Source organism: Pipistrellus hanaki, assembly GCF_964339955.1.
Source record: "Pipistrellus hanaki genome assembly, chromosome: 4".
In the NCBI taxonomy this organism is placed as follows: domain Eukaryota; kingdom Metazoa; phylum Chordata; class Mammalia; order Chiroptera; family Vespertilionidae; genus Pipistrellus; species Pipistrellus hanaki.
The window spans coordinates 96,043,082-96,182,165 of record NC_140506.1 but is presented as its reverse complement, the minus strand read 5'-3'; the positions used below and the strand labels follow the sequence as shown (position 1 = coordinate 96,182,165).

At 49.5% G+C, this 139,084-nt stretch overlaps 6 protein-coding genes and 2 pseudogenes across 24 annotated transcripts in view; 4 read left to right on the top strand and 4 right to left on the bottom strand.

Moving 5' to 3' along the window:
* Positions 1–31,699: 31,699 nt before the first annotated feature.
* LOC311621770 (RNA-binding protein 4-like) lies at positions 31,700–32,734 on the bottom strand (annotated as a pseudogene). Its single transcript has 2 exons — positions 31,876–32,734; positions 31,700–31,778 (listed from the first exon to the last, which is right to left on the bottom strand). The product of its transcript is annotated as an RNA-binding protein 4-like (transcript).
* A 4,183-nt stretch (positions 32,735–36,917) lies between these two features.
* LOC311622172 (periodic tryptophan protein 1 homolog) lies at positions 36,918–38,721 on the top strand. Its single transcript, XM_084883039.1, has one exon. The coding sequence runs from the start codon at positions 37,003–37,005 to the stop codon at positions 38,503–38,505; it is 1,503 nt and encodes a 500-aa protein (XP_084739165.1). The 5' UTR covers positions 36,918–37,002; the 3' UTR covers positions 38,506–38,721.
* An 11,660-nt stretch (positions 38,722–50,381) lies between these two features.
* On the top strand, positions 50,382–58,906 carry ZNF629 (zinc finger protein 629). Of its 2 annotated transcripts, none has more exons than XM_084883018.1 (3): positions 50,382–50,681; positions 53,020–53,127; positions 53,277–58,906. In XM_084883018.1, the coding sequence occupies exons 2-3, from the start codon at positions 53,055–53,057 to the stop codon at positions 55,805–55,807; spliced, it is 2,604 nt and encodes an 867-aa protein (XP_084739144.1). In that variant the 5' UTR covers positions 50,382–50,681; positions 53,020–53,054; the 3' UTR covers positions 55,808–58,906. The 2 variants fall into 2 exon arrangements, with proteins under 2 accessions (XP_084739144.1, XP_084739145.1); XM_084883019.1 differs by lacking the exon at positions 50,382–50,681 and adding an exon at positions 50,995–51,770.
* A 3,026-nt stretch (positions 58,907–61,932) lies between these two features.
* On the bottom strand, positions 61,933–73,839 carry RNF40 (ring finger protein 40). 2 transcript variants are annotated; one of them, XM_084883014.1, is made up of 20 exons: positions 73,716–73,839; positions 73,412–73,610; positions 72,868–73,035; positions 72,596–72,737; positions 71,617–71,841; positions 70,988–71,109; positions 70,735–70,881; positions 70,557–70,631; positions 69,716–69,835; positions 69,452–69,631; positions 69,125–69,260; positions 68,134–68,255; positions 67,622–68,049; positions 67,425–67,542; positions 67,155–67,304; positions 66,777–66,989; positions 66,572–66,697; positions 65,139–65,279; positions 64,935–65,036; positions 61,933–62,943 (listed from the first exon to the last, which is right to left on the bottom strand). In XM_084883014.1, exons 2-20 carry the CDS (start codon positions 73,538–73,540, stop codon positions 62,767–62,769), a joined length of 3,021 nt encoding a protein of 1,006 aa, XP_084739140.1. In that variant the 5' UTR covers positions 73,541–73,610; positions 73,716–73,839; the 3' UTR covers positions 61,933–62,766. The 2 variants fall into 2 exon arrangements, with proteins under 2 accessions (XP_084739140.1, XP_084739141.1); XM_084883015.1 differs by having other exon boundaries at positions 71,617–71,823.
* A 147-nt stretch (positions 73,840–73,986) lies between these two features.
* CFAP119 (cilia and flagella associated protein 119) lies at positions 73,987–78,387 on the top strand. 2 transcript variants are annotated; one of them, XM_084883082.1, is made up of 9 exons: positions 73,987–74,454; positions 74,726–74,757; positions 75,576–75,641; positions 75,789–75,958; positions 76,617–76,687; positions 76,875–76,991; positions 77,072–77,141; positions 77,239–77,328; positions 78,144–78,387. In XM_084883082.1, exons 1-9 carry the CDS (start codon positions 74,254–74,256, stop codon positions 78,320–78,322), a joined length of 996 nt encoding a protein of 331 aa, XP_084739208.1. In that variant the 5' UTR covers positions 73,987–74,253; the 3' UTR covers positions 78,323–78,387. The 2 variants fall into 2 exon arrangements, with proteins under 2 accessions (XP_084739208.1, XP_084739209.1); XM_084883083.1 differs by lacking the exon at positions 75,576–75,641.
* Positions 78,388–78,428: 41 nt separating this feature from the next.
* On the bottom strand, positions 78,429–94,413 carry LOC311622178 (phosphorylase b kinase gamma catalytic chain, liver/testis isoform). Of its 13 annotated transcripts, XM_084883061.1 has the most exons (11): positions 93,933–94,413; positions 92,786–92,956; positions 87,837–87,949; positions 83,246–83,421; positions 82,924–82,978; positions 81,567–81,632; positions 81,320–81,483; positions 79,498–79,588; positions 79,263–79,416; positions 79,066–79,191; positions 78,429–78,989 (listed from the first exon to the last, which is right to left on the bottom strand). In XM_084883061.1, the coding sequence occupies exons 2-11, from the start codon at positions 92,951–92,953 to the stop codon at positions 78,696–78,698; spliced, it is 1,407 nt and encodes a 468-aa protein (XP_084739187.1). In that variant the 5' UTR covers positions 92,954–92,956; positions 93,933–94,413; the 3' UTR covers positions 78,429–78,695. The 13 variants fall into 13 exon arrangements, with proteins under 13 accessions (XP_084739187.1, XP_084739188.1, XP_084739183.1 ...); XM_084883062.1 differs by lacking the exons at positions 92,786–92,956; positions 93,933–94,413 and adding an exon at positions 88,318–88,493; XM_084883057.1 differs by lacking the exons at positions 92,786–92,956; positions 93,933–94,413 and adding an exon at positions 88,236–88,379.
* A 101-nt stretch (positions 94,414–94,514) lies between these two features.
* On the bottom strand, positions 94,515–132,415 carry SRCAP (Snf2 related CREBBP activator protein). Of its 2 annotated transcripts, none has more exons than XM_084882994.1 (33): positions 132,340–132,415; positions 130,832–130,905; positions 129,984–130,246; positions 128,534–128,785; positions 125,841–126,026; positions 125,446–125,586; positions 123,042–123,264; positions 122,649–122,926; positions 121,957–122,050; positions 121,737–121,826; positions 120,817–121,005; positions 120,404–120,738; positions 120,123–120,300; positions 119,272–119,408; positions 118,874–119,043; positions 118,566–118,758; positions 117,312–117,448; positions 117,028–117,214; positions 113,821–113,990; positions 113,194–113,459; positions 112,701–112,988; positions 111,984–112,148; positions 110,802–111,068; positions 108,751–110,222; positions 104,413–104,675; positions 104,072–104,274; positions 102,187–102,356; positions 101,841–102,037; positions 101,632–101,746; positions 101,303–101,422; positions 97,890–98,084; positions 97,668–97,751; positions 94,515–97,572 (listed from the first exon to the last, which is right to left on the bottom strand). In XM_084882994.1, the coding sequence occupies exons 3-33, from the start codon at positions 130,035–130,037 to the stop codon at positions 94,915–94,917; spliced, it is 9,477 nt and encodes a 3,158-aa protein (XP_084739120.1). In that variant the 5' UTR covers positions 130,038–130,246; positions 130,832–130,905; positions 132,340–132,415; the 3' UTR covers positions 94,515–94,914. The 2 variants fall into 2 exon arrangements, with proteins under 2 accessions (XP_084739120.1, XP_084739119.1); XM_084882993.1 differs by lacking the exon at positions 132,340–132,415 and adding an exon at positions 132,045–132,237.
* A 6,562-nt stretch (positions 132,416–138,977) lies between these two features.
* The window catches only part of LOC311621769 (histone H3.3A-like), a 398-nt pseudogene continuing 291 nt past the window's right edge, over positions 138,978–139,084 (top strand). The window contains exon 1 of the transcript in view: positions 138,978–139,084. This exon is cut by the window's right edge and continues 291 nt beyond it. The product of the transcript in view is annotated as a histone H3.3A-like (transcript).

Genomic DNA, 139,084 nt, shown 5'->3' with positions numbered 1-139,084 from the left:
TGGCAGATGCCTTCTTGTTTTCAAACCTCTGCTTCGGGGTCTTCTTTCCTCTCATGCCCCTGCCCCTCTCCTGCCATTGCATGGAGCACTAGTTATTGTCCTGGATGGGCTGTGTGAGCCCCACTAGGGAGGGGAATTCCTTTATTCATAGCACCATGTATTGTGGCTGTTTGCTGGGTACTTTTCTAGGCCCTGGGGATACAACATAAACTAAATAGAAAAAAATGCCTGCCTCGTGGAGCTTACTTTCAGTAAATTATATCATATGTAGGAAGTTATAACTACTTTTTAAAAAACAGAGTAAGGAAGACGGGGAAAGAATGGATTGCAATTTAAACAGGAAGCTCGGGACAGGCCTCACTGAGAGACCTCTAAAGAAAAGCTTGAAGGAAGTGAGGAGAGAGCCATGCAGATATGTGGGGGAAGAGAATCCTGGGCAGATGGAACAGCCGATGCAAAGGTCCTGAGGGGGAGCATGCCTGGAAATGAGGTCAGTGTGGCTGGAGCCGAGGGAGGGAGGGAGGAGACAAAGGTATGGTGGAGGGAAATGAGGTCAGGTCATGGAGGGCCTCATAGGAAGGCAGGCACATATTCTGTCACTCAAACTTTGAGAATAAAAGAGGATGATGCATTTATAATTATGCCCAGATAACAGGTAAAGCCTGGGATAACCAGAATGTACTGTCATTCTGTTGGTGGCCATTGTCAGGGCTCTGGGTTTTACCCTGGAAGAGATGAAGAATTATTGAAGGGGTCTGAGCAGAGGATGACATGACCAGACTTATATTCCTCCCCCTAATATTTTATTATAAAAAGTTTTAAACATACAGCAAAGTTGGAAGGATTGTACAGGTAGCACCCATACACTCACCACCTAGACTCTAACATTTTACTGTATTTGCTTTATCATAGAGCCATTTCAAAATTAGTTGCAACAGTACACTTCCCTTTAAACACATCAGCACATTAACTAGAATTCAGTATCCTTCTATATAATAAAAGGCTAATATGCAAACTGACCAAACGGCAGAAAGATCGCTCGCTATGATGCGCACTGACCACCAGGGGACAGACACTCAATGCAGGAGCTGCCCCCTGGTGGTCAGTGTGCTCCCACAGCCAATCTCCTGCAGTGCCCTTCACCTCCCTTCCCCTGCTGGCCAGCTGATTGCCAGCCGGGCCAAGGGGCCCCACCTGTGCACAAACTAGAGGCACTGGGCCTCTAGTTTACTTAAAAGTTTGTTTTTCTTTTCTGTTGAGGCAAAATATCCATATAATGAAATGCCCAGTTACCTGAATGTTTCAGTTTCATCACATGATACATCTGCATAACACAAGCCCTTATCAAATACATCACTATCTTCCCCCAATTCCTTTTGTCCCTTCCTGTTGCCCCTGTCCCCCCTTTCTGTCCCAACTTCCCAGAGGCAACCATTGTTCTGGTTTTGGTTTTGACTAGGTTAACCTGTTCTAGTTCATATGCATGCACTCATTTGCATCTGTTCTCCTTCACTCAGCATGATGTATTTGAGAGGCATCCATACTGTTGCTTGGATCCTTCTGTCCCTTTCTATTGCGTGGTAGCATTCCACAGAGTTGGGTTTGACTAGGCTCGCTCTGCCAGGTGGAGAACAGATGGCTCCAATTCCTCTCCGTTTCTAGCTCCCTGGACAAGCCTGTCAGGCCTGGGCTCGGAGCCCCAGGTGAGTGTGCCCCAAGGAGATAGAGGACCCTTTCCCAGGGATCTTCTAGAATGTAGAGTTTGTGGCATCAGTCCCCAGAAATCTGGGGAGACAGAACGATATCAGGGGCAGGATCTACAGTAACGAAGCACTTCAAGCTCCATGTCCCAAGAAACCACTGGGTCCTGGGCAAACGGATCCCACCACTGCCCCTTTCTCACCTACTGCCCTGCTTTCCTCCTCAGGACTGATTCCCTGAAACTACACTGGTCTGTCCTCCCTGCTCTAAACTCCCCAAGACTCCCCTGCCTCTGCCTGGCACCCCTAATGGTACCCAGGTGCACTCAGGCGTTGGGCCACTCCAGACCACAATAAAGCAAGCATCACAAGAAAGCAAGTCATGGTCTTTTTGCTGGTGGAGGGTCTTGCCTTCTATTTGTAAAAACCGCAACCCCTCTGAAGCACAAAAAATGAGGTTTGCCTGTACTTAGCCTACAGCACTGCTTCTCATTTGCTGCACATTGAAACTACCTGGGATTTCATACCTGATCCTGCCGCAGACACTTTTCACTGGTATGGGAGCGACGCAGGCATTGGGAGTTTTAAAAGCTCCACAGGTGATACAGAGTTTGGCAACCTCTGGCCTATAGATAGGATTTGCTTGGCTTACCTGGTGTTGAATATATTGCAAACATTTAAAATCAAGTGATTTCATATTAAAAATCTGAGCTGCTATCTTTGACAAAGCAGATGGTCTGAGGCACTGAAGCTGCCTCCAGCCGTGGCAATCACCTGGGGCCGAGGGCACTGGCTGCCCACAGAGACAGAGCATGCTCCCGTCACCACAATCCCCACTGCTCCTTAGGGTCTGCGTCCTCATTTATGTCCATCTGCCTGGCCTGCAGGCTGATGTCCGACTCTGCAGCCAGGCACTGAAGCAGGTCTCTAATGCCCTCCTCAGTCACTATTCCAGCATGCTCCTGCCACTTCCTGCCCCCCGGCCACGTGGGCCTCACGGTTCCCTTCACACCTGCCTTTGCCCATGCAGTTCTCCCACCAAACCCGCTCCGTTTGGCCCCTGCCCATCTCCTCACTCCCCTCCCCCTACCATGCCACACACACTTCTAACACACTGAGGTGTTCCCCCTGGGCACCTGCTGTTCCCTGGCCTGGGTAACTGCCCTTCCTCTTTCTTCCCGGCCAATGCCTCCTCACCTTTCAGGCCCTGCCTTAGCTCTTACCTTCTTCAGGAAGGTTCCCTGGCCCTCAGACTAGGTCAGGACCCCTGTTAGTCACTGTATTTTCTCTTTTGCTGGACATCTCACTTCCCCTGCTAGAAAGAGGCCGAGTGCTCTATCCGTCCTAAATCTGGACTTTTTTAAAATGCCGCGGGACAAATTGTTAAAAATAGGGACCAAAATCTGGACTTTTTTAAAACAACGCGGGACAAATTGTTCAAAAGCCGGACGTCTGGTCCCCTTATCCTAGGGTCCAGTCTAGTCTGTTCATGAATGGTAAATGGATGAAAGGACAAAACAAGCACCTGTCCCCTTCTCCACCCCTCTTCGGCTGAGCTCAGATCTCACAGGGCCCCGCCTTGCGGCTTCCCCGCCTTCAGAAGGCGCCCGTGGAACAGGCATAGCAGCCCTGGCCGAGCCCCACATAGTGACCGGTGCCTGCGCTGCTGCAGGGCAGGGCTGTGACGGTGTCTCTCCATTCCCGTGCACAGTCTGGGACTGTCCGGTGGCTTTGCTGCTGGTTCCTCCGTTTCCGTCAGCTCTGGGAGGGGGCTGCGGTGGAGACGGCCAAGACCCCGGGTAGCATCGGGCTTTTCCAGGTCCAGCCGCTCTGTCCTGAACGGCCCTGGACACTTACCCACTGGGCCTTTTGGCCTCTGACACATGGAGCCAACATCTTTTCCTCATGGGCCGTCCTCTGTCAACCTTGTCAGGAGCGGCCGGCACCGGAGACGCTGTGTGTAAACCCAATGGTTGGAAAGTGACTATTTCCAACCTTTCATTTTCAGACTCACCGCTAGGAAATGTAGGAAACGCGGTGCCGAAGAAAAGAGAGGAAAACTGCCTGCAGTGTGTGACAACCCCGGCTGAGGATTTAATGTACATATTTTAAGATGTTGTGCGGCGGTTGGGATCCATGGAAACTGCCCCCAACGGGGCGCCCGTGCACGTTCGGGGCGGTTGGCGCGGCGGGGCGGTCGGACGGGCGCCGATGCCCTCGCAGCCTCGGAGGAGCTCCGCGCGGACAAAGGAGGGCGCGCCGGCGGCGGCGGGGGAGCACCGAGCGCGCGCCGGGCGTCCTAGAGAGGCCGCGCGCGGACTTCCGGCCTCCAGCCGCCGGCGGAAGTGCCGCCCGCCGCAGAGGGCGCGCAACCGACAACCCTGGCCGTCGGCGCTGCGGTGGAGGCGGCAAGCGGCTCTCCTGGGCTGGCTCCTGCCGACGTGTCCGGGCCCCATGTGAGCCCCTCGGGTCCTTGTTCCCCGGCCGTCCTTCGGGCGCTGCCGGTTTCTGGTACTTGCACCGGGGAGTCCGCAGTGTCCCCGTTATCCAGCCCAGGAGGCTAAGACCGAATAGCAAAGGCTGCTTTCCCGCTCGTGTATCCAGTCGGGCAGAGCCATGGCCCACAGCGCGGCCCTTGAGCTCTAGCGCGGCCGCCGCCGGACCGGGATGTGTCCGGGGAAGCGCCGCTGTCCCGGGGAAGGACCCCGAGAGCCGGTCTGCCTCCGGGGCGCTGGTAGCGTTGGTTCTTGAGTTCCTGCAGGAAATGTGTCCCAACATGAGTCCAGGTGACTCTATGAGAGTACGTACGTTCGTTAAAGCTGGGAACACTGACACAGGGAAGGGCTTAGGGTACAAGGAGTAGCCAGAGGGGACTAGGTGCGGCCGCTTTGGCTCCAGAAACGCCATTGAAAGAAGCGAGCCCAGGGGGCTGCTGCCCGCTCAGCGGAGAGTCAGAGAAAAGGGGGCCTCGGGGGCAGGGGCAGGGGTAGCCCAGAACGAGCAGCCGCTGGTTGCAAGTCTTGAGAGTGAGGAGGCTAAAAGGGGTAATTCCAATGTAACCCTCATATTTGGATGCCAGTGACCTGAATCCAAGTCAGCAAGCTCAGTGTACATTCCTGATAACCTATAATTAAGTCCCTCTCTCTCTCCCAGATACCGGTCTTGCAGAACCGGTTACAGAGGCCATGGGGCTGTGGACAGTGCACTGCCCAGAAGGAGGGCTATTAACTCTGACGCCAGGCCAGACCATCAGATACGGCCTGGAGACCCCAGCACCTGGGGCCTTCTTGCAAGGCCCTCGAAAAGGACCGGAAGCATAATCCATGTTGTGGGACAAAGATCCCAAGGAGGGGGGTGTAAGGGAGGGCCCCATGCTGTTCCTTCACTCAGACTTGGAAGGCTGTTCCCTGACTCCGCTGGTGTATTAAACAGTGTCCCTCCTACTTCCTCAGAAGCGTCCTTGGTCTTCATGGTCTTCACAGCAGGACACAGGCTTTTAGGAGGGCCCTGACTCAGTGGTGAGAGCCTCGGCCTGCACACGAGGGTCCCTGGGTTCAGTTGGTTCTCGGTCTAGGGCACCTTCCTGGGTTGCAGGTTCATCCCTGGCCCCAGTGGCCGGTGTGACAGGCGACCAATCAAGTGTCTCTCTCACATCGATGTTTCTCTTCGCTTCCCCCTCCCAACCTCCCTTCCTTCCACTCTCTAAAAAGCAATGAAAAAAAATATCCTCAGGTTAGAATTAACAAATAAAACAATTTTTTTTTTTTTTTTTTTTTTAATTTTAGGAGAAGGAAAGTAAAAAGCTCACGCCTGAGGAAAGTAACGGACATGCTCCACAGAGAGCCCTGGCTGGCGCCCTTGGCCCCGAGGGTTTCCAACTCTTTTGTGAGGACCTTGGGTGCGTCTGAGGTTCCAGCAGGATGGTCCTTAGTTTCCAGGTGTGGCCTTCAATGTGTTGATTCACTTTGGAGCTCCACTGCCTTTATCTTGGGTCTGTCGGGTTTTGGTTATTTGTTCCCCTGCCTTCATCTGTGCTTGGGTTTGGCTGGCACAAATGGCACTAATTGGGTCCTGTTACCTATCTCCCTGACCAGGCTGATTTAAGCTATTTATTCTCTCTGGTGATGGGAGGGCGGGGGCATGGAGAGGTATAAACCATTTGCTCTCACCATTTGGTTAGGGAAGATTAAATCTTGCAGTTTATACCACTGGCTGTGAATTGGTCAAATTGTTTGGCCTTGTTTAGTGATCTTGTCTCAGTTTTCCCATCCCACTTGTCAAGGAATGTTCCCAGGTTCTTTTTTTATATATATATATATATATATATATATATATATATATATATATATATATATAAAATATATTTTATTGATTTTTTTACAGAGAGGAAGGGAGAGAGAGAGTTAGAAACACTGATGAGGGAGATTCATCGACCAGCTGCCTCCTGCACACCCCCCACTGGGGATGTACCCGCAACCAAGGTACGTGCCCTTGACCGAAATCAAACCTGGGACCTTTCAGTCCACAGGCCGACGCTCTATCCACTGAGCCACACCGGTTCCAGCTGTTCCTAGGTTCTTGTTGTCCTTCAGGACCTACACATCCCCCCACCTTTATCACACCCCCCTGGGCAGGTGCTCTTCACACGTTACAGGTGACAGAAATGGGCCCTTGATGCTGGTCAGTTGCTGGGGAGGGAGGAATATAAGCCCAAGTGTGACTTGACTGACAGCTGTTTGGGGGAATATTAAGCTAACACCGAGTGATTACAACCAGGCCCTTTCACAAAGGGCAGAGTTTACCCCTCGGAGCTGAGGGGAGGGGTGTCGCAGACCCGGTGGCCCTGGTTCTGGTATGTTTGCACCCCTTCATTCACTCAAGGAGCAAGAAACAGATTTAACAGCTTTCTTTTTAGTAACAGCTTTATTGAGATATAACTCACTATACAGTCCACCCATTTAAAGTGTGCAATTCAGTGGTTCTTATAGAGAGCTAGAAACATCGATGAGAGAGAAATATCGACCAGCTGCCTCCTGCACACCCCCTACCCGGGATGTGCCTGCCACCAAGGTACATGGCCTTGGCCGGAATCGAACCTGGGACCCTTCAGTCCGCAGACGGACACTCTATCCACTGAGCCAAAGCGGTTTCGGCATCCTCCCGTTTTTACTCTTTTTTTTTTGCAGAATAGCTCCAACTGTAATGTTGCGCTATAATTTAAAGACCCATTTTCAGGCCAATGATTCTGACCTAAAACACATTGGGGGCATGCAGCCTGCATGAGAAACTCACTGTTTCTTTGTTAAAGGGCCATGTTCCAGTGTTTCCAGGTGAATCCAAAGGGATTGAAATCTGAGCTGAAGGGTGATTCCTGTTTGTTGAAGGCATTTCCAACCTCTCAGACAACTTGGCCCTGAGGGGCCCGCTAAGACCTGCCTGTGAGGGAGCTTGCCTCCTGGGTCTGGGCTCCATAGCCAGTGAGCGCCTCCCTTTCCCGAAAGGTCTTCAAGCCAGAAGCCTCCCCTCTCGCCAGGAAGCCAGGCACAGAAGCCCAGGAAGACCCCCAGGAAGTACTGAACCAGACAGCGGCCCGAGGTGTCTCGGGTCTCTTGACCTTCAGTCCCCCTGAAAATCCACGCCTCCCCCCAGAAATTCCTCAGTCAGTATCCCCACAAGTGCTTTTTCCCCTGTCCCAGAACCTACATGCTCTCTAGAAGTGAAACAATCATTCCAACAACCCTATACCCCAAACAGGAGCAGAAATACCAATTAGAGCGAGCGCAGGGGCTGGCCTCCTGGCCTCCCTTCTGAAGGGTTGAATGAAACAGGTTCAGGTGGGCGACTCCACTGCCGAGTGGGCCAGGCAGCGGTCAGCACGGAGCAGGAGTCTCCCCACGAGCAGAGCCTCCAGCCGGTGGAGATGCAGCCCCAGGAGCTGCCGGCTGCTCCACCAGGCGCCCCTCCCAGGCCCAGAGCGAGTCCTTTTAGGAGAGTCCCATCTGAGTCCCCAGATTTGTCATCAAACTCCAGGGGTTCGCCGCTTGGGGTGCTCTATTCAAGGACAAGACCAGGTTGTCATTAGGCAGTTTTATGTACTTACAACTGAAGGAAACAGGATTCGCATCCAAAGCTCCGTCTCCCCAAAGGCTCGGCCAGTGCTGGCATACACCGTTTGGTGCATTGATGCTCTTTGTGCTGTCTTTTAACGTGCAGTGAGAATAGCAGTTAGTAAGAAGTGCCCACACCTGGAGCTTGTTGTCCTATGTAACCAACCGTTCTGGGGATTAGGGCCTGGACGTTGGAGGACACTGGCGGAAGGGCCATTATTCTGCTTACCACTGTTATGAAATGTCAGCCACATGCATAAACATTCATAGAAAAATAGACCACTTACATAATTATATATGACAAAATATAATGTGTAATAACCACCTTCATTACCAGAGCCTCAGAAAATCCCTTCCCCTAGATCACGTTTTCTGTGTGCATTTGCCTGAAATAGGTTTTATCCAGGTTTTGAAATATTTTTGTCACTTTATCTTATGTGTGCTTCCTATAAATTTCTTATAGCTAGATTTTAAAAGTAATTTACTCTGATAGCTGTGTCTAATAATAGGTTAATTCAGGCTGCTCATATTTATTGCAATAACCAATATACTTTTTCCACCTTATTTTACATTTACCATTTATTTTTTAAAATATCTTTTATTGAGTTTTTACAGAGAGGAAGGGAGAAAGATAGTTAGAAACATCGATGGGAGAAAGTCATCAATCAGCTGCCTCTTGCACGCCCCCTACTGGGGATGTGCCTGCCACCAAGGTACATGCCGTTGACCAGAATGGAACCTGGAAGCCTTCAGTCCGCAGTCTGGCGCTCTATCCACTGAGCCAAACCGGTTTCAGCGACATTTACCATTTATTTTTATTAATGTTTTCCTGCTTGCTTCTTAAAAAAAACTTTTGTGGGCTTGGTCAAATTTCTACTTACTGTCCCACCTCCACCGCCCTTGTTAACTTACTAGTGTTTAGCTTATCTTTCCTAACAATCATAATTATTCTAAAATTGTTGTATCAGTACATGGTAATAATCCTACTTTTTCACAAAAATGTTTTATTTGCCTACTCCTCCACAACCTCCTGACAGATGATATCTTTAGAATGCTTTTAACTTTCCCACTCTCTTCCACTCATGGAGTTTTACTAAGATAGCTTAAAATTTTTGGTGCTAGTCTATTATTGTTAAAGTTAATCACTCTGATCATAGCTGGTTTGGCTCAGTGGATAGAGCATCAGCCTACGAACTGAAGAGTCCCAGGTTCGATCCCAGTCAAGAGCACATGCCTGGATTGGGGGCTCGATCCCCAGTGGGGGGCCTGCATCAGGCAGCCGATCAGTGATTCTCATCATTGATGTTTCTATCTCTCCTTCTCCGTTCCTCTCTGAAATCAATAAAAATATTTTTTTAATTTTAAATAAAGTTAATTATAAGAGTCCTTATTTAACATTTAAAACACAAATTTCCCGTCTATCTTCTATCATTTAAACCAAGCTCTCAGTCACTACTGAGAATTTCTTGAGCACTTCCCTCAGTAAGGACATGCACGTGGTATAGGAACCAAATCTTGTGGGCCACATCTTTCTCTGCCCTGGTTGCGAGGTGACATGATGGCTGGTCTTGTTTCTCTGTATTGTACTGTCTTCCAGCTTATGGTATTGCAGACGGGTGATCTTACACTTATCTGACTCTTGTTCCTACTCGTTCTCTCTGGAAGCTTATAAGTTTTTTCTATTTCTGAAATTCAGGAATTTCATCAGGATATGTCTAGATGCTTATCTTTATTCACGGAAGTCCTTTTAATCTTCAGACTCAAATTTCCCTCTCCAACTGATGCTTTTCCCTTCTTTTGGGACTTCTATTATTTGCACGTTACGTCTTCCGGATCTGTCCTTCAAATATACATTTCATGGCATGATTTCCTTCCTCTTATTTTGGGGAATATTTTTGATGTGCTGTAAGATTTCTCCCAGTATCTTTGAGTCTCTCATTAGTGCCAAGTCTGTCTATTCTAAAAATAAATCCGAGCATCGAGGAAGAAACCACAGGGTTTGCAAGCCACCTGGCCCACTGACTTGGCCTGCAGTTAAGACTTATCTATCCTCTGACTTACGTAAGCCTCTCCTTTGGCAAACCAAGAGGCATTTTGGGGTCCCGGGAATAGGTGTCCATATAGTCAATGTTAAATAATCGTGGAGAGTCTGGATATTTCCCTTGCCCAATGCACAGATATCCTAGAAAATGGCCTTGGGTATTTTGGGGAAGGCTGGGAGGAAGATTTAAGATGAGCACTGGCGGCAATGGTCTTTCCTCAGAGACCCAGCATCACCTTCAATGAAGAGCTCCAGGTCTCTGACTGACGTTGGTCTGGGAACTGGTGAGAGGCTGAGTCTCCACTGTTGCAACCCAGATCAGGCTTTTGGCGGCCAGACCTAGGTCTTCTACTTGTACAGACCAAGCAGGAGAGAAACACTTCCAGAGTGGACCTCCAAAAATTCACTCCTCCATAAAAACAAGAACTCTATTTTTTAAAAAAAGGTCAAAATCAAATTAACCAAAAACTAGCTACAATCTTCAGGAAAAATAGCTGAATCTTAGTGAAAATGTGAACTTGGGTGAGTTCTAACTTGCCCTAGTCCAGTGGTTGGCAAACTGCGGCTGGTGAGCTGCGGTTTGCCACTCTGTTGACTAATGAGTTTGCCGACCACTGGGATAGGGGCTTCATCACAAGGAACAACAACAGCCTGTAATTATTGGAATTGAGAGTCTAGGTCAGTGGTCGGCAAACTCACTAGTCGACAGAGTGGCAAACCGCAGTTCGCTAGCCGCAGTTTGCCAACCACTGTCCTAGTCCCATTCTCCTCTCCCCATGTCCACAGACACCTTGAAAATTAACAGCCTTACAACCAAAGGAGCTGTGAGGAGCAAGGGCCTGGCAGCCACTGGAGGGAGAACAAGTCTGAAGCTCACAAGAGCCCCGATCCAAAGTGGGGCTGGTCTGATAGCTCTCAGAAAAACTCCATTCTCAGGGTTTATCTTTATTTGATCCAACTCAGAGCTCTCCCTATGCTAACCGCCATAGTCCTAGGGATTTGTTGAAAAATCCCTAGTTGCAAAGCATCAAAGTATTATAGGAGCCTAGGTGGGGGTAACAAAAGGATGACAAAAGAAAATCTTAAAAGGAAAAACTAGGGAATGATGCCCATAGACGGCCTTGACAAGCACTGACACATTCCTGGCAATTCCTAGGTACCAGCATGTGGGGAGCTATTTGCATGCCCGGGAAAGACCTGAGAAGACCTTAAGCTCTCACCTCTAGCTGACCTTGAGGCTCTGTAAACAGGAAGTGAGGTGAAAGTAGTGTGCACACACATACACACAGCCCCTGGGGAAAGGCTAGAAAATTTATTGGTTGAAGGCATTTAAGGAAGGTTTTGCCCAGTCATTAGTTGACTACTAAGCAAGCTAATTGAGTAGAGACTTCAATGGCTCCACAACTAAGAATAAAGTCCTTCCAGAATTAGTCCAGGGAAGTCACCAGACAAACAGACAGCAACAGCAACAATAACAACTGGAGAGGGGTCAAATCTGATTTTCAGAGCTGCCACAAATAATGTTTAAGATATAAGTTTCAACAACAATAAAAAATTATGAGCCAAACAAAAAACAGGAAAGTGTGGCTCATATAAAGGACAAAAAGAGTCAAAAGAAACTGTCCCTAGGGAATCTTTTAAATCAGCTATTATAAATATTTTTAAAGAACTAAGGAAAACCATGCCTAAAGAATTAATAGAAAGTATGTCCCCAGTAGGGAACATGCAAGAGGCAGTGACAGATGATGTTTCTATCTCTCTCTCTGTCTCCCTTCATCTCTCTTTAAAAAAAAAAAATCAGGGAGAATCCAAGATGGAGGCATAGGTAAACACTTAACTGCAGCCTCACACAACAATTTCAATAAAATACAACTAAAATACAAAATGGACATTACCCAGAACTACAGGAAAGTCGACTGACTGGAAATTCTACAACAAGAAGGAAAGAGAAAACCAGAAGGAAAATCAGAGGAGCTGTAAAAGCCTAAGGTATGGAGACACATTGCACGCGCAGAGAGGACTGAGCCGGAGAGGAGGGGGAAGCTGAGTGCCTGGCTGGCTTTCTCTAGTGGGAAGGAGATAAAAGCTCTGGACTGTGCTGAATCCCAGATCCAACAGCACTGAACCCAGTTCTAGGCCAGACCCTGAGGACCCAGGCTCATACAGAGGGAGCCTGGACTGTAAGGCGGAAGCTCAGGGGAGTGGCAAAAAGCAGTCTGGAGGCCCGCACATTTCACGCAGAGGACGGACTGTTGACTCTGCTGCTAGATTGCCCTAGCAGGAAGGAAACAAAAGCTCCAGACTGTACTGAGCCTCAGTTCCGACTGCTCTGAACCCCAGTTCTAGGCCAGACCCCAGGCTCATACAGAGGGAGCTTGGGCTGTAAGACGCAAACCCGGGGGAGCAGAGAAAGAAAGGAAGGTCCTGAGGCACGCACATTGCGCGCAGAGAATGGACAGTTGACTGTGCCGCCGGATTGCCCTGGTGGGAAGGAGACAAAAGCTCCAGACTGCTCTGAACCCCACTTCCAACTGAACTGAACCCCAGTTCTGGGCTCATTGGGGGAGAGCCTAGACTGTTTTGTAGCGGGTGAAACTCGGGGGCACCTTTCTCTCAGAGGTGCTTGCAGCAAGTACCGAAGGACAGTGAGGAACACTGAGACTCAGGAACCTCATAGGGCGGGGCTGACGGAAGCCAAGGTTGTAGGCTCCACCCTGAAACTTCACCCCATCCAAACTGAACACAGAGACTTTTAAGGCTACCAACTCAGGGAAACTGGGGAAATGCCGAGACAAGGAAACAGATCACAAGTGAAAGAAATGGAGGACAAAAAGTGACTGGATATAGAGTTCAAAACCACGCTGATAAGGTTTTTCAAGAACTTCCTAGAAAAGGCCGATAAAATAAACAAGAACTTCCTAGAAAAGGCCGATAAAAATAAAGGAGACCTATGAGGATATGAAAAGGGATCAACTAGAAATAATAAGGGATCAACAAGAAATAATAAGGGATCAACAAGAAGTAAAGAATACATTGTCTGAAACAAAAAATATTATACGGAGTCCTAAAAATAGAATGGAAGATTGCAAGAATCAAGTCAAAGATTTGGAACATAAAGAGCCAGAAGACACTTCTCCGTAGAAGCAAGAAGGCAAGAGAATCCAGAAAATTGAAGATAATGTAAGAAACCTCTGGGACAACTTCAAACAAACCAACATCAGAATTATGGGGGTCCAAGAAGAAGAGAGAAAGATAGCAAAAACATGCTGAAAGAAACAGTGACAGAAAACTTCCCCCACCTGGTGAAAGAATTAGACCTACAAGTCCAGGAAGCGCCCAGAACCCCAAACAAAAGGAATCCAAAGAGGACCACACCAAGACACATTATAATTAAAATTCCAAGAGCAAAAGACAAAGAGAGAATATTAAAAGCAGCAAGAGAGAAACAGGTAGTTACCTATAAAGGAGCACCTATACAATTGTCAGCTGATTTCTCAATAGAAACCATGCAGGCCAGACAGGAATGGCAAGAAATATTCAAGGTGATGAATAGCAAGAACCTACAGCCAAAAATAATCTACCCAGCAAAGCTATCATTCAGAATCGAAGGCCAGATAAAGAGCTTCACTAATAAAAAAAAGCTAAAGGAGTTCATCACTGCCAAATCAGAATTATATGAATTGCTGAAGGGGGTTCTTTCAGAAGAGAAAGAAAATAAAGATAAAAATTATGAACAACAAATACGTAACTATCAACAAGTGAATCTAAAAACCAAGGGAATTAAAAAAAAATCTGATGAACAATATTAACTGGTGAATATAATAGAATCAGAGGTATGGAAGGGGAGTGAACTGACGATTCTCGGGGAAAAGGGGAGTGGGGGGTGTGGGAAGAGACTGAACATAAACTGTGCACCTATGGATGAGGACAATGGGGAGAGGGGAAAGGGCAGAGGGTGGGGTGGGAACCTGGTGGAGGGGAGCAATGGAGGGAGAAAAAAAGGAAAATTGTAATAATATGAACAATAAAGATTTATTTTTAAAAATCAATAAAAATATATTCCTTTTTAAAAATTGAAAGTATGGGAATGATGTCTCATCAAATAAAGAATATTAATAGGCAAATAGAAGTGTTATATTTACATAAAGTAAAAACATGTTTATGTATTTAATATTATAATATGTATTAAAATATGCAGATGTCTATATTTTAAAATAATGTATTTTAATATAAGTATATTTTAATGTTTTTTAAAATGATATAATACCATATATGGATAACATTATTCCCCCCAAATATATGCACACTTTTAACAGGTGATAGTTCAGTCTTGAAAATAATATGTATTTTAATAAACACTGTATTTATAATTATTTGGGACACCTTATACACCAAATAGAAATTCTGGAGTTAAACAGAACAATAACTAAAATGTTGGATTCAATAAAGGGTCTCAATAACAGATTTTACCTGGCAGAAGAAAAAAGTCACTGAATTTGAAGACAGGTACATTGAGATAATTTAGTCAGAGGAACAGAAAAGAAAAATGATGAAGAAAAATGAATTGTGCCCCAGAGACCTGTGGGACACCATCAAGTATACTAATATACACATAACAAGAGTCCCAGAAGGAGAGAAGAGAAAGCATAAGAAAGAATATTTGAATAAATCATGCACAAAAGACTTCTAAATTTAATTTTCAAAAATTATATATCCAAGAAGTTCAAAGTAGGCTGAACTTAGATTCACATCTAGACACATCAGAGTCAGACTATCAAAAGACAATACTAAAGCTGCAAGAGAAAAAGCAAACCATCATATATAAGAGAGCCTTAATAAGAGTAACACCTAACTGCTTATCAGAAACTTGGAGGCCAGAATGCAATGGGATAACATATTCAAAGTATTGGAAGAATGAAACTGTTATATATAATTATAATTATTTAAATTCTGTTTTGTCTGATTCATCAGGAGGACATAACTATAAACATTTATGTACCTAACAGTAGATCCCCAAAATGCATGAAATAATAACTGACAGAATTAAAGAAATAGACAATTCAGCAATAATATTTGAAGACTTCAATACTCTACTTTCAGTTATGGATGGAATAACCAGACAGGAGATCAAGAAGGAAGTAGATCAAGCAATACTGGAATAGGTTGCCCATCTATTTCATATGTAGGAAGACTGTGATCAATTACCCATTGGCAAGTACCTCTGCAAGCCAAGAAATCAGATTGCCTGGTGGTCCTTGTTACCCACGTGTACACTGTCCGGATCCCATCTCACCCTGAGATCAGGGAGCCATATCTGTGTGGCATCCTCTACAGACATACTTGGCCTACAAAGTGGCGTAACCAGAGAGCTTGTAGAGACAGGTGCTCCATTCGGTGCCTTCGCAAAGGAAGTGTCTGTGGGTCCTCTCACTGAACACAGTTGACAGGCTGCAGAGATAAATCCAGTCTCTCACAGCCTGTGGATTTCCTTTTCCAAGTGACGCCAGGAAAACTGGCACCTCTACTTCACTAACTATAGATGACCATCAAGCCTAAATTTCAGTCAACTAACCAAGTAACTTCTTAGAGTCAACTTCAGGCGCATGAGCTAGCCCATTAAATCAGAAATGTCTAGTACATGCACTCATATCAATGAATTTGGCCCTATCTAGTGTTGTAGTCCACCCTCATTAGTCTAATGCCCTTAGAACCCATTCTCACACTCTCCCCAGGTTTTGTCCAATATCTTAGGTAACATATTGCAATTCTTTTGGTGTGTAAGCTATTTCTCCAGGATCGTAGTGTAGACCTGTCCCCCTGGAATATGCTGAGATTTGACCCTAAAGATCTAGTGGCAACAGGATAGTTGTGAATTTTTAATGGGATGGGCATCTCCTTTCAAGGCATTTGCCCACGGTGAGGGCATCACAGGGTTTTGAGGGAGAGGAAAGCTAGTCTCTTCAGACATAGGGGGGCAAGCTACTTCACCTGGCAAGGAAGGCTCAGGATGTCTTGGGAGTTCAATATCGTTCACTTCATCTGGGTGTAACTAGGTGCACATTCCGAATTTCTGGATCCCTTCTTTCCAGAATATTCCTGACAAAATCTGGTAGGACTGTGAATTCACTTGTCATCATAAATCAGCAACCTACAGAAAACAATTATGTGTTTACTTTTAGCAACGTCAACCCTCAGTCTAAGTGAGAGACTGTGTTAGAACGGTGACGGAAGCATCCTGGTTCTCAGATTGTGACTTGTGTAGGAGATGGTAGACCCCAGCTTGTCATATTCTCTCTGCAATCACTCAAGTGATTCCATCCTATGACACAGTCCTCAGTCATTGCTAGGTCAGGCAGTCAAGGGCAGCAGCCATTTGGGTTCCAAGAAAGGCGTTTCAATTGGCACTGCCTCACAGTCAGCCACTAGTGACAGCCTGACTCGCCGTGACGCCACTGCCTGCTGTGGAGTATGAGCAGCTCATTTGCCATCGGTGAGGAGCTCAGTGCTGTGCTCAAGCGCAAGGGTGAGACCAAATCAACTGCATCAATCCCACCATGGTGCGTCTGTCTCCTGGGACTACCGGTACCAAATTACATCAGTCAAGGTGCAATCTGAGGAGAGAGAAGCTGAAGTGGGAAAGTTTAACAAATAATTATTAAAAATAACAGGGAGTTGGCTAATGAGAGCTAAAGGCAATTCTAAAGAAATACAGAGGTATAGACCACTAGCCCTAGGGCTGAGAGGGATTGCCCCAGGATGAGTCCTCTCCCTGGGACGGAGCTCCAGACTTCGTTTGGAAGGGCAGCTGAAGTCACTGACTGCCTCAGCAATGGGACTTCCTGGGAACCGGCCCTCTGGGGTATCCGGTGAAGCTGCTAATCCCTGAGCACTGCTGGAACCCAGACTGCATGAGGTGTCCTCTCAGAAGCTTAGTGCCGGAGAGAGCTCTGCCAGCCACCAAGCACTGTAGGAAGTCACGCCAATACAGAGGCAAGTGTGAGAGCATGCGGGCTCAGCGCAAGCCCAGGGCAGAGAGCGCCGCACCAATGCAGGAACCAGGCGTTGTCAGCATTAGAGAGAGTCCTCTGTGATGGAGAAAGCCAGACGCTGCCCAAGTCCGGTGCTGGCGGAGGCTTTCTGCAGGTCAGTGCTGGAGGCAGCTGCGTGAGAGTCAAGGCAGGGGGGCCAGCAGTCTACTCATTGCAACGGCAGCCTGTGCTGGAGTCTGTGGTGCTCACCTGGGGTAGGAGGATGCGGCTAGGTGATCGCAAGCTGGGGCTGTGAGCTCCCCAGGACTCCTTACTCTGGACGCACATCTCAGGCAGAGGACATCGGATGTGCCTACATGCATGTGCCCTTGCAAAACCGCAGTAAGAAAAAGAATCCTAAGACCCAAACCTGAAAGAGCATCCCTTTCCTTGTCAGTGTCCCTTCAGCGCCCTCTACCGACAGAGCTCAAGCTCACGCTCAGTGCAAGGAGAAATACATACACACTAGTAGTTCAGCCCATTATCTCAGAGCAGATCCTGGAGGGTGAATTTGGAGCTGAGAGGCAGTAAGTGGAAAACCGACATAGTGACAGAATCCACTCTGCTCTCTGACGCATAGATTGGGGGCCAATATGGTGGCAGGCCTAAGTGACACCCCCTAGAACTTCCTCCTCCTACAAAAGCAGCGAACCAGTAAAAAACACCCACTCCTGGGAGAAGCGCAGACTTACGCTGCCTTCAAGGAACTGACAAAAGCAGGGGTCGTGAGACCTAGTCACATATCCTTTTTGTTTTAAGCCTCACCTGACGATGTTTTTATTGATTTTTTTTCCTCTTTCTTAGAGAGAGAAATGGAGAAACATCGATGTGAGAGAGAAATTTCATCGTCAGTTGCTTTCCCTATGCACCTTTACTGGGGATAGAACTGCACCCTTGGTGTGTGCCCTGATGGGAAATCGAACCCACAACCTTTTGGCGTAGGGGATGATGCTCCAACCAGCTGAGCCACTCGGCCAGGGCTCACCGATCTCTTTAGCCGGCTAGTCCGGCCTGTGCGGAAACAGATGCAGAATGACTGTGGACCTTCCTGCACTCAGTCAGGTGCTGACTCCAGCAGCTGTCGTCCCAGGTTTGGTACCTTCCCCGGCTGCTCGTTCGCAGCAGGCGAGCTGGCTTTTCCGTCACACCAATGGGCTGGGCCCACAGTGGTTTCCTTTCAGCTGGCATTAACATCCCACCAGTGTCACACTGGCCCACTGTACTGACAACGTGTGGGGCCTGATGGGCAGGGAGTAAAAAGCACTTTGCCCTGGCTGGTGCTCAGGGTCGGGTTCTGGGTCAAGGGCTCATACCTCCGTGTGGGTTCACTCCCCACCCTAGGTCAGGGTGCATGTGGGAGGCAACCAGTCGACGTGTCTCTCTCACATCGATTTCTCTCTCTCTCTCACCTCCCTCCCTTCCTTCCAATGGAAAAAAGTATCCTCAGGTGAGGATTAAGAACAAGTACTTTAACTGCCTTCATAAGACATTACAAACTAGAGAGCGGGAGCTAATCCCCAGAAGTTTCAGGAATCACCCTTCAGAGAAGTTTCTGGGGACTCAGGGACCTAGAGTTTGTACAGATTTCTCCTCCAAGGTGAAAGACAAGTTGTAGCTCATACAAGCTACTCCCCACAAAAGAGGCACAATGCTTGCTCGGCCTATTTGGAGGCAGCATATCTCATGAACAGAGTCACCTGTGAGGTGCCAGTCTGGAGAAGGGTCCAGAGCAAGAGCAGGCTCTGCGGCAAGCTCAGGCTGCAGTACGCACTGCCCTCCATTCAGTACTTGTGAGCCAGGAGAGCCGGTGATACTCAGAATGCTCGTGGCAACGGGATGCCATAAGGAGCCTCTAGCAAGCACCACCGGCAGAATCAGGGCACAGACTCACGGAGTTTTGATAAATGTAGGCCCTTTTCTACAACCATTCTACTTTTGAGAAACAGCTCTGTGGTATTGGTATTAGGACTTGGTAGGGACTGAACACCTAACCCATAAGGTTGGGTGTGCAGAGCAGCAATCTATCATCATATATATATATATATATATATATATATATATATATATATATATGCCCTAAGTGACTGTCTGACCTTCCAGCCAGTAGCTATGATGCACACAGACCACCAGGGGGACAGATGCTCAATGCAAGAGCTGCTAAGCTGTGGTGACTTGGCAGCTGCGGTTCTTGGGTGATGCACCCGGAATGAGAGAGGAGAGAGCATGTTTCCAGAGTGTGTCACCCGAGAACCACCCTCTTGCCATCCAGGACCCCTCGGGGGATGTCAGAGAACCGGTTTTGGCCTAATCCCCGCAGGCCAGTCTGAGGAACCCACCTAGTGCATGAATCCATGCACCAGGCTTCTGGTCTATAATAATAAAGTGTAATATGCTAATTAAACTGGATGTCCTTCTGAATGGCCTTCCAGACGAAGCCAGGGCTGTGAGGGAAGCCTGGGTCCCAGGTGCCAGAGAGAAGCCGGTGCCGGCAGCTGGGGGAAGGAAAGCCTATTCTTGCACGAATTTTGTGCACTGGGCATCTAGTATATAATAATAAAAGGCTAATATGCTAATTAGACCAGGAATCTTCAGGACCTCATTCTAGACTTTCTTCCTGATGAAACCAGGGTCGGAGGGAAGCCAGCTCATGTCCTGGGTGCCTGCTGGTGGCCGGAGGACTGAAGCCTGGGTCCCCGGTGCCAGAGGGAAGCTGGTGCCAGAAGCTGGAGGAAGGAAGGCCTGATCTTGCATGAATTTTTGTGCATCAGGCCTCTAGCTTAATATAAAAGACCAAGCTTGGAAAGGTCCAGAAGTTAGGAGCCGTTTACATAAATAAGCAGGTGACTCCTGTTCCATTGTCCTCTCTCCCTCAGTCAATGCCTGTGGCCTCCTTGGGTCGCCCTCATGCCCAGCTGACTGAGGAGAAAAACTCAAGCCTGTTAATGGGTGAGTCAGTGATGGCTGTTTGACCTGCCGGTGGATGGCTGCAGCACCACACCCACCAAGTACCTGAAGAACCGTGGTGGAGAAAATCCTCGCATAGACAAAACTTTGCACAGTGCATTTGGTGATTATTACATGGCATGGCCCGAAGTACAGACCTATCCTAGTTCTACACTTGATCCCTATAGTTCGGGCTTGACCCTAGTGGTGGGGGGGCCGGAGTGCAGGAGGCAGCGACCAATGTTTCTCTCTCATCATTGATGTTTCTATCTCTCCCTTGCCCTTCCTCTCTGAAATCAATAGAACTATTTTTAAATAATAAAATATTATTTATTTACATAAATAAATAGATGCCCAGTTAAGATACTAGTTCATGGGCAGTTGCTAATGGTTTGGCTGGATAGTTAAGGAATTGGAAGAAACAGAACAGGAAGATTGGTGACGAGGAAGTTTGAGCTGTTATAACCTTTTTAAAAACAGTCCTCATCGATTTTACCTCAGTTGGAGGCATTCCATCCAGGCCCCAGTGTTCCCTCCTCTGGCTTCTGAGTCCCCTGAGGTGGGCATTAACCCCTCGTGAAGTGTCCACACACTTCTCAGTAAGTGTTTCTTTGTCCTTGGCAGTCAGAGCAGGGTATTAGGTTCTCTCCGTGGGGGGCAAGTGGTGTAAGACGCAGAGTATTCATTTGCTGGGGCTGCCATCATAAAGTGCTACACACTGGGTGGCTGAAAGAACAGGAGTCTATTTTCTCAAGTTCTAGAGGTTAGGAATGACAGAGAGAAACATCAATGTGAGAGAAACACATCGATTGGTTGCCTCTGACCAGGGCCAGGGCCCAAGAAGCCTGCAACCAAGGTATGTACCCTTGACCTGAATCGAACCCAGGACCTTTTGGTCCACAAGCTGACATTCTATCCACTGAGCCAAACCAGCTAATGAAGGATTCACTTTAGCAGGGCTTTGGTGCCTTCCAAGACCACCTTTTGGGTGTGTCATTTGTGAAGGTGGTTGGGTGGTGCTCAGGTGTGGTCTGAAGCTGCTACTGGTGTGCTGATTTGGGGGCCTCTTGGGAAGGGCTTTGTTTCAGGCCAAGGTCAGCTGCTGTCTGTGCCTGACCCGAGGCCTCGTGGTATAAGCTACAAAGTGATCTGCAGTTGCTGCTGTTTGCATTGGGCGTGGTGGTGACTGGGAGAGGTGAAGCTGTAAACTGAGGTCAGCTGCCATTAGTGCCGAGCTTTGGGCAGCTTAGCAAGGTGTACGGGGCATTCTGAGGCCAGATGCTGATTGTTTGGGGTTTGTGAACCTTTAAGGAATTTTAGGAAAGTCTGCAGCAGGAGTCAAGACAGGTTGCTTGCATGTAAAAGCTCCTGGGAGCATCTTGGGTAGACAAGAGAGTTGGGTGGGGCAGGGTCTCAGGGAGTCATTAGGGTGGAGCAAATGGAGAGATGGAGATTCAGACGTGGCACCCACCTGTGCCTGCAGACTGTGTGTCTGTGTCTCCACAAAGGAACAAAAGTGGGAAGACGCTGCTCCTGTGCCCTCACTGCAAAGCCAGACCATTCCGTTCTTCCCTGTATGTCCCTGCCCCAGGGCTCTTCAGGCTGCCTCCCCAGTACTGGAGCACAAAGCGAGTGAGTCCACCAGTGAGTAAATCCATGTGCAGGCCCTTTAAGAGGACAACTGGGATGTCAGCAGGCCTCCATCTCACTAAGCTACAATCTCTACTAATTTTCACAGCCAGAAGTTATGGGGACTGCTCTTCCTGGCTCTGCAGCCCTGGCTGAGGTGTGACTGAGTCCCCTCACTCCTCAGGGGGCACCTCTGCAGCTGAGATATCCCTTCTGATTAAAAAAATAAATTTACAGAGAGAAAGGGAGAGACAGAGTTAGAAACATGGATCAGCTACCTCCTACACGCCCCTACCGGGGATGTGCCTACAACCAAGGTACATACCCTTGACCAGAATTGAACTGGGACCTTTCAGTCCACAGGCAGACGCTCTATCCTCTGAGCCAAACCGGTTTCGGCTCCCTTCTGATTCTTAACCAACCTACATGGGTGTGGGGCTTGCCCGTTCCATGTCTCTGCCCTTCCTACCAGTCTTCACTGGTGTATCTTTTTCGGTGTATCTTTCGTTTTAGGACTTTTGTTCATCTAGTCTTCAGGTGGTTCTCAAGGGTGGTGGTTCTGTAGTTTATCTGTGATTTTGAGGTGGTTGTGAGAGGAAGCAGGCACAGTCCACACCTTGGCTGGGAAGTCCGACCATGTGCTCCATCCAGAGCCTGAACTTGCTACAATGCTCAGACCCTTAGTATGATTCCCTCACAGGGGTGAACTGACAACCTAGACTGGTCCTTGCCAGTCACACCTCTGGTCCGCTCAAGGTGGGGAGAGCTGACCTCGGTCAGTATCAAGCAAGGATCAGTGAAAATGAAATGACAGCGGCCCGGTCAGGCCTGCCTCACTGCTGCAGCAACTCCTCAGGGTTCGCTGAAGAGGAGCAAATCACGAACATTTCACTGAGAACACAGCTCCCACAACACAAGGCCAGCGGAGGTGCTGGAGAGAACACCGAGTACTCTCCTGGACAGAGAAAGCCATGACCCTGGGACCTGAACCCCGTGTTTCAGACGCAGCCCTGACCTTGAGGAGCTGGGCCGCTGTGACTTTCCTCAGATGGTCTCCGTAGGCGGGATGCCAGCCCCAGTCCTGGTCCTGGGAACTCTAACCCAAGGCCCTGGGGGTGAGACTCGCCCACAATCCTCAAGAGATTTCCTTAGACAATGTAGGCTGTGAGTGATGTGAAAGATGTCTGCTCCCGAGGCCGTTCCTTTTGTTCCTTTTCTCAAAAGCGAACGTGATACCTGGAGCGCTGCTGGAGAAGCCGGAGCCCAGCGCTGAGCCTCTGGCCAAGGGTCTAAGCAGCGCAGGGTCAGCTTCAAGGGCCCTTGCCCCTCCAGCGGCTGCAGGGCCTCGGGCACAGTCACAGAACAGACCAAACCCCTTTGCAGTCACCAGCTCTTTAAGCAAGGCCCCACTGCCTGGTGCACAGAGGAGCCAACGCCATGGCACAGTTTTTGAGAAAAGAAGAAGCTTTTATTGTAAGTCAGCCTGCAAGGAGCTAGGCGGCACGGCTCAAGTCTGTCCCCCTGGTCCAGGGTCAGGGTGAGTTAGGGGTGAGGGACAGGCTGGCTGGGGGGAAGCTCCTGCAGGGCCTTTGTATTTGATGGTTTGTGGTAAGATATGGGGCGGGGCTTCTGCAAAACCAATCTTCCTGGCAGCAGACCCTTCCCTTCTGGTGATGTCCTGGTTATGTTCTGGTTAAGTTTTGGTTATGTCCTGGTTATGTCTTGGTTATGTCCTGACCCTCTGGTTCCAGGGGGACTTTTGGGTATAATTGGAGGTCAAAGTCTCTCCTCTGGGCAGACATGAGCTGCAGGACTTGCAAGTTTAGTCTGTCCTCTCTGGAAAGCAGCTCAATATCTTGTTAGAAACGGGATAGGACCAGTTTGAGCTGGTTCTGTGATCACACCTTCAAATTTCAGAAACTGAGCTCTGGCAAGGCCTGCCTGGCCTCTGCTGCTGTCAGAACCGCAGAGCTCTGTCCCTGCAGGCTTCCCACGAGGACTCCCTGCAGGCCCTCCTCGCCTCGGGTGGGAGACGAGAAAGCTGCCAGCTTCTCCTCTCCCTGCAGGGCCCGGGAGCCGAGTGACCCGGAGGGCCCTTAGGAGAAAGGCCTGAAGGCAGAGCCGCTCCGAGGATCCTTCCCAGAGGGGCCTCCGGACTAACACCAGGCCCCTGTCCACGTCGCCACGGGACCCCAGAGCCCCTGGGGGAGGAAGCAAGGCCCCAGGGCACCCCGACTCTCCCCCAGGGGAAGGGGAGGTGAGCAGGCTCCCCAGGCGAGGCTAGGCCCTCAGGCTTCCCCTGGCCACCCAGATGGAGCCACCACCCGTGCCCTGAGGGTGGCACGTTTCCTAGAGAGACACCTGGGAGCACGGGGGCCATCGGCCTGGCCGCCTGGACCTCAGGCCACAGCACCTGTGTAGTTACAAAGAACTATCTGGCTCACCGCCTGCTCTTGCACGGGGAGCGCCCACCAGCGCCCCAAATGTGGAAACGGCTTTGAGCACAACTCGGACCACAGCCAGGCCTGAGGACCCATCACAGCCAGAGGCCCTGGCCATGCCGGGGGGAGTGCGGGTGGATGCCGGGCCTCAGTCACTGCCTCAGGCCCCAGGGCTCTCAGGGTGAGCAGAGGGCGCAGCACCTTTCCCGTCCGAGGGCGGAAGCAGCGCCTGCACAAGGCTCCACAGCCTTCTGCCTCCCCCTCCCACTGTGCCTCAGTGCATCACACACAGGCTCCCCACCCTGCAAGCCACCCAGCCCCTAGCAGACAGCTCCCCGAAGCTCCATGGCGCTAGGCTTGTGAGCGGTGTTACCTTGTTCGCCAGCGGAAGACAGCAAGAGCTCGCACTCGGTGCCAACCTGGCCAGCCCCCTGGAAACCCACGTGGGCAAGAGGCCCTTCGCGGGGGCACCTGCGGGGCCTCCTGGCGACGGGACCCCAGCTTTAGCCGGAGGCCGGGGGCTTCAGGAGCAGAAAGTCCTTGTGGAGAAGGCCCAGGGACCCAGGCAAATGGTCCCTTTGCGTGTTCCAAGGCGCTCACCAGGTTCTTGCTGCCCGCCCACCGCTGGGCCTGTCATACCAGGAAATACCGTTTGCGGCTTTGCGATCCGTGGGAATGACCCTTTTCATCCTCACAGCCTCTCTGTGACTGGTGTTCTCACCAGCAGCATTTACAGATGGAGAAACCAGTCTCAGCGGGTAAGGGACCGGCCTAAGGTCACTCAGCCGTGTAGGAGGGACCAGCTGCGCTCAGACCAGATCTGCTTGCCTGACTCCACAGCCTGCTGCCACACTGGTCAGGGTGCTGGTGGGACAGGGCCTCCTTTTATGGAACATCACTTTTCTTGTGGCAATTATATAAAAGTTTTTTTTTAAGAATGAAATTTTAAAAAATATATATTTTATTGATTTTTTTACAGAGAGGAAAAGAGAGAGGGATAGAGTCAGAAACATCAATGAGAGAGAAACATCAACCAGCTGCCTCTTGCACACCCCTTACCGGGGATGTGCCCGCAACCAATGTACATGCCCTTGACCGGAATCGAACCCGGGACCTTTCAGTCCGCAGACTGACGCTCTACCTCTGAGCCAAACCGGCTTCGGCTATATAAAACTTTTGGAAAATGTTTTTAGTGATTTTTTAGAGAGGAGAGGAGAGGGGGCGAGAGAAACAATGATCAACTGCCCCCCTGCATACTCCCTTCTGGGGATGGAACTCACAACCGGGGCATATGCCCTGACCAGGAATCCAACCCAGGACATCTCAGCAGGTGGGTGGATGCTCAGCCAACTGAGCAACACCAGCCCAGGCCAGATGCCACGTCAGCCCACTACATGCCACGCCAGCCCAGGGTGTAGAAGAGTGAGCAGGTGCTTCCTGGAATGAGAGTTAGCATTTGCACCAATGATCGAGATGCAGTTTGAGATGTCAGAGAAGTTCAGGCTCAGTCCACGAAACCTTGACGCGACCTCTTCTCAGCCCTCTGTCTGAGGGATGTTGGCCAAGGGGTCCTGCTGGGACCAGCGCCTGGGGAGCCTTCCTGCCACAGCTGGCCTTCCTGCTGGCTTGCCTGGGAAGTTCATCTGAGCTAAGGCTTCCAAAGTCTCAAAGACACTTCCCTTCAAGATTTGGTAATGAAAAATTGGGATGCTTGAGAATTCCTGAAATTATCTTACTCTGCATTTTTCATAAGTTTATACACTTTTTATAAATAAGAAATACACATGTAGTAGTAGTTACAAAGAACTATAGGGTTTAGCAAATATTCTAAAACCAGAAAATACCAGAGAACATTATTTAGTAGTATTAAAATAACAAAATGTTTGAATCTTCAACAAGATTATCTGTACTACACAGAATCATGAGTTGAAATTGCCAATTTAAGGACTTGTTTCCAAAACTTGCTATTTCTTGGAAGATCATTCATAGGATTTGCATATGATATACTATGCATGTAAACTGATTAATATTTGTGAGAATGAATCACTGTTGCCCAGCTGGCATGGCTCAGTGGTTGAGCATCTACCTGTGAACCCGCAGGTCACGCTTCAATTCCCGGTCAGGGCAGGGGCCTGAGTTTCGGGCTGGATCCCCAGTGGGGGTGTGCAGGAGGCAGCCGATCAATGATTTTCTCCCGTCGATGTTTCTCTCTTTCCCTCTCCCTTCCTCTCTGAAATCAACAAAAATATATTTTTTAAAAATGACTCGCTGTTAACAGCAGACAGGGCCACAGATACACAACAGTGCAAAAAAGACTGATTAGACTGTTACCGTTTTTCTCCAATGTGCTCCTGCCCCAAGCTTCAGAAGGATCTACCTTAACCTTGGACTCCGTGTGCTAGTGTTTCTTCTCTTGCTTTCTACTTCATGTTAACAGATTCCTTCAAACCAGGAATGCCTCTCTGTTTGTTTTTAGGCATCAATTCTCACAGGAAAATTATAATACTTTTTCCTATTTTCCCAATTTCCTGACCGATTGTTGTTGGGATTCAGAAAAACATGAAATTTCCAGGAAATGTCAGGAAGGATTTCCTGCACATAAATACTACTCTGGCCTGAGCAGAACTGGCACGGCGAGTCTGCTACAGAAGTAAGTGCCAAGCCTCATGGTTTCAGGGGGCTCAGCGCCAGAAGAGCCGGTTATGGGTCCCAGTCCTCCCACCTCCTGGTTGAGACATAGGCAAGTCCCTTCAATGAGACCTCTTTGAGCTTCAACTTAATGGACAGAAAGGTGCTTGGGAAATAACAGACTGGCTTTGTGAGTCAGTGGCATAGAAGGTTAAAAGTACAGCTTTGGAGTCAGACAGTCTGTGGTTTAAATCCATTATTTACCACCTCTTTGATTTGGGGCAGGGTCTAACCCCTCAGGGCCTCACTTTTCTCTTCTGTAAAATGGAAAAGCTGGTTGATCCCATTTCATAGGATTTAGGTGAGCTTCAATGAGATCACACAGGAAAATTCTAAACGCAGAGCACAGTACGTTGTAAATGCTTGATAAAGGGGGGCAGTACAGCTATAATCTGCTGTGTCTACCTCACAGGGCAGCTGTGAAGGAAAGGGAGGTGATGTTGTGAAGATGCTCTCTCAGCTGTGAAACGGTACCCACACACCGTCTTCCCCCCAGAAATGGGACGGTCAGAAGCTCCTGGCAGACACTGCTGGTATCTCCCAAGGAAGGGGCCTGCACATGCTCACTCATGTTCATAGAGGGTGACTGTTGAGGAGGAGGTGTCACATGGTTACATAGAAAGCAGGGTTTAGTTGCAATCAAGTCAGCAAACTCCGGCATCGTCTGACTTGGGGCACACTTGGAGGATGGGGGAAACCAATTTTCAGGCGCAGGCTTTGGAGAAAGAACAACATTCAACAGAGCCTGCCGGCTACAGTTTGTTTAAGAGAGATTGCAGCAGCCAAAACCGGTTTGGCTCAGTGGACAGAGCGTCGACCTGAGAACTGAGGGGTTCCGGGTTCGATTCCGGTCAGGGGCATGTACATTGGTTGCGGCTGGTTGATGTTTCTCTCTCATCAACGTTTCTAGCTCTCTATCTCTCTCCCTTCCTCTCTGTAAAAAATCAATAAAATATATTTTTTAAAAAAGAATCAGTGCTTGAGCCCATCCAACTCATCCTTTCATTGAGCGAGTGTTCATTAAGGAAGGACCCGCCGCAGCCCAGGCTCTGAGGACGTGAGATGATCAGCACATACTTCCTGCCGTGAAGCCCTCCATCTAGCAAAGAGGGAGTCCCAATGGAAAGACCTTATCATAGAGCTTGTGCCCTGCCACCATAGACGCCCAGTGTGCAGAGTTGTGGTGCTTAGAGAAAGGGGCTGGAGGCCCCGAAGGAGACAATGAGCAGTGAGAATGGGAGGAGGAGGACGCATGCCAGAGGTCAGGTTCACGTGGAGGCGGCTGCGTGCTGCTCTGTCTATGGGCTGAGGCGTCTGGGTGTTTGTTTTTTCTGTTTCTATTTCAAATATTTCCTTCCTCCCTCCAGGAGGGCATTCTTACACTGTTCTTCAAAATCTCAACGTGCATGCTTATTTTTATTTTCTACACTAAAAACAGTTAATGCTGCTAATTTTGCCTCTGCAGATAGCTTTGACTATATCCTATTTTTTAATTGTTTTTATATAGTTTTTATTGTTCTCAGGGTAATCTGAGATACTATTTGTGTGTTTCAGTTTCTTAGTGGTGTGCTTTATATTAGTGTACGTTAAATTGCATTTTGATCAGAGACTGACTTCTAGAACTTCCACTTTTCAAAATTTACCAAAATACTTTCTGTGACTTACTATTTATTGAAGATTTTCCCTGTTCATGAAGCTTGAAAGGAGGTATATTATTTGTTTTCAGGGTAAAAGAAAATTATGTTCAGATCTTCTATGTCCCTATAAATTTATTTTTTATTCTTGTTCAGAAAATGTGTTAGAATATTTCCAATAAAACTGTTTCTCATGTTTCTCCTTGTGTTGCTAATTTTTTTCCATAATTCGTTGGTGTTATTTACCACATAAGAAATTAAACCCCTTGACATTTCCTGACGTGGCAGCAGCTTCGACAGCGGAGAAATGAGGCATAAGTGGCAAGGAGCCCTCTGCCCAGCTGAGCTAATGGGCGTTATTAATTGCCTAACTGAAGCCCAGGACCAGGGGAGAGACGTGACCTCAATAAGGTAAAGCCACGCTGGCTGCCAAACGTGGCCTTCCGGCCCAGCCTTCCCTGGGGTACCACTGCTGCAGGCCCACCTCGTAGCGAAAGGTCTCATCCTCAAGTTAAAGGCGAAACCCACCAGAACTGCCAGTGAATTGCTGTGATGGCTGTGACGTGCAAACCCCTCGGATGTCCAAAACTCAGTCTTACAGGAACTATATGCCTCCTGCACGCCCCAAACTGGGGATTGAGCCTGAATCCCGACATGTGCCCTTGACTAGAATCAAACCCGGGACCCTTCAGTCCACAGGCTGATGCTCTACCCACTGAGCAAAACCAGCCAGGACTGCCTATAATCTTGCTTAACTTGTTTAAGAATGGGTGCTGGTGGCTCCATCCAAAAAGACACTCCATTAGGACAGATCTTGGGGGACTTGGCTATTTACGTTTACCCACCGATGACAAGGAGGAAAACGGTGTGATACTCTTGGCCTATACTAGTATGTGCTCTGGATTCTGGGGAAAGGTGGCTATTAAATGGGTCTTTAACTTCTATACTGTATTACCGTTAGAATGGTTTTGTCAGAGGTTAGGGAGATGGGGGGAGTGCCGTGAGTTCGAGCCTTTATGTCTTTGCATAATTCTAACTGAAAAGGAAATAAGAAAGGGGCTGAGGTGATGGTTCAGAGAAAAGATGTGGTACCTGTAAGACAAAAAAGGTAGAGAGCCGGAGAAGGAGGGGAGGGACAGGGAGAGGAGGACTGCCTCCTGCATGAGCTCCAGAATCTGGTCGCTCCCTCCTCATCCTGGGCAGCAGGGCACTGACAATGAGCCTGGGAGGGCCACCCCTCTCCCTAGAACAAGGCTGGGCACTGAGTTTGGAGGGGATAGAGCTACTTCCCTGGCAGGGCTACTCCCTCTCCACCACACACTGGTGGGAGCCACTGAGAATGGCCCCCGGCGGGTGTTATTGGGCCCATACTCCGTTCTGCACTTGGATTTGCTAAATTGGAAACATTCCAATCCCTTCTACCAGATGATCCCGCTAAGATCCCGGATATGGTTGTGTCCATATTCACCTCTCATAACCCCAGCGGGGCTGACGTACAGGCACTCTCAAACATCCTCCACACTGGGGCAGAGGTGAGTGTGGGAAAGCTTGAGAGGAAGCACAGTGGCTCCGTGAGGAGGACCCACATACAGCTGGCCCGGCCCAAGCTGTTCCTCGATGCGGGGGGACGGCCTTGGCTTGAACATTGTAAGAGATGCACTGTGAGGGGCCAGGGGGGTTCCCAAGCAAAGGAGTCCAAACCTTTAGGCAGTTCAACAGAGGGCATAAGAGGACCCCTCTGCCTTTCAGGCGCACAGGGAATACCCTGGCACAGACCCTCACTGCTGAAAATAGTCACATGGTCAATTGGACTTTTATTAGCCAGAGTTTTCCAGACATTAGAAAAAAAATTGTAGGCATTGGATGGGCACTTGGAATGAATCCCTGGCAATTGGATGATACTGTTTATAACAAGAGGGAAATTAAGAAACAACAGCAACAGCCCTAACTCGTTTGGCTCAGTGGGTAGAGCGTCTGCCTGCAGACTTAAGGGTCCCAGGTTCGATTCCCGTCAAGGGCATATACCTTGGTTGCAGACACATCCCCAGTAGGGGTTGTATATGAGGCAGCTGATGGATGTTTTTCTCTCATCGATGTTTTTGACTCTCTATCCCTCTCCCTTCCTCTCTGTAAAAAATCAATAAAACATATTTAAAACAACAACAACAAAAACAAAACGAACAGCCATGGTCTTTGCCAATGGCCAAGGCAGAGAGGGCCAAAAGGAAGGAAAAGACAAGAAGGCCCCTGTCCCCGCTCAGTGTGCCTCTGCGAAGGCCGGTGCTGGGAGAATGGTTCCCCAGGAGAGAAGATAATGGGGCAGAGCAAAGTCAGAGGATAAAGAGCTCCACCATCATGCTGAACAAGGAGGCCGGCCCGGCTGCCTGCGGACTGAGGACTGTCAGGGGCCACCAGCTGGGTCCGCACCGCTTTCACTGTGGGCAGTTAGACAGACAGCAGCTGAGCAAGGACTGGTGGGCGGGATACAGGTCACTGGATGGAAGCCCCAGGTGCCTAACACTGACAATCAATTGTAGGGCGGGACCTGCCCCAGGTGAGTTTTCCTCCCCTCGCTTATTGCTGATCACGTGGTTTGGACCCATGACTTTCCTTTCCTAAAAAAGCACACACAAAAACTGTGCTTCGAGTTGTATCTCAGCTCCAGGCCCAGAAAAGCAATGAAACCAGCCACACTGACGTCAGGACCAGCTGCACTGAATGATGACCCCTGCCCCGTGCCAGCCCACCGATCGGTGGAGACCACACCCGGAAAGGACACACCTGAAAGCTGCTGGCAGTCTATTGAGACTTTAGGGACCGCCCTACATCGCACCCTTAAAACACGTAGGACATGACCCCATGGTTCTCTCTCCGGGAGCACACCCTGCCTTTCCCTCCCTCTCCCCTCCCTGCCCCAGGCCCCTTCCCATCGGCTTCCTCACTCCCACGCTCTTAGAGCCCTTCCTTTTCGTCCACAACTTGTTTCCTCAGCCCATTTCCTCTAGGAATTACTTCTACTTCTGTCATTTGCCAAATAGATGTTCTTTTTCTTTTTAAGTTGAAAAACCTTTTATTTCACTGGAAAGAAAAACACACTGATCCAACTCTGTGTGTCCACCTGCCACAGGCCTTTGGGCCAAAGACTCAGAGGCAGTGACCCTCTCACCAGGGTCATTCCCCAATCCAGCATAACTGGAAGCAGGAGGTGAGGAGATGGCACAGCACAACAGTGTCTGCGCTCAGCGAGGTGGAACAGCACGTGAGTGGGAAGCCACAGAAGTATTGAAGGACAGGACGAACAGGAAGATGGGCAGGAAGAAGGAGAAGAAGAGGTGGTCTGAACTTAGCAAGGCAAATTAAGGTCTACGATTCCTGAGGGACTGAACGCTCAGAGCCGAGAACTTTCCGGAGACGGATACCATGAAGGGCGTATTCTCACGCACAACTGCAGCGTGGGATTTCAGCTTACATACACCCCATCTCCAGCCTTAAAAGGTTGGATACCCCGCCTGCTCTGTGTACTGCGCCCGCTGGTACCGGGCCATGTCGTACAGGGAATTCGAGAGGCTGCTTAAGCCGGGGACAGCTGATTGTCATGCCCGTAACGTGGCCTCTCCAACAGCGGGGCCTGGGGCTGTAGTGATGCAGGGGGCTCCGATCCCACCCATGATATGAAGAGGAAGCTGCAGTAACAGCAGCAGCTCCTGAGGTCAGCAACAGGTGTCTGTGGTAGGGATGGAGAGAGGTGGAGGTGAGGCGATGGGCCATGGCTGTGTTCTGGACCTGGGGCAGCTGGGACAAGGTCTGCTCTGTGTCATTATACACAGAGGCAGCTGCAGCCGCCAAGCCTCACAGGACTGGGCAGCCCAGTAGCGCTTGTTGTAGGCAGCGAGCGCTCCGTGTGCGTTGTTGTGACACAATGAATACCCGTCTCTCACGGCGGAAGGCATGCGCACTGCCCCAGATCACTCACTACATTGCTCAGTAAAGTCCGCCCCTTGACCTGGACGATCTATGGGTCGCTCTTTGGACCAGTGCCCCACTTTCCCGCACCGATAACAACCGCTCTGGTCTCCCATCCCGGCGCAGTCCTGAGTGGCTGGTGGACAACTTCACGTGCATCCGTTTGCCTTGAAACTCTGTGTTGTCAAGGGCCCTGGCGACCTCAGCCACGTCCTCTGCCCGCTCCGTGTGGACGAAGGCACAATCTTTCACATTCGATGGCCGGACCATACTTCTCAAACTCGGCCCCAAGCTCTTGGTTGGTACAAACGGGGCTGATGCTGCCCACATGTAACTTTGTGAGGTTTTGCCTTGTTCCTGCTGGCTTCCACATTGATGTTCACCCCAGGCAGCCTGTGGTGGTGCAGGCTGCTCATGGCATCGTCAGCCGTTTTGTCCTCTGTGTGCACAAAGCCCGAGTTCTTCATGATGTCACACTTCAGCACCTTCCCGGCAGCTCAGAGAGCCAGCGCATCTGCCCTGTGGCCTCCCCGGCAGGTTCCGACAAACAGCTTCACCATCTCACACTGCTCGCCGGGAGTCAGCGGAATTCTTCCTCGAGGCAGATGCTCTGACAGAAAGCTAAAAATCCAAATAGACGTTCTTTCACAGTCTGGGTCTTGGCTCGGAATTCCTTCCTAACCAGAACCCAAGCACAGAGGCTGCTGAACCCAGGTTTGTTCTGATACCTGGTGCCAGTCCATCACCCACACACTAACCAAACCTCCGTCCCAAACAGTGATGGTGATGGTGATGGTGATGGGGTTCTCTGAGCCTCTGGAGCAGCGGCCTCTTCGGAGCCATCAGAGCGTGTGATTGGCGAGGCCGGCTAACTCAGACATTTCTAAGGCCCACCCCGCTCCGGGGATGAGACTCGCTCTCTGAGCTGGAACGCTTTCCTCCCGGAGGAACAACAGCTACACCTACTGGTTCCGTGGGAACATGCCTGGCAGTTTCCTGTACAAGGTCAAGGTGACCAGGAACCAGCTAAAATAGAGGCCCAGGTACAGCCATCATTTTGGGCTCCAGGGGAACCGGAAAAGCCAACGGGCTTTGCCAGTCAGGGTTAAACTAAAGCCGCAGGCAGAGATTCCCCCAAGTGGCAGTATTCCTTGAAAAAGGAGGCCAGGATTCAAAAATTCCTCAAATTTGGTCTAATTCGACCAAGCCCTATAACACTCCTATATTGCCAGTGAAGAAACCCCAACGGGAATACCTGTTTGTCTGGGACCTAAGGGTTATAATGAAGTCTCTCAGGATATATTGTACATCCTAATGAGCCCAAGCCTTCCACGCTAAGTCCTGGGCTATCAGAAGACAGGGACCGGTCCTGGGTCCTGGGCCTCAGAGACGTTCTGTCTGTGTGCTGGTCCACCCGGCTTCGTGGCCGCTTTTTGCCTTTGAATGGCGGGACCCAGAGCTCTGGCTAAGACTCAGTGCCGGTGGGGCTTGCCCGGGGTGGGAATGGCTGGGGAGTGTGGGGGAGGAGACTTATGTAAAACTTTTAGACAATAAATTTTTTTTAAAAAAGACTCAGTACAGTTGGACAGTCCTTCCCTAGAGGTTCAAGAACTCCCCCACGATTTTCGGGGAGACACTAAGCAAGGGCCTGGAAAAGCTGCAGTTTCAGAAGGGAGTCTCGCTACAATATGCGGACGATCTGCTGGCCACAGGGTGCACCTGTGAGCATGTCTGACAACATCACTGACTCCTCAAGCCCCCAGCAAGCTGTGGCTGTAAGGTCTCGGCCCTCAAAGCTCAGATTTTGCAAGCAGCCCATCAAATTCCTGGGGTCTCTCCTGGGGCTTCTCCTGCGGCCTGGCAATCTGGGTTTAATGGGGACCATGAGGGCACTATCATTCGGTGCAGCCCCGAAGGCCAGGAGGCAGTTGAGAGGATTGGGGGGGATGCTGGGCGCTGCCACATTTGGACTCACACTGGACCCTGTATGAGGCTCCGAAGGGGCAGAGGAGACCCCTGGACTGGGACAAGGAATGTGAAGGAGATTTTGAGACCGCAAAGGCCCTGCTTTGGGCCTCCCAACTCTGTTGAAACCTTTTCGTCTGTATGTGCATGAGAGGCAAGGAATTGGACACGGGTTCTCAGATTCCAAGGGCCACGCACTGCAACATACATACGGCCTGGAAGCCACAGGCCTCAGGGAAGGTTGAGAAAATGAGCCAGACCTTAAAGAAGAATATAGCCAATCTATGGCAGAAGACATGTCTGCATTTGGATCGGTTCGCCCATTGCCCTGCTCAGGATTAGAGTAGCGGGATTGATTTGAGTCCCTAAAGTATAGTATAATATATGGGTGACCCTTCCAGGCTGCTATGGGAACAGGAGATGTATATATAGATCATGATGCTAAAATTAAGAATGATATGCAGCATCATTTTTTTTTAGATATATTTTATTGATTTTTCACAGAGAGGAAGGGAGAGGGGTAGATAGCTAGAAACATCGTTGAGAGAGAATCATCGACCAGCTGCTTCCTGCACACCCCCTACCAGGGATGTGCCCGCAACCAATGCACATGCCCTTGACCAGAATCGAACCTGGGACCTTTCAGTCCACAGATCGACGCTCTATCCACTGAGCCAACCAGTTTCAGCGATATGCAGCATCTTAAACACTGAGTGTGATGAGTGATTTGGCATGTGCAAGGGTTTCTCTGTCACAAGCCCGTTACACCCCTTCCAAGCAGGAGACAGAGTTCTACTCAAGACATGGAAAACCGGGCCTAACTGGTTTGGCTCAGTGGATGGAGCATCGGCCTGCGGACTGAAAGGTTCCAGGTTCAATGGCAATGTACCTTGGTTGCGGGCACATCCCCAGAATGGGGTGTGCAGGAGGCAGCTGATGGTTGTTTCTCTCTCATCGATGTTTCTGACTATCCCTCTCCCTTCCTCTGTAAAAATAATAATAATAATAAAATATATTTTTAAAAAGACATGGGAAACTGGATGGCCAGACGATCAGCTGGAGGAAAATGGATGGGACCCTGGTGCGTGCTTCTCACCACTCCAGCTCTGAAGCTGGCAGGAATCCATCCCTCCAGAGTAAGAAGGTGCCGAAAGGGAAGAATGGTGACCGAACCCAAGGAATACCTCAAGGCAGCATGCATTATCATTTATTCTTGGCCACAGCGTGTCTGGCTAAAGGAAAACTAATTCTGTTCAGAAGAGATGAAAATATTTGGGTGAATCTAGCAAAAAAAACAATGTTATTAACATCCCTGACTTTTGCCTTTCAGAAGGAACCTATGCAGAACAGACATTTCCATCTTGCCTGGTAGGAGTTGGGACACTGATTGTATTATACAGAATTGCACTCATTCTGTTCTTTTCGGGAAGAGCACAGATGGGCCCTTTATACATGGGACCCATTGTCTGAGAAGAGGAAGCAGGGATGTTGTCTCTGAAGGTTGCTGCAGCAGCTTCCTGTGGTGAGTGTCTGGCTTTGACCGGGTGTTCTGGTTATCTCTTACACATTGTGCCATGCATTACTGCAATAACCTAGCAGGCCTCCCACTTCTATTCTTGCCCTTCACCGCTCCCCCCCCCACCCCCGCCCCATTGATTCTCAACACAGCAGCCAGCATGGTTATTTTAAAATATAAGTCATGCCCTAGCTGGTTTGGCTCAGCGGATAGAGCATCAGCATTTGGACTGAAGGGTCCCGGTCCAGTCAAACGCACATGCCCAGGTTTTGGGGTCCACCCCTAGTTGGGGTCGTGCAGGAGGCAGCCAATCAATGATCCTCATCATTGATGTTTCTGTCTCTCTCCCTCCACCGTAACTTGCTCTACTTTCCCTCACCCCCACGGCCTACGTAATGTATTTTCTCCTCCTGTTAGAATACAAACTTCCAAGAAAGCAGGAATCTTTGTTTTGTTCACGGAGCCCAAACACTTAGAACCGTGTCTGGCACACAAAGGCCACTCAGTAAGTGCTAATTTAAACATTAAATGCCCACATTCCCCACAATATTACTATGGATAAAGTATAACAATATCTGATGGGGGGACCCAGGGGTTCTTGGAGTCCCACTACCTTCACCCACACCTGGGAGAACCGTTATTTTGAACTGGAAACACCGAATTGTTAGTCACCTTAGTCCTTTCTCTGCTCAGCTTCTCAAAAGTGTGCATCCCGCCCTCACCGTGTCTAACCTGGGCGAGGTCCCTTCTCTCAGCCCCAGACACTCCAATGATTGCACTTGACGCATCCAACCAGCCAATCAAAATCGCCGTCCTCTTTGCCCTTAAAGGACTTCACTTTAATTTGCCAAGAGGGGCGGGACGCAGCAATCTAGCCAGTGGAAGTGACGCTGGGCGCGTTGCCTAGGTCACCGCACCGCTTTTCGGTTGCCCAGAGGAAGGTGGGCGGGGCGAGGGCGCGGAGGTCCCGCCCCCATCACGGCGCGGCCTGGGATTGGCTCTCCGCTGGCTGCGAGGACCTGGCGGTTTCGGTCTGGGAGGGGATCTCAAAGGCAGGGACCCCTGAGCCCGCCGAGTCACCCCACGGCCCGGCGCAGGGAGAGCTGTCTCTGACCTGTGGTCCCTGTGATCACCGGCCCGGGTTACGCTCGCAGGCTGCCGTGCGAGTCTGGAGGTCTGAATCCAGGTCCAGTAAATTCTGGAAAACCTCAATCCGGGGCTGGCAATTTAGACAAGTCCCTGTTAAAAGAGGGATTGGGCTGGTCCCGGAGCGCGCGGGCCTGAGGGTGACGAGGGCTCCTGTCCCGCCGGCACCGCGTCTCCCCGGAGGAGTCCTGCGCTGGGACCATGCACCGCAGCCGCCAGGTGACGTGCGTGGCCTGGGTCCGCTGCGGCGTGGCCAAGGAGCGGCCGGACAAGGTAGAGCTGAGTAAAGAAGAAGTAAAACGTCTTATTGCTGAAGCCAAGGAAAAGTTACAAGAAGAAGGTGGCAGTGAGGAAGAGGAGACGGGGGAGCCCTCGGAAGATGGCATGCAGAGTGCGCGTACCCAGGCACGGCCCCGGGAGCCCCTGGAGGACGGCAACCCAGAGGATGACAGGGCCATGGAGGATGACGAGCTGGCCGAGTACGAGCTAGATCGATATGACGAGGAAGGCAACCCAGATACTGAAACTCTCGGTGAATCTCTCTTGGGTCTTACAGTCTATGGGAGTAATGATCAAGATCCTTATGTTACTCTGAAAGATACGGAGCAATATGAACGTGACGATTTCTTGATTAAGCCCAGTGACAATCTCATAATTTGTGGCAGAGCTGAACAGGACCAGTGCAATTTAGAGGTACACGTTTACAATCGAGAAGAAGATTCTTTTTATGTACACCATGATATACTGCTGTCTGCATACCCTCTGAGTGTGGAATGGCTGAATTTTGATCCTAGCCCAGACAATTCTACCGGAAATTATATTGCTGTGGGAAACATGACCCCCGTTATTGAAGTGTGGGACCTGGATATAGTGGACTCTTTAGAGCCAGTCTTCACCCTTGGAAGTAAGCTGTCAAAAAAGAAGAAGAAAAAGGGAAAGAAGAGTTCCTCCGCAGAAGGGCATACCGATGCTGTCCTGGACCTTTCTTGGAATAAGCTGATCAGAAATGTGCTAGCAAGTGGGTCAGCTGACAACACTGTGATTCTGTGGGATATGTCCTTGGGGAAACCAGCAGCTAGCCTTGCTGTGCACACAGACAAGGTCCAAACACTACAGTTTCATCCATTTGAAGCACAGACTCTGATTTCTGGATCATACGATAAGTCAGTGGCTTTGTATGATTGCCGAAGTCCAAATGACAGCCATCGAATGTGGCGATTCAGCGGGCAGATTGAGAGAGTGACTTGGAATCATTTTTCACCTTGTCACTTCTTGGCCAGTACAGATGACGGCTTTGTATATAATTTGGATGCACGTTCAGATAAGCCAATTTTTACACTAAATGCACACAATGATGAAATCTCTGGTCTTGATCTCAGCAGTCAAATCAAGGGTTGTCTTGTGACTGCATCAGCAGACAGATATGTGAAGATCTGGGACGTGTTAGGAGACAGGCCCAGTCTGGTTCACTCCAGGGACATGAAGATGGGAGTTCTCTTTTGTTCTGCCTGTTGCCCTGATTTGCCATTTATGTATGCCTTTGGAGGTCAGAAAGAAGGGCTTCGGATCTGGGATATAAGCACAGTGTCTTCAGTCAATGAAGCATTTGGAAGACGAGAGAGGCTTGCTCTTGGTAACACAAGGAGTTCGTCAATTAATGGTCCTTTTGGAACCAGGAGCTCAGACACACCCATGGAGACTTAATGAGGATCGTGCAATTTCCCGTTTCGTTCACCTTACCTCAGTTTTAGAAGCTGGCCTACAGACGTTCCACGTGTAGTGACAGAAGCAAAATTGATTTCCAACTACCTGACATTCCTCTGGTGGTAGCTAAACAAGGCTGCTCTGTGTGCTTGCTGTTCCAGTCTGCAGTGTATAGATTTCCTTAGGAAGAGTAATAAAAAAGGTTTTAAAAAATAAATAAATAAAAAAATAAAAAATAAAATAAAAGAGGGATTGGACTCAATACAAGAAGTCAGCACCGTCTGACAGGCTCGGTTCTTCTTATAAGTCTCTGGGTTTGGCTTCCTCCGGATCAAGTGTGATGGTCAGGATGAGAAAGCCCAGAACCAGCCGGGGCTCCGGCACTCATGTGCTGCGAGGCCTTAGCAAGTCACATCCTATTTTTAGTCTTTGTACACATCTCGGTGTGAAGGGATTGGGCTAGATGTCATTTTAGGTCCCTGCCAGTTCTTCCTAACTATGAAACAGCCTTGACAACACGTGTAAAGGCTTTGTAAATGTACGGCATGTTATACAAATGGTCAGCAATTCATATTGCTACCTTCTCATCCTCCTTCACTTTCTCTGCCCGGAAGTCCCAGGAATGGCAGGAAAGGTCTAGAAGGGCACCTAAAGATGAAACAGGGCCTTTCATCAGATACTGGAAAGGCTAATTGCCTGCACCTCGGGAGATGATGCTGGAGGGTGGACTAATCCTCACCCTTTAGCCCCCTCCCCTTCATTTTATGGAAAGTTTTGAAAGCAGCTAAGTCAGGCTGCTTCTATAAAACCCAGATTTTCTGACTTGATACAATGATCAGTCATTTACACAGTGTTGGCCAACAGGAGGCATAAATATGAAAGAGCAGGTAAAGAAATCTTCCAGAGATAAAAACAGATAATTTCTTTGGAACATTTCCCACTTCATTTGCTTAGTACTCCTATGCTATGGACATCTGGGGTAACTTACAACGCAGAATCAGAGCGATAAAAAATGAAACAGAAGCAAGTTATCTCCCTCTCTTGCTTTTTCTGTTACCTTTATCTTCCCAGAAGAGCTTCTCAACTTTATTTATTTATTTATTTATTGATTGATTGATTGATTGAGAAAGAGAGAGAGAGGAAGGGAGAGAGAAACATTGCTTTGTTGTTCCACTTATTTATGCATTCATTAGTTGTTTCTTGTATGTGCCCTGGCCAGGGATTGAACCCACAACCTTGGTATATCAGGATGTTGCTCTAACCAACTGAGCTAGCTGTTTAGGGCAAGCTTTTCAATTTCTGATATTTCAATCCCCCTTTGTAATATTCTTCAGGGGTCACCCACCTTCCAAAAAAAAGTAAAGTGAAAAACCAAATATGCCATTTATGTCATATCTACAGAGGCAGAAAGAACATTAGTGGTGACCTAGATTTGGGGTGGGAGTAGGGGGTAGAGGTTGAGGAGAATTAAAAAGTGACTTTTTAAATATTTTTAATTGATATCAGAGAGAGCAAGGGAGAGGGAGAGATAGAAACATCAATGAGAGATGTTTCCTACACACCCCTACTGGAGATCAAGCCTGCAACCCTGGCCCATGTGCCCTGGCTGGGAATCCAATTGTGGCTCATAGGTCAATGCTCAAGCACTGAGCTGCTTCAACCTGGCAAGAAGTGACTTCTTACAGATACAAAGTTTATTTTGGGGTGTGATGAAAATGTTTGAAAATTATGATTGTACAGCTCTGTGAATAGACTTGCACAGTACGTGGATTTTACCACATGGAGACATACCCAAAACAAACAAGTTCTGTGTGTTTACACCTCACTTTTAGGAGACCTGGTGGCAGTCCGGCCGTCTGCCCCTGAAGACGCTCCCTAAGTCTCCAGGGGTGTCAGCCCCGGGCTGCCCACCTCCTCTCTGGCCACCACTGTACACGCTGCCTGGATCATTGCAACTGCAGGACGCGTGCTAGTTCCCCTGCTCACCTGCTCAGCTGCTCAGCTGCCACCTCACTTCCTGGCCGCCCTGGACGGCGCTGGGAAAAGCCGGGAAGGACAGACTTGGCAGAATAGACGTGAGTCTTACGGGAAATGGGAGAAGTGAGCCACTGTCTAGAGCAAAATCAGAAAGCACAAAAGGGACTGTTGAGAAGGCAAAGAATCACCTCCAGTCTGTGATTTCCCCCTCCTAAACTATTTCAATAGCGTTCGAGTAGCTTTCCTCACGGTCTGGGTTGTCTTCCTGCTGAAGTTCTATTTTTATGTTTTTTGTTTTTTGTTTAATTTTTAGGTAGAGAGGAAAGGAGAGGGAGAGATATAAACATTGATGAGACACATCAATTAGCTGCCTCCTGCACATTCCCTACTGGGGATTGAGCCGCAATCCAGACATGTACCATGACCGGGAATCGAACCCAGGACCCCCACTGAGCCACACCAGCCGGGCTGGAAGAGTTCTTGGAGGGAGCAGCCCGCAGTTGACTGTTACACATCTGCTACAAGTCTTTTCTTTTCTTTTTTTTTTTTTTTTAAATATATTTTATTGATTTTGTACAGAGAGGAAGGGAGAGAGATAGAGAGTTAGAAACATCGATGAGAGAGAGTCATCAATCAGCTGCCTCTTGCACACCCCCTACTGGGGATATGCCCACAACCAAGATACATGCCCTTGACCGGAATCGAACCCGGGACCCTTCAGTCCCCAAGCCGACGCTCTATCCACTGAGCCAAACCGGTCTTGGCAACATCTGCTACAAGTCTTTTCAAATTTACCTTCTCAGAACCTCCTCTGGCCCCCTAGCCAAAATGCCTAGCCCTTTCCCACTTTTGTCTTATTTTGTTTCTCTATTTTCCTTAGAGTTTAGCCTCTGTAAGGACAGGAATTTTTTTTTGGGGGGGGGGGCGGGATTAATTTTTATGTTTTGTTCACAACTATTACCTTGAGTGCCTAGAAGAGTCCAGAGAAAGCACTCATATGTATTTACTGAAGAAAGAAGGAAGGAAGGAAGGAAGGAAGGAAGGAAGGAAGGAAGGAAGGAAGGAAGGAAGGAACCTACTATGTGTGGTGCACTTTTGTAATAAAAAGGGAGCCTTACAGGAATATTTTGTAAACCTGACAAATTCATAGCTAGGAGGCAAGGGAGATACAGAGGCCCTGTTTTGTTTTGTTTTGTTTTGTTTTGTTTTGTTTTGTTCATATGGGCCCATCTAAAAACGATCTGGAACACGAGGAGGAGGAAGTCAGAAGGACATCTGGACCGTGAGGGACTAAGGTGAGATGGACCCAGAACTCCTAAGTCAACAGCTTCTTTGACCCAGAGGGAGGCTGGATGCCGACACCTTCCCGACAGCCTGGGCGCGCTTCAGATCGAGCACCGGCCTCAGCATCTTCTGCAAGGTTGTAGGTGTGAAAGCCTCGCTCCCCTCTTCTGCACCACAGAACAAGACTACCTTCGTGCTTGTGAGGTTCCTGAGATAATCTGAAAGCCTGTGGGTCCCGCCCGGCACCAGGGGCTCCGCTCACTGCTGCTCCCCCTCTGCCCTTCCTCCTGTGAGCACTGGCTTGTCCGTCAAGAGTTTGGAGTTACAATGTCAGTTTGATATTTTAAAATCTGACCTTTTCTTTTTGGACTTTTTAGTTTCTTGGTTCTGAAGATACATATTTTAATGCCTTAGGTAGAGAGTTAAAGAAGAATGTTAAAAAAAAAAAATGAGTGAAAAGGCACTGAGGGTTGGCACCTGCATGAGGTTTATTACTTGGCATGTAACCTAGAGCCCAAATTGGCTGACAGCTGAGTCTCTGGGCCTGCCCAGCATCCCTCTTCAGAACTCAGATGTTCGGAAGGACACAGTACTAAGCACAGGGGCCCTGGAATCAGTCCACGTGGACTTGAACTCCTGGTCCAGCTGTTACTATCGGCCGTAGGCAAGCTACGCAAGCACTGGAGCCTCCGCCTTCTCACCTGCAAAGAGAACAATGTTGACACCAGGGCGGTGGTGAGGATGGAAGGCGCCATGGATACAAAGCATTTGGCCGTGCGTGGCTCCGAGAGCGCCTCGGTGCATGTGAGCTATTGTTCTAGAGCTCGGAATTTAGAATCAGAATCAGGTTGGGTTTCCGCTCACAAGGTCACACAGACATGGCTGGGTCCTGAATGTGACTTCGGCTGAATCTGAGCAGAGCCTCCAGGTCAAGGTGCTGTGAAGTGCTCCCCATTTTTAAAACTGAGTAAGGCTTCTGCTCTCTGGAGCTGCCTCTCCCTTTGCTCCTCGAAGGCTTCGGGGATGATGTGGGGGGAGGGGGGGTGTTATGCTCCCAGCTGTGGGGCAGGATTGAACCTCCGTATCTGTTGCTGGTCTGAGCACCCACCTCCCTGTTATGGCACGTATTTTCTCAGACATTACCAAGTGTCAGCTATGTGCCAGGCACTGTGCTGGTTGCTAGGGCAGTGCAGAGACACAATTTGAACCCTGCTCTCAAAGGTCTTACAGTCTAACTAGGGGGCTAATGTTTTGTGACTATGCCACTTACCCAGGTAATAATTATTTACTGATCACCCACCACGTGTAAGACATCGATTCCGGCACAGCGACAGAAACTCAGAGGAGGGAGAGATGGTGGTGGCTTGGTCATACCCATCTAACCCAGTACGTGGCCTCCAAAATGCCGAGATGAATGGGTGGAGCTGGTCGGATGGCTGGTTGTCGGGGAAGGTGTCAGGGTAGGTCCGGCGTGGACCTTGCCGAATAGAAATTACTCTGTGGCGATGGTGCAAAGATATGGCCTTCGCATTCACTGAGGCAGTGGGGCAGTAATCTAGCCGCGTGGAGGGATTCCTTGGGGCCCGATTAGAAAATTCAAATGGCTATGGGGTAAGAGCGAGGAGGTCGAGGCGGCTTCGTGCTTCCTCTCTGTTGTCTTTTGGTCTACTCTCCATCTGTGCACTTTTGATAGATCTACGAAAAACAACGATCTTCCTCTATTTTATGAAAAGCATCAGTGCAAGCACAGCAGCTGATCCTCAGGCTTAGAGATAAGAGTGTTTGGATGAGACTAAGGCGAACTGGGGACACAGCTCTCGGTCAGGGGCAGCCACTTCTCGGTGTAAACCAGGTTCTGGATGCGAGAACGCCAGCCCACTGCTGCCAGCTCCACGGATGTTTCAAAAGAAGCTGGAAACATGGGCTTTTTCAATGAAGTTGCCCAATTTTAAAATAAGCATCAACTTGAATTTTACAAAGACACTTTGTGGAGCACTTGAGGCAGATTTTCCAACAGTAGCTACTTAGGGAACCAAGGGAAACAAGCTTAGAAAGGTGGGCTGAAGCAAGTTTCAAATGGCCATAAATCCACGTCCAAGAGTTTGACGTGAGCTCACAGTTTTCGTTTTAAGGATCAAATATGGTTTGTGGAACAAGGCAGTGGATGTGAAATAAAGGCAGGCGGAGTTGTAGGCTCCTGTAATAGCTAGGGTTTGTCAAGATGAGGTTGAGAGATGGTGGAATGGGACTAGAAAGATAGGTTGGATCCAAGATGAGACTAAGCAGAGGGCGTCCTGACGGGCGGTGTAACGGACTTTCTAAGCCCACAAACCGGGGTGAGGCCGCCGGCTGCGCAGGGCGGCTGAGGGGAACAGAGGCGGCGGCCCGGCCAGCCCTGGGGACCGAGTGCGTTCTTACTGGGCTCTGGAGGCCCGAGCTTCGGCCACCCGCCCGGCCGGACACTCCGCCGCCACGTGCCTCCGGCCGGCGGGGGCGACCCAGAATGCACTGCGGCGGCCAAGCTCAGGGACGCGCCCCGCGCTCCGGGTCTGCGCGGCCGGCCCTCCCCTCCTTCCCCGCCCGCAGGCCTCCCTCTCGGACCGGAGGGCCGGGTGCCTTGGCCAGGGCCTTGCGGGGGACCGGGCCCCGCGGGGAGCCCGGGAGCCGAGCGCCGCGAGCGGGAGAGGGACCGGGCCGCTGGGTTCCCGGAGCCCCGCGCGGCCGGAAGTGCGCGTGCTCCCGCCCCCGGCGGCGCCGCTCTAGCGCGGAGCGCGGGGCGCGGCGTCTCCTTGGGAATAACCCCTTCGGCCCTGCGGGCGGCTGTGCTGGCGGCTGTGCGGGAGGGATGGCCGTGAGGGAGGCTGTGAGGGCGGGCGGATGTGAGGGATGGCTGTGAGGGATGGCCGTGAGGGAGGCTGTGAGGGGTGGCCGTGAGGGAGGCTGTGAGGGAGGCTGTGAAGGCGGGCGGATGTGAGGGATGGCCGTGAGGGAGGGCCGTGAGGGAGGGCCGTGAGGGAGGCTGTGAGGGATGGCCGTGAGGGAGGGCCGTGAGGGATGGCCGTGAGGGGTGGCCGTGAGGGAGGCTGTGAGGGGTGGCCGTGAGGGAGGCCGTGAGGGAGGGATGGCCGTGAGGGAGGGCCGTGAGGGATGGCCGTGCGGGATGGCCATGAGGGAGGGTTGTGAGGGAGGGCCATGCGGGAGGGCTGTGCAGGCGGCTATGCGGGCGGCTGTGCCACGGAGGGACTCGCTCCTTTCCGCCCGAGTGGCCGCTAGTGGCCGGGAGGGAGGTTGGATGAGGGCGCTTGGGGTGTTGCCGCCGGAGTTCAGTCAGTCCCAGCGGCTGAGGTGCTGAGCAGCCGGACGGGTGGCCGACTCTCTGGGCCTCGGCTCTCACGTCTGTAAAAGAAGGCTCGCTGGCAGTCCCCTGTGAGTTAACACACGTGCAGCGCCAGGAACAGGGCCTGTCTCATCCGGGCTTAATACACGCCAGCTGTTACTTCACTGCGACCTTTGAAAAGGCCTTTTCCTTCCTAGGGAGTCCGTTTAGTGATGTGAAAACAAGGAAAAGCGTGGAAACGACACCTCTTCTTGAAGGCCCTCTTTGTGCAGCAGGTGGTGCCCGGGCGGGCTAACCAGCCATCTCAGACGGGGAACAGAGAAACCGGAGAGGGACTGGGAAATCCAAAGGAGAGGGCTACGCAGCCCTGAGCCGAAAGGTGCTGGGCCCAGCGTGGAGCAGAAGCACACTGAGGGCCGTGAAACAAGGAAGGGCCTGAGCGTGTTTATTGCTTTCCAGCAGCTGGAAATCTTGGGGGAGGGCCTTGTTAGAATATCCATCAGCTTCCCAGCTGTGCTCTGTCAGGGTCAGGGTCTCCACTGACTGGCCGGTGTCAGGGCAGGGTCATTAGTGCAGCTGGTGCCCAGGCAGCCTGGCATCACTTGCCTGGTTTCGCTGCTTTTCTGGGCCTGGAGCTGAAACACAACTGAGGCCTCGATGTTATCTTAGGGAGGAAAAGGCCAGGGGGTTAAGCAGCCTGATCAGATAAGCTAGGGGAGGGCAGGTCACCCTGGAGGCAAGGTCCTAGTTTTCCCTGGTTAGCCTAGGCATCTGGAGTTTTCTGCCCTGGCGAGTTTCTGTACCTGCCCATCACCCTTCTCTGTTCATGTCAAACAGCCGAATACCTTCTCTCTGTGTCCTCAGGGCAGCTCTGTGGTTATTGTCCCCATTTATGAAGAAACAGGTTAAAACTGAGTGTATGTCAGAGTCTGAGCACAAGGCTCTCTGGTCCTCGGATGCAGCTGTTCCTCTCCACACGGCACCTCTAGTTTTGGAAACCGTTGCTGGGAATTCCAAACTAACCTGTCAAAACCCATGAGGATGCCAGAGACGCCCTAAGCCGAGGAGGCAGAAAAAACCAACAGTGAATAGTGCTGCCCCAGAATGAACACATCCTTGCTTAAGAGGATCTTGTGACCTTAAAAAGAAGCCAGTTGCAGATATCCAAAGGATAAAACAAAGCCACATTTTAACGTGCACAAACAATTACCATCCAGCCCAACCTTTCACACCACCGGTGAAAACTTCAGAGGCCAGTCTTATTTGCCATTTTTTCAATCTTCACTTGATGATATGTTTTTATTGATTTTAGAGAGGAAAGGGGAGAGAGAGAGAGGGAAAGAGGAGCACTGATGTGAGACAGACACATCGATTGATTGCCTCTTGCACATGCCCCATCGGGGACAGGGGTCGAGCTGTAACCGAGGTACATTCCCTTAACCAGAATCAACCCGAGACGCTTCAGTCCTAGGGGCAATGTTCTAACCACTGAGAACCCAGCTAGAACAAGCATCACTTTATAGAAAAACACAAAATGATAGTTACTTGCTTTCCCCCTTGCATTTTTCACCAACATATTTTGGAGAATGTTTTTTATATATATTTGCTTTGTTTATTTTCACAGTTGATGACTATTCCATTATGTGCATATGCCATAATTTATTTAATCAACTCCCCTATTGATGAACATGTAGGCTATTTCAGTCTTTTGCTACTGGAAGAAAATTTCTTTTTAAAAATTTATCTTTATTGTTGAAAATATTACAGATGTCCCTTTTTTTTGTTGACTTTTTTCCATATTAACCCCCTTCTTCCCACCCCTACCTCCCCCAAGCCTTCACCACACTATTGTCTGTGTCCATGGGGTATGCATATATGCATATAAGTTCCCGGGTTCATCTCTCTCCCTAATCCCCGCCCCCAGAAGAACATTTCAGTGCAATCACTGTACCTGTAGGATCTAGAAGTGGACTTGTTGGATCAAAGGGTGTGGGCATTTTGAAATTTGACCAGTGTAGCCAAATTTTCCTTCCTCCAAAGAGACAGTGAAGATGTACATTCTTTTTTCTTTTTTCTTTTTTTCTTTAAATATATTTTTATTGATTTCAGGAAGTAAGGGAGAGGGAGACAGAAACATCAGTGGTGAAGAGAGAGAATCATTGATTGCCTGCCTCCTGCATGCCCCCTACTGGGTTGGAGCCTGCAACCCAGGCACGTGACCTTGACCAGAATCGAACCTGGGACCCTTTAGTCCACAGGCCAACGTGCTCTATCCACTGAGCCAAACTGGCTATGGCCAGATGTGTATTCTTACTAATAATGTTTGAGAGTGCCTGTTTCTGTACATAGTATATATATCCAACTCTTTATATTCGATAGCCTTAGATGTAAAATATTTCACGGTTGTTTTTATTTGCATTACAAGATTTGTTTTATAACAAACACTGGTAAGAGGAATTGAAACTTAACATTGGAGGTGTGAAATGTTAAGGAAGTCTGTGCTGCTTTGAGTTAGTCCACGTCTCCTGATCTTACGGGGAGAAATAAAATGAAATAATTTGCCAGTGAGCGCTCCAAGTCACCTGACTCCTTGGAGAAGAGACACAGAAACTGGAGATAGACAAAGGACATCCCAATTTCCAAAAAAAGGGGGAGTGGATATTAATGACACAAACCAATGGGGATTCGCAAGAGAACTTTCTCCAAGCTTCATATGAATTAGGTATTTACGTGGCCTCTAGAAATGTCAGCAGATCTGTACCCACTTTCAGCAGCTGTAAAGCAGAGCTTATGTCACATTTTGTGTACCAGCCCTGGATTCCTGTTACCATTTTCCCCATGTTTTCCCTTTATCATTTGACTTCCTGTCCTGTTAATACTTTATTCCCGCCCTAGTCAGCTTGGCTCAATGGATAGAGCGGCAGCCTGTAGACTGATGGGTCCCTGGTTAGATTCCAGCCAGGAGCATATGCCCACATTGCGGGCTTGATCCCTGGTGGGGGGGGGGGTGCAGGAGGCAGCCAATCAATGATTCTCTCTCATCATTGATGTTTCTCTCTCTCCCTCTCCATTCCTCTCTGAAATCAATAAAGATATGTTTTAAAAAATACTTTATTCTTCCTGCTATCAGTAATGATAGCCAGCATTTAGTGGCACCTGTTGTATATGTAGCTCTATAAATGCCTCAAGTCCTTCTCCAAACCAAACAAGGTACTAGTGTAAGCAAACGCAAATGACAAATTCCCTCGTCTTTTTTTTTTTTAAAGGTAGAATGATGGGTAAGCACATAGACTTTTTTTTTTTTTTTTTTGTATTGATTTCAGAGAAAGGAAGGGAGAAGGAGAGAGAGAAACATCAATGATGAAAGAGAATCATTGATTGGCTGCCTCTGGGAATGGAGCCTGAAACCCAGGCATGTGCCCTTGACTGAAATCTAACCCTGAACTCTTCAGTCCGCAGGCCGATGCTCTATCCACTGAGTCAGACCAGCTAGGGCCCTTGTCTCCTTTCTGTTACCCACCTACAGGTAACATCTGAGGCCATAGATATCAGAGAAAGACTCCACCTCCGGTCAAGGGCATGTACCTTGGTTGCAGGCTCCCCCCTGGTCTGGGCCCTGGTCAGGGCTTGTGAAGGAGGAAACCAATTTATGTTTCTCTCCGTTTTCCCCTCTCTCTTCCACTCTCCCTAAAAATCAATGGAAAAGTATACTCAGGTGAGGATTAAAAATAAAGTCATGTTGCCATATCTTTGTATTTTTCCAAAGAAGTAGGGCATGTGGGTTTGTATGAAATGTACTGATTTTAAAGTATGGCAATTAACTCAGTTTAAAACAAAATAAAACTGCGAAGGCCAAATTTAACGCCTCTGTGAGCCTGTAAGGCCCAGCTCTCTATGGACCCGTCCCAGGGCCGGGCCAGGCCTCCACAGCCCGGGAACGCCAGAGGGACAGGGAGGGCTGGACCTGCCCCAGGTCTCTCTGGTCCCCGCTGTCCTGCCCCCACCTGCGTCTCAGGGTGAGCGGAGAGGGGTGCTGGGAGCGGACGGGAGTGTGCAGTGGAGGTTCTGGCAGGTTTGCCCGTCTGTCCTGCGGGGAACTGATCCCGAGACAGATGACGGGCAGTGCATGAAGTCAGTGACCGGCTCCGCTCCATGCAGAGCACCTGCTAACCGCGCCGGTCACTGTCCTCGGTGCTGGGGAGACTCAGCGAGGACCAGAGGCCGTGTCCCTGCCCTACGAGCCGACACAAACGTGAGTGTCCAGCGGAGCCGGGCAGAGGCCGGAGGGAACAGACCTTCCGCCGGGATGCTGCAGGCTGTGAGAAACAGGCGGGCCAGGGGTCTGGGAGGGAAAAGCCCTGAAGTGAGGGCGAGGTAGCGGGGGCGATGGGAGCAGGGATAAGATGGAGACAGGCCCAGTGAGGAAGGAAGTGAGGCAGGCAGTCCTGGGGCGGGAGAAGGGGCTGCCCAGCGGGCCTCTCCTGCCGGTGGCCACTCTCTGACCCAGACGGAGGCCCAAAGAGCTCTTCTGACGTACAGCTCTCCTCCCTGGCCCTCACGCCTGGACGGACAGCCCTTTAGTGCCTGTAACACACACCTTCACGCTCCTGAGGATAGGAAGCCTGGCTCTTGTTCACATCGGAGTGTCCCCACCTGGTCCCCAAGCGCCCAGGAATAAGAGGACTCGACAAACGTGTCCGCTGGGAATGATGGCGAGGCCCTCAGCACCTTCCCTCGCTTCTCGCCGTGGCTCCCTCTCCTGTGAGACGGGGACCACGTGAGGCCCTACCTGGGGGTTGTGGTGAGGGATGAGGTGAAGGATATGAACATGGAGAGCCCGATGACCTGGGCCTTGGGGCCACCGTGTTCCCAGGCTGTTAAAGGTTCTTTGTTCTGAGCTAGTGTTGGGAGCTGGGAGAAAGGCTCCAGCCCTGTCAGGGGCTCCTCCCCATTGGCCTCCTCTGCGGGAAGCAAATGGCAGAGAGGGGGCCGGGCACAGACTCCTCCGGCTGCTAGTTCCCAAACTGTGCCATGACTTACCATTTCATTTAAACCATTTTAGTCTGAGGTTCCCCCAGACCCTCCCTGCCAGCCCCTGCACCCGCCCCCAAGCCCAGGCCCCATCTCTGGGGGTGAGTCCCAACAAAGGCAGGCCCCGGGGACAGCGGCCACCCATCCGCTGCCTCGGCTCTGGCAGAGCCCCTGCGAGATGGCGAGAGGCCAGGAACCGGGGGCCCTCCCCGGCCCTGGGCCCCCGGGTACCTGCTCCCGCCGGAGACAGAAAGCGGGGCCCCGTCGGCCGCCTCCCGCTCCCGGCCTCGCTCTCTCCGGGCCCGGGCGGCGAAGGGTTAAATCCCATAGAGCTGATGCTCTGACTCCAGGCTAGAGGGACCCGGGAAGCTGGGGTCACTTCCTGCTCCGTCCCAGTCACCCTGAACGGTCCCCGGGTCCTCCGCCTGGGAGCACCCCTTGAGGAGGACCCCAGAGTCCCGGCACCGGCCCCCGCCCCCGGGCAGCGCTCACGGGGTTAAGTCCCCCGGGGCCGGACTCCGCCTCGGCCTCTCCCGGACCCAGAGCCGTGAGTGGGGGACCCTGGGTTCCCGGGGGGCGGCCGGCCGGGCGGCGGGGAACAATGGGCAGGCGGCGGCGCCCGGCCCCTCGGGCCCGGCCCCCGGTCCAGGGTGCGGGGGGCGAGGGGCAGAGGCGAGGCTTCTGGGAGGAGCGCGGGGGTCCGGCGGGGGGGAGGGGAGCGGGGGCATTCCGGAGCGAACTGCCCGCCCCCCGCCGGGGTGGGGGTTGCGAGCCCCGGGGCGGAGGGGGGGGGGAGTTGGGGAGGCGGGTGGGATGCCCGTGCCCGGGGCTGGGAGCTGGGAACCCACAGAGGATGGCGGGGACCAGCTGAGCAGAAGCCCGGGGCCGGGCCGGTGCGGGTGGGGGGGCCGGAGACCCGGATGGCTGCGTGCCCACCCCGCCTCCACTTAGGGGTCACCCTGGGCCGCTCTCCACGCCTCTGCAAGGCGCCTCCCGCCCGCCCGCCCTCCGCCGTGGGACCCGCTGAGGTCGGGTCAGGGCCTGGGCCTAGGTCTGCTCCAAGCACTTCTTGCTCCCTGTTCTTCCCACCTCACCCTCCATGGCGGCTTCGTCTTAACCCTTCCCTCACTCCGCACTGAGGGTGACTGTCTGAAGATGGTCACGGTGCACAATCTTACCTGTCCTCCGCACACACCTGCGGCCTCCTGCGCAGGCAGCCCCTTCTGCTCCCCAACAAAACGGGGGAGGGAGCTGGGCATCGCCTAAGGAGCTAGCGATGAAGAAATTAATTGACTTCCTAAAATCTAACTCGTCTCCCCTGCTGCTGTTTAACAGGCTCCTCTAGCTCCTGCTTCCCTGGGGTTGCCTCCCCGCTGCCTCCTGAGTCCTAGCAGGGCTGTCTGTACGCCGCCCCCACGCACGGCACCCAGCCAGAGGCAGCCGCAGCCCAGGCTTCCCCGGGACTCCCGGAGGGTCTCAGGGTATGGGAAGTGGGATCAGCTCTGGGGTCCGGCTCCCTCTGCTGAGAGCACATCACCCTTTAGGAGTGAGCTGGCCTGTGCTCCCAGGCGGCCCCTCAGCTGCTCCTGTGCTGGGGTCCCCTTGCAGACTGACCTAAAGGGCATCGGACAAACAGGTGTTGCGGGAGCAAGGGCATCACATTCATTTTCGATCCCCGAACGGAAGGTATCGAGCACCTGCTCTGTGTCAGCACCGTCCGAGGCACCGCATACAGCAGTGACAGGCAGAACGAGCCGCAGAGAAGGGGTCCCAGGATGGGCTGGCCGGGAGGGCGTCGCTGGGGAGCACTGTTTGAGTTCGTAGGTGCAAATGGTCGGGCTGGTCACGGACCCACCCCTCCTGTTACAGCCAAGGACCTCCGGTCCCAGGATTCCTCCTTCCCATCCTGTAGGCTGCCTCCCAGCTCCTCATCACGTCCCTGCCAGCAGCCCACGTTGATGAGTTTCACGTGACTCCCAAGGTCATCGTCCTCTCCCAGAGGCTGGGGCAAGCCGGGCACAGAGCCTCGCATGTCTGGTCTGTGCCTCTTCCCAGCCTGTGGTCTCGGAGCGTCTCCCCAGGGGCGGTTTCCTAATCTGTAAAAGGACGGTCTGATTCCCAGGTCCTCAGGGCTCGTGGGAAGATCGGGCGAGATAACGAGGACAGCACACAGCACTGTGGCCGCTGCTGGTGGTCCTCACACACTTCTCCTTCTCGCTTTTCCTTTCCACTCCCCTCTCAAGGTCATTCCTGCACAAGCCACTAGTGGCTTTAAAATGCCCCCTCCCCTTACCGGCCTGACCTCCTTTCTGTGCTGGGGACCGGGGACTGTGCCCCAGTTCTCGTTCCTGTCGCCTCGGGAGAGCCAGAGTGGCTCTTTTTTTTAACTCCTGAAGTGTTCCAGGCGCCTCCTTCTCTGTTCTCTGCGAGGCTCTTAAGGAAAGTTTATTGGTCCCAATTAGCAGCCCCATTAAGGAGGGAAATTAGAGTCTTAATGAGCTTCTGATTAGCAAAATAACAGGTTTCCCAGCCCCCGGGCGTCATGGGGGTGGGGGAAGAGCCTCTCGCCCTGTGGGCGTCAGGTACCTCTCCGGCCCCCAGGCTGGGTTCAAAGGGTTACGACTGATGAGCTTTTAATTACACGCTCACATTCATCTACCTGCTTGGTGTGATCTTCAAATCTGGACCAGGAATCGGCCTGTGGGGTGGTGTGGGTAGGGACAGTGAAAACGAATGCCCAGAAAAATGGCTTGGTCAGAAACTGAAGTTTACATAAGGAGGAATGTGAGCTGGGGGGATGGGAAAGTTGGGAGTAAAAAAAAGTGGGAGATCGCTCCCATTGTGTGTTCCTCTGTCTCCCTCCTCCCTCCCCCCCACCCCCCCAGGGTCCCCGGAACACTGGGCAGCCCTGAGCTCTGGGATGGAGCCGGAAGCGGTGCTGTGGGGCCCAGATCTGCAAGGCCCTGAGCAGAGCCCCAACGATGCTCACAGAGGTGAGGGGCACAAGCAGGGACTGCGGTCCTGACAAGACAGCGGCCCCACCTGGGGAGGGGCCCAGACTCTGGGGGAACACAGGGGAGGGAGAGACGGACCCCGTGTTCTGAAAGGAGATGGGGGCTGGAGACTCCCTTTCTCTCTGTAGGTGACGAGAGTGGGAACGAAGAGGAGAGCCCTCGGCAGGAAAGCTCTGGGGAAGAGATCATCTTGGGCGATCCAGCTCAGAGCCCAGAATTCAAGGACCCACCAGAGATGCCCCCGGAGAGAGCCTCCCCGGATCCCTCAGGCCCCCAGGACCCCCCATCTCCACTGGGTGACCCCAACCCCCTGGACCACCAGACTCCTCTTGACCCCTCGACCCCCGAGGCGGTCCCTACCCCCTCTGACTGGACCAAGGCCTGCGAGGCCAGCTGGCAGTGGGGGACTCTGACCACATGGAACAGCCCCCCGGTGGTCCCCGCCAACGAGTCCAGCCTGCGGGAGCTGGTGCAAGGCCGGCCCTCCGGGGCCGAGAAGCCCTACATCTGCAACGAGTGCGGCAAGAGCTTCAGCCAGTGGTCCAAGCTGCTGCGGCACCAGCGCATCCACACGGGTGAGCGCCCCAACACCTGCTCCGAGTGCGGCAAGAGCTTCACGCAGAGCTCGCACCTGGTGCAGCACCAGCGCACACACACCGGCGAGAAGCCCTACAAGTGCCCAGACTGCGGCAAGTGTTTCAGCTGGAGCTCCAACCTGGTGCAGCACCAGCGCACGCACACGGGCGAGAAGCCCTACAAGTGCACCGAGTGCGAGAAGGCCTTCACCCAGAGCACCAACCTCATCAAGCACCAGCGCTCGCACACGGGCGAGAAGCCCTACAAGTGCGGCGAGTGCCGGCGCGCCTTCTACCGCAGCTCCGACCTCATCCAGCACCAGGCCACGCACACCGGCGAGAAGCCCTACAAGTGCCCCGAGTGCGGCAAGCGCTTCGGCCAGAACCACAACCTCCTCAAGCACCAGAAGATCCACGCGGGCGAGAAGCCTTACCGCTGCACTGAGTGCGGCAAGAGCTTCATCCAAAGCTCGGAGCTGACCCAGCACCAGCGCACGCACACCGGCGAGAAGCCCTACGAGTGCCTCGAGTGCGGCAAGAGCTTCGGCCACAGCTCCACCCTCATCAAGCACCAGCGCACCCACCTGCGCGAGGACCCCTTCAAGTGCCCGGTCTGCGGCAAGACCTTCACGCTGAGCGCCACGCTGCTCCGGCACCAGCGCACGCACACGGGCGAGCGGCCCTACAAGTGCCCCGAGTGCGGCAAGAGCTTCAGTGTCAGCTCCAACCTCATCAACCACCAGCGCATCCACCGCGGGGAGCGGCCCTACATCTGCGCCGACTGCGGCAAGAGCTTCATCATGAGCTCCACGCTCATCCGCCACCAGCGCATCCACACGGGCGAGAAGCCCTACAAGTGCTCCGACTGCGGCAAGAGCTTCATCCGCAGCTCCCACCTCATCCAGCACCGCCGCACGCACACGGGCGAGAAGCCCTACAAGTGCCCCGAGTGCGGCAAGAGCTTCAGCCAGAGCTCCAACCTCATCACGCATGTGCGCACCCACATGGATGAGAACCTGTTCGTGTGCTCCGACTGCGGGAAGGCCTTCCTGGAGGCCCACGAGCTGGAGCAGCACCGGGTGATCCACGAACGAGGGAAGACACCGGCCCGGAGAGCTCAGGGCGACTCTCTGCTCGGGCTCGGGGACCCCGCCCTGCTGACCCCGCCCCCTGGAGCCAAACCACACAAGTGTCTTGTCTGTGGAAAGGGGTTCAACGATGAGGGCATTTTCATGCAGCACCAGAGGATCCACATCGGAGAAAACCCCTACAAAAACTCAGATGGCCTCCTCGCACACCCAGCCCCCAAGCCTCCCCAGCTCCGGCCGCCCAGGCTCCCTTTTGGAGGCAACTCTTACCCCGGTGCTTCGGAGGGCAGAGCGGACGCCCTGGGACAGCCCTTTAAGATGCCCGAGGGGCAGGAGAGCTTCAGCCAAAGGCTGGGCCTGCTCTCCAAGTCCTACATATGCTCCCACTGCGGAGAAAGCTTCCTGGACCGGGCTGTGCTCCTCCAACACCAGCTCACCCACGGCAGCGAGAAGCCCTTCCTCTTTCCTGATTATAGGATTGGTCTAGCAGAAGGGGCAGGGCCCAGCCCCTTCCTCAGCAGAAAGCCCTTTAAATGCCCCGAGTGCAAAAAGAGCTTTGGGCTCAGCTCGGAGCTGCTGCTGCACCAGAAAGTCCATGCGGGTGGGAAAGCACAGAAGAGCCCAGAGCTGGGGAAGAGCTCGTCTGTCCTCCTGGAGCACCTCAGGAGCCCCCTGGGGGCCAGACCCTACAGCTGCTCAGATTGTGGGGCCTCCTTCCAGGATCGCCTGGCCCTCCTCCGGCACCAGGAGACACACACCCAGGAAAAGTCCCCCAGACCCGAAGACCCCCTTCCAGAGCCAGTCACCCCGCCCCCAAGTCAGGAAGGTGAAAGCGAGGCCCCCACACCTGCAGGGAGCAGTAGCCATGAGGAAGGGGAAGCCCCCAAAACTCTCTTGGAAGAAAAGCCCTATTTGTGCCCCGAGTGCGGAGATGGCTTCACAGAGGTCGCAGCCCTCCTTCTCCACAGGAGCTGCCACCCCGGGGTTGCCCTGTGAGTGGGTCTGGAGGCGGGGGGGCCTCTCTCTCCTGAGAGGAACACTGGATCTCCCCAGGTATTGTACGAGAAAAGAAAGGAAAGCCTATCAGATTGTAGACGTGTGGAGGATTAAGGACCCTGGGTAAAAATAGTGCTTTTATATTAGTGGTAAGAAACCCTATAAATTGTTGGTGGGAACCACTTATAATGCAGTAGAGAAAAACCGTTGGGTTAGAAACCCTATAAACACGTAGGAAAAAAAGCCCTTTAAGTCTGTAGCAGAAATCCCTATAAACCATAGTGGATAAAAGCCCTATTAATTGTAGAATGAGGTCCCGTATGTCTCTAGACAACCTTAGGAAACTGTACTGAAATCCTTGTAAAACTATAGGGTTGGGGAAATGCAGGGAATATAGCAATGGCGTCGACTTGGGAGCAGTGGCCCTTGGAAGGTGTGAAAGGACCCCCCATGAACTTGCTCAGCAGTGCTCTTCCTCTCCCAGCACATGGGAGGGGCTCATTCCCAGAAGCCATGGACAGTTACACTGAGTAACATGGGAACTGGAGAAGGAAGAAAACAAAGACAGGACAAAAGTAAGTGAGGAAGAGCCCTCAGACCCACAGAGAAGAGGAAGAAAAAGGCCAGCTCACTGCTCTGGGGCTTCCTCGGGGCACAAGGCCAATCCTAGGTAAAGTGTGTGAAGATGAAGAGGCTCCAGAATTCCTTATCAGAAGCCAAAATGGGGAAGGAAAAAATAGGACGTTGAGTCTTTTAAAGGCTGAAGTTTGGGGTGCATATAACTTGAAGTGGAAGAATACTGGGGAACCACCACAAAAATGCAGGGGGAAGAGTCGGGATTCTTTGAGGGAAGGAAGCCAAGCAGAGGAACTGCTCAGATGGAACCCAGCTCACTCCAGCTGTCTTCCCCGTTCCTGGGAGCTTGTTAAACTGCAAGTGCAAGGTCCCAGCCAGGCCGCCGGGTCCTCCCCCAGCCAGGCAGGACCACCCTCTCCTGGGCACTCCCGTGCTGAGAGGCCTCCAGGAATGGAGGGTCCCTCCTGCTGACATCTCAGGTCTCACTGACAGGAGGTTCCTCCTGAACTCTAACTGCCGCCCGTGTCGCTGCAGTGGCAGCCGTGTCCTTGAGTTCTGTCCTCAGTGAAGGGAGAACTGCTGCTAGTTGACCTCCAAAGAGTAAAGCCCTTCGGAGTCTCAAGGCCTGTGTGTGCACAGATCCTCTCTAGCGTGCTCTTTGGCAAGTCAGCGGGAGCTGTGCGCAGGTTTCCTGTGGCAACCAAGACAGCGAGTTAAGAGAACAGAGAGATTTGATTGGTCAGCAATCTGCTCTTAAACCTTACTCTCTTCTCTGAGCTGATAGCAAGGCTGCTGGCAGGATAAGCCAGCCGCACAGTGATGGTGCCCAACCCCCCCCAGAGAGTATATGGAGGCCTGACCACCTTCCTTGCCCCATATCTGGAGCCCCTAAGGTGACCAACCCCCCTGATTGTAGTCTTGGGAAGGGATGGATTCCACCTACTTGACTCTTCTCCTCCTTAATCAGAAACCTTCAGAGGGAGACGGAAAGATGAGAACCGCACCCTGCCAGCCCATCTGTTCTCACACCACACAGCTACACGCTTTCATTAACCCAGCAGACCTGCCCACGTGACTGGGTGTCTGCGGCAGGAGAGAGACTGTTGCCCTCTGAAATGATTGCAGAACTCTTGAAACATCCGTAACAAGAACCCATCCCCTCACCCTGGAGACACCATCCAGTGCTGGGTCCAAAGGAAGTGCCCCTCACCCAGCAATGCACTGTGGTCCTGGAGTGAGAACCAACGTGCCGGAGAGGTGGAGTCACATCTGAGAGGGTGACCGGGAACCCTGCGAAGCTGTGGAAGAGGCCTCTCATTTCATTACCTGAAGTTCAAAAGGTGGAAGTCCTTCACCTTTCATCTACCCTGCCCCCAAAAGGATACCCCTCAAATTTAAAGGGTCAAAATCTAGAACACTGTAGGAGTAAAAAGCCAGGCCTGCTGGGGAGGAGAGGGCAGGCGTTGCATGACTGTGGGGAGACACTCTCTGCCATCTGCATTCAACTCCCACCCAACCCAAGTGCAAGGTCAGAAAGCCCTTCTGAGGAGAGGAGCCTGCCTGCAGAAGCCTCCAGAGGGGGAGTCCCGGTGAGACAGGACAGGACACAGTCCTGTCTGTCAAAGCAGATTCTTTTCCCTCTGAGATGGCAGCAGAAAGAAACTCCAGTATAGACAAACCCCCTTTAAAGGTAGAAGCAGAACCCCCAAAACAGTCTGAGCAATCTGTCTCCAGAGGAGTCCTGGGAGCAGCCAGTCCAGGGGGAGGTGGTCAGTGTGGTCAGAGGCTGGCCGCGGGCCTATGAGGACTTGGTGTAGCATATGTAGTGGGATGCTCGCATGTTGTAGGAACGGGTTAGAGCCAGGAGTTTAGGCTCCGGTACTTCAATGGATGATGTGGATATGATGAGTTGGGGTCTGGAAAGGGGCAGAGTCAGAGACCTTTGGGGTATGACCTGTTCTCTGTTGCTCACTTCCCCCAACTCCTTAAGCCAGGTGCTCCTCTCCCAGAACAAGTTACATCCGGGGAGGAACTGAGCAGGGGATTGGTTGGGGGAGGTGGCGATGTCCAGAGTCCCTCTGACCAGCTCAGGCAGAGGCCCGGATCGCCCTGAGGCCTCTTGTCCAACTCCACGCAGGCCTGACTCTTCAGAAGTGCCCCACTGAGGAGCCCGACAGACAGGGTCACAGAGTCGGTGAAAGCAGAGGGAAGAGTAGAAACTGATCTGAGCTTAGGGCGAAACTCGAAACTGCTATGGATATGGAGGTCAGAAGGGAACTCAAAAGAACTGGGCATGAATCCCGAATGATGAGGAAACTTGAAACTTACACAGAGGGGTTCCATGGCGCCTGCCCCCGAGATGAGCAGCCCCAAACTCCTTCGCCCTCATTAGGGAAGCCCCACTCACCTTCCTTGTGCCCCCGGAGTGAAGAGAGGCCCCCCTTTTGAGTGTTGTGTCAGTAAGTGTTGTGTCACTGGTGGTCATGTTGATTAGTAGAAGAGAATAAAGGGAGTAAGATTTCCCAGGTGTTTTCTGTCTTCTCTCTGAACCCTAGGGCAGGCTGAGAGAGTGCCCTCTCCGAGAGCCAGTGTCCGATGTACCCTCAGAAGCTCAGCCCAGCTCCAGGCTGCCCTTGCCTTCTTTCCAAGGCCCTAAAACCCCCACCCAACACATGCTGCTGAAGGTTTATTGAGTTTTAAAATCCATACCCTTGGGAGAAGGGGAGAAACGTTCTGAGGTGGTGGCAGAGCGAGGCAGCGCTTGCTGACTGATGTCTGGCTTTGGCACCAGCACGTCCTGCTGACTCCTGGGTGGCTGCCTGGTGACTGGCGCCGCTGGCTCAGGTCCAGCCGTGCAGCTCGAAGCCTCTGGCCACACACCTGCCCCCTCCCGGACTGCCACGTGGGAAAGCTCCAAAGACCGAGCTGCAGAAGCTGGAGGCCGCCTTCCCTGGTTCACTGGGTCCTGGCTCTGGCCCAGGCCTTTATCTGGACCACAGCTGCCTGGCCTCTGAGGAGAGCTGGTGGTGGAGGAGACCTGGCTATCATCTCACCTCGGGCTGCAGTCCACCGCCCTCGCCATGTGGACAGGCTGAGGCTCAGAGAAGGGCAGCCACTTGTGTAAGAGCCACAGCGAGGGAGGGAGGGAAACGTGAATGGCCAGGAGCACCTAACCAGCCTCTCCGCCATCGTTGGGCCTGCCTGAGCTCCACACTGGGCCAGGCTGGGTTGCTCTGATGAACCCTCAGTTCTGGGCTTACCTCTATGCCCAGGCCTGGTCTTGGCCAGAGCCTGAGGTCAGCACCTGCTTTAACCCATCGCCTGCCAGTCTGCCGGGAGTCTCCTGCTCCAGCCAGGAAGCTGTCTCCCCACCTTCCTTGTGCTGCTCTGACCCAGACTCCTAGGAAAGGCTCCCTGCCTTTCCGCCCCCTTCCGCATCTGGAAAGGAGGTAATGAAGGCTGTCCTACATTCCCGTGTCCCATCCTGGGGACAGCTGAGGCACATCAGAACTGGTCTCGGCACAGGAGTCCTCCGTAAAGTGAGGGGACTCCAGGGAAGAACTGGCGCTAGGGTAGTGATTTGTTCAGACGGAGAAGGGGCTGCGACCCAGGCATGGTGCCTGCCACAGCACAGCATCAGGAAACTGGCTGGAGGAAGTAACCTAAGGAATGAGGATTGTGGCAACAGGAAATGGTGTGGGTAGGGGCCAGGGGATAGAGGGTGGCTTTAGAACAGGGGGGTGGGGGTTGAAGGAAGGCAGAGCAGAGGCCAGAGTGTGGGCATCTTGTCTGAGAAGCTTTGGCACAGGGCAGCGTTGGGGGATTTAAGGAGAGTACATGATCTCACCCCCCACCTCACCCCACGTTTGGCCTCAGGAAAGAGAACTGGGCTGGAGGAGTTGGGCCATAGCAGCTTAGCTGTAGCTGTGGCCACAGATAAACATACCCAGGAAGAGAAGCAGAGTAGAAAGAACTTAGGAAGAGGACCAGCAAAAACAGTCAATTTGAGGAAAACTAGGAGAGTAGCACCACAGACCTGAGGAAGTTCGGGTGAAGTCAGTGCTAAGTGCCCCAATGGACCCTGGGTCCAGTCACAGACAGTAGCCCTAGTTGTGGCTGAAACAGGCACCTTCACCAGAAGGCCAACATCTGCTCACCATCAAGATGCCGGGCAAGGTCAGTTCCGGCCTGGCCATCCAAGGAACCCAGGGTCTCGCAGCCAGAGGCCACTGGTTGTAAGAGGCCAAATCTCCTGGCTGGAAGGGCCTGCCCAGCCCCTAAAGCAGATCCTCCCAGCACCGGGCAGCTACTGCAAACCAAGGTTTGTGGCGTTTGCTCTGCACTTCTGTGGCAACAGTGCTTGCTCCTGTCACTGCCATTCTGGCATCTCATCCCAATCCCTTGGGTTTGAGCTTGAGCATGTGGTATGAGGACTCACCAGCAGTGCCAAGCTCCGGACAAGGAAGCTACCTGGGGAGGTGACGTGCAGTAACTTGCAGCTAAGGAGCCCCAGGGAGGTGGCTCCTGGGAAAGGGGTGACTCACAGAGCACTGCTGACCCCGACCCTCTCCCGGGCACCGGGATCCTCAGCGCCAAGCAGCCTCACTGTGATGCAACCTGCTGCGTGTTCCCCACCCTTGCCGCGGCTGCCCTCGCGACGCAGACTTTTTCCGGAGGCTCGATGCCATCTCCGGCCACAGCCCGTGCCTCGGTGAGCGTGCCCGCCACCTCCAGCGCGGCGCAGGAAGCCCCGGTGGCCCGTGTGTCCGTCTCCAGTCCGACCTGGTCTAGCCGCTGCAGCCTCGCCGACAGCCTGGGCGCCAGGTGTGTCCCACCGACAGACAAGGCTGCAAGCCTCTGTGAAGGCGCCACCGCAGGGCCGCGCCAAAGTGGGCTTGTTGCCAAGCCCGCGGCTGTTACCCTGGCCATGGCCGCCACGCCGGCGCCGGCGCCGGGACCGACCCCGCTCAGCACCGGCCTCGGGGCGAGCCCCAGTGCAGCCTCCGTGATGGCGCTCTCCGCCCCGGCGGCTCACTGAACCCAGAAGAGCCCCTCCACAATCGAAACGGTTCACGACACCCGGCCAGCCGCCGGCATAAATTGCAATGAAGAAAGTCACACACCGACGTGTCCCGACTTATTCGTCTGAGGGGACCAACCCCCCGTCCCCCTCGCAGGACGCAGCGCCGCTTCTCGCCAGCAAAACCAGGAACCCGCTCCCCGCCCCCAACCCAGGACCTGGTTGCTAGGTGCCGATTGGGAACTATATTTCCCAGGATGCAGCCAGGCGCTTCCCAGCATCCCAGCAGCCAATGACTGCCAGAGGTGTGAGGAGCCCCTCCCCCCAAGGGTCAGCTCTTCCTCCCGGAGCCCAGCCTGGCCAGCCGTTGGGTCTGAGCGGAACTCCGCGTGGGGTGGACAGGAGCAGGGTATCTCTCTGTTCGGAAGCTCCAGGTTCACAGCCAGGCGGGGCAGCGGCAAGGCAGGTGTAGCAGCTAAAATCAGGAACCGCGTTTAGGGCATGGAACCTGGCTCCTCAGACCACAGGCTGAAGGTTGGGTGTTTATTCATGACATACAGCCTATATTACAAGACATCGCTAGAGCAGGGGCTGCGAGTCCGAGCGCCCCCTTGCACCTGTCAGCAGCTCCACCTTCCAGGCCAGGCCTGCTGCCCTCAGCCCAGTCTGCGTGGGCAGGCAGCACAGCAAGCATCGTGTACAGGCTCAGTTACAGGGTTAGATGAAGCTCTTCTACCTGGAATGATCAGAAGTTCTGCCTCCACTGCAGTTAAGGCCACCAAGATGAAAGCAGAGTCAGGCTGGGGACGGGTGGGAAGCATGAGGGGGGTAAGAGGGCCTGGGAGAGTAGATACCGAGAGGTGCCTGATTGGAATAGAAGGGGATGATCTTGGTTCAGCACTCCCAAAATAAGGGCAAGGTGACTGCAGCAACCATAGAGCTTCCCCAGGAAGAGGTCTGTTATTCCCCCCCCCCCCCCCACTACACCCTCCCCCTCACCCCACGCCCAAGAGCCAGACAAAGAGCCCAGGGAACTCCACAGGAGAAGCCCTGCCAGGGCCTGGAAGGCAGGGACAAAGGCTGGAACCCAGCCCACCCTGGTCCTCACTTGTGGGTGTCTAAGCAGGTGAGTGAGTCTCCTCTTCATGGGAGGTCACAGCCTTGGGGTTTCCCCCTGGGTGCTCACAGCAGATCTTTCCTGCATGGTGGGTGCCTCAGCTCTGACTGGAGAAAAGGTGGGCCTGAGCTTGGCTCATCCCACTCCCACTAGCATGCACTGGAGACCCCAAACCAACTAAATGGGAAGGGGCTGGAGGCACAGCCCCCAGGGTCCACGGGTGTTCCAAAGTCCCGAGTTATGGGTTCAGCTGATGTAGACTCGGTGGAAGTCATGGGCACCAAAGGCTGCGTTGCACTTGGGACACTTCCTCTGACGGGCCTCATAGCGGCCCCGCACGCACTCGAAGCAGAAAACGTGGAAGCACTTGGTAAGGACTGCATCCTTCTTGCGGGTGTTACAGCAGGGGCAGGTCAGCCGTGCCTGGGGCAGGCAAAGGCATCAGATCAGCTCAGGAACATTCCCGACGGTGCCCAGAACCCCAGCTGACAGCACAGGTGGTTCTGGCTATGCTATCACACATACAGCCAACTGCATCTAACTCGCCCATAACCCTGGGGGGTGTGGGTGAGCACTCTCCATGAAGGACTGAGACTCAGAAGAAGCTGGTCTCAAAGCTACAAAGCAGCAGCTGGATTCTAACCTGGCAGTGATGGCCAGTGGTCACTGTCCCCCTCTCAAGGCCAATAACCCACATTGGGCGTCATCTCTTTCCTCCGTTTTCTCTGGAAAAACCCCAATCCTGACTTAGGCCAAATGTCTGCTTCACCTGCACCCCTAGCCACAGCTGGGTCTGGCAGAACCACTAGAAAGATGCAGTCTCCACCCTCAACTGGGTCCAGAGATGCTGCTGTGGGTCCTGGAAGTTTCACAAATCTCTGCTCCTATCCTGAAACCTGCCACCAGGTCTCTCCTCCAACTGCAGACAGGAATTCCCTCAGCTCAGCATTCACAACAGTTCTCTGCTCTGCTCGAAATCCCAGCCCAGCCACCGCCTTCTTCCCAGCTCTCAGAACCCCAACATCAGCATGTGATAGGCCCCAGTCTGTCTCCTCTTAAGAAACCCTACCCTTATCCACCATAGCTGCCTGCAGTGCCTCTGGCCCTTTAAGGCCAAACTGCCTAAAAGATCTATGACCCCCCTTCCACCCTCTCTTCACTCCAGTTAGCGAGTGTGCAAGTAATGGCATCTGACCTCACCAACACCCTGTCCAAGAGCCATTCCTATAAAAACTGCCAAAGCCAAGGGGCATCTCTCATCACTCACTTCATTGGCCTTCTTGGCAGCTCTGATTCAGCTCACCCCCTCCTCCTCGAAGTGCTTTCCCATCTACTCCCTCTACGATCATCTCTCCTTCACCCCAATCCAAATGCTTCTCTCTTCTGTGCATCTTTAAAGCTTTGAGGTTCCTAAGGAGAATGACCCCATCCCCTCTTATGCCACAGACCCTCACTTCTATCTCTGCCTCAGCCAGCAATCCCCCAAGCCTGTTCTCCAGACCTGCCCTCTGCTTTGAGTGCTTTCCCAGACAAGACCCGCGAGCACCTTGTTCTCAACATCTCTGAACACTGCCCACCAAGCCCCACTCCTATTCAGTCTGCCTGATCCCACCAACTGCCCCTCTTCAGCCAGTTTCTCAGATCAGGTGCCCAGGAGTTCTCAGTATTTCTGTCTCCCTCCAATCACTGAATCCAAGCATTTCTGCCTCTTAAGTATCTCCTGAGCTCCTCTACTTGTTTCTAATACCTTAGCTCAGGATCAAGTTTTGCCTCAACGATTACAATAGCTTAACAAGTCCCCCTGCCTCTAGTCTTTACCCACTTTAACCCAAATCTGATAGCAAATCAGACCACAGTGCTATGGTTCAAAACCCTTGCATGTCTCCACGTTGCCAACCTGGCTTACCGCACGTTTGATCCTGTGCCAAACGTTTTAGGTTGACACTGCCCAATGTTCGCAGGCTTGCTGGTCACCACAAAACCCACTTTCTGTCCTCCAGCACCCCTCTCTCAATTAGGGGCCTCACCTCTGCCTTCCCCTTTGCCAGAACCCTCTTGTCCCCATTCCTCACAGCCAACTTGGACTCATCTTCATGTTTCTTTTGGATGACATTCCTTCCAGGAAGCCTGCTGACCCCAGGCCGGTCTAAGCGCCTCCCTTCCCCGAGTTCCCACATTGCTGATCACTCAGACGGGAGAATTACGTGGCTGCCTCCTCCAACACACTGTCAATTTCGAGATCTAGTTCCAAGCCCTCTGCCTGACCTGCAGCGTGTGTACAATTCTTGGTCAGTTGTCTGACTCTCCATTACAGGTCTGCCCACTTCTTGCTATCCTTATTTCTGGGGTCCCCAGACCACCAACCCCTCATTAAGATGCCTAGGGATGGGGCACAACCGACCCGCATAGCCCACCTTATACTCCTTGATCTCCTCCTGCAGGATTTCATCAGCATCTGCATAAACCTCCACCTTCCTCTGCTTCTCCAGCTTGCGCCGCAGTCGTGAGATGTCCTCCTGAAGCAGGACGGGCTGGGCTGAGCACAAGGTCTGCATCCTAACCCCCCCCACCCCCCATCCCACGCCACACCAGTGTCCCTGTCCCCACCATGCGCACACCTGAGCCCTCTTGAGGTTGAAGCTCTCTTTCTCTCGAGCAGCCCGGCTTTCTGCCAAGCAAGGCTGAATCTCTCGCAGCCGCGTCTGCACATGCTCCAGCTGTACCTTCAGGTCCTCAGCCAGTTGGGCCGCTTCCACAGCCTGAGGCGGGAGACAAGGAGGGCACCATTCTCCTGAGCCTACGGAGTTAGGCACCACGGTCCAGATGCTTGTGTCAAACATTCCAGTGGTTCTTGCTCTTGGGATTAAGTCCAATTTTCTTCCCTGGAGCTGGTCCCTCCTCACCCTGGACTCATACCGGCTCCTATTCTCCCCATTCCTGACCCTTTCCTCACCTGCTTATCGCTCTCTCCGGAACCTAAGCTTGCACAGGACCTGTCCTCTGCTACCACTCCAATGCATACGTCTGTCTCCCCTGCAACTCACTCAACATAGATGTCACTTCATACTTTTTTATTCGTCATCCCTCACAAGACTTGCCATGACCTGTGATAACACTACTTTCTCTCTGGGATTACTGGCTGGTTACCTGTCCCCTAAAGACTGAATTTTCCTCTTCTAACAGGACCCTCTTGTTCTCATGGTCTCCCCAACACTGAGCACAGGGTCGGGTATATATAGCAAGGGCATGTATACTGTCTAAATTAGGGGTGAGGAACGTTTTCTCACCAAGGGCCATTTGGATATTTAACCCTTTGCACTCCGAACCATTCTGGACATTGGCTACCAGCTACTCGACGCTACTTTGCGGCGGAAACGTGCGTTGAATTAACTCAATTCCCCGTAATCACTAATAAACTGCAATGTCCCCCCTAAGAGGGGACATCCCAGTGATATGCTAGAATTCTGATGTCCCCTGAGAGGGGACAGCGGAGTGCAAAGGGTTAAAATAATATTCGCTTAATGTTACTCACTTACTATAAATTTTGTTACTATGAAAAAGCTCCCAGATTTATTGAATTTTGAGTCCCACCTGCAGTTGCCTTGGCAGGGCCAGACCAAATAATTTCGCAGGCTTATACTGATTTTCCCTACCTCCGGCCTAAATGAATGAATGAAGCAGGAGGAGAAAAAAGTCCAGTGGGGAAAGAAACTGAAAATCAATATCCATCTTAAGCTTTACCATGAGTTCGCTATTTGTGTTTTAATACAACTATGTGACAGGAAGCACCACCCCCATTTTACAGGTCAGGATGTGGGTCCTAGAGCCAAGGAGACGCACCGAATCCAAGTTCTACTCTTTCTTGAGCAACTCAGTTGACCTCCTGGGCCTTAGTTTCCTCCCGGATAACAAGAAAAACCGTCACAGGATTATTATGAGACTAAAATCTGACCACGTATGAAAAGTCCTCACTCAGCACAGGGTCTGGCACATAGTAAGAGTTTGAGACGTGAGCCAGCATCTTACGTTGCTTCCCGAGGCCCGGCCTCACCTTCCTCTTATTGAGCTCCAGGGCCTGGCTGCGCAGCGTCAGCTCCTTCTCCACACCGCCAAGGCTGCCCTGCAAGGCCCGCTCTTTCTCCTCCAGCTTCTGCACAGTCAGCAGCTGGGCATCCACCTGACAGCAGGGGTGGAGATTCAGTGCTGGGAAGCCCCTGCCTCTCCAGCTCCACCCTACAAGCCCAGGGTGACCATACCTGAGACTTGAGGCCAAGAACCTGCTCACCCAGCTCATCCTTCTCCTCCCGCAGCAGCTTGTGAATCTGGTTGGCCTTGATCCGCTCCGACATCAGCTTAAAGTTGGCATCGTCCTTTTCCCGCAACTGCTGCAGCAGCCGCCCGTTTTGCTCCTGCATGTCCTCAAAAGCCTGCCCTGTCACATCCATCTCCGACAGCAAAGCCTCCTCCTCCTGCGCGGGCAAGGACAGAGGGAACGTGGCAGATGGACAGGATGACCATGGGAAACCCCAGGGAAACACGGCTGAGCAAAGTGGAACCAGGCCATCTGCTAGAACCCAAGACTGGGGTGGGGAGAGCGGGTAAACATTCAGAATAGAACCACAAGAGGCTCACACCTGCTTGGTGGCACCCAACTTGCGCTGCAGGTGTTCGATCTGCTCCTCGGCCTGCCGAATTCGCCTCAGGGCATCCTCGTCTGCAATCTTCTTGCTCTCCCTTCGATCCCTCTCCTCCAGTTCCCGGATACGACTCCGTAGCTCATCCACCTGCAGCCACCAGAGGAGGGAGCTCTCCTGTCAGGCTTCCTGTTGATCCAGGGCCCTGCTTTGGCCAGAACCCTCTGGGGTAGCCGCTCTCTATGCCCCCCAAGCCCTACCTGACCTCACCTCGGCCTTGGCCTTGCGTTCAGCTGCCATGAGCTGCACCTTATCCCGCTGCTCCTTGGGTGCCGACTTGTACATATCCAGCAGCAGCTTCATCTCCTTCTGGCTCTCCTGGGCCTTCCTGGGGGGGGGCACGGGGGCCTGGTGAGAGGGCGGGAGGCCACATGGCAGGGGGGGAAGAAGACAGGACAGGGCCTCACTTGAGCTCTGCTCGGAGACCTTTCAGGAGCTCTGGCTCCTTCCTCTTCACCTCTTCCACCTTGGCCTTCTCCCGATCGGCTCTTGCCAGTGCTGAGGCTACAGGCTGGGGTCCCAGGCCAGGCCCTTCCCGCTCCCGAAGCTCGCGCTTGGGTCTGGCCTCAGGTTCTCGGCCCCGGGAAGAGGGGCCCTGGGGCCCGGGGGGTAAGGCCTGGGCATCTTCCTCAGAGGGGACCGGTTCCTCCTTCTTTGCTGAGGAGGTAGTCACGGTGGCAACAGGCATTGGAGCGACCTCCTTTCTGGTCTCATGGGGTCCAACAGGGCCTGGCCCGCCCTCCTCTTTCCCTGCGGCTGGGGCGCTGAGGCCCGAGTCCTCCGAGTGGCCCAGGTTGGGGATAGAGTGCGTAGAGCCACTGGCCTGGGCCCGGAGCTGCAAAGAACAAGAGACAGGGCTGCAGTGAGACGTACTCACCGGGCTCTAGCCAAGGTTCCTCCCAGGCAGCCCTCTCCTCACCTTGCCAATCTCAGCCTGCACTTCCCGCAGCTTCCGCTTGTATCGCTGGGCATCCCCCTTTAGCTGGTGGTTGTGGTTTTGGAGACTGCTGATCAGGTGGCGCATCTCACGGTTGATGGGCCCTAGGGGAGGGTCGGGGATCAAGGTCAGACTGACCCCTATTAGGGCCCAACTCTTTAGTGGGGGAAGAGGAGGAGCCAGAGCCGTCACTCCCGTTATAAAGAGGGAAACCGAAGCCTTTATACAGTATGACTTCATCGAAGAAATGTAGACTTTACAACATGATCTCATCAAAGTAACGGAGACTTTACTTTGAAGAAAATTCACCCGAAAGTAACTTCACACTGTGTGTTATTTCTGCTCATGTACGTTTTTAAATATTTCCAACTCTCCTTCAAAAGAACACATAACAGTAAATCCACAAGTGAGTTCATCTACTTCGGGATTTTTAAACAAACGTCACCTTCTCAGTGACACCTTTCCCAGTCCTCCCCATCCAGAACTGCAACCCCCTTTCTCCTAATACTGCCTGTCTTCAATCCACGCTTTTTCTTGGCGTATTAGTCATTATCTACAATACATATTCTATATTTCCTTTTCCTTCCTTCCCCTATTATGACAGTGCTCCACACCACAGGATTCTTTGTGTTTTGTTCACTGGTCTAATCCCAAAGCCTACAAGAGAGCCTGGCCCATAGGGGGTATTAAATAACTCTTTCCAAAATAAATTAATTATCTGAGACACCAGAAGGCCAGAGAACCACTGGTGGGGCTGACAGCTCATGCTCTCAGCCTGCTCCATCAACCACCTCAGCTGGTTGTAACTCTTACTGTGCCTTTGAGCCAGGTGGCATGGTACCTGTTTTCCACAGGGAGATGAGGCTCTGTGACAGGAAGGGTTAAACCTCTGGCATCTGGGAGAGCAGCCGCCCCTCACGAGGGCCTAGCAATCCCAGACAAGGCCCACCTCCACCCTGTCCTCACCACATACCCGCCTGCTCGTTGGCCGCCAGGTTCTGTTCAAACTCGATGCGCAGCATCTCGTACTCCTTGCGTACCTGGGCCAGTGTGTCCTCCAGCTGGATAACCTCTGTGCGCAGCTTCTTTTGCAGCCCCAACTCATCGCTCTGTGGGGTGAGGCATTAAGGACCCACACAATCCCTTCGCTCCCTGGAAGCCCCCTACCTTAGGCTTCGGTGGCTTAAGAAGAATTTATTCCCAAGGGACCCCTGGCAGGCATGCAGGGACCGAACCCAGGAACGCCTTAACCCTCAGGGTCTGGCCCTCTCCCACAGCCCCACCCGTCCCTGGGCCCTACCTCCATGTGCTCAATGTGTCTCAGGTGCGAGTTCTTGGTGGCCAGCAGCAGCCCCCGGGCCTCATCCAGCTGGGTCTTCACTTGCAGGGACTCGTTGTAAAGCAGCGAGAACTGGGCCTGCAGCATTCGATACTCCCCCGTCTCCCGCACCACCTCTTCAGGAAGGCTACGGAGGGCCACCTAAGGCGGGTGCCCAAAAGCAATCAGTGAAAGGATTCACCCTCACCTTGCAGTCTTAGGCCCTCCCAGCCCCAAACAGCTCACCTTGAGGCGCTCATTGGTCCGCACAGCCCCCTGAAGTTCAGCCTGTATCTTCTCCAGCTCTGCCATGCGGCTATTGGCCAATTCCTGGTTTCCCTCTAACTCCGCATTCAGCATCTCAAACTGTGGAATGGGAAAGGCCATGGGAGTCAGGGCCAGGCCAGGAGGCATGCTTCCTTCACACAAGCCCCACTCAAGCCCTCCTCTGTGTAACAATGACTATTCCGAGGCCCCTGGGGCAAGCCAGACCTAAGCCCTTTCCTAAGGGCTCCCAGGCAGTGGAAGGAAACAATGCGCCTGGTGAATGCTGGGAACAAGGCTGCTTGTAACTGACAAGGAGCCAGCGAGATCTTCCTGGAAGCCCTGAAGAGTAAAGGAAAGGGACTTGGGCACGGTGATCCCCACACACCAAGAAAGCGTGCCCCTGCCAAGAGGTGAGAGCGCACAGATATGAAAGGAATGAGACAGTGACTAAGGCTCTGTCTCACAGGCTCTTCTTCAGCCACCAACCAAGAATTCCAATCGCCTACACTTCCTTTTACCTACTGTCTATACTTGCTCTCTGTGGTGCTTATAACCAACTGATGTACTATTTTACTTACTTCTGCTCAGTTCTCCCGACTTAAGCTCCCTGAAAGCTTTGGTTTTTCTCTATTTTTTCTCCAATATGCTTGCCGCCTAGCACTTAGTGTTTAGCAATGACTTATTGAACATATTTGTGCATGAATACAACAAAGAGCAGCATGAGTGACAGGGAAGGACCTCAGACACCATAATTCTGTGGGGAATGTCAAGGGTAGAGAAAAGATGATAGGAGGGACTGGCAAGAAGGATACCTGCTCACCTTCTGCATGTTGAGTGTGATCTGGCCCCCCTGGAAGCCTGAGGAACTCCCCGACACATAGTAGCCAGAGTTGAGCTGTGGAGAGGAGAGAGACAGAGAGACAGCTAAGTGTGGAGGAGAGAACCATGGCCCTCGGTACCCAGCCCTGGCTCCGCCGGACACAGCACCCTCACCCCACCTGCTCCAAGGCCTCCGCCAGGTGCTTATTGAGCTTTTGCTCACGCTTGCGCAGCTTCTCAATGTCCCACTGCAGGTCCTCTACTGTCGTCTCCATCTCTAGCACTTTGGTCTCTGCTGATGTCACTTTATCCTGGAGCTCAGAGTACTGAGAACAATGAAGAGGGCAGATGCTTAAATGAGGAGACTTGGTTGTCCACCCAACCTAAACCCTGCCCTGGGTCTAATCCCACCCCCAAAAATGCAACGCCCACCTCCAATGAGATACGGTGGTGCTTCTCCTGCAGCTGGGTGGCCAAGTCTTGAAGTCGCCGGTTCTCACGGCCCAGCTCCCGGGTGCGTGCCCGAGCCGCCTCACCAGGGGGCTCACTATCCCCTGGAAGTCAGGGCTCGGGTCAGAGTCAAGTCCAGGGCAATGGGGAAAAGTGCTACCTCCTTCTGGGGTCTGCTATGTGCCTCGTGTGATCCACCATGACAAAGCCAGGAGTCTTTACCCTCACTGCCTAGCTCAGGAGAGCCATTTGCCCAGAATGCCAAGGCTGGAGTGACAGAACGAAGGATTGGGGAAGCCTGTCTGCCTATAAAGCCTGGGCACTTGCCGCTGTCTTATGGATCAGCATCTGCCACTGAGATTTGTGCCAAGTGCTCCAAAAAAGATGTCCCGCCAAAACGGGTTGGCCCCACTAGAATCAACAACTCCTCTTCTTGATCTCTTTAGAGTTCAACTCCAGAAATCAAATCTACAACCGAACCCTTTCCTGAGAACATGCCTGATGTATTCCTTGGGGAATTCTGGCTGCCTCTGGGCCAGTGGCATTGAGAAAGGGGTAGCATAAAGATGCAAACTGGGGTGGACATCTCTGGGCGGGGCACAAGCACTAACCTCTGCTGTACACTCGCTGGCAGAGGTCCTCCACCTGGCGCTGCAGGTGGTCTGAGGCCTCCACGACTCGGGACACGGCGGCCTTGGAGAACTCCATTCGGCCCTGTAGCTGCAGCTCCACCTCCTCACTGCTGCTGGCACCCAGCGCCACCACGAAGGCCAAGGCTGGCTCACTGAGTGGGGGCCGCAGCTGCATGGGCAGGGTCTCTAGGAGGGATGGAAACACTAATGAGGACAAAAGCAGCAGTTACAACTCTGAACCAAGTTCCACACTGAGCCATTCAACACTCGGGCTCACTGAATCAGCACAACCAACACCTAGAGTGCATTGTTATCCCCATCTTGAAATCAAAACAAGAGACTCAAGAGGTAATATCCCTAAGGCCACAATGCTCCCAATTACTTCTGCAGGGAAGCCTTCTCAAACTAAATTGGAACCCACACCAGGCCCTGGCGGGGTCACTCGCTTGGTCAGATCATCAAGGCTGTGGGTGATCCCTGATCAGAGCACATACAAGAATCAACCAATGAATGCATAAGTAAAACAAGTCTATGATGTTCTCTCTTTCCCTAAAATCAATCAATAAAATAAAATAGAACCACACACAAGTGCACACACACTAATTCCCGTTCAGGGGCCCCTATACTTTTATGATTTACAATCACTTCCTCTCTGATGGCAGGGGTACTATTTCTTTTTGCTTATCTATGTCTCTTGCAAGTCTAGATCAGTGCCAGATAGTCAACACTCAACATTAACACTTTTAACTGAGCGAATATCAAAATATAAAATGCACTATGAATCAAGTCACTCAGATTCCAAAGCTTGTACTATGCTGCCCAAACATGAAATCAATTTTATGTGCATGTGTGGGAGGGGAGGTGGGGACTCCAGGAGCCTAATATCAAAAGTCCCTTCCTCTCCAGAACCTTTCCCAGACATAATTAAGCTCCCCAAATCCTAGGGCTCTGACCCTACCCCTCAGTTCTGATGTCCCTGGCTCTGTGAGAGGGGTCTCGTCACGGGTCAGCCCCTCCTGGGTTCCATGTGCCTCTGTCCCTGAAGACAGCTCCCCCTGGTTCTCATGGTGGCGGAGAAGGGTTTCCACAGTTTCATCCAGCTGGAGGGAGAAAGCACCAAAAATGTTACGAATTCCTCAGGTGCTTCCATCATAACACTGCTGCCCAGCAGAGGAGCCTGAGAATTGGCAACTGGATCAAGGCCAGGTCCTCGAAAGCAGAGGCATCCACCTGGGCCCAGTAGCGATTGACAATGAGGAGCGTGGCATCATCTGTGGCCTGCCGTTTTTCCAGCTTCTCAATTCGTTCTCGGAGTTCATCTTCACAAGCCTGTCGCTGTTCCAACCGCTCTGCTAGTTTCTTATTCTTGAACTGCAAAACCTTTAGGTCCATCTCCTCCTACCAAGAAAAACAGAAGGACCAAGAAGAAAATCAAGCAGGACCCAAGATATCAATCACAGAGAGAGACAGAGGACAGCAAATGGAATGGGTGGGAAGAGGAGTATCCCAAACTAACTGCCAACGGGATTTAAAGAGGCGCAGACACCCACAGGGTGTCTTGGTTGAGGAGGGTCTGCTTCTGTCTCTTCCGAACCCTTCTAGGAGCCTGTTTTCCTATCTGAAAAGGGAGAGCAGACGTCTTGTTCTCGGTTTCTTTCAACTGTGTCCTGTAAAGTGGATCCTGCTAAATTTGGGGATGTGGGAATAAGGTTCCGGGCGATTTGGGCGGAGAACAGGGTTGGAAGTCTGGTAAGTTGAGAGGGCTGGAACGAACCGTAGAAGAGATGCCCCCAAGACGAATGGGTTCTATAAGTGTGGTTGTGGTCTTCTCTTCGCGGCTCAACTTCTCCGGGGGCCCCGAGCCTCCGTCGCCGGCGGCGCGTTTGTTGCCGGGCCCAGACATGGCCGCGGCGGCGGGAGCGGGGCAGGGTCTCCCAGGAACGCCAGGCAGGAGGCGGCGGCTCTTCCGTCACCTGCAGAAGACGGAGACACAGATGTGCACGCGACCGGGGCTCCGCGGCCCCAACCCTTCCCCGCACATACCTGCCGCATCCCGCCCTCGCCGCCCAGGCCCTCACCTGCAGCGGGATCAGCCCAGCGCCGCCATCTTGGACTTCGCCAGACGTCACCCGGCCTCCCCAGCGCGGAGCGCAGGCGCCGGAGGCAATGCCGGATGTGGTGGAACTGCACTTCCTGTTTCTATTGGTTGCGCTTTGTCCCGCCTATCGGGTTTCTTCCGAACTTCTCTTTTTCTCCGTGATTGGTCAGTAGACGTCCCTATAGTTACTGACACTACAGCCCACGCCCAGCCTAACGATGTCGTCGGCCTTTCGTTAGAAACTTAGGAGCAGCGAGGGGCGCTTTGCAATTTATTACGCACGCGCATTCTCTTCTAATTGACGAGAACATTACACTTCCTGTTCTTTCCCCAGCCGCCTTAGCAACCGTCGGGTAGCGACGCCCCCCGCGGATTGGCTGCAGCCGACTTCTCGGCTGCGTCGATTGGCTGAAGCGCGGAGAGAGGGTCAGACCTAGGAAGTGCCTGAGGAGGACCCGCGGTCTCCGAACCGAGGCCTGGTAGAGCCTGCGGCGACCGGGACTAGGAGGGGCGACGGGATGATCCGTCGGAAGTCCAGCCAATTCCAGAGCCTGAGAACGCCGTCGGAACTTGAACAATCCTCCCAACTGCGGCGGGAAAACAAGAAGGACCGCAGCTCAGTGGATGAACTAACTTCGCGTGTGGGATTAGGTGTGTGGTCCGAGCGCTGTACCATTACCTCGGTGGAAGATGAAGATTCTGCAGCCAATTTGTTCCCGGTAAGGACAAGTAGTCCGCTCGTGAATGTTATAAAAGGACTCCGGCCAGGGCGCCACGCGTCGTTATGTTTACTAACTTTAAGGCGTCTCCTGGCTGCCTTGGTGAAGAGGCGAATAGACTGTTCATATGCTCATTAATAGCCCCGCCCGCCCGCGTTGTTCCTTCATAGTCCTTGAGCTGAGAAAGCAAGTTAACGAGTTCTCCGGTCCCCTGGAGATTTGCCATGGACCAGGGATAAGGATTTTGGTCCAATTTACTTTCTCTCCGCAGCCTCCGCTGCCCCAGCCCCGGATCTGCATGTGGTGAGTGTAAAGAGCCTTGGGAAAAGTTACATCTCACTCTTGCGTGATTCCCTTGCTTCCCCAAGAGCCCTGTAAAACTGCCAGGGCAGAAAAAAAGGACATCCCCATTTTACAGATGAGGAGACTGAGGTCCAGAGATGCGTTTACCCAAGATGACTAGAAGCTGGCTCTCCTGCCTCCATAGTCCAAAGAGCAAGTGTAGGAAGAAGGGAGCCAAAGACTGAGGATATAAATAGAATATCAAAGCTGTCATGGAGCATTGTGCAAATAGGGGCACTGAGGCCCACAGGGGTACTGCCAAAATTAAGGGAGTGACAGAGCAGAAATGAAAATAATCAAAAGAATTCATTTAGGTCATGGCCAGTGTATTCAGTGGTTAGGCATGCACTAAAACCTTGCAGGTTCCATTCCTGGTCAAGGGCATGTACCTGGGTTGCAGGTTCCATCCCTGTCCCAGTCAGGGCACAAGTGGGAGGCAACCAACTGATGGATGTCTCTCATATCAATGTTTGTTTCTCTTTCTTCCACTACCTCTCCCTCCCCCACTCTAAAAGCCAAGGTAGAAAATATCCTGAGGATTAACACACACACACACACACACACACACACACAGGTTCATTTAGATCTTATCAGTTATTTACAAATGGAAAACATGAGGCCCAGGGAGGGAGGTGGCTTGCTTAAGGTCACACGGCAAGTTAGTGGAAATGCCAAATTTCAAACTCAGGTTTCCTGGTTCCCAGCCTCGTGCTCTAGTCCTGCCGTGAGACTAATGTATGACGGCCACCAACACCATTCCTCCTCTTTTCCTATGGCAGGAAGTACCTGGACATCCATTCCATGCACAGGCTGGAGAAGACGGCCAACGCTGAGGAGATGAGGGAGTATGGTGGGGGAGGAGCAAGAGAGAGGCTGAGGGGTGTACTGGGAAGGCATGAGAAATGCTTGGCTCCAAAGCACGTTGTACACTAGTGTGGGGTAGTGAAGGGAGGCTGCCATTGTCTCTCACCCCATCCTCTCTCCCTCTCAAGGGTGCTGGCCGACCTGTTGGGGCTAGGATGGCCTGAGCAGAGCCAGCGTGATGCCATCACCCTGGATCTCTTCTCCCATGCACTCATCTTCTGCCGCCAGCAGGGCTTCTCAATAGAGCAGACATCAACGGCTTGTGCGCTGCTCCAAGATCTTCACAAGGCCTGCGTTGGTAAGAAGAGGCGCTGACCAGGTTTGAGCCCAGGAAAGAGGAGGAGGCTGGATGGCACAGAAACCATGGGAAATAGAAATATCACCACCTGGCATCTGTTGTCATTAGTAGCAGTGTTACCACAGTTATTTCACCTATGAAATCTTCATTTCCTTACCTTTAAGAATACTGACTGTTCTGCTATGAGGGAGGGGCAAAAATGTATACACACTGAATAATTATTAATTCCAATGGGTTAAATCTGAAAAAAGACATTGGAATTAATAAATGTACAAAGTGTGTATATATATTTTTTGGACACCCTGTATGTGAAATATATGTATGCACAGTGCTCAGTAAAATAGCTGCTTTCTCCCTTCTATTCCCAGAACTGGTTTTTCTCAGGATGTTTAGCAAGAGCTAAAATGATGTATTTCTTGGTTTATTGTATGTCCCTTCCACTGACATGTCAGCCTCTTAAGGGCAAGACCTTACCTGTCTTGTTCAGTGCCCAGTCACAGTAGGACTCAGTATTTGAGTGGGTTAATGAAACAATCCAGTACTTAAACCTAGATCTGTCCGCTTCTAAAGCTCATGCTCATTGAGTAGCGTAGCTCTTGAGTAAAATGAATGATTATCACAGAGGTGACTCATTGGAATATCTTGTTTTCCCTCCCAGCAACCCCCTTGGGCAATGTGGAGGAATGCTACCGCTACTTCACCAGTGTTCTTTTTTGCCATGGAGTCAGGGTCAGTTCCCCTGATGGGATCTCCGCTCCTCCCCAGAAAAGGCCTAGCCCCATTGCCTGTTCTCACACTCATCACCCTCATCTTCCTCTGAAGGCCACAGTGGGCTCTCCCTGCTCCTGGACAGCTGGGCACTAGGAGAAAAGGCCAGAGCTTCAGTCAGTCCTCTAACTCCCAGTCACCCCCACAGCGGCCCCCTTTCAGTATCAACCTTTTTAAGGAGGAACAGCTGTTGGCCCTGGCTGATTATGTGGTCAACACCTACTTTCGCCACTTCAAGCTCTACAAATACGTCTTTACTCCCGAGGTACTGGGCCTGGGACCACCCCTCCGCTCCCCCTTCCCCTGGTGCAGATGCCGTCCTCTCAGCTGCCTTTGTCTCCCCAGGTGCGGCTAGATCTGTCTTTGACTTATTTAGGGCTGCAGCCACCCAAGCCCTGGCCAGAGGATGAGACAGGTAAGGGAGAATGCCGGGGCCGGGGCCGGGGCCGGGGCCGGGGCCGGGGCCGGGGCCGGGGCCAGGGCTGAAGGCTCTTCCTGCTTCTGGCTTGCAGAGAAAGAAGGTGGCGAGGAGGTGGAGGAGCAGGCAGTCACCCTACAGGAGATGGAATCAGAAACGGTGGCTGAGTCACAGCGAGAGCCAAGTGAGGACCTGGAGGAGTTGGGGTTCTCTATGACTTGGGACAAATGTGAAATGAAGGGTTTGGACCACATCAGGACTTCAGACTTTAGTCATGGTCCTTTGTCCAAAGGATTCAGCATGCATAAGTCCAAGATGACAGACAAAAACACAGCAGCTAGGAGCTCCAGAAAAACCGATGGCAATAGCCAGCACATAACTGATAATACTTTGTGCCAGGCAAGCCCTATTTCATTTTATTTTTTATTATATTTTTTAAATCCTCACCTGAGGACACTTTTCCTATTGATTTTGGAGAGAGGGAAAGACAGGGAGAAACATGGATGTAAGAGAAACTGGTTGCTTCCTGCATGTGCCCTGACCAGGGCCGGGGCTAGGGAGGAGCCTACAACCGAGGTGCATGCCCGTGACCAGAATCGAACCCGGACCCTTCGTCCACACACTTTTCCATTGAGTCAAACCGGCCAGGGCCAGGAAAGCCCTGCTTTAAACATTTTATGTGCATTAACCCATTTAATTCTCTCTCAATCCCAGATGCTAGGTGCTATCACTATCCCCATTTTACATGGGAGGAAACCTAGGGCATAGGAAGGTGAACTCACCTGCCTAAGTTCACAAAGCTATTAGGCAGCAATCCAGAAAGTCTGGCTGGAAATAGCCATTCTGCCCACTTCTCTCTCACAGAAGGGCTGGCTGGCATTTCCTGAATTGAAGCAACATGACCACCTATGTAGTCCCTAGGGACAATTTTGAACTTGTCTGCCCAGCGAGGGGCAATCTTTCAGCCCCAAGCAGCCTCTCTCCTTCCCTGCCCCGCAGGCAACGTCTCCCTCCTCCGAGCCTACATCAAGACCCAGCTGAACAAGGAGCTGGAGCTGCTGCAGCAGCTGGTGGAGGAGCGGCTCAAGGCCAGCGAGGAAAGGCTCAACAGCAAGCTGACCACACTGGAGCGGCCCTTCCAACTGCCTCCAGGCAAAAGCAAGAACAAGTCCAAGTGACCCCGTGTTTCCCCCAATAAAGGCCAGAGTGGCCCCATCCGCGCCCCCACCCCCATTCTGAGCAACTTCTGGGTTTTCCTACCAGAGCCAGACACCGGACACAGGGCACTGGCACCTGGTGTGCAGACTTTATTGCATACACGGCACAGGCAGCACTGACACGGCCAGGCATGGCCCTCTTGAGTGGTTCTTCTCCCTCCGCTCTGAGCTGAAAGCCCTGGCCAGTGGGGATGGACTGGACTTTATGATGTAGATGAGCGGGGGCCTGGCCAAGCAGTGGGGCTCAGGGCCCAAGGCCAGAGCCAAGAGGGGCTGGAATGATAAAAATCCTCATGGGAAGTCCTGCTTTCTGGGATCCCCCCAGGCTCAGGTGCTAGCCCAGCACCAGCATGGCCTCCTCCTCGGTGACAGAGGCCGAGTCCCCCTCCTCCTCGGGGCCTATCATGGGGAAAGGCCCCGGCGGCCGGTGCTGGAAGAGGGCCGCGCGGTTCTGCTGCTCGCCCTTCTTCACCCAGTGCCCGTAGAGCCGGAAGGCACAGCTGTCGATGAGGCGCCGCACTGGCCGCAGAGCATAGGGGTCCCTCAACAGTGCACTCTTGGTCAGCGGCCGTGCATGGTGGATGCTTAAGGCCACTCGTCCAGCAGCCAACACTGTCCACACTGCCACCTGGGAAGGGAGGGGAGTGAGCTCCAGCGTAGCACTGCCACAGGGGACAGAGGCCAAACCTGACCCTCGGGCTTACCCGGAACCGCTGTCGGGGTGTGAGGTTCCAGGGCTGGCCGCCTTCACAACGCTCGAAGAAGGGGTGCAGTAGAGCTTGCTTAGCTGTCAGACGCTCTTCAGGATCCACTTGCAGCAGCCTTGAAATCTAGGGGAACCCCACAACGTGAGGGCTAGCTCTTGGGCCTCCCGCCTTGCACCCTCATGGTCCCAGCTCACCAGGTCTTTAACGGTGTTTGAACGGTCATCCCATTCGGGTGAGTTAAACTGGTACTGGCCTTCCATGATCATGCGTAACATCAGGATCTGACGCCGGTGCCAGAATGGTGGTGAGCCAGCCAGGAGTGTGAACAAGATTACGCCACAGGCCCAGCTGGGAAAAAGACCAAAGTCAGGCAGGAGCAGGTGCTAGGCAAATGTACACCGGAAGAGCACAGGGGTACCAGAAACTCACAGGTCGACCTCCTTGCCGTAGCCCGGGTGGGTTTCATCCATGGAGCATTTAAGGATCTCAGGTGCTAGGTATCCCGGAGTCCCACACAACTCTGGGGGGAGAGGGCTAAGATTGGTGGGATGCCACCAGCCCCCTCATGGCCCTTAACACCAACCCTCTACTGGAGCCTCAACAAGTGTTCCCCATTCTGCTCCTGCCAGACTGCTGAGTCTCAGCACTAGACCCTGGCCCTGCTGAACAACTCAAATACAAGGCTCCTGGTGGCCTGGGAGAAATCAAGGAAAGCGTGATTTTTAGATGGACTTCAAGGTCCTATCCAACTCTCACTTGCCTCCAACCCGCTGGCCAAACCTACCCACTCGTCACATGTTACAAACAACTTTTCTGCATTCCTTTCTGCCCAAATCTATTCTTCCTATAATCTCTACTCTGGTTAGTGGAACCACCACTCAAACCAAGGGGAAGGAGTGCGAGTATGGGATTTCTTCAAGTGCATACTGGGTAAGTCCCCTGTTTAAAACTCTTCCCTGGCTCCCCAATATGGCCTCAAGATCAAGTCTGTTCTTACAGCACAGAGCCCTCCATAACTCGATCCAAGCCCTTAATTCTAGTTTGTGCCCCAATTCTAACATCCCAGAAATTTTCAAACTGTATTCCACGGCACACTTCCAGGACAGCTTAAAAGGCCTAAACTGAACATGACTCCCAGGAAATTCATTCCTACGTATTTCTTGCCTACCATCTACCATGCACTACACTGGACACAGTGGTAAATTAGATGTGCTCTTATGAAACAATGTGTACTAAAAAGAAAATGAGAAATAATAGAGTAAGATGGGTGCCATGAAGGGAGTAAAGAACAAAAAGAAAAGGCCCTAGTTGGTTTGACTCAGTGGATAGAATGTTGGTCTGCAGACTGAAGGGTCCCAGGTTCAATTCCAGTCAGGGGCACATGCCTGGAATGCAGGCTTGGTCCACCATGCAGGAGGCAGCCAATCAATGATTCCTTCTCATATCTTCTCTCTCTCTCTCTTCCTCTCCCTTCGTCTCTGAAATCAATAAAAATATATATTTTTTAAAAAAGCTCTGAGGACTTTTTAAAAATATATATATTTTATTGATTTTTTTACAGAAAAAGAGAGGGACAGTCAGAAACATCGATGAGAGAATCATCAATCAGCTGCCTCTTGGACATCCCCCACTGGAGATGTGCCCACAACCAAGGTACATGCCCTTGACCGGAATCGAACCCGGGACCCTTCAGTCCACAGACCGACGCTCTATCCACTGAGCCAAACCGGCCTCAGCTCTGAGGCATCTTGCAGTTGAACTTTGTTTAGTTTTCCATTTGCACCAGAAATATTCTGTCACAACAAATGTGTTAACGCTGGGTGAATCTGAGGGCCAGAGTACCAGGTTCCTCATTGCACCTAAGACTCATGCTGATAGACCCCAAGTGTGCAGCTGAGTCCTGTATCCCCTCTACCTTTTTCCTCCTGGGACAAGCCCCGCCTCCCAAGGACCAACTCAGTAGGTCCGTCCAGCTAACTCAGGTGCTCCTTTCTCCTGGCTCCCCCCACATGGCCCCTAGCCGCTGCTGCTGCGTGCCATTTTACCTGCTCACTTTCCTGTCTCCCTCCTCCCCAGGTCAGGAAACCCACTCTGAGCTGCAAACAAGGCTCTGCACCCAGAGGGTATTTGGCAAGTGTTTACTGACTTCCCTTTGCTTGGTAGCTGGGACTCAGTTCTCAGATCCAGCCAAGCCGACTCCTGTCTGGGTCTCCTTCCCTTTCAAGCCTCTTAGGGTACCAGGTCCCCTCACCTCGAAGCTTCTCGCCAGGTTTCAAGTGGCAGGAGAACCCAAAATCGGAAAGTCGGATCTGCATATTGTCATCTAGGAGAATATTCTCGGGCTTCAGATCTCGGTGCACAATGTTGTTGGCATGGAGAAAGTTCACTGCTTCCAGCAGAGATCTCATGATGGACCTGGGGGAGGGGCAGTCTCCTCTGCTTCTCCCTGCCCCACCCCACTCCCTGCTCACCCCAGGGGCTGCAGGCTCAGCCATTACCTGGTTTCCTTTTCGGAGAGGGCCACTTTCTCTGTGAGATAGTCAAACAGCTCCCCCTTCCGCATCCTAGGAGATAGAAGTGGTAGGAAGGGAGGTGCGCCTCACAGTAAGGGCTGAGAAAATAAGCCAGTGCTCAAGGAAAATACTAGGGAACAGGCCAGTAGAGAGATTTCTCTGGCCTGGCTGGTATTGCTCAGTGGTTGAGTGTCAACCCATGCACCAAGAGGTTGTCAGTTCAATTCCCAGACAGTACACATGCCTGGGTTGCAGGCTTGATCCCCATTGGGTGGCGTGCAAGAGGCAGCGGATCGATGATGTTTCTTTCTCATTGATGTTTCGATCTCTCTCTCCTTCTATCAATAAAAACATTTTTTTTTTTTTTTTTTAAAGAGAGTCTTCTGAGAACAAACTAAAGGGTCTCAAGACAGAGCACTCCAGGAGTGAGAGGAATGCCAGAGGCAATTTGGCCCAGTGGGGTGGAAGCTCAAATATCTTCATTGTGCCTGAGGGGCTATTTTAGCAAGAATGAATGCCTTCTTGTGCCAATAATCTTCAGGTGGTCCTTCTTATCTAATACTCAAAAAGGCATAACTTTTTAGTTATCTATTTATAGCACCAACCAAAATTTCAATTAATAGTAGGGAAAAAAGTTGTAAAGGGCTTTGATTTTTCCTTATTTTGTCTTCTCTTTAAAGAGTGAGGTTATAATTGTAACTTTGTGTCAATCATCATTGAAATATAAAAAACACATCAGGTATAGTCTGGGGAGTATTATTATTGGGCAAAGTTGCATAATGGGTAAATAAAATGGACACTTCCTTCCTCCCCTCAGACTTTTGCAGAGGGTCATTTCTGTATTAAAAATATTTTCCAAAGGCCTCTCTTAAATATTTAATATCCAAACCATTCTCTTTTTGAAGAACCTTTGCAACTGGTTTGCCTTATATGGTATAGCATGTGACATTCAGATTTACACTGACCAGAAAAAGAATTGATGAGCAGAGATAGGCTCCAGCATAGGGCGTCAAACAATGTGAGACTGGTGAGCAAATACCTATAAGCAGTCAGCTCCTAGAGACACTCTCAAATTAATCCTTTCTTCTGCTACCCTTATAACCACGGGGGGTTAAGACAGTTGGGGATTTGGGTCATGAAGACCCTTGTCTTTGGTCACTATTACTCCTTAAAGAATGTGCCTCAAGGCACCAGGAAAGAGGCCAGAGCCATGGACTGCCAGGCGGCTCCGGGGGGAACAGAGGAAGGGGTGAGGAGGGTGGTCTTCAGCCCATTGTGCTGTGAGTCTGGGGCTGTGCATGGAGGTGAGGCGGCTTCTCAGTCTGGGCAGGGAGATACTCACAGGTCAAACACCAGGAACATGAAGCTAGAAGACTCGTAGGAATCGATGAGAGTGACTGGGGAAAGAGGCAGAAAGGCAGAGACAGAGATGGAAAGGAGCGCATGCATATTAAAGGGGCTTTCCACCCTGAGGCAACAGTGGGCTGTGACTGGGAAGGAAAATCAAAGGAGGCATAGGGACCCAAAGGCTGGCCACACTTTGAGGTGGAACAGAGCCAGGAGGGAGGGAGCAGAGGGGCGGAGGCAGTGTTGGGGGGAGTGGGCTCTGGGCAGACCAGCAGGAGGTGGTTGTCATCTAACAGGAGCAGGGGATGCGGCCTCACTGATATGGGGGTGGCCAGCGACCTGGCGAAGGATGTGTGTCTCTCGCCGCGTGGCTTCTCGCACCTCCTCCAACTGCTCAGGACTCAGCCGCTCAGCTGTCACCTCCATGATTTTCACTGCAAACTCATGGCCAGTAGCTCGATGAACACAACGGCGGACCACAGAGCTCACTCCTCTGCCAGAGTCAGACAACACAGGAGTCAGGGCCGCCTACTCTCTCACTTCCACCAGAGAAGAGCCTCAGCATCCTCATACATGCTGCACCAGACTCTGAAGACCCCTCTGGACAGGCAACCTCCCAAGAAGCTCGTCCTGACCTACAACAGATTCACGGTGGCCTCAGCAGCAACGCGGGTCCCAGGAAGGTACCAGGGAAGGCAGGCCCGGTCCTGGTTTCTAACCCAGCCTCTGCCATGCACTCAGTGGGTGAACCTAGACAAGTCCCTTCTACACTGAGCCCCAGAACCTGCCCCTTCCCCTGAAACCTCACAAGGAGAAAGTGAGAAGAAATTACCTAAGACTTCCCCCACATTTTACTCACACTTCCTGATTACCACATCCAAACCCCAACGTTCCCCTACATTAGCTCAAGTATAGGAGGCGCTAAGTAAATATTGGGCAATTAACGAGAAGACCAAAGTTGCGAATTAAAGATATAGGTTTAAGCCCCAAATTTGCCACTAATTAATCTCTCAGGAACCCACTAACATAAGGTCTCCGGGCTTCCGCTTCTCCAGCTCTGAAATGTAGCCAAAAATAACCTGACAGGAAGCTGGAAGACATTACTGAGACAGAGACAGGAAAGCCCTTCTGGCATTGTAAAGACAAAGTCCTAGACAGAGATTTCCTCGCTTGGGCTCCGTCACCAACTCTCTATAACCCTACAAGTACTTCAGGCTAAGGTGCAAATCTTCTCAGGATCACACCACATCTCATACGCTGGTTCCCTGGCTGCTGTCCACATAACCTCCTGCTGTGCTCTCACCGCCTCCTGGACCTTACAATACTCTCTTTGCCTGGAATGCCTGTCACCCACATCTCTGGTTTGATCAAATGATGCAAACGATTAACCCTCTGGCTAAACAGCCCATATATGAATTATGTTTTGGTCAATCCAATATTCTTTCCAAATCTGAATTCATATATCTTAGATGGGACAAGAATCCTCCAGCTGCCACAATACTTGTCACCTCCTGTCTTACTCTTAGCCACTTCAGTTTTATTTTGTGCTCAACCACTAAATGCATCTGAGTTTGAAGCCTAGTACAATTATCTTAAAGCTTCAGGCCTTTATACATGAAGAAACTGGTACTCTGAGGAAAGTAATTTAGCGAGTGTGCAGGAAAACAAAAGGGAAATAGGAGACAAGGGATCGTCTACCACAGTAACTGTGGAAGGAGATGATAACGACACTACCCTCTGATCCGCCTTTTCCAAAACTGGCCTTCCTGGGCCCCCTGGCAGTGGAACCACCGTTCTTCCCGGAGGTTCTTTCCAGCCTCTGTGCATCCTCCCCTGCCTGGTCCTGAAACCCACTACTCAGGACACGGGTCTCAGCTCTCTTCTCTTCCCAATACTCTCCCCTGCTGACCTCCATCCAGTCCCAGGGGCTTTTAAAACCAACAATGTGTGAATGATTCCTGCCTCACTGTCCTGAGCCGTCATTATTTCTTTCCAGAATTCCAGATTCTTTTTAAATATATATTTCAGAGAGGAAGGGAGAGGAAGAGAAAGATAGAAACATCAATGATGAGAGAGAATTACTGATCAGCTGCCTCCTGCACATGCCCCACTGGGGATTGAGCCCGAAATCCGGGCATGTACCCTGACTAGGAATCAAACTGTGACCTCCTGGTTCATAGGTCGATCCTCAACCACTGAGCCACACCACTGAGCCACACCTCAACCACTGAGCAGGTCCTCAGCAGCACTTATCACAGCAGACCATGCCAACCTTGCAGAAGCACCTTCTTCCTGTTCTTTGTAACTCACAGATGACATCTTCCTTGCTCTCCCTTACTGGCTCCTCCTTCTCTAATCCAAGATACATCCCAGGGCCTGAGCCCATGCCACTTTCACTTCTCTGTCTATATTCTCTGGCCAACTACTATCTATATGCTGATGCCTCCCAAGTTTATAGCTTTAGCCCAGCCCTCTCCCTTTAGTTCCAGACTCAAAGACCCACTTGACAGCTCTAGTTATTTATCTCAAAGTTAACATTTCCAAAATGGTATTCTTTTTAAAAATATATTTTTGATTGATTTCAGAGAGGAAGGAAGAGGGAGAGAGAGATAGAAACATCAATGAAAAGAGAGAATCATTGATCAGCTGCTTCCTGCACCCTCCCTACGGAGATCGAGCCCACAACTTGGGCTTGTGCCCTTGACCAGAATCGAACCCGGGACTCTTCAGTCCACAGGCTGATGCTCTATCCACTGAGCCAAACCTGCTCGGGCAAAAAAAATGAAATTCTTGACTTGCTCACATGTCCCTATAATCTGATCCTCCTGTCTTCTCTGTTTCAATAAATGGTACTGTTTCAATAAATGGTACTCAAGCCGAAACCAGTTTGGCTCAGTGGTGGAGCGTTGGTCTGCGGACTGAAGGGTCCCGGATTCGATTCTGGTCAAGGGTATGTGCCTTGGTTGCGGGCACGTCCCCGGTGGGGGGTGTGCAAGAGGCAGCTGGTTGATGTTTCTATCTCATCGACGTTTCTGGCACTCTATCTCTCTCCCTTCCTCTCTGTAAAAAATCAATAAAATATATTTAAAAAAAAAATGGTACTCAAGTGCTCAAATCAAAACCTTAAAGGTTGCCGAAACCGGTTTGGCTCAGTGGATAGAGCGTTGGCTTGTGGACTCAAGGGTCGCAGGTTTGATTCCGGTCAAGGGCATGTACCTTGGTTGCGGGCACATCCCCAGTAGGGGGTATACAAGAGGCAGCTGATCGATGTTTCTCTCTCATCAATGTTTCTAACTCTCTATCCCTCTCTCTTCCTCTCTGTAAAAAACCAATAAAATATATTTAAAAAAAAAACAAAAAAAAAACCTTAAAGGTTATTCTTCTATTTTTCTTCTATCTTCTTCTATTTTTCCCTCATGGTCATATCCAATCCTTCAGGAAACTGTATCAAGTCACACCTAAAACTATCCGTTTCTTTTCATGTCTATCACTCCCCTCCAGTCTTAACCCACCACCATCAATAGCCTAAATGAATCAATAGCTTCACAACTGGTCTCTGTGCTTTCATTCGTGCCCCCTCCTCCTCCTCCACTCTCTACATAAGAGCCAGAATGATCTTTATACCTGTGTTGAGCACTTACCAAGTGCCTGAAAGTGTTCTAAGAGTATCATATTAACTCTTTTCATCCTCACAGCAACCTACAAAGTAGGATTTATTTTTATTCCCAATTTACAATGAAGAAACTGAGAGCTGGCATGGCTCAATGGTTGAGCATTGACCTATGAACCAAGAAATCATGGTTCAATTTCTGGTCAGGACACATGGCTGGATTTCAGGCTCAATCCCCTGTGGGGTGTGCAGGAAACAGCCAATCAATGATTCTCTCTCATCATTGACGTTTATATATCTCGCTCCCTCTCCCTTCCTCTCTGAAATCAAGAAAAATCTATTAAACACACACACACACACACACACACACACACACACACAATTGAGGCATAGAAAGGGTAAGTTCCTAGCTCCCAAATCACAGAAATGCAAATTAGTTCCTATTACTTCCTTTTTGAAATAACCAGTTTCACTAAAATTTAAATTTCTTATCATGGCCTAAGACCTTACATAACCTAACCTCTATTTACCTCTCCAATTTAATTTCCTACTTTGTCTATTTCTAGACACTATGCTCTTCTATATATTGGTTGACAAGGCCCTTTCCTACAGTGAGCCTTTGTACTCATTGTTCCCTCAGCCTAGAATATATCTTACCCTGTTCATTCTCATCTTCCAAGTCTCAGCTCCATTCATGACTCTCGTTCCATCACTCTATAGTCTCCACAGCACGATGATCTTTGTCTTGTTTTTTTGTGTGTGTTTATTGTCTGTCTCTACAACCATAATTCCCAAAACAGAAACCTTGTGGGTCTGGTATCCCCAGTGCCTAGCACCGTGTACCCAGCACATTGTACAAGCTGAGAAACCTTTGTGAGTAACTCTATCTGCCACTGCCCCTACAGCGGAGGCCCGCCTTCTGTTCTCTGCAGCTGAACTTCCTCCTCCTCATCCTCCGAAACCCAAACATCGCCTCTCTGGGTCTCGGAACCACAGCACTTTCTACACAGCCCCCACTTGTTGAATGTCCCCGTGTCTCTTCCGGTCACTTCACCTGGACTACCTCCAGGGCACAAGCGCCTCTTCTTCCCTTTCTGTTTAGCTTTGAGCCTGGCACACAGTAGGCAATTCAACTGTTTGAACACACAAATGAGTTTGTGGGGGGAAAAGGGGGCTGACCCAGGATAAGTCTGGTCACCGAACTAGGCACTGACCCCCCATGTGGGGCTCCCCAGCCCTCAGACGGGCTGTCCCGGCCGGAGCCCCCCCTCCGGACCTCGCGTCCCGCCGGGCCTCACCTGCCGATGACGTCCTTAGGGTCGTACTTCTGGTAAAACTCCTTGGCCGCAGCCCAGTCGGGCAGCTCGTCCTCGGGTCCCACGTCCAGCGTCATTCCGACGGAGGTGGGGGCCTGTGAGGAGGAGACGGAGGACAGGGAGGCCCACAGGCTCTGAGAGGAGGGACATCGCGGCGCGCGGAGGCACAGTCCTTGCGGCTGGGGCGCCAGGATCTTGGGGAGTGGGACGGGGTTGGGGAAGGAGCAGGACTGGGGAGGCCCAGCCCAAGGGCCTGAGGGGCGGGAAGGCCGGCAGGGAGGGGGCGGGGGGCTGGGAGGAGGGGGGAGGGGACGCGGGCGGCGGCTGTTGCCGCGCAGGCGCACTGGCCGGCTGCGGGGCGCGGGTCTCGCGCGGGCTCACCCGGGAGGCGCGGCGAGGAGTGGCACCGGGACCAGCGGGCGCTCAGCCGCCGGGTCTGCGCCGGCCGTCGCTGGTCCCTTACCTTGCCCGGGGCGTGCCGGTAGCGACCTCCGGCCCCGCCCCGCCCGCCCGCCAATGGCGGCGCCTCCTGAGGACCGGGCTTCAAAAGGCCCAGCGATTGGAAGCCGGCCGTCTAATGGGGAGCCGGGGCCGGGCTGCGGCGGCCCGGCGCTCGGCGTTCCCGGCTGCGGCGCCGGGGCTTCGAACGGAGCCAATCAGCCGGCACCTGCGGAGGCGGCGGAGGGCGGGCCTTGCTGGCGGGGCGGGTGGAGGCCGGAACGCGGCCGGGGAGCCGGGTTTACTGGGCAGCGGGACCTCGGGTGGTTGGAGGCCGGAACGGGAGCCAGGTTCGCAGGGCTGCGGGACCTCGGGGTGGCTGCGATGCACGACTCGCTGCGCGTCGACTCCGGACTTGGGCACGGCCCGCGCAGGCTCCTTCCGGCATCCTTGTCGGGACTCGGCTCCACCAGCAAATGGCCCTGCTTTGGGGCAGACTCCAGCCGGGAAAACTGCCCAGCGCGGCCGCCGTGCGGACGGGGACAGGCCACGGTTTGTCAGCTTGAAGAGGCTGTCTCGTCCTGTGTCTGCTCGGACTCTGGAATACTTCTAAAGCCCTGGTACTCCCCAGCTGGGGGTCCTGCTTCCACCACCCCTCCGCAAAGCTGGGGAGTATTACACAGTTTTAAGGCTACCAGGTTATGAGATTCTGCCAGGAGCCACTTGCTTCATAAGCCTTCTGTGCATACCTCAACCCTGGCATTCACTCTCATTCAGTGAATATTTGTTCAACCTTTTCATCTCATGGCACACATAAACTACTAAAGTTCTGGGGCACACCAAAAAATAGGTTATAATTTTTGCCGATTTGGTAAAAAAAAAAAAAAAAAAAGGTATAATTTTGATTCATTCATACCAGCTGTCTTGTAGTGTTGGCTGTTGTCATATTTTAATTTGACACTCTCGTAGGGGTGTCGAACTCAATCAGAGAAGGGGCCAAAATCTAAAATCCAGCCTAAATCGCGGGCCGAATGGTTTACTGAACAGTCATAAACTGACAATGTCATAAACTGACAGCGGAGTGCAGTGATGACAGCGCGGTGCGGGCCACATTGCAAGGCCTGGCGGGCTGGATTTGGCCCGCGGGCCTTGTGTTTGACACATGTGCGTCTAAGGGAAAAGAGATCAGTGTTCCTAACTAGTCAGGTATTGCATGTTTAAAAAATTTTTGTGGCCACTGGTTGAAAAATCACAGTGCTAAACTAACAGCAATAATAATAATAGTCCCTACCCTGTGGAAGTTCTATTCCCCATGAAGGAGGCACAGAATAATATAACCTGCTAACAACTATCTTAGAAATGTCACTTTGGGATCACAACCACGTAATGAGTCCAAGTAACCTTTTGACTATATCATCAGTCTGAAAGACAAAATAGCCCTGGTGTATGAGCCAGGAGGTCAGGGTTGGATTCCTGGGGGGGGGGGGGGGGGGGGTTCACACATGCCTGGGCTGCTGCTAGATCCCTAGTGGGGGTTGTGCAGGAAGCAGGCAAATCAATGACTCTTTCTCATCACTGATGTTTCTATCTCCTTCCTCTCTCCCCCAAATCAATAGAAATATGTATTTTTAAATAGATAAAACAGGCACCCTGTCTCTCCCAGCATCCTTTTCTCCCCTACACTTCTTTCCCCACAGGCATGCATCTCCTAAACTCTTAGAGTTCTCATGAGACTTGCATCCAGGGGAGCAGTGGGCAACAGCAGCTTCTCCCTGGCTAACCCCTGAACCTGTCTCCAAGGCCCTTTTCTCTGACTTTCTGCTGAGCTGACACTTCTTTCCCATGATGTTTCTAGAGCCAAAGCAGCCCTGCCTGTCTCTCTCCTGCTGCTTCTTGTACCCTAAGTCTCCTCAACTATAAAGCCAGAATAATGGTACCTAGGTATTGAGTGACTGTGAGAACAAAAGAAATTAAGAAATACAAAGTGTCTAGAACACAGCTTGGAATATATCAAACATTCAATAAATAGTAGCTGATGCTATTACTCTTGCTCTCTGGCCTCTGGGTCTCTCTTCACGTATAAGGAAGAAGCTGGGGTCTTTCCAAGAAGAGCTTCCAGAAAAAGAAAAGGAAATCTTTTGTTCTCATGGAGCAACTAGCACGGGGAGATGGAGACTTCTGCCACCGGTCAGATGCCCACCCAGGCTCTTACCAAGGTTCCAGGGAAAAGCAGGGGAAGAACAGTAGACAGGAACAGCATTTCACCACTAAAAAAGGCTTTTATTATAAAACAAATTCTAATAAAATCAGGCCTGGTCTTCAACCCCACCTCTGGGTAGAGGCCCCTAGAATGGGGTAGGGTGGGGGGAACAGGGAATGATGAACACTGAAAGAACAGAGCAGGCTGCCCTCCCCTCGTCAGTCTCAGTTTGCAGTTTCCTTTTAGAAAGGGCTAGAAGAGCTCTTCCAAAGCCCTTTGAGAGAGGTGCCATCCTCCAGCCAGGAAGGACCACTGCTGGCATTCGACCCTAGCAATGCCGCATTGCAGGATTCAAGAGGTTTTGGCTGACTCTCAGTAGAGCCCACCCTCAATCACTCAGCTTGGGCGATGATGTAAGAGAGCAGCCATAGAAGCAGGGGGCCCAGAACGAGGACAGCAAGCCAGATAGCAAAGCTGGTCAGGATGCACCTCCGGGCCCGGGCCCCCCAGTGCACTGCTTCCTCGAAGTGGCCTGCCTTATGCCGCTCTTCCGCCTGTGGGGGCAGGTGTTTGGTTAGGTTCTCCCCTTGCTTCTCTCCCAAAATGCCCACTGACCCACTACAATCCTCCATCCTTGTCATGTTCAAACCTCACATCCAAATCCCCTACCTTCCTTTCTAGTTTCTACTTCTCATGCCTCATCTGCAAAATAAGTTATCCATTATGCTCTGCCTAGTTCTCAGAGTGGCCACTGAAGCACAAGATAATATATGGTAAAATACTTTTCTGTAGAAATTTGGAATTGTTGGCAAGAAATAGTGAGCTAGGCCTAACTGGTTTGCAGTGTCACCCTGCAGACTAAAGGTTCCTGGGTTTGATTCCAGTTAAGGGCACATGCCCAGGTTGCAGGCTTGATCCCCCAGTGGCGGTGTGCAGGAGGCAGCCAATTGATGTTTCTATCTTTCCCTCTCCCTTCCTCTCTGAAATCAATAAAAATAAAATAAAATAAAAATACTTTTTAAAAAAGTGAGCTATCTTGGAGTATTTTTGTATTTTTCACTCATGTCCAGTCACATAACACCCCATTCTCATTAGTCAATGGGCCTCATCTTTCCTTAAGGATTCTTTTTATGACTGTACCTTAATAAAACCCAAAAATGTTTATGACAACAGGAATACAGGTTTTTCTTTTCATTTTTTAAAAAGATATTTTATTGATTTTTTACAGAGAGGGAGAGGGATAGAATTAGAAACATTGATGAGAGAGAAACATCGATCAGCTGCCTCCTGCACACCTCCCACTGGGAATGTGCCTGAACCAAGGTACATGCCCTTGACTGGAATCGAACCTGTGACCCTTCAGTCTGCAGGCCGACACTCTTATCCGCTGAGCCAAACCAGTTAGGGCAGGAATACATTTTTCTGATGGTTAAAATACAAATTCAAGCATGGTGTTTTAAGTCGGCCTGTGTGACCTTTCAAAAGGTAAATGTGCAGTTTCTGTTAAGTATTTTGAAATGGTGAAACCCTCTGAAAACCCTTATAGCTTCTCCAGGCTCCTGCACACTGCTCTCATGACTGCTCAGCTGCCTCCAGTTTTTTAATTGATTCTCCATGTATAACTCGAGAGTGGCTCTTACTGAAACACAAATCTGACCGTGTCACTCTTCTCTGCAAAAACGCTTGAGTGGTTCCCCAGTACTTTCAAGATGAAGCTCTTGGAAATCTGGGCCCTCTGGCTTCATCTCTATTTCTCACTGGTCCATTTAGGCTGAACTAATAGTCCAGGCCTTCATATATACTGCTTCCTTTACCTGGAATGCCTTTCACCCTAATTCACTCATCCTTGAAGGTTATTTCCTGCCACCTACTTTACAGACACATGTAATCACACACATAAAGGGTGGAGCAAAAGCAGGTTTACAGTTGTTTGTATGGAAAATAATACAATGAATAATACAAAATAAATTGTTTTGGATACTTACAACTGTCAACCTACTTTTAACCCACCCTATATATCCTCCCCCAGCTCCCAGAATACCTTGTGCTTCCTCTACCATAGTACTGATGAGCTACATCCCATTAATAATTATCCATTTTCACAACCATCTCTCATTCGACTGTGGGGCCTTTGATGGTAGGAACCATGTCTTCTTCTTACTTCTGGCACAAGGTCCAACACCAAGCTCTGATAGGCACTTAGTAACCGTTTGATCAATGTAGACAGATCAGATATGAAGTCATTGCCTTACTACACCCAACCTCCTGCTCCCATAGAAACTGCATTCCTCACCTTGATGGCAAACACAAGGGCCATGACTCCCAGGCAAGAGCAGCCACAGATAATGCTAGTAGCTGCCAAGTAGCGGAGGCGGAGCCAGCAGCAGCGAATGGGGGGTGGAGAATGAGCAGCTTCCGTGTTGCTCACCAAGATCTCCACTGCATTCTCCTCGTCCTCCATCACCTGTGGGCGATACAGTCGAGGTACTTTTAAGCCCCAAAACTGAGCTCTTGGCTTGGCTTTCTCAGGCTCCACCCCGCTCTAATCATGTCCTTGTGGCCTAGCCCAATCTTAAGAATGCCACCTTACTAGGGAATTCCTCTAATGACTCATAGACCAAGAGAGGAAATGTGTGGCTGGAATCCTTCCTCAGACTAAGATTTCAAGTCTTTAAAGGCGTGAACATAGCATTATCTATATTATTGTTTTGACAAGTTGGGAGAAGTAGAATGACAGGTGCACTCTGAGAAGCAGGAAATAGAATCTCAACAGCTGCTAGGAATCGGAGACTATCAAAGTCTGATTTTTAAACTGTTTTTCAAAGGGCACTACAATTCCCCAAAGTGCCTCAGACTGACACAGTAGGCCATTCCCTACTTCAAGCAAAACTGCCACTTCATGTGATAATTCTGGAGATGGGAGAAAGGAAGGAAAAAGTACCCATCTAAGCTCTTTATAATTGAGGAAACTGAACATCAGAAAAGACCTTAAATCTCTCTCCAATAGGGCCTCCTTTGCTATGCTGACTCCCTGCCATCTCCTCTCCATTTCAACCCAGGCCACACAACACAATCAGATTAACACTGAGTTTGAATGACCTCATAACCCACACAGAAACCTGCATAATGATGCCCTACTTAACCATTTCTCATCTCCCTAGTTCTCAGGTCTCTGAGCTTTGAAACCAAACCACCATTTCCAACCATTCCCCTAAATCCTAGATAAAATAAAACCATTTGCTGTTCTCTGTTTAACCAAGGATAAAAAGGGTGAAAAGAGGCAAGATAAGCAAAGATAAGATATGTGCCACAAAGCTGCAGAAGTGGGTTTGAGAAAAGAACTCGGATGGAGTAAACAGATACAGACATGATGGGGAGAACACAAGGAGAGGGGCCAGGGAGTTGAGATCAGAGAAAATGTAAAATGAACAGGGGCTTACCTGGCTATAGGCCTTGAGGTACTGTGAGTTTCGGCTTCTGTCTCAGGTTTGATTTGGCTTGGGTAGAGATGGAGCTGACTCAGGGCTCCAAGCCAAGCCCAGGGGTGGGGTTGGGTGGCCAGCCACCACCTAAAGAGCCCAGGAGCTCACATGGGGGTGTAGCTGACTCAAACCAGTTTGGCTAGATGGAGGAAAGCAAGGGAGGAAAAACAATGGGAGCAAACCAGGGTAGGGATGCCTGCTTTCTGGAAAAGGAAAAGCACCTGAGCAAGAAAGATAAAAGCAGGGAAATGTCTAAGGCATCAGAGGGCTTGAGGGAAAGTCCAGGAACTGAGAGAATAGAAGAGAGGAGAGGAAAAGCGAGAGTCTGAGTGACTGAAAACTAAAACTTTAGAGAAAGGCACCCTACCAGATCAGATTTGCCAAATCTTCCCTCTTCTTAGGTGGACATTTCTTCCTCCAAGATATGTAATTCTGTGTTAGAGATGAGGATCTTGGCAGGAGGAAGGGAAATAAAAAAGATGCCCAAGTTCCCACCCAACCCTCCACCAGACCAGAAAATCAGAAGCCTCCTTACGCGGATGCTCATACAGAAACTAAGTTTATTATTTTTTCTTCTTAAAAAAAAGAAAAGAAAAGAAAAAAAAAAAACCTTATTGTAGAGAAGTCCTTCCCCCTTTCCTTAAGGGTGGAGGACTGTGAAAGACTGCTGGGGAATCAAGTACAAGGGGGTGGGGACAGAGACTATCTTGCCACCCTTAACACTGCCCAGCCATGTGGGGTGAAAGGGAAGGGAATATGTGAAGTGCCCCATTTCCATGACAACCAGGTTCCTACCCCCTACTTTGGTGGAAAGAAGGGAGAAGGCCCCTGTCTCCCTGGAGGCTTTCCCCCTCGAGACTTCAAGTAGTGGTTAACAGAGTCAGGCCTGGTTGTGGAGGGAGGGGCCATGGTGGAAAGCCTAGGTGGAGGGGCAGCCCACTCACGTCTTGGCCTTTCGGCCTCTGTGACTAACAGTGGGGCCAGCTGGGTGGGGTGGGGCACTGCTGCGTAGGATGCGCTGGTCCCCTTGGTTGGTTGTCGCCCCAAGGCGGTGGGAGCCAGACCTGCGGCGTGGGGTCCCATCCCCTTCCTCCTCTTCACCTGAGGCTTCAGCCTCAGACTCTTCTACTGAACCTTCAGGCCCCAAGGGACTTGGGGACTGCAGGCAGCTCCGCTTTGCCTGCCCAGGACCTCTGCCAACTGGGACACCTGCCCGTTTGCGAGGGACCTTCTCAGTCTCTAGTGGGGGAACTAGAGAACCTGGACGTAGCCGGGTGGAGCGCAGTTTTGGAGCTGAGACCACGGGAGGTGCCAATTCTAACCCGCCTGGTCCATCTGCCAAATCCAAGTCATCCTGAATTACAGCCACCACCATGGACCCTTCACTTTTTCGTCCCCGAATCCCCTCTGCTTCAAGGCGCAAGCGGGCCAGGCGGGTGAGGGGGCGGCTTCCATCCTCATCAGAAGAACTACCCTCACTCTCCCCCTGGCCCTGGGGTTGCTGCCGCCTCCCCAGTCCACAGCTCTCCAGGACAGAAGACGTGTCACGGTCCAAAACAGGGACCTGGCTGGGCCGTGGCGATGGCGGATTCTTGGGAGGCCGGCCTCGCTTCCTCTTAGGTGGGGATGTTGAAATGGTAAGAGTGGTGACAGTGTTGGCGACAGTAGCAATGGGACAGGCTAGGAGTGGTGGAAGTGGTGGCATTGGGAGCGGCTGTGTCCTGCTCTCTAAGCTGCCATCCCCTGGAGAGGAAATGGTCCCAGGAATGGGTAAGTCACGTGCCTTAGGGGGCCGCCCACGCCTTCTTTTCTCCACAGGTGATAGGATGATGGGCTCGGGTCTATGAGTTGGCTGGGGTCCAAGAGGCTGGGGCCCAGAAATAAGCTGGGGTCCCAAAACCGGCTCTGCAACAGTAAGGGGGTCAGCCCCAGGGACCTGGTCAGCCCCGTTGGTTTTTCCCTTGGAGGTGGACGAAGGGGCCTCATTCACCCCTCGTCCAGCATCTGCGGGAGACCTGTTCTTCTTGGGAGGCCTCCCCCTCCGACGTTTCATGGCAGGAGAGGTGATGGCAAGCAGTGCCCCTTCTCCATTCTCTGGACTGCCCTCTCCAGTCACCCCCAGCTCAACGTGACGGCGAGCTATGAAGGGCTGCTGGGTTGGGGTGGGCAGTATGGATGGGGGAGCAGCTTCACAGGGCCCACTGGTAGGTGGTGAGGATTCTGGCCCCAACATGTTGCGGGCAGATGGGCTTCCTGGGCTGGCACCAGTCTCCGAGACCCCAGGCACTAGAACGCTGGCAGTGCCCCGCTGCTGTCGCCGTCGCCTCACCAGTTCCTTTTCCTCTACCACAGTCACTAGCCGTCCTGGCAACTTGCGAAGAACTTTGGGGCCTGGAGGCTGCCCTGGCCGACCAGCCCCTTGTCCCCTAATTTCTACATCGGCACTGGTGCGACGTCGAGGGGGCCGGGCAGGTGAAGAACCCTCAGGTGAGGAGGTGGCTGAAGATGAGGTTGATGGAGCTGTAACCTCAGCTGAAGCAAGTTCCTGCAGCTTCTGTGGGCTGGATGTTGGGGTCTGGGCTTCCACGAGCTCTTCTGAGTTCTTGTCAGCCTCCAATGGCAACTGAAGTTGCTCATCAGATACTGCGGAAGGTGGGAGCGCCACACCACTGTTCTCACTCGGACACGTGGGCACCTCCTCACCATCAGGCAGCACTGTGAGGATGGTCCCCTCAGCAGGCTCTGGTACCTCCTGCTCTTGACCATTGGGGAAACTGCCAGTCTCCAGGATTGGGCTAGGTGCAGAAGAGGTGAGAGAAAGGTTCTTTTCTGTCACAGGCAGGATCTCAACAGTAACTGGCAACAGATCCTTAGGGGGCACATGAGTAGGCGGGGAAGTCTCAGAGGGGGCCACATCAACCAGCTCCAGGGACTCACTAGATGCCAATGTTTGTGTACATAGCTCTGCCTCAGGCCCCAAGTTCAAGGGGAGGTTGGTGACTGGGGGAAAGATGGGCACAGAAGGTCGACTAAGCAAGAGAGGGGAGGTAGGAGTTAAGACAGAGGTTTGAGCTGGAGGTGGGGTATGAGCTGGTGGAGGGGTATAGGCGGGAGGAGGTGTGCTGACAGAAGAACAAGGGGGAGGAATCTGCGGAGGAAGTGGGGGAGAAGGCGAGATAGGGACAGGAAGCATGGTTAATGGATTTGGAGCTGAAATGGGAATTGGGGCAGGGACTGGGATGGGAACTGCAGCAGCTGACCCTGGAGGAGTGGGTTGAGGCTTAGGCACTGGCCTGGGAAGTCGCTCCCTGGCAGGGCTACAGCGGGGGGGCGTGGAAGTGCTGCGGGTATGATGAGTGGATACGACAGGAGTGTGGTTTGCCCCTTGAGTCTCAGCCCGGGCTCCACGAAGACGCTCACTGACTCGAGTCCCTGGCCTTTCAGGGGCCTTGACCTTCTTACTGCGCCGGTGGCTGCCTCCACCAGTCCCACAGGAAACCTCATCCCCAGCCCCTGGTCCCTCCTCCTCCTCTTGGGGTAGGCGGAACACCTCCTCCTTGGCTTGGTCCAGGTCCTTGCGGGCAGCTTCCACTTGCTCCTACCAACAACAGACCCCACAGGGTGGTCAGAGAGAGGCACTCAAGGTGGTAGTGGGTAGAAAACAGTAGCCTCCCACCTCCTAGAACTACTCACTTCTGCCTGCTTGAGCTCCTCTCGGCTCACCTCCTCCAATGAAGCTTCCAGAAATTTCATAGCGTAGCGCTCAATAGGGGTCAGCTGTGGGGAGGAAGAGTGGTGATGAACAGAGGGACCTGGTGTCCTGGGCCCACCCATCTAGCTGTGATTATTTTTACCAGGGAAAGTAAGAGGGTCAGAATCCAGAAGGAGTTGAGAACTAGTGGGTCCAACACTGACCTGTTCGACAAGGGCAGCAATTTCCTGCTCAGCTCGGGACATTTCCTCATCCTCAGCCCCAGGCCGACCAGCCTCCTCTCCCTCACCAGCAGGAAAACTATCATTCTCATTGAATTCTGCAAGCTCAGCAACCTGTTCAGCCTTGGCTTGGGTGGCTGCACGGATATCTTCTTCATCTTCTGCCCGACATAATGCCTGCAAAGGCGTGTGGAAGAAAATCCATGAGAATTAAAAAACTTTACATCCTGTGATTTGATTCTGGCAAAAATTTGAGGCCAAGTTTACAACAAAATAAGGAAACAAAAAAGCACTGAGCTCAAAAGCCCTGGATCCCAGTCATGGTTTTGTCTTTGCCTTTTTTTCATAGACAAGCTAGTTAAATTCTAAGGAGCAGTTTTCTCATCTGTAAAATGAGATCAAAGCACGTGGCCTGCTTAACCAGAGGCATTTACTGTATTTAAACATACCATATGTTTATAATTTATTAAGTGCTATAAAAGTGATACCATTATTATAAGGACTGGACTAAATTGGTTCTTTACTCTACATGGTAGATTCTGGAATAAATTAAATGTTGTCTGGATCACAGCCCAGATTTAAAACAACAAAAAAACACTTATACCAAACCAGGTTTATAACACTACTAGAGGTCTGGTACACAAATTTGTGCATGGGTGGGGTCCCGCCGGCTTGCCTGGGGCTGGCCAGGGGGAGGGACTGCAGGTGGTTGGCTGGCCAGCCCCGCCCCCAATCAGGGTGGAGGTGGGAGTCAACTGGGGCCTGGATCAGGCTGGTTGGCTGCCACAGTACACATCATAGCCATGGTTCATTCTGGTCATTCTAATGTTCTGGTCACTGGGCTTTTATACACACACACACACACCCTGTTTCCCCGAAAATAAGACAGTGTCTAATATTGTTTTTCTCCCAAAGTTAGGCTAGGTCTTATTTTCAAGGGATGTCTTATCTTTCCATGCGCTATGTCTTATTTTCAGAGGATGTCTTATATTAATTTTTGCTCCCAAAGATGCGCTAGGTCTTATTTTCAGGGGATGTCTTATTTTTCCATGAAGAAGAATACGGTACACATTTATTGTTAAATGAAAATAAAGGAAATTTATTACCTGTATGGTAGTTGTCAACACAAACCAGACAAACTGTGAATCCTACAGTATCAAGAATTTACTCATTTATTCAATGACAATCATGTCATCATCTTCTGGAACATCATCATAACAAACCAATTCCTGAATTTCCTGGTGAATTTCTTGTGACTCCATTTCTTTCAGAATCAGTGGACCAAATCTCTCATATGTAGCCTGGGGGGGACCTTATTTTCGGGGGGATGCCTTATATTTCACTCAGAAGAAAACCTGTAAGTAGGTCTTATTTTCGGAGGATGTCTTATTTTCGGGGAAACACGGTATACAGGTAACAGAACTCAACTCTCATCTAGGCCCCAAGTTACCAAAGCAAAGCAGTTGTACACATAGGATGGAACGGTGGGAGGGGGGTGGGGGAGAGAAGAGATCAACCGAAGAACTTACACGCATACTAGAGCACCAGTGCACGAATTTGTGCACGGGTGGGGCCCCTTGGCCTGGCCAACAATTGAGGCCAGCTAGGGGAAAGAGGCCTTAGGAAGTTGGCTGGCTGGCCCCATCCCCAATCTGGACCCATCAGGGGAAGGGCCTTGAAAAGCTGGCTGTGAGAGCACACTGACCACCAGGGGGAAGTTCCTGTGTTGAGCGTCTGTCCCCGGATGGTCAGTGCACATCATAGCAACCCGTCATTTGGTCATAAAAGCTGCATGGTTATATGTATATACATATATATAGTTATGAGTAACCCATGGACACAGACTATATGTAGTAAAAGCCTGGGGGGGTGGAGGGAGTGGGCAAGAGGTCAATGGAGAGAAAAGGGGACATATGTAATGCTTCCAACAATGAAAAAAAAATTTTTAAAGGCAGAAAGTTTTAAAAACAAAATTATCTTTTTATACTGAGATATTTCATGGTAATAGATTAACCACATATAATTTTTCCCTTGAGATATGATGGGAGCTTATACCCAAGTCACTGAAGGAACTAGCCTAGAGTATGGTCAACCATGAGAAGGCACCAGGTAGAGAAAAACATTTCCATGACACTTTACATCTGTAGTTCCTAAACATGTTTACTTCTGAAGAGCTCTGAAAAAATACATATGATCAGACTTCACCTCCTAAAATGATTTAGATTTTTAGATGAGGTCCAGGAATCAATCCTTTTAAAAGCTTCCCAAGTGATTTTATTATGCAACAATGTTTGGAAAATGAATTCTACCCATGTATAAAACACTTCTTTTATATTTTTATTTTATTTTTTAAAAATATATTTTTATTACTTTCAGAGAGGAAGAGAAAGGAAGAGAGAAACATCAATGATGAGAGGGAATCATTGACTGACTGCCTCCTGCATTGTTGGACTGAGCCCGAAACCCAGGCATGTGCCCTTGACCAGAATCAAACCTGGGACCCTTTGATCTGCAGGCCGATGTTCTATCCACTGAGCCAAACCGGCTAAGGTAAAACACTTCTTTTTAAAAAATAAATATATTTTTATTGATTTCAGAGAGGAAGGGAGGAGAGAAAGATAGAAACATCAATGATGCAGAGATTCATTGCTCGGCTGCCTCCTGCACACACCCTACTGGGGATCAAGTGTACAACCTGGGCATGTGCCCTGACTGGGAATCAAACTGTGACCTCCTGGTTCATAGGTTGACACTCAACCACAGCCACACCAGAAGGGCAACAAAGCACTTCTTAATCCACATGTCATTTAACCTTAGTTACTTCCTTGTCATTAGCATTTTAGAAAAATAGAAAGTAAGGTTCAGAAGATTAAACAGACTAAGCTTAACAAATACTATTATTAAAAAGCACTGCTGGCCCTGGCCAGTGTGGCTCAGTTGTTGGTCATTCCATGCACTGAAGGGTCACTGGTTTGGTCCTAGTCCAGGCACACGTCCAGGTTTCAGGCTTGATGCTGGATTGGGGTGCATGCAGGAGGCAGCTGATCCTATCAATGCTTTCCTCTCACATCGATGTTTCTCTTTCTCTCTCCCATCTCCCTCTCTAAAAATAAAAACATATTTAAATAAATAAATATGTATATATATATGTGTGTGTTTTAAAAAAGCACTGCTGCTTTTTTTTTAACTTAGAAATAAAAGTTAGAAATAAAAACTAAATCCTGTCTTTTTTTCTATAAAACCATAGAAAACAATCCATTCACAACTATCAAAGGCCAACTATAATTTGAGAAGTAGCAGAAATAGTTCTTTCCCTCTGGACAAACTCAACAGATCCAAAGACAACACACACTATAACCATTAGTTCTCCTCTGGGGACCGCCCACTTTTTTCACCTGCTCCAGGATGTGGGTCTGCTTGCTGGCCACAGTTTCTTCCTCCTCTTCAGAGGCAGAGGGTATAGAGGAGCCAGATGACTCCTCCAGGGGCATATCAAACAGCTCTCGAATGGTCTGCTTTGGAAAGAACAGAAGAAAAAACGTCCGAGTCAATGGAATGCTGGTCCCAGGCCTACAACTATGAAAACTGATGACGGTTCTTAGAAGTATCAGGCCACTGGTTGAAGATGCATGTCTGTAAAGGTCAGAGCATCCTCTTTCATAAGCAGGAGTAATGCTTACAGGCAAAGCAATTCTATTCTCCATAGGCTGGAAGAGAGTAGTACCTGTTTAAAATATGCTGTGGTAAAGTTGCCTCCCTCAATGGCCATGTCTCCCAACATTCTCTTCTGATTTGCCTTTTTTAGGATGTTCTCCTCCACTGTCCGTTCACTGATAAGCCTAGGGATTGATGAAAGCCATGGGTAAACAGCCAAATACATCAATAAAATCCTTCTAGCAAGGGGGAAGCAAGGTAGGGGAGATTAGGCAATACCTATAGATGTGAACATCTCGGGTCTGGCCAATTCGGTGACAGCGATCCTGGGCCTGAGCATCCATGGTGGGATTCCAGTCGCTGTCATAAAAAACAACAGTGTCTGCTCCCGTCAGGTTCACGCCCACACCCCCACTCCGAGTTGAAAGGATGAAGCAGAATATACGCTTGTCTGCATTGAATCGTTCCATCAAGGCCTAGAGGGAAAGGGAAAAAAAAAAGATAACATTGGGAGAAATGCCCCCAAAAAAGACCCAAGGTTTAGTGGGCTCCGTCTTGGACCCCAAGCTCTGGAAAAAGGAGACAGAAGCTGAGGTGTCTCTTAAGGCTGCAATGCCTGGATTACCTGTCTTTGTTCAACTCTAGTAGACCCATCCAGACGCAAGTAGAGGTGACCGTGGTAGGTTAGAAACTGCTCCAGTACATCCAGCATCCGAGTCATCTGGGTGAATATGAGTACTCGGTGGCCCCCCACCTTGAGCTGTCGCAACAGCACTGCTAACGTTTGCAACTTTCCTGAAGAGATATGAAGGGGTGCAGGGAGCTAGCTATAAACAACACTGAAGGCTGTAGTTGGATGGTAACCAAAATTTTAGGCCAGGATTTCAATTAGCACAGGATACCAAAAAATCTGAATTAACCTATTTTCTTTCCCTAAGGGTTCTCCTCTTCAGTCTGCTTTTGTCTTGGATTTAACTTCTATAGTCTTACTAGGAGTAGGGTAATATACACCCTGGGGGGGAGAGTGGGAGAGAATCTACAGTAGTATTTGAGTAAGAAATTTTTAAGTACTACAATGAGTTATACCAGCTGAATCAAGGACTGATTCACAGAATAAATTATCAACAAATCCTGGTCACCGAGATCAGAACCATTAAGGCAAGATCCTAGGTTATCTTAGGATCAACGTCCCATCAAACATGGAATTAACTTCTGAAATATTTCTAGTAAGTCAATCTGAAACACTTTAACTAAGATTTGAATTCATCTATTCTAAATAATTTCAAATGGTTTTTACTAAAATATATATTGTGTATAGTAATAAAAATTATGCTGACTTTCTTATAAGACATTTAGAAAATCTCCAAACACATGTTACTATAGAAATATCTGTGCAGGATTGTGACAAAAAGACATTCTTGGTTAACAGAACCTGAATAACACTGTGGACATCTGGCAAGGCAAGCCTCAACCCAACCCAGAAGACAACTCATGAGTGATCCTAAATAAGCCAGAGTTCCTTTTTTTTGTTGTTAAATATATTTTATTGATTTTTTACAGAGAGGAAGGGAGAGGGATAGAGAGATAGAAACATCGTTGAGAGAGAAACATCAACCAGCTGCCTCCTGCAAACACCCCCACCAGGTTTCAGCAAGCCAGAGTTCCTTTTTGCCATTACCTTTTGACAGTGATTGCTCCAGGGATGGGCATGTGGCCCAATTTGAGCTAATTAATTATGAAGCAAAGTCAACTGGGAGAGCTCTCTTTCTCAGGAAAGAAGATTTGCTAGAAGTCTTTTATCTCAACCCCTGGCTTCCTACTCAGAGCATTTGGTGTGCTCCCTGGAGTTATGGCAGCCATCTTATGACCAAGAAGAAACAAGCATGAGAATAAAAAGATAAAAATTAAGGATGGCAGCTGAAACCGGTTTGACTCGGTGGATAGAGCGTCGGCCTGCGGGCTGAAAGGTCGCGGGTTCGATTCCGGTCAAGGGCATGAACCCAGGTTGCGGGCACATCCCCAGTGGGGGTGGTGCAGGGGGCAGCTGATCGATGATTCTCTCTCATCGATGTTTCTAACTCTCTATCCCTTTCTCTTCCTCTCTGTAAAAAATCAATAAAAATATAAAATAAAATAAAAAAGTACTCTAACCAAAAGGTAAGAATTCTTGTCTTTTCACAAAACAAAATTTACTATTTACTGTGCAGCATAAATCTGAAAACTCCATGCTGTGCTATCTTGTTCATCATTTGTAACCCCAAATGATTAGCAAAACAGATGTTCACAAAATAATCACTGAACAAATAAATGAGTTAATACACATTTTCAACTTTCACCAAAGTCAAATTCATGAATGATGAGAATTCATATGTCTACAATTCTCTATCTTTCCCATAAGCATAACCTAAAAAAACTGTCTAATGTTTAATGAAATCTACCAAGACCTAATATACAACATCCCTGAAAAGAGTAAAAGAGGTCAAGGAACCCTCATTGGTCAATGAACTCACCGCAATCGTACTGGATAAGCCTCAAGTCAGGGAACTGGGTGCGCATGTTACACACAATACGGTGCAAAGGACGAGCCCGGGGCCAGAGCTCACAGGCCAATTGCTCCTGGAAGGCTGCCTGACGTGGGGCCAGCCAAGGAGGTGGGTGGCAGGCATGCAGGGAAGGGGGAGGTGCCTCCACAGGAGGCATGACAAAGATGAACCTGCAAAAGGAAGAGGCAAGCAGTATAAAAGATGAAACTCTGTAGAGTCCCAAGAGATAGCACCTTCAACATCCCTAAACACTACATCCACTCAGAAGCCCCAAGACCCTCTTCCCATGAGCACTTAGTCCTGCCAACCTCTCAATGATTTCAGACAGCTGGTCTAGGCGTTGCTGAGGAAACAGTACAGCCCGGCGGGCAGCCTCAGTATAAGTCCAAAAGGTGGGGTGGCTGGGGCGAGAACAAGGGCCGATGGGGCTGGCAACAGGTTGGGGCAAGGTACAGAAATCCAGGACTTCAGTCCCATACACAGGTGCCAGGGCCCCATGAGCCTCACTAAGTTGGAAAATCCGTTCCAGGCGTTCAGACCGCTGTCGTTTTCGCTTTTCCTCTAGAGAGTCCTGGAGATGAGAGAGAAAAAAAAACCCCAAAACACAGAATAAGTAATCAGTGTCCTTACAGAAAACCTGACAGTTCCTCCCACAATTAAACATAATCTATGTGAACCATAAGATTTTAAAGTACATTATGCTTTTAATTTTCCAAGTCATCAATTACTCCTTTCACAATTTTTAAGTGAAATAAATTCTCTGCAAAACTGATCTTTCCTGCTGAAGCCGGTTTGGCTCAGTGGTAGAGCATCAGTCTGCGGACTAAAAGGTCCCAGGTTCCATTCCAGTCAAGGAAGGGCATGTACATTGGTTGCGGGCACATCCCCTGTAGGGGGTGTGCAAGAGGCAGCTGGCCGATGTTTCTCTCTCATCGACATTTCTAGCTCTCTATCTCTTTCTCTTCCTCTCTGTTAAAAATCAATAAAATATATTAAAAAAAAACAACAAAAAAACAAAAAAACCTGATCTTTCTTTGTATGCCACCAAAGCAGAATGCCTGAATATTCAAATTTAAGATCTGCATTCCAAAAATCTTATAAAATAGATGGTTTGTGGAAATTTTCCTATATAACATTTAACTCTAAAACATTCAATTAATTTATCTTCTTGCAGTATATAAAAAAACAATTATTAAAAGCCTTCCTCAAATCACTGACCAGGATACAGAAAGACTAATTAAATCCACAGCAGGTTTCTACCAAGGGCCAGACTAGAATGAACAGGGATGGGAACATAACCAGATATTTAGATAACATCACTCTAAGAGAGAAAAGGGGAGTGCCTGGCAGATAGGATATCTGTATGACTTTGACTCAGTCCTTTCCCATATCTTGTTTCCAGTTTCACAGGTTATAAAACCACCTCTCTCTATATATATATATATGTATGTTTTTAAGCACTTACTACACTTGCAATTTTACTTTGTAAGAAAGGGAAGGGGATATCTTTGATTAATGCCTTCTACCCACTAAATTTAAGGCCCATATATCATGGACCCTATCTGATCTTAACTATAATCACCCACTACCTAGCTCAGTATCGAACACAAAGTAGGCTGTCAATAAATCTGTTAATAGAAGAGATCCTAGAAATGGTCCTGAAAAACACCAGGTTTTGTTTTTTTTTTAATCCTCACTAAAAAAGGATTTTATTTTCACTGATTTTATAGAGAGAGAAAAGGGGGGAGGGAGAGGAGAGAAACATCTAATGCCTTCCATACACACCCCAACCAGGGATCAAGCCCACAACCTTGGTATGGGCCTAAACCAGGAATCGAACCTGCAACCTTTTGGTGCATGGGACAATGCCAACCAATTGAACCACACCAGCCAGGGCCCAAATCTCCCTTTTTGATGGCTACATCAAGCTTAACCTCTTGGCTCCTTGTGATCTAAGTGAGAAAGCATCCCTAGTACAGTGAAAAATCAATCCAGGTGAGTTCTCAAACAGTAGCAAAAGAGGAAAGATTTGAAAATCTGAAAGGGGCTTGTATCTAGAATATATAAAGGACTCTTACAACTCAATAAGAATAAATAACCCAATTAAAAAGGGCAAAGGATCATAGAGACATTTCTTCAAAGACTATGCCGAAACCAGTTTGGCTCAGTGGTAGAGCGTCGGTCTGTGGACTGAAAGGTCCCAGGTTGATTCCGGTCAAGGGCATGTATATTGGTTGCGGGCACATCCCCGGTAGCAGGTGTGCAGGAGGCGCTGGTCGATGTTTCTCTCATTGACATTTCTGGCTCTCCCTCTCCCTTCCTCTCTGTAAAAAATCAGTAAGATATATATATAAAAAAAGAAAAAGAAAAAAAAAAAAAAAAGACTAGAGGCCAGGTACACAAATTTGTGCATGGGTGGGGTCCAGGTGGCCTTCCCTGATGGGGGCAGATAAGGTTAAGGTTGGCTGAGGGGGAAGGGAGGGAGGAGGATGACAATGGCACACAAGGCGGCCCTGTGGGAGGTTGGGGGCGGGGCAATCAGGGCCCCAATTGGCCTGGTTGGCCGCTGCAGTGTGGATCATAGCAACCAATCGTTCTAATGCTTGGCTTTTATATATATATAGATACACAAATTGTCAACAACCACTTAAAAGATGCACAACATCATTAGCCATCAGAAAAATGCAAATCTAAACCATTAGGTTCCACTTCATACACACTAGAATGTAATAAAAAAAGACAACTAACAAGTGTTGTCAAAGATGTAGAACTCCTGGAACCAGGTGTCGGTGGGAATATAAAATGGTACAGCTACACTGGAAAGGAGTTTGGCAGTTCCTCAAACAATTGAACATAGTTATCATATGGCCCAGCAATTCCAGTCCTAGGTATTACATCCAACATAATGGAAAACATGAAAAGACACAAGATCTTATTTCATAACTGCATTATTCGTAACATCCAACAAGTTAAATAATTCAAATGTCCCTACCAACTGATGAATATAGAAAATGTGCTCTATCCATAAAATGGAATATTTAACAATAAAAAGAAATTAAGTACTGATATGTGCTCTAACATGAATGAACCTCAGGAACTTAATTAAGCCAAGTTAAAGAAGCCAATCACAGAAGGCTGTATATTTTGTGACTTCACAGACAAATTTATAAAGACAGAAAATAAATAAGTAGTTGCTGAAGGCTAGGAGAGAGAGCGAAGTTCGGGGATGATGGCTAAGGGTGTAAAGTTTCTCTTTAAGGCCATAAAAATGTTCCAAAGTAAGATTGTGGTAATGGCTGCACAACTCTGTGAATATAATAAAAGCCACTGATTTTGTGTACTTTAAATGAATTAACTGTATGGTTATGTGGCATATTTCAAATTGTTTAAGGAAAAAATAGTGTCAAAAAGCTGCTATCTACCTTGCACAGCAACCGAAATTTAGCATAGACCATGGGCTGTCACATTTGGGTAAGATCTAGATTCTCTTTTACTTCCAACAAGCCAGACCGATCTGGTAGTGCCAGAAAGACAAAAGGTGGAGTTAGTCGCACTGAGACTGGGTGGGAGACTGAGGCTGGGCAAAGAATAAGCAGCAGCTCTGTAATAGGATGAGCAAAAGATAAGGCCTGGGGAGATTCACTAGATCTTTCTTCAAATTTTTTCCTGGATTATTTACTTGAATCTGAGTTGTAAGTTTAACTTACATGTACGGAATTATTTACATGATGGAAAAACAATGGCTAACAGAAAGCTAAGGAAGGGATAGGAAACATAGGGAACAGTTCTATTTTTTTTTTAAATCATCACCCAAGGATATGTTTTTATTGATGTTTAAGAGAAAGAGGAATGGAGAGGGAGAGAAAAACATCTGTGTGAGAGAAAAACATTGATTGGTTGCCTCTTATATGTGCCTTGACCAGGGATTGAACCCACAACCGGTATGTGCCCTGACTGGGAATCAAACCCACAACCTTTTGGTGACATTTTAACTGAGCCACCCGGACAGGGCCAGAGTTCTTTTATTGCCACTTAATCACCATGGAGGTAAAAAAAAAACTAAGAAATGGCCATCAAAGTCGGATGATGATCTTTGGGGAACTGTATTCCATGGTGTCATCCCTCCCTTAGAAGTTCAAATACTTGAAGATGGTAATAGTTTCAGCAACTGAAGAAAGTAAGTCTGTCTCTGAGGACTGCCTCTTGTGGGGAAGAGGAGAAAGCAATGGAGTCAGCACATCTCTGTTCTCACAAGCTGTGTAACATTTACAACATCATTTAACAGGCTAGTCTCTTCATCTGTAAAATGAGGCAATTAAATGCCAACACTAACTCAAAAGAGTAAGCAAGAAGAAAGAGACCAGTGATAACAATAAGGCTTTCAACGTATCAGTGAATAGTTTTAAAAGCACATTAGGTCCTCAATTATCCCTATAAGAAAAGTAGAACATGATTATTCCATTTTACAGAAAATAATATAAGCTCAGGGAAAAGGACTTGTCCAATGGCACTGAAGTCTCAGGTCCACAAAACTAGACTTCGTAATTTACCAAGATAAAAGTGACATTATTCTGTTCCATCCATTCTGTCAACATTCCGAAGAAACTCAACTCCCATTCCCTCTCTTTTGAGGCAGTAAAACTTACCAGATAGAAAGGGGAACGAGGTGGTGGTGGGGGCTGGCGTCGAGGCCTGGGACCACTGAACGAGGTAGCAGTGGAGGGAGGGCTGGGGGGACCAGAGCGCAATGTCAGTGTCTCAGGCTCATCCTTGGAAACAGGCAGCCGGGATACCATGGTGATGGGCAAGGGAGCAGCCCCAGGTACAGAAACCACAAGGGAGGATGCCTGGGAAACTGGGACCTGTGTTGAGGCTGGGGCCAGTGCCAGAGTCTGAGCTGTGGCTGGGCCCAAGGTGGGCACTGGAACTTGGGCAGGACTCAAGGTCAGTGTTTGCACTGAAGCTGGGGCCAGGATTGAAGCAGATGATGATACCGGAGCCAAAGTCAAAGTGTGAGCTGGAGTTGGGCCCATCGAAGAAGCAGGAGCCAGAGAGGGTGCTGGAGCCAGGGAAAGCGTCTGAGTTGGACCCAGTGGTGGTCCTGGTGCCAAAGACAGTGTCTGGGCTGGAGCTGGTACTAGGGACGATGCTGGAGTCAATGATAATGTCTGAGCTGGAAAGGGCTTCTGGGGATTCCCTGTTCCCAAAGATAGTGTCTGAGATGGAGACGAGCCGCCAAGAGTGGATGCTAAAGCTGGGGCTAAGGCCAGTGTCTGTGTAGAAGCCGGGCTTGGGAGAGGTGACGGATTCGGGGCTGGTACCATAGTTTGAGTTGATGTCGGAGCCAACACAGGAGTTGGGACTGGCACCAGTGAAGAAGCTGAGGCTATAGGAGTTCCTGGAGTAGGTGATGTAGCCAGTACTGGAACTGAAGTCTGTGATGGAGCCAGAACTGGAAGAGGAGTCAGGGAAGGAGCTGGAGGAGCCAGGATTGCTGTCTGTGGAGCCGCCATGGGAGCCATAGAGGTGGCTAGAGCCTGAGATGCAGGTGTTGGAGCCAGAAGGGAAGCCTGAGCTGGAGCTGGATTTGGTGCTGCCGGAAAAGAATTAGCCAGAGCAGAAGCTGGCACCAGGACAGGTGAACATGCTGGAGCCACAGCTGAATTCAACCCTGGGACATGTGAAGAGGCTGGAGCCAACAACAGAGGGTGACCAGGTGCCTGAGATGGGGACAGGGATGAAGTTGTGGCCAAACCTAAAGTCAAGGCTGATGCTGATGGGGAAGTCCCAGCTGGTGCCAAAGAGGGAAGTCCAGGAGCCGCTGAGACAACAGGTGTCATTGTTGGAGTCACAGTGGTCAACACAGTTGGGCCTGAAGCCGAAACAGGTAAGGAAGCTGAGATTGGGATGGTGAGTGGAGCTGAGGCTGGGGCAGGAAGCGTGGTGGAGATAGAGATAGGGAGTGAAGATGACACTGGAACGGAGACTGTAGAGGACACAGGACTAGCAAGGGGAGAGGAGTTGGGAACTGGCATTGGGGAAGATGCTGGCCCAGGGAGTGAAGATGGCACAGGAAGGGAAGAAGAGATGGTCAAGGGAGCAGTTCCGGTTGCTGAAGCTGTGGAGACAGAAGATGAGTTAGGCCCAAAATTCTTTTCTTGCTCCTGCTATTATCCTGTCCCACCCCTTCCCTTACTTGCAAGTTTCAACTGTTTCCCAGAAAACCTTCATTCCCACACCATGAGATCAAAGAATCAAGGAATCTGGCAACTTAACATATCCTTTCCCTCCAAGAGTCCAATAAATGTATGTTGGAATTAAGCAAGGGGTCGGCAGCCCAAGTTTGGGGCCCACTGCCCAGCAAATCAATATGCTGGATAATGAAGGGATCTGTTGTCACAGAAACACCTTAGGGCACCCGGCTAGGGTGGCTCAGTGGTTGAGCGTCGACCTATAAACCAGGAGGTCACGGTTCAATTCCTGGTCAGGGCACATGCCCAGGCTATGGGCTCGATCCCCAATAGAGGGCATGCAGGAGGCAGCCAATCAATGAGTCTCTCATCATTGATGTTTCTCTCTCCCCCCCCCCCCCTCTAAAATCAATAAAAATGTATTTAAAAAAGAAAGAAAAAAACCCTTGGGGCCATTCCATCTCCAATCCTAGTAAACATTTCTGGTCTTAGCCACACTGACTCACCATTGACTTCAGGCGATGGACTCTGGACCAGCTTGAGAAGGGGCCTCACCAGAGTGGATGTAGGTATGGGAGCCCGGGCAACACCCAAAGTAGGTGTGGGTAGCCGGCCAGGGGTTAATGTGGGCCGTGGAGTCAACACAGCTGGAATCCCAGAGCTCGGAGGCCGGGGTGCTGGGGCCAATGGAGGAACCGGAGTCAGTCCATCCCGAGGGGCCTGTCTCACTACAATCTTCACCACGCCTGTATTATTCACCATGGTTGGTGGCACTGCAAGAGGAAGCTACATTGAGGGAAAGGTAGAAAAGAAACAAGAGACCCAAAAGATGGAAGAAGTCCAGGGGCAGGAGAGGGAAGCAGACAGATATTGGAGACACCAGCAAGGGAAAACAATACTGAGGGAAGGCTGGACAGACAGTAGCCCAGGACATGCCTGGAAGGACCAAGGCCTGCAAGAGCTAAGTAGGAAGGCCAGGAGCCTCACCCTGGTTAGCAGCAAGCGGAAGGCTGAGGCCAGTGGGGGCAGGGGTGGTGCTGGGGGTCGAAGAAGGCAGCACAGAGACAGGGGTGGGGCCAGGGGTCGGGGCCACGGCCTGGATCAGGGCCACATGGGCAGGCTGACTGATGAGGTGGTGCTGCCCCCCTGCTGACACCAGGTGCACCACATTCCCTGGGTTAAGGGAAGAGAGAAAGAGAAGCAGCTATCAGCCGGATGGAGGCAAAGAGGCAAGGGCTAGAGGAGAGAAAGAGAATAGAGAGAAGATAATGTCTCTAAAATGACTTCATCCGGCCCAGCCAGATCGGCTCAGTAGTTGAGCATGGACCTATGAACCAGGAGGTCACAGTTCGATTGCCAGTCAGGGCACATGCCCAGACTGCAGACTGAATCCCCAGTGTGTGGTGGGCAGGAGGCAACTGATCAATGATTCTCTCTCATTATTAATATTTCTATCTCTCTCTCCCCCTCTCACTTCCCCTCTGAATTCAATAAAAATATATTTTAATAAATAAAATGACCTCATCCTTATCTTTATAAAAGACTTCTTCCAATCATTCTCTTTGGCCCCACCCACCAAATACTAGGGAAAGAAACACACAGGCTGACATTTTCAAAGAGCCATAAAAAAAAACAAGAGGATAAGAAAGAAGAAGAAAAAGGCAGGACAGGGGGTGGGTTTTACCTACTTTGCAGCGGGCGGGGTTGCCCCACGGCAAGCTGGCGCACCTGGGCACCAGTCAAAGTCAGCTTGTTGCCCTGGATTTGGAAGGTGAGAGGTTTGCTTCCCCCTGTACTAGCCACTGGGCGCTGTGCCAGTGAAGCCAACTGGCCGATGCTGACCACTTCACCTGCTATAAACAAAGAAGGGGCTTAATGAACATAGGGCTCAATGCCACTTTGCAGACCCTCATGAGGTACAAGTCTCAGTTCCTCTAACTCTTCCCCTCAATTTCTCATGTTTCAACAAGCTAAGCCTTCAATTAGTCTGAACTTTTGACACGCTACTCCTTCCATTCCACTCATTTGCTTAACCATTTCCTTTATATCCTCTAAAGCAGCAGTTGCCAACCTTTTGGACCTCACAGACCACCGGTTAGTGACTGTTGCAAAGGCCTGCCACCATACTGAGCTAATTAACCACTCAAAACCCCCCTCCTCTATGTTGCCTTTACCTCACATGACTTTCTACCATGAGGCTTACATGTCATCTCTCCAACTAAATTGTGAACTTCCTGAGGGCTCTTGATTATGAGTTACCAACGTCTGGCAAAATACCCTATACATGTTAGCTAACTAGAATTTGATACTCTCTCATACTCCTGAGCTTTTCTTCTCCAGCTCTGGGGCATATAAGCCTTCCTCCCATCTCAAGTCCCTCGCCCTCCAGAGCCCTAGGAACTTACAGGGCAGGCGAGCTTGCATATCAGGAGACAGGATGAGGCGCTGTGGTGCAGGAGTAGGAGCTGGTACTGCCGTGGTAGGAGCAGTAGCTGTGGTGGTAGAAGTAGTGGTGGCAGTGGTAGAAGGGAAGGTATAGCCTGGTGGCACTGTCAGGGGCTTCAACAGGCTGGAAGAGCCTGGGGGTGGGGCAGGACTCAGGCGAACAGGGGCAGGTGGGGCTGGCTTCAGGGACAGGGTTGGTGTGGGAGGCCGTGAGGTTCCACTCAGGACCCCTAGGGGGGAAGGTAACACTGAAAACACAAAGGAAACACCTGTCAAATATACCCTGATGAGAGCCTTAGCCAGCTCCCAGCAGCCTCCACACATACATACTCCCTTCCAACCCAACAAAGACCACACCCGTCTCTAACCCAACTTCTCACTCTCTATTTATTCTTCTGACCAATCTACTTCAAGTAGCCCCTAACCCAACACTCTGGCTCTCTTGTAACTCACCCTGGGGAAGAGGCCCACTGTTTGGCTGCAGCGGGGGCAACAGAACAGGGGCTGGAGGCCTGGAGGCCGGAATAAGTGGGGATCCGGTAGGCGAGGTTGACACCATCACTGGTGCTGGCAGCAGTGGAGGGGTTGGGCAAGGGGTGGGCTGAGCTGACAGCTCCGGGCCTGGAGGGGGTCGGACTGGGACAGGACCCAGGAGGGTCCGTGGGCTGTTCACTACCACCACTGTCCGGCCTTCTTGCTTGGGCACTGGCTGCAACATCCTATGAGGAAAAACAAGGAGGTGAAGAGGGAGAATAAGGAGTAAGGAAAAAAAGGAACTAGAAAGACAAGGTAAAAAGACAAAGATTGTAAAAGCAAAAGGGGAAAAGGATAAAGACCCAAAAGATAAAGGGTGCTTTTTGGTTATCTGAGGGAAGGGGATGGGAATCAATGACAAACACAAGGGCCCCTCCCAGGACCCTCTAGTTATTGTCTCCCCTAATACCGCCACAGTATTTTGCATCTGTCCCATATAAACATTCCAGCCTACTCTCAGAATCTCTCCTTGCTATCCTAATCCCCCCAGCCAGCTGTAGTCAGTTTTTCTAGGAATCCATCCCCTTAATTCTTCAGCCCTGGTACCTGTTGACCTTCATCTTGACCGGCTTGGGCCGGGGTGGGGGATCAGGAGCAGTAGCCACCTCTAGCAGTACCCGGCGGGACAGGCGGTGCCGGGGTAGAAATGTGTCGGCCTCATATCTAGAAATTCGACCCTCCAGGCCAATAAGATCAAAACGACCCATGTCTATCCGCTGGCACAAAAAGGAACACAAAGCATGGTGTCAAAGGGGTCAATGTGGCCATAATTTCTTAGATAAGACACCAAAAGCACAGACAATAACCAAAAAGAATTGATAAATTGAACTCCATCAAAAGACACTTTCAATAGAATGAATAGGCAATCCACAGAATGGGACAAAATATTTGTAAATCACATCTCATAAGGGGTGTTCAATCCAGAACATTCAACTCCTACAACTCAATAACAAAAACACAAACAACCCATTTTAAAAATTAGCAAAGGCCTTTAATAGACATTTCTCCAAAGAAAACACAAAATACTAAGCACAAAATGCTCATCACTATCATTAGGGATATGCAAGTCAAAAATCACAGGATACTACCTTATACCCATTTAGATATTATTTAAAAAACAAAACAGAAAAATAACAGGGTTGGCAGTCATTATGGAAAACAGTATGGTGTTTCCTCAAAAAATTAAAAATAGAATTACAAATTTCTATATAATCCAGCAATTCCATTTCTGGATATACGATCATGTATCACATATCAGTCAATGTAGGACTGCATATACAAGGGTAGTCCTATAAGATTATAATGGAACTGAAAAATCCCTATTGTCTAGTGATGTCTAGGCATCCTAATATTGAAGTGCAATTCATTGTGTTTATGGTAATGCTAGTGTAAAACCTACTATGCTACCAGTCATATAAGAGTATAGCACATTTTTAAAATAATTTTTATTGATTTTTTTCTTAGACAGACTGGAGAAACACAGATGAGAGAGAAACATAGACTGGCTGCCTCCTGGGGATTGAGCCTTAAACCCAGAAATGTGCCCTGACTGGGGATTGAACCAGTGACCTCTCAGTACATGGGATGACAATCAACTGAGCCACACCAGCCAGATCTGTATAGTGCATATTTAACAATTATAACAATTATGATGACTATATTACAAGCTTATGTAATTACTACACTATGTTTTTACCATTATTTTAGAGTGTACTTTTCCTGTTTGTTTGGTTTTTTTTTAAGACTGCTATATAACAGTATACTGTTAGGCCAGCAGCAGCCCCATACATGTTGTCTCTTGATTGTAACAGTTTATCTTGTGCTTCACTTAATCTTGTGTTGTTTTACAAATTTAACGTAGCTTAAGTGTACAGTTGTGTCCTACACCTTCACATTAACTCACCATTCACTCATCAACTTACTCAGAACCATCTCCAGTCTTACAATCTCCATTCATGGTAAGTGTCCTATACAGGTGTATCATTTTTAACTTTTATACCATATTTTTACTGCCCCTTTTCTATGTTTAGATACACAAATACTTGCCATTGTATTACTACTGTTTACAGTTTTCAGTCTAATATGCTGTTCAGGCATTAAACCTAGAAGCAATATGCTACACCATATAGCTTAGGTATGTAGATTACACCAATTAGTTTGTGTAAATGCACTTTATGATGTTACCACAATGATGAAATCACCTAAAGACACATTTCTCTTAACATATCCCCCTCGTTAAGCAGAGCATAACTGTATACCCAAGAGAGAATTGAAAGTCAAGAACTCTGATTTCATTCTTATGTGGGATATAAAACTGAAAGCAACAAATGAACAAATAAGACAAACAAAAACCCCTAGACACATACAACAGTATGGTGGTTACCACAGGGAAAAGGTTAGGGAGGAGGTAGGAACGGTAAAAGGGGTCAAATATATGGTGGCAGAACAAGACTTGACTTTGGGTGGTGAACACACAAAGCAATATATAGATGATGTATTTTAGAATTAGATACTTAAAACCTGTATAATGTTATTAACCAATGTCACCCCAATAAATTTAATTTTTTAAAATGAGAGAATTGAACAGATATTTGTACACCTATGTTCATAGCAGCATTATTCAAAATAGCCAAAAGGTGGAAGCAACCCAAGTGTCCAATGATGGATGAATGTATAATCAAAATGTGGTATACATGTATGAACCTTAAAAACATTCTGCTAAATGAAACAGCCATTTACAAAAGGATACTGTATGATTCCACTTATATGAAGTACTCAGAGTACTAAAATTTATAGACAGCCAGTAGAGCGGTGGCTAACAAGAGCTGGGAGGGGGTGAAAATGAGGAGTTAATATTTAATATGTAGTTTCAATTTGGAAAGATGAGAAAAGTTCTGAAGATGGATGGTGGGTAAGGGTTGCACAAATTAACTGTACTTAATGCCACTGAGTCATATACTTAAAATGGTTCAAGTAGTAAAATCTGCTATGTATTTTACCACAAAAACAAAAATGAGCTTGGCTGGTATAGCTCAAATCAGGAAGTCACAGTTCGATTCCAGGATTTCGGGCTCAATCCCAGTAGGGGGTGCAGGAGGCAATTGATAGATAATTCTCTTTCATCACTGATGTTTCTATCTCTCACCCCCTTCTCCCTTCTTCTCTGAGATAAAAATATATATATATTAAAAAAAAAAAAATTAGGCCCTAACCAATTTGACTCAAGGGTCCCAGGTTCAATTCCGGTCAAGGGCATGTACCTTGGTTGCGGGCACATCCCCAGTAGGGGGTGTACAGGAGGTAGCTGATCAATGTTTCTCTCTCATTGATGTTTCTAACAATCCATCCCTCTCTCTTCCTGTCTATAAAAACAAACAAACAAACAAACAAAAAACAAAAAAAAAACCCACAATAAAATATATATGTTTAAAAAATTGGAGGAGGCGTGTACGAAGTAGCCAAAAAGAGGAAACAGAAAAACAAAATAGTTAAATGTTAACATGCCAGGCCCTTTCAAAAAAGATTAACACAATTCTCACAAAATAGGCCATATAATCCCTATTTGGAAGGGCAAGCAAAATTAGGATTAGAAATTAATTAGCTTGCCTAAAGTATCACAGCTAAAAATAATAATAAAAGCAGGGGAATAGTTTTAAGATGATAGAAGGAAGGATGCAAAAGATCAGACTTTAGCCTAAAGAAAATAAATGAAGGTTTGGGATAAGGCCAATAACCTTGGGGGTAATTACTTACCTGGAGGGGATGGATATCAGTGGCCCCTAGGACCAGAGAGGCGGTGCTGAAGCAGATGCCTGGGGTGATGAAGGGGGAGGTAACAGGTCGAGGGTCAAACAGGTTTGGATGATTACAGACTTTTCGCAGCTGCATCAGAATGTTGATGACGCTCATAAAATGGCCAGTGGCTAGTGTCTCTTTAGTTCTGAGAGAGAAGAAAAATAAATGGGGCATCCTAACTCTCACCTCTGACCTTTGCTACAATCTAAGTGTCCCAGGACCCACCCTCAGTTCTCCCTTACGTAGTTTGTGCCATGAAGTCATCATAGAGATAGCGTTGGCGCTTGGAGAGCCGGCAGCGGATAACATGCTCATACTTTTTAGGCATCTGCTTCTCAACATCCACCTTAACTCGGCGCAATAAAAAAGGCCGCAAAACCTAAAAGTAAATAATCAACATTATTTGATGGCAGGAGAACAGCAGGAGACTGAGAGCCCTAGTCTAGCCCTTCTACCTGGGTCTTGGCTTGATCAGCTGGGCACTGCCTTAGCCCTATCAGTAAATACTCTTGGAGCTACGCAGCATGCCCAAAACTAATCACAAAAAGATGAGTCAGATGCAAGCCCTCCTTCCTCTTAAGGAATTTACTGTCTACTGAAGAACAAACATTAAAATTATAATACCACAACATAAGTGATAAAGAAGAGTACTGAGGGCAGAGCAACTAACTACACAGGAGGGATGACTCAAATTACAAGATTACAAAAGTAAGTCCAGTGAGAAACTGAGAACAAAAACTGGGGCAGTGACACCAGCAGAGAAAACAAAAGGCAAATGTGAGATCTCAGGAGGTAAAATCTGAGAAGACACAGTCATCAAGTTAACATGGAAGAAGTGAAGGGAGATGAAAAGGTATAGTAAAGGAAGACTTGTTGGTTTCTATGATTTACCAAAATAATGGTGTGATTGACCAAAATGGAATAGAAATAATAGGTTATAAAGCTTGAGATATTTGGGCTAAAACAGAGTTGAGTTCAACAGCAACTTTCAATTAAAGACATAAAGTCAAATTTGTAGGTCACATGGTCTACAGAATTGAGGAATTAAAAACACAAATTGGCATCTTTAAAGCCTTATGAGTGAGATATGTAAACTGAGAGACAAAAGTAAAGATCAGAATGCTGAGAGATGTTATTTAAAAACTGGACAAAGAGAAGACAAAAAAAGATAAGGGAGGGAGAAAAAGAGAGAAGAGGAGAGGAGAGGGACGGAGTGAGATACGGAGAGAGAAAAAGGGAGGGAGAGAGAAAGAGAGGAGAAAAAGAAATAATAAAAATACAAAGTTGCGGAAAGCCAGGTAGAGAAATCCAAGCAGGGACTAATGAGCAATATTATTCTACTCACAGAATATGCACAAAAATGTCCCCATTAAAGAAAACACTGAAGCTTGACAAATGGATGAATTTAGCCTGTTTGACTTCCCTCTCCCTAAAGGTTTTCTGCCCTTAGTTCCTCACCATTCCCAAGACCCCTGACAAACTGTTGCAGGCCCTACCTTGTGGAGGCGTTTGACTAGACCTTCATTGTACTCTTGGCTACCCTCAATCATGCCAGTTAGGGGGTTAGAGAACCACTCTTTGAACTCTCGGTGAGACTGGAAGACATGGGGCATCAAAAAGTGCATCAAGGACCACAGCTCCATAAGGCTATTCTGCAAGGGAGTTCCTGTCAGGAGCAGGCGTCTCTGGCTGCAAAGAGACAGAGGGAATTAGAGGGAGGATGGTCAGCAAATTCTCAACCTTCCAAGCATCCCACCCTTTAGACCCAGTCAACCGTCCCAAGAATCTCCAATTCCATTTCCACCTGTTGAAGTTGAGCAGTGACTGCCAACGCTGTGACTTGAAGTTTTTGATGTTCTGAGCCTCATCCAGAATGAGATAGCGCCAGTTTTTGCGGCGAAAGGCCTGGTGATCCTGCAGCACCAGCTTGTAAGACGTGATACACACATGGAAGGCATTGGGCTTGGTCCAGCCCTGAGGTATCAAAAGAAAGTAGCAGATAGTGAGGTGGGGGGGGGGGGGGGGGGGAGAGGGAGACATGCTAAGGTTCGTAGGGGACAGAAATCAGGTTGTGAGAAAACAGAAAGTCCCAGAAGCAGAATTAAGCAATAGAAAGGGAGGAAAAGAAATTCATCTGAAAAAGGGCCTAAAAAAATAAGGCATCAACTGGGGGGAGAGAGTTGGTCACATGGAGGAGCAAACCTGCCGCTTGAGCTTCCTCTCTTTCTGGGCTCCATAGTAAGTGAGAATTTTAAAGCTGGGGCACCAACGCTTCAGTTCCATCTCCCAGTTCAACATCACACTGGTGGGGACAATGATCAAATGAGGACCCCAGTTACCTGTTTAGCAAAAGAATGAGAGATGTATAACATGGTATAGTCAGTACTGTATTGTATTATTTGAAAGTTGCTTAGATCTTAAAAGTTCTCATCATAGGAAATAAATGGTTTGTATTATGTATGATGACAGATGTTTATTGTGATCATTTCACAATGTATATATACAAGTACTGAATAACGTTATATACCTGAAAGTAATATGTCAATACACAATTAAAAAAAAAAAAAAAATTCAACCCGGCCAACATGGCTCAGTGGTTGAGTGTTGACTATGAACCAAGAGGTCATGGTTCCATTTCCAGTCAGGGCACATACCCGTGTTGTAGGTTAAATCTCCAGGCAGCCAATCAATGATTCTCATCATTGATGTTTTTCTCTCTTTCCCTCTCCCTTCCTCTCTGAAATCAATAAAAATACAGATTTAAATAAACAAATAAAATGCAGGAAAATTTTAAACAAATTAAAAAAAAAAAAAAAAAAAGAATGAGAGAAGGCAAGGAGATATACAATTTAAGGTTCTTGCTCCTCAGGCCTAACCCTGACCAGTCTGTCCTAATGGCCCTTCCTAAGAAACCTAGCACTGATGCTGGTCTTGCTATACAGTTACTGACCAGTCAATGAAGCTATTAAGAGTCCAGCAAAAGAGTATTTCACTGTCCTGTAGCTGGAGTCATCCCCAAGGAGTCCCAAGAGGAAGGGGCCCTGTCTAATTACCTTTCTCACAAGCCAAGTGGGCAAGCAGGGAGATGGTCTGGATCGTCTTGCCCAGCCCCATTTCATCAGCAAGAATGCCATTAAGCTTCTTCTCATACATAGTAACCAGCCAGTCCAACCCAATATGTTGGTACTCCCGGAGCTGGCCTCGCAGGAGCAAGGGAATTGGTGTCTTCACCTGTCAGGGAAGAGAAGTGTCAAGGTGAACTGAGGCATCTTGTCACTGAGAAACAGAGAAGTCAAGATATGGGAAAGCAGAAGCTAGGGCCTGAGGATACTACCTGGGTAGTAGCCAAGGTGTAACCCTTGGGTTGGAGACTTTCAGCTGCTGCAGCAATGTCAGTAATTTCTTTCTTAGGGCCTCGAGTGGTGGTGGGCCCTGGGGTGGGAGGCCCACTGCCCCCATCTGCCTCACTCTGCTCTTCATCCCGGGCAAGCAAGTATTCCACCCCAAAGTCGTCTTCTTCCTCTTCCTCCTCTTCCTCCTCTGCTTGGCTCTGTGACTGGGACTCCTCAGACTCGTCAGACTCAGATTCCTCTGATTCTGAACTCCCACTTGTTTCTTCCTCCTCGGAATGCTCATCTTCCTCGTCCTCACTCTGCTCCTCAGAAGAGTCTAAAGCACAAGACCAAGGCTTAGTGTTAACCATACCTGCTCCTCCAGTGCCTACCCTCCTCATAACAACACATTTACCTGATTGACTGCTACTATCCTCCTGAGGAGCCTCTTCAGCTTCTATGGCCCCCTCTGGTTCACAGTCAGAGCTGTTAGCATTAACCTCATCTTCCTCTTCCTCTTCACTACTGCCAGAATCTGGGGCAGAGGCATCAGAGGCATAGGCTCCTGCATATCGCTGCAATAGCTCCTCCACAGAGAGCTCACCTGAAGAAAAAAAGAGAGTAAGTGCTTGAATGCATGAGGGAAAGGGAGAAGAGGTCTGAAGGGTGCCAGTTTGTTTTACCTAGATCTCTATAGATACCAATAGGCCCAGGTCCCAGGGAAGGCAAAAAAAATAGCTTACTTTCAGCACCAGCTACTAAAGCCAAGTCCTCAACATGGGCTAGAGCCATGGATGGCACTGCCTTCCATTGGGAAGGATAATATCAATGTGATGAACCTCCCTTTAAGGTGGTGTGTGTGTGTGTGGGTGTGTGTGTGTGAAGGAGGTGGACAGACACTTCTGGCCCACAAAATCATTTGGTCTGGCCCTGCCAAGGTATTAAGGGTGAGATAATTAAATGTTTGATCAAATATAGCAGGCTAATTTCTAAGTTAATAATTTTGTATAGCTCATGAATGTTATAAATATCCAAATGGTCCTTGGGAGAAGAAAGGTTCCCTCCCCACTCCTGCTTTGAGGTTTAGGTAAAACATAACCCAAATCCTTTCACAATAGCTCTTCCCTCCATGAGCTCTCACATTATTTTGTTCAAAATGTCATCATAATTAGTCATCATAATCTATTTATAAGTATTCACTTATAAATCTATCTTTGTCATCAGATCTAGGAGTTCCTCTAGGAAGATAAAACGTCTCTTAGTCATCTCTTATCCCAGCAACTCTGCACAGGAGACACCGAAGTATGGTTCATTAAAATGTCTAGTGAATGTCACCTTCTCGAGCCAACTCGCTCAGCTCCATGGCATGATCCACCTCCCCTTCCAACTGCTCCTCAGCTGCTATGGTATCCTCTTCATCCTCCGCTAGGAAAGAGAATAAAGCCATATCAATAGGGAAGAGACACAGGCACAGTCTAAGTGGAAGCGGTAAGAAAGCCTGAAACATTAGGTCCAAACTATTCAAGGGGAACAGGATAAAGAGAATAAATCTAACCTTCATCCTCATTGGCAGTGAACTCTTCATCGTCCTCATCTGGATGCCAAGGCTGTTTGTTACGCTGTGCAACAGAGGAGGGCGGGGGGGTTACCTATATGTCAAAGGATAAAAAGGAAGAGAGCCTAAGGTTAAAACAGGAGAAAGGCACAATGAGAATATGATGCTACAGAACAATTTCTCTGTGCCATTGAGTGATAGCTGCCACTGGCACAATCCCAGGGCAAGGATGCAATCAAAGGTTTTCTTTCAGCACCAGCTACCAAATCCCAGCCCCACTGCCTGGGGGAGGACCTGTGAAAGTGCTAGATAACAAATATAAGCCCATGCATTCAGACATATGGAGAAACAAAGAAATTAGATCCAAATTACCATCCCAGTTCCAAATCTACAAATCTGTAAGGGAATATGAGGACCATTTCACAGAAGTGGCAAGGGCCAGCATAAGTATTTTTTAAGGTCACAGTAATTTAAAGAGTAGAATACAGTATACTTCCACTACAGCATTAGAATTTCTGCCCATCTCAGATTGCAACTTGCTCCAACCCAGATTCTTCCTTAGTTACCCCCAAATGAGAGCCCAAAAATTACCTTTAAACAGGGAAAACTCCTGAAAACCACAACTAACCTTATAGACCAGAACTCTATCCCTGCTCCTACTCTGAGCCCTCCCCCAACCCTTCTGCCCATACCTTCAACACCTGAGAGGGCTCTTCTTCACCACCATCTTCAGGTTCATCTCTGGTGTCACTATCATGAGATGATGGGGTTCTTGAGGGGCTGGAAGGCCCTCCTAGCAGCTGAGGGGGAAGGGAACGGAGCAGCTCGTCCAGTGGCAATTCTCCCTCACGTTTAAGCAGCTCAATCTCACGCCTCTGCGTCTCTGCGTCATTGCCTTCCTGCTGTTCTTCAACCTCAATCGTCTCCTCATCATCCTCTTCTTCCTCCTCTTGGGGTTGGAAGTCCCCATCTATAGCAGGAGAACAAGGTCACAAAGTCCACGGGGCCCTGCAAGCCATAGGGTGGGTTTTCAGCTCTTGAAAGGGTACATGAGGAGGAGTAACAGAGCCAAAAAGGACACACACCTTCATCATCCAGCTGGGAAACGGGGGGTGGAGGACTAGAGGCAGCTGAGGAAGAGCCAAGACAAGGGGAGGAGCCAGCTTTGCTGGGGGCTACTGGCTGGTTGAGGCTCTGAGATAGAAGGTCTGAGTACTTTTCAGTTTGTCCCACAATGAAGTCCAGGTGCAGGTCCAGAGCTTTTTTGCGCTTTTCCTCCAGCCGGGACTGTTGCTTGAATTGCACCACCTGTCACAAGCATGGCATGGATGGTTCACCAAGATAATCTTTTATTCATGTATTCTTTTTTACGCAAAATTTAGGGAAGTCTCCTATGCTAGGCCCTGGATGGCTTTTTAGGAGGATGAGCTAAGTAGCTCTTCCTTAAGTGGAATGAGGAAAAAGGCATTCCCAGCAGCAGAAAGAGCCATATATTAATGGCCAGAAATGCGCAAAAGAAGGAATAGTTTGCAATGGAAAAGAGAAAAGGAGCTGGTAGAAAACAAAAGACTGAAAATATAAATAGAAGCCATGTAGTGCTTGAGAAACAATGATGTAATAATATATGTGAACAATTTAGTAATGAGAACTTTGATGGTATTTAAGCAGATAACAGGCACAAATACTAAGTTTTAGAAAAAGTATGCTGAATGCCTTGCAAAAGACAGATGGCCTAGAGGAGTCAATAAATCCTATTAATAATCCCTAATCCAATCAAAAATTGGGCAGAGAGGACATATAAATGGCTAGTAATCATCAGAGAAATGCAAATTAAAACCACAATAAGATATCGTCTCACTCCTGTCAGAATGGCTGTCATCAATAAATCAGCAAACAAATGTTGGTGAGGATGCAGAGAATAGGGAACACTCGTGTGCTATCAGTGGGATTGTATAGCCATTGTGGGAAACAGCACGGAAATTCCTCAAAATAATAAAAACAAAGAACCTCAAAAATTAAAAAAAAACTACCATATGACCCATAAGTCAGACTTTTGGGTATATTTCTTAAGAATATTAGTAATTCGCCGAAGCTGGTTTGGCTCAGTGGTAGAGCGTCGGTCTGCAGACTGAAAGGTCCCAGGTTCGATTCCGGTCAAGGGCATGTACATTGGTTGCGGGCACATCCCCGGTAGGGGGTGTGCAAGAGGCAGCTGGTCAATGTTTCTCATCGACGTTTCTAGCTCTCTCTCTCCCTTCCTCTCTGTAAAAAATCAATAAAATAAAATAAAAAAAAAGAAAATTAGTAATTCCAAAATACTAATTCAAAAAGAAAAATGCATCCCTATATTCACTGCAGCATTATTTACAATAGCAAAGGTAGGAAGCAACTTAAGTGTCCATGGAGAGGCAGTGAATAAAGAATATGTGGTACACCCTGCTCGGTGTGCCTCAGTGGTTGAGCAATGAACCATACACTGAGAGGTCACCAGTTTGATTCCTGGTCAGAACACATGGCCTGGTTTCGATTCCCTGATTTGGGGCATGCACGAGGTAGATGACCAATGTCTCTCTCTCTCTCTCTCTCTCTCTTTCTCTCCCCCCCTTTCTGAAATCAATAAAAACATTAAAAAAAAAAAAAAAAAAAAGATGTGGTACAGTCCTCGCCAGATAGAGCATCATCCCAATATGCTAAGATTGCAGATTCAATCCCAGGGCAGAACACATACAAAAATAAATCAACCAATAAATGCATAAGTACACAAAACAACAAATCAGTATTTCTCTCTTGAAAAAAAAAATAGATGTGGTACATGTATTCAATGTATGTTTTACTCAGCCATAAAAAAGAATGCAATCTTGCCATTTGTGACAACATGGATGGAAAGAGACTGAATGAATTGAAACTGAAAAATACAAATATCATATGATTTCCACTTGTATGTGGAATCTAAAAAAATAAGTGAACAGATAAAACAGAAACAACACTCATAAATACAGGGAACAAACTGATAGTTGCCAGAAATTGAGGAGATTGGGGGGCTGGGTGATAAAGGTGAAGGATTAAGTACAAAAGGGCAGTTAGAAATAGTCATGGGAATGTAAAGTATAGCATTAGGGAAATGGCCAATAATATTGTAATAACTATGTATGGTGTCAAAGGTGCTGGACTTAACAGAGGGTCACTTCGTAAGTTACATAGATGTCTGACCACTATATTGCATACCTGAAACCAATATAATATTAAATGTCAGCTGTAATTAAAAACAAAAATTTAAAACGATCCCCAAAGGCAGGGCCTATTTTCCACTGTATTTCTTTCTTTTTAATAACACTTAATAAAAGAAAGATCTAATGTACAATAGAAATGTCATCAGAATTGCTAGAAATCAAAATACTCACTGTCTCACAGAGTTTTGATCATTTCTGCTACCACACTACCCACCAATCAAACCTAAGACATCTACCTGTCCCAATCCCTGCTGCCTACCTTCTCCACATTGCTCCAGAACTGCCTGACATCTTTGGCCATGGTGGAGGCAATTCGGCGCAGCTTAGCCTGCTCCTCCCTCCGGGCCCGTTCCTCTTTCTGCCGTTGTTCCTCATGGTGCCGGATCACCATTCGCACTACCTGTGGAAACGAGGAAACAGCATAAAAACACTCCATGGCCAGACCCGACTTTTCCTCAAGTCAAAAGCAAAGAAAATAATCAAGGCCAAAAAACCTGGGAAGCCAGCTTGCCTTCTGAGACTTGGCATTAATAAGCATCCTACACTGGTCTGTTTAGTTTCCCTCCAATCAACCTACCCAACAAACAAACAAACAAACAAACAAAGAGCAAACCTGAAAAAGAAATGGAAAGTAGACCCAGTTGGGAGACATACCTTACGGGCCACACCCCGTTTCCAACGGCGCTCCTGAGCGAAGTCAGCAGAGAGCCACTGCATCTCCTCACACAGATAGTCCCAGTGGCCTTTGGGGCGGGGAGGCTCGGGTACCTTAGGCAGCCTCTTCAGTGACCAGAAACCCTCCTTCCGAAGCTCAGCAATCCGAGTCTCAATCTCAGCCTCCTATTGAGGGAGAGCTAGATCAATCAAGTTACTGGACATATACTTCACCCTCATGACTATGCTGAACGCCTGAGCACAGACTATACACAGAAACTGACTGGACTGAATGTTTTATGCTGTCTTAAGTCCACATCTCAATCCTACAAGTAGGTATTATGCCATCTTCAAATAATTAAAGTAACCATCAGGCAGATTATGTAATTTACTTTAGATCACATACCTAGGAAGTATTAACAAGCTGAGAATTAAAAATATGTCTAATGACTCCAAACATCAAATTGAATGCTCTTTCCATTATTTTACACAATCTCCACTCCCCATGAATATAGGCACGACTTCAGAAAACATATCCCAAGGGTACTTCCAGAGAAGCTGGGAGTACACGTTTCTGTACTGGCTCTAGATATAAGGGTTCTTCTCACGGTAGAATTCTGCTTATGCAGGAGCATGTTCACGATGACAAGTATACTATAAAGCCAAATTTACACAATCTCGTTTGTTTTAAATACTATTTTTAGAAAAATATATTTTTGTGAAAACACTGAAAAGTTATACACCAAAAAAATGAAGTGCTTACCACAATAAAAAATAATTTTGCTGCCCTAGTCTGTTTGGCTCAGTGAGTAGAGTGTTGGCTTGCGAACCAAAGGGTCCGGTTTCGATTCCCGGACATGTACCTCGGTTGCAGGCTCTTCCCCGGCCTGGGCCCTAGTCAGGGCTCGTGCAGGAGGCAACCAATCAATGTGTTTCTCTCACATTGATGTTTCTGTCTTTCCCTCTCTTCCACTCTACCTAAAAATCAATGAAAAAATATCCTCAGGTGAGGATTAACGAAGAAAAACCCCACAAAAAACAAAAACATTGTTTCTACATGATTATACAAGGTGGAGCAAGAGTAGATTTACAATTGTAAGTATGTGAAACATTTTATTCTTGTATTATTATTTACTGTAATATTTTACATATGAACTGTGACCATATTTTGCCCCACCCTGTATTTCATAAAGGATAAAAAAACATTTTAATTTTTTTCATTTAAGAGACATGATTTAAAAACTGAAGACAACTGCTCTCATTAGTCTTATGCTCTCCTGACAAAAACTAATCCAGAGGAAATAATAGCCAGACATGAATCATGAAACTGATGAAGAAAATACCAGGAAAAACATGAGCATTTAGACCAATGGTTCTCAAATTTGAGCATGCATGAGAATCATCTGAAGTACTTTTAAGGACAGATTGCGGGCCCCACCCTTTAGTTTGAATGGGTAGGAAAGAGAGGAGTAAGAATGCATATCTAACGATTCTCCAGGTGGTGCGAGGCTGCAGGCCCAGGACCACACTCACCACTAGGTAAATAAGCAGCAGCAACCAGCAAATCTTAAGTGCCTCACAGCTTACAAAGCACTTTGATGTCTTTAATGTTATGTCCTAACAGCCTATAGATTACTAGTAACCCAGTGCACGAAATTCATGCACATTAAAAGGGGATTAATTAGAGGAAATAATTGCCCTTTCTCTATAATAGAAGTGTCAGAGATGAAAGAAAATTAGTGAAATGTATATAAAAACCTTCCTCCTGTCAGAGCCTGGGGCACACCACAGGACCCAGAAAAAATGAAAGAAAATCCCCACCCACCCACATGCACCTCAAAATCGCGTTGAGACCCAGACACGGTCGGCCTTCCCCCACTGGTCTAGATCCAGACCCGGCCAGTCCCGCCCTTGTCAAGCCCTGCCAGGCAGGGGTTGTAGCCTCAGATTCCCTGGCCCGGTAACAGAATGGGAGGCATGGCCTGAGGTCCCCCAGCCCAGACTGAGCATGCCGAGGTCCTCCGTCAAGCCCCGCCAGGTGGGGGACACGGCCTGAGATCCCTTGTCAAGCCCTGCTGGGTGGGGGGCATGGCCTGAGGTCTCCCATCAAGCCCCGCCAGGGACCTCAGGTCCCTGGCCCAGCACCAGGAGGGGGACACAGTCTCAGGACTCCATCAAGCCCTGCTGGGCAGGGGCGCAGCCTGAGTTCCCCCAAACCAGCACTGGGGGTGCACTTTGAGGTCCCACATCAAGCCCCACTGGGTGGGGGGGGGGGCACAGCCTGAAGTTCCCTGTCAAGCCCCACTGGGCTAGGGGTGCAGCCTGGTGCCAGGAAGGGGGGCGTGGCTTGAAATACCCTGTCAAGCCCTGCTGGGTGGGGGAGGGCATAGCCTCAGGTCCCTGCTGATTGCTTGTTAAGGCTCCTTAGGGGAACTTGACCTCATCTGTGGGTACAGCCATCTTTGGATGGAGTGATGGTCAATTGGCATATTCCCTTTTTATTAGATAGGATTATACCAGATCTAATTCATAGAAAAGGAAATGAGGCTCAGATTTCAAAAGACTAGCTCAAGATCACGTAAGTTAAGACAAAATTTACACATAATGAGAAAAGTAATGTAAAATATCCATGGAACATAGCAGTTCAGGGAAGAAAATTATCAAGAATCCTCATGAGCCCTCCCAATACATACATGCTTGGCCTGCTCTGCGATCTCAGCATGGCTCTTCTCCCACTTTGGGCCCTTGTTAGCCAAGTCAGCGGCCTGCAGTAAGCTGAGCCCCTCCAGGGACACGGTGGCACCATCTGGGGGCCCTGGAGGTCCATCCAGAGAGGAATCTTGAGCTATATGCTGGGGGGAGATGCCACCTGCCCCACTAGAGGCTGGGGAACTGGATGAGGCAGGGGACACAGGATTGCTGCCTGTCATGCCGTCCGACACCATCTAGAAAAGGAAAAATGAAGATAAAATGAATGCTTAAAACTGTACTGGGAGTTTGTAGTACATTAGTTCACTCTATCTTTACAAGAAAAAAGCTCTGAAGTAACTATCAACCTCATCTTATAAACACAAACCTATGTGGTAAAGTTTTAAGGTGTTCAAGAAGACAGACCAAGCTTATAATAGAAGTCTGGCATGCAAGAGTTATAGTCTGATGGTGTTAAAGAATACTATAAACTACTCTTTCATAGCTATTGTATTCAAGAATACTATAGCAGATGACTTCAAATTTTAATGAACTTTTCAGGACCTCAATAATTTCACTTACACAAATAAATCCCTATTTTCCCATCAAGTATAGCAGAGTCACCTATGCAAATAAATTTGAGCTACCACCAAATTCAAAAGGCTTCAAAAAAACAAAAACAAAAAACACAAGATCATCTAAACCTCTTTATTACCAGTCTTGGTAGTTTCCTTTACTGGTGAGGTGTAAGGGGAAAGGGATGGGGGGTTGGTCACTGTCTTCACACATACACCTATTATTTTAAAAGGTCTTGCACAAGCAATATGAAGTAGAGAACAAAGTCCTACTTAAATGTGGATTGTAAGAGAACTCATTAAATTCACTCCAGCACACAAGCTTCAGTGTGCTACTTACATTCCTACTCAGCTAAATGACAAAAGATTATGTCACAAAATTTCCCAGCTGCTCAGGAAAATTATAAATATCAAATCCATAACCATCAAAAGCCTACTACAAACAAACCTAGGTCAGACTAGTTTAAAAAGCCATGATTTCCCCCCCACACACACTCTTAACTTCCTTGGTATGGCAAAGAAGTGAACACTACACATACACACCACCAATAACGCTTAAATTATTCCAGTTTCGAGAAAGAAATAGCTATTTGCAAAGCAGACAGTCTTGGGAGCATAATGTCCTAACCTCCATTTCCAACCTGGCCTAATTCAACCTTTTTCAGGTGACAAGGAGTTTCTAGACTCTCAGTGACCAATGATACACTAATATCAAGTACAATGTAAGTAGCCAACAGGTTTACCAGTCTACCTGAAGATTCTCCTATCTCAGTATTAAGGTAGCCAGAATCATAGACATATGGCTAAGTCCTGCTCTTCTGCCTCAGAGCCAGCAGCCCACGAAGCAGAAGCAGAGAAGGAACCCTCGCCACTTTCAAACCTGTGTCTGTAGGACTGGGAGTTGAGGGTGAGCAGGGGAGGGGCTGCTCTGCATGGTCCCACTCCCAGGCTCCTCTTTGGATGCCTGAAGTACGACTGGGTCGTTGTCACCACTGCTGCTGGCCGAGGGGTTGGCGTCCGGCTGCAGGGCATGCTGGGAGCTGGCCTCATTCTGGGCCACAGGCCACCGGGACCCGCCTTCCAGGGCCCGGGGCCCACTAGGGCGTCCCAGCCTCCGCTCAGGTCCACTGGCCTCTGGAGCACCTAAAGTAGGGTAGAAAGGAGTAGAAATGGGATTTTTAAAATATTAAAGAATCTTTTAAATAACCAAAGATAACATTAAAAAGATTAAATAAACAGTTTATAGCCTGCATTTCTTGAGCATCTACTATATGTTGGATACTTCACTTTGTACTTGATGTATTCTATACCCTCATATCTACCTTATGAACCAGGTACTTTTCATTTCATAATTATTTACTTAGTTCCTTCTACATACTAAGGATAGAGCCATGCAGAAAAAATCCTGCCGTAAATGGAGCTTACATTCTAATATTTTCTCTATTTAAAGTTAGAAAGAAATCAGGATACAGAGGCACCAAATGACTTGTGTAAGGTCACAATAAGGAAGTGGTTGGAGGACTTAAACTTAGGTAGTCTAATGCCAAAACCATGGAGGACATGCAATTCTTGGTAGAGCCAGAGTGATCAAATCTTTCCCTATCCACAGTCCCAGGTCTGTGGTTTCGATGTTATCATCAACCTAGAAGTATTAAGCTATAATTCTCCCATTATCTCAAACATCTCTCTCATTAGCATCAGTATACAAAATGGTATCTGAACACTTACCTGTGTGAGCTGAGACCACACCCCCTGTGAAAGTCTGTACTTCCACGGTGCCGCCGTACTGAGGGGAATCACAACTGAAACAGAAGAAAACAGCAGTGAGGAATTAATCCACATTTACCAACATCCATCCAAGCCTTCTTTACACCAACTTTTGAAGCTTTTAAATATACCCAAATCAGTGCAAAGGCTGAAAGCATTAGGAAAAGCTCAAATTTTAGAAAAATCAAAGCAAATCCAAATTCTGACTAGTCAGAAGAGAAGGGAAGCAAAAAAAAAAAAAAGTTGAAAAGCCCAAGGGTAAAAGGTTCCAACTGAATGGAGGGCAAACAACAAAGAAAAAAAACTTGTCACATCTAGAAGCTCAAAAAGGTGCTAGGTGCCTGGCAGCCTGCTCTCCTTGCCAGTGAGAGCAGAACACTGTCACAGGAGAACAGGGCAGGGCCCCCTGACTCCCATACCTGTACTAGGAGACACCTCCTCCGGGCAGGGCCCCCTGACTCCCATACCTGCACTAGGAGACACTTCCCAAAACACAAGAACTACAGCAGGAAACATGAGAGGAACAATCATAAGCGAAGAAGGCCGCATAGCAAAGAAACATGGGCCGGAAACAGGCGGGTAAATCCACAAGGCCCGGAAGCGTTTCCCCAGTGTTTAAGGAAATTCCTTAACCACGGTGCTGCTGCCTTTGATTCACCCCCTCCTCCACAACAGTCACAGGACCCGAGCTAACTGGAATACAAGAAGCTCGCTAGAAGGCTCAACCCGAGGCTTCGTTACCGGCTCACACCCCTCCCAACAGTCTAACCCAGCATGACCCCTGACCTCTACCCCAAGTCGCCACTAGCCCTGAGGTAGCCCCGCCCCCTCCTGAACTAACACCCCACCCAACATGCGCGAGTGGGGGAGGGGCCCGCGCGTGCGCGGCTGGAGGCGGAGAGAGCCGGCTGCGCGCATCGCCCGGGGGCTCCCGCCAGAACCCAAGCCCACGCACACAAGGGTCGCAGGGCTGGGTAGCCTCGCATCCCTGCCCGTCCGGGAGCCCCCACCACCAGACCGCGAAAGGCTGAGATAAAGAAGGATTCGAGCAGCCAGATCCTGGTCCCTGACTGGATATGGTGGGCGCACGCCCCCACTACTCATCCCACGCCCCCCTTCCTCTTCCCGCGCGCCCCTGAGAGGGGCCGGGGTTGGTGGGCGGGCAGGAGCACACCTGGGTCCGTCCTCTCAGGGCTCGCTCGCTCGCTCAGGCACGCGTGCGCAGACGGGCGGGAAGGGAGAAGAGACGCGCCCAGGCCCGGTGCCGACCGGCCTGGCCCCCTCAGCCTGTCTCTCTATGGGCGCGCGCCGACAGCCTCGCGTACCGGCCCCGGGGCCCCGGCCGAAGGTGCGCGCGCAGCACCCCGGGAAGGAGGGAGGGAAGGCGGTGGCGGAAAGATGCGCGCGCAGTCACCCGTCAGGGGAGGGGGAACTGTGGAGCGTCCGCCATCTTGTCTCCCTCTCCTTACCTGCGTCCTCGGGGGCGTACGCACCACCCCCCTCCCGCAGCAGAGGAGGGGGGAGGACCCCCTCTTGGTCGCCGCCTTCGCGGCCTTTAAATTCCCCTGGGGCCTGCGACTACTGCCACCGCCTTGCTTCCACTGCCTCCTCTCACACCACAAAGATGCGGACGGTGGGTGGGAAAAATGAGACGGTAGCCCCTGCGAACCGCCGCCGCCGCCGCCGTTTCCGAGGCCTCACCAAAATGGCCGCTGCCGTCTCGGCCGCCACCACCTGCACCAGCACCACCACAGCTATCGCTACCGCCGGCGCGGCCCGTCCTCTCGCGAGAGACGGTAACTGGAGGTTGGAAACGCGGAGAGGCTCGCGTGCGCTTAGCGTAGGGCGCTGTCCGAAGCGCAAAGCAGCCTGGGAGGTGTAGTCAGCCTGGAGGCTCCGCGCTTGCCCCGCGGCAGAATGTCTACCCTCCCTCACTGAAGCTGCCATGGGCTGCATTGCGGCTGCCAAGTCGAACCGGTTCCCCCCTTTTAATAGATTACCCAGAAAGCTGAACCAATCTGTCAGGTACTTTCAACAAGTTAACAGTAGAGCCTGGGTCTCCGGATTCCCTCTGCAATCCACTTATCATAGAGCTCCTTCGTTTTCAGTCGAAGTCACAAGGATGCTCACACTCACAAATTACACCACCTGCCTGGCACATGGTTGTGGGTTCGATTCCCAGTAGGGGGCATGTAGGGGGCAGCTAATTTATGATTCTCTCACATCATGATATTTCTATCTCCCTCTTCCTCTCTCTGAAATCAATTAAATATATATTTTTAATTGCACCACCTAAACTCCACCCTAGGAGTCAGGTTAGTAAGCCCTGATAAAACTCTCATCTTCTCTTCATCTACTTAGGTTAGCTCTTCCCTGTTCAAATGTTGATCATTCTCTCTGTGTCATTGACTTGAAGTCCTATTTTACTTACAACAAAAACCAGGGGATGAAAAGTCAAAAACCTAAAAGGGCCAGGAAGTACTGTAAATAAGGTGAAGAGACGCTATGGAGGAATGTGAAGAACAGGAGAGCATATACTCTATCTTAAAGAACAGCCACCGTTAAAACCACTATGCTAGTGATCCTATAGGAATGTGGGGCAAAATACAAGTAAGCATCAGGTTAAGCACACAGGTTTCTAGTTTGCTACCTCAGGCCTCTCCATGAGTCTCAAGGCACATAGAAGCACTTAGGAGTAGTTGTTTGATTGAATAAATGGTGGAATGCCCAACCATTTGGACCCAGTTCAAAGTCTTTTTCCAGGCCAGGCTCTCATATTTATGAGATCTCATCATAGAACCACACTGAACTTCCATGAGATTTTACATCATTTGGTTTTCCCATATGCCTTTTCACCCTTTAAACCAGCGTCGCCAACCGGTGGTCCATGGACCACTGGTGGTCTGTGAGGTCTGAAAGGTTGACAACTGCTGTTTTAAACTATTTGCTATCTTACATTTTACAAAAAACGATTCCTTCTTAGAATTTAGCTCAAGGGCCACAACCCCCAGGTGATCTCTCTTGACCACCCCCAGGCAGATATAACACCCTTCTGGCTCCCATAGCTTCCTAGGCTTCTTAAAGTACTGATTGCATTATATGTGGATTCATAGTCTGTCTACACCACTCCAAAAGGTATTAAACCTTTCAGTATAGAAACATAGTTAATACATGAAAATTCATTATTCCAGGCTCAGATTCAGGAAGTTAATATGAGCTACTTGCATTATAATACTTTTTTTTTTTTTTTTTTTTTTTTTTTTTTACAGAGAGGAAGGGAGAGAGATAGAGAGCCAGAAACGTCGATGAGAGAGAAACATCGACCAGTTGCCTCTTGCAAACCCCCTACCGGGGGGTTTGTGCCCTCAACCAAGGTACATGCCCTTGACTGGAATCAACCTGGGACCTTTCAGTTCGCAGACCGATGCTCTACTACTGAGCCAAATCGGTTTTGGCAGCATTATAATACTTTATTAAAAAACAACAACAAAAAAAAAAAACTGGTATTGGATACGTGATCTCAAACTCAAATCCAAACCTCCTATTTCCATGACTATTACCCTGATCCAGTCACCATCACCTCATCACCTCTTGCTTGGATTACTCCTAACTGGGCTTCCACTTCCACTCCTATTTCCCTTCACTCCATTATTCATACAGTAAGCTGAGTATCTTTTTCATGTAAATCAGATCATGTTGCTCTCTAACTTAAGACCTCCAAATGGCATCATCACAGGAAAGACATGATGAGCTGAAAAAGCCAAACCTCCTATGTAATAAAAGCCTAATATGCAAATTACCTCCTCAGTCAGTTGTTCCACTTGACTAGAAGACCTAGAGTTCTGCTCTCCTGTGTTGACCACCAGGAGGCAGTGACCAACCTGGAGGCAGGAGTGATGGGGTGGAGGTGTGGTGAGAATGCGAGGTGTCCTCCAAGCTCGCTCTCACTCCACCTGCTACCCTCCCAAGGACACCAGGCCTTTTGCGCCAGGGAAGGCCCCATGCTCAGGTCCCAGCATGGCCTCTTCAAGGTGAGCCGGGCCTCAGCCGTAGGGACCGCTGGAGTCAGTTGGACTCCCCATGGAGGGTTCACACAGGAGCTGGTCTGTGAGGCCAGCTGGGGGAGCGCGCTGCCCACCCAGCTTCCCTGTGGCACTGCTGGGCAGCCCACAGGCCCACACTGCACCCCGCCTGTGGTATCTGGCTGTGCTCACTGCATCTCTGGTGCTGCGACTCAGGCAGGTGGGGTGGGGAGGAGAGAAAGGGCGGAGGCCCAGGTACTGCCCAGGGCCCAGGTACTGCCCAGGGCCCAGAGATCAGCTGGTACTCTTCCATGCCAGATGCTCACGTTTCAATCACCAGCCAGGCCTAGGGACCGCACCCATGCACGAATTTCATGCATCAAGCCTCTAATAAGACTATATACATATGATTCCATTTCTTTAAAGTTCCAGAGCAGGCAAAATTAATTGATGGTGATGAAACCATACCAATAACTTTGGGGGAGAGAGATTTTACTGGGAGGAGGTACAAGGAAGATATTAAAAATGAATTATATAAGAAGTTGGTAAACTATGGCCTTTAAGGGCAAGTCCTGCCTACTAAATATTTTTACACATCCCATAAGCTAAGACTGCTTTTTACATTGTCAAGTGGTTGAGGAAAAATCACAAAGAGAGTAGTATTTTGTGATGCATGAAAATTCTGTGTAATTGAAATTTCAGTGTTCATTAAAGGTTTATTGAAAAATCTGTGTGCATCCACTTACGTATCATCTATGGCTTCTTTCCAGCTGCAATAGCAGAGCTGAGCAGTTGCAACTGAAACCATAGGCCCACAAAGTCTAAACTATTTGCTATCTGACACTTTACAAAAAGATTTCTGACTTCTGTTCTATGTCTTGATCTGAATGAGATTACATCCAAGTGTGTGTACAGATGTGGGCATTCTCTGAGCTGTGCACTTAAAATTTATGTACCTCGCAGCATATATTTTATACTTAAAATTTAAAACTACTTTTATTTTTAAATATATTTTATTGATTTTTTTACAGAGAGGAAGGGAGAGAGATAGAGAGCTAGAAACATCGATGAGAGAGAAACATCGACCAGCTGCCTCTTGCACACCCCCTACCGGGGATGTGCCCGCAACCAAGGTACATGCCCTTGACCGGAATCGAACCCAGGACCTTTCAATCCGCAGACCGACGCTCTACCAGTGAGCTGAACCAGTTTCGGCTAAAACTACTTTTATTTTTAAAATAAATGAAAATAACTCTGTAGGCATTGACACCTGCCTGTTGTTGTTTTTTTTAACTTCATTTACCCCTTGCTCACTATACTATAGCCACCATGCTCTTCTCCAGACCATCCGTCAAGTTCATTTCTGCTGCTCCCAAAGCTCTCATCTTTGTTGTCTGAATTTTTTTTCTTATCGGTATTTCTCCCTTTTCATGATCATGGTTCATACATTGCCTCCTCTGAGAAGTTTCCTGGCATTAAGAATCCTTTTCACTGCCAGTCACTTGAGCACATGTTTTCCTCAGTTATCTAAAATTATTAATTTATTTATATGCTTGTTTATTGTATATCTCCCAACCCAAAATAAACCCTCTGAGAGCAGGGACATTATTACGGAGTTTGAAGTGCTCTTTAGATAACTAATAACTTAATGAAAAACATTTCAAACAACCTGGTGAGAAAGAGGTTGTTGGTTCAACTTTACAAATGAAATTTTGGTTGGATGAAAAATGAATGATAAAGTCTCAATATCATCAAGATTTTGGTTTTTCTTCTGAACTTGACCTATAGATTTAATGCAATCACAATCAAAATCTCAGTAAGTTGTTTTGTGGATATCAATGGACTGATTCCAAAGTTTAGATGGAGGGGCAAAAGACCCAGAATAGCCAATACAATATTGAAGGAGAACAAAATTGAAAACTGACATAATCTGATACCAAGACTATAAAGCTGCAGTAATCAAGACAGTGTGATTTTGGTAAAAGACTAGACAAATAGATCAGTGGAACTGAATAAAGAGCCCATTAGTCGACCCATATAAATATAGTCAACTGCTCTTTGATAAAGGAACAAAGGCAATATAATGGAGCAAAGACAGTCTTTATAACGAATGATGCTGGGACAACTGGACATCCAAAAAATATTAATCTCAACATAGACCTTACACCCTTCACAAAAATTAACTTAAAATAGAACACAGATCTAAATGTAAGGCACAAAGCTATAAAACTTCCATAAGATAACAGGATAAAATAGAAGGTAGGTGGCTGGCCTGCATGGTTCAGTGGTTGAGTGTCAACCTATGAACCAGGATGTCACGGTTCAATTCTCAGTCAGAGCATATGCCGGGGGTTGTGGGCTTGATCCGCAGTGTGGGGTGTGCAGGAAGTGGCCAATCAATTATTCTCTCTCATCATTGATGTTTTTCTTTTTTTATTTCAGAGAGGGAGGGAAAGGGAAAGAAAGATAGAAACATCAATGATGAGAGAGAATCATTGACCCGCTGCCTCCTGCATGCCCCGCACTGGGGATCAAGCCAGCAACCTGGACATGTGCCCTTGACCAGAATAAAACCCAGGACCCTTTAGTTTGAAGGCTGACACTCTCTCTGTCCACTGAGCCAAACTGACTAGGGTTTCTATCTCTTCCTCTCCCTTCTCTGAAATCAATAAAAATATTTTTTTTAAAGATTAAAAAATAATTAGGTAAGAGAAAAATAGGAGAGAAACCTAGATGACCTTGGATGTGATAATGATGACTTTTTGATTCAACCCCAAAGAACGATCCATGAAAGAAATAACTGGCAATCTGAACTTCACTAAATTTAAAACTTCTGCTGAAACCAGTTTGGCTCATTGGATAGAGCATCAGTCGGCGGTCTGAAAGGTCCCGGGTTCGATTCCGGTCAAGTGCATGTACCTTGGTTGTAGGCACATCCCCAGGAGGGGGTGTGCAGGAGGCAGCTAATGGATGTTTCTCTCTCATCAATGTCTCTTTTTTCTTTTTTCTTTTTTTAATGTTTTCTTTTTTCTTTTCTTTTTTTTTAATTTTTTAAAAATATATATTTTATTGATTTTGTACAGAGAGGAAGGGAGAGAGATAGAGAGTTAGAAACATCGATGAGAGAGAATCATCGATCAGCTGCCTCTTGCACACCCCATTCTGGGGATATTTAGCATATTAGCCTTTTATATATGTATAGATTGCTAAAACTTGGAAGCAACCAAGATATCCTTCAGTATATGAATAGATAAATAAGCTGTGGCATATATCTGATAAGGGGTTAATATCCAAAATACATAAATAACACATACAACACAATAGCAAAAAAATAACCCAATTTAAAAATGGGCAAAGGATCTGACTAGACATTTTTTTTTCAAAGAAGATAAATGAACAGCTAAAATGAAAAGATGCTCAACATCATTAGTCATTAGGAAAATGAAAATTAAAACCAGAATGGGATATCACCTCACTTTTATAATGGCCATTATAAAAACAAGATACTATATAGAGAGAACCCTAAAGATTACACACACAAAAAAAAACCTTTTTAAAATAAATGAATTCGCCGAAACCCGTTTGGCTCAGTGGTAGAGCGTTGGTCTGCGGACTGAAAAGTCCCGGGTTCGATTCCGGTCAAAGGTCTGTACCTTGGTTGCAGGCACGTCCCCGGTAGGGGGTGTGCAAGAGGCAGCTGGTCGATGTTTCTATCTCATCGACGTTTCTAGCTCTCTAGCTCTCTCCCTTCCTCTCTGTAAAAAATCAATAATATATATATATTTTTAAAAATAAATGAATTCAGTAAAGTAGCAGAATACAAAATTAATATTCAGAAATCTGTTGCATTTTTATACACTAATAATGAACTATCAGAAAGAGAACTTAAGAAAACATCATTTACAATTGCATGAAAAAGAATAAAATACTTAGGAATAAATTTAAGGAGGTAAAGACCTATAGTAAAACTATGATATTGAAGAAAAAATTGGGTGTTCACAACCGCTCTCCAATGCCTGCGCTGCCTCCAGCTCACGGAGCTCCAGCCAAAGGAGAAAGGAGGTAAGTAAAGAGGTCTCTATACCATGGATCCTACCAAGCAGACTACCTGCAAATCCACTGATGGCAAAGCACCAAGGAAGCCACTAACTACAAAAGCCGCTGGGAAGAGTATACCCTCTCCTGGAGGGGT

Excerpts from the sequence above, each read along its gene's own strand:
- LOC311622172 (XM_084883039.1), top strand. The coding sequence starts at position 37,003 with ATGCACCGCAGCCGCCAGGTGACGTGCGTGGCCTGGGTCCGCTGCGGC.
- RNF40 (XM_084883014.1), bottom strand. The coding sequence starts at position 73,540 with ATGTCTGGGCCCGGCAACAAACGCGCCGCCGGCGACGGAGGCTCGGGG. Across the intron at positions 73,036-73,411 it reads TTGGGGGCATCTCTTCTACG|GAGGAGATGGACCTAAAGGT; the intron begins GTTCGTTCCAGC and ends TTTTCTTGGTAG. Across the intron at positions 62,944-64,934 it reads AGGAGATCAAGGAGTATAAG|GCACGGCTGACCTGCCCCTG; the intron begins GTGGGCTATGCG and ends TGCCTGCCCCAG.
- ZNF629 (XM_084883018.1), top strand. The coding sequence starts at position 53,055 with ATGGAGCCGGAAGCGGTGCTGTGGGGCCCAGATCTGCAAGGCCCTGAG. Across the intron at positions 53,128-53,276 it reads CCCCAACGATGCTCACAGAG|GTGACGAGAGTGGGAACGAA; the intron begins GTGAGGGGCACA and ends TTCTCTCTGTAG.
- SRCAP (XM_084882994.1), bottom strand. The coding sequence starts at position 130,037 with ATGCAGAGCAGCCCCTCCCCTGCTCACCCTCAACTCCCAGTCCTACAG. Across the intron at positions 125,587-125,840 it reads AACGGGGTGTGGCCCGTAAG|GTAGTGCGAATGGTGATCCG; the intron begins GTATGTCTCCCA and ends TCGTTTCCACAG. Across the intron at positions 121,827-121,956 it reads CACTGCCAATGAGGATGAAG|CGGAGGATGAAGAGGATACC; the intron begins GTTAGATTTATT and ends TCTCTTTCCTAG.
- CFAP119 (XM_084883082.1), top strand. The coding sequence starts at position 74,254 with ATGATCCGTCGGAAGTCCAGCCAATTCCAGAGCCTGAGAACGCCGTCG. Across the intron at positions 76,688-76,874 it reads TTTTTTGCCATGGAGTCAGG|CGGCCCCCTTTCAGTATCAA; the intron begins GTCAGTTCCCCT and ends TCACCCCCACAG. Across the intron at positions 77,142-77,238 it reads CTGGCCAGAGGATGAGACAG|AGAAAGAAGGTGGCGAGGAG; the intron begins GTAAGGGAGAAT and ends TCTGGCTTGCAG.
- LOC311622178 (XM_084883061.1), bottom strand. The coding sequence starts at position 92,953 with ATGGAGGACGAGGAGAATGCAGTGGAGATCTTGGTGAGCAACACGGAA. Across the intron at positions 81,633-82,923 it reads ATGTTCCTGGTGTTTGACCT|GATGCGGAAGGGGGAGCTGT; the intron begins GTGAGTATCTCC and ends TCTATCTCCTAG. Across the intron at positions 79,192-79,262 it reads CAAACACCGTTAAAGACCTG|ATTTCAAGGCTGCTGCAAGT; the intron begins GTGAGCTGGGAC and ends GGGTTCCCCTAG.